At 41.5% G+C, this 144,179-nt stretch overlaps 16 protein-coding genes across 16 annotated transcripts; all 16 read right to left on the bottom strand.

The window, feature by feature from the left end:
* Positions 1–5,925: 5,925 nt before the first annotated feature.
* On the bottom strand, positions 5,926–6,729 carry LOC307028931 (high choriolytic enzyme 1-like; the record flags this gene model as incomplete). Its single annotated transcript, XM_079664341.1, has 1 exon — positions 5,926–6,729. One exon carries the CDS (start codon positions 6,727–6,729, stop codon positions 5,926–5,928), a length of 804 nt encoding a protein of 267 aa, XP_079520467.1.
* Positions 6,730–10,831: 4,102 nt separating this feature from the next.
* On the bottom strand, positions 10,832–11,635 carry LOC307025606 (high choriolytic enzyme 1-like; the record flags this gene model as incomplete). The annotated part of the gene is made up of 1 exon (XM_079660412.1): positions 10,832–11,635. One exon carries the CDS (start codon positions 11,633–11,635, stop codon positions 10,832–10,834), a length of 804 nt encoding a protein of 267 aa, XP_079516538.1.
* Positions 11,636–29,499: 17,864 nt separating this feature from the next.
* On the bottom strand, positions 29,500–30,303 carry LOC307030027 (high choriolytic enzyme 1-like; the record flags this gene model as incomplete). The annotated part of the gene is made up of 1 exon (XM_079666261.1): positions 29,500–30,303. The coding sequence occupies one exon, from the start codon at positions 30,301–30,303 to the stop codon at positions 29,500–29,502; it is 804 nt and encodes a 267-aa protein (XP_079522387.1).
* Positions 30,304–33,066: 2,763 nt separating this feature from the next.
* LOC307030307 (high choriolytic enzyme 1-like) lies at positions 33,067–33,870 on the bottom strand (the record flags this gene model as incomplete). Its single annotated transcript, XM_079666647.1, has 1 exon — positions 33,067–33,870. One exon carries the CDS (start codon positions 33,868–33,870, stop codon positions 33,067–33,069), a length of 804 nt encoding a protein of 267 aa, XP_079522773.1.
* A 2,764-nt stretch (positions 33,871–36,634) lies between these two features.
* LOC307030532 (high choriolytic enzyme 1-like) lies at positions 36,635–37,438 on the bottom strand (the record flags this gene model as incomplete). Its single annotated transcript, XM_079667025.1, has 1 exon — positions 36,635–37,438. The coding sequence occupies one exon, from the start codon at positions 37,436–37,438 to the stop codon at positions 36,635–36,637; it is 804 nt and encodes a 267-aa protein (XP_079523151.1).
* A 2,761-nt stretch (positions 37,439–40,199) lies between these two features.
* Positions 40,200–41,003, bottom strand: LOC307030779 (high choriolytic enzyme 1-like; the record flags this gene model as incomplete). The annotated part of the gene is made up of 1 exon (XM_079667425.1): positions 40,200–41,003. One exon carries the CDS (start codon positions 41,001–41,003, stop codon positions 40,200–40,202), a length of 804 nt encoding a protein of 267 aa, XP_079523551.1.
* A 17,730-nt stretch (positions 41,004–58,733) lies between these two features.
* On the bottom strand, positions 58,734–59,537 carry LOC307029829 (high choriolytic enzyme 1-like; the record flags this gene model as incomplete). The annotated part of the gene is made up of 1 exon (XM_079665916.1): positions 58,734–59,537. The coding sequence occupies one exon, from the start codon at positions 59,535–59,537 to the stop codon at positions 58,734–58,736; it is 804 nt and encodes a 267-aa protein (XP_079522042.1).
* Positions 59,538–62,300: 2,763 nt separating this feature from the next.
* LOC307030531 (high choriolytic enzyme 1-like) lies at positions 62,301–63,104 on the bottom strand (the record flags this gene model as incomplete). The annotated part of the gene is made up of 1 exon (XM_079667024.1): positions 62,301–63,104. The coding sequence occupies one exon, from the start codon at positions 63,102–63,104 to the stop codon at positions 62,301–62,303; it is 804 nt and encodes a 267-aa protein (XP_079523150.1).
* Positions 63,105–65,867: 2,763 nt separating this feature from the next.
* Positions 65,868–66,671, bottom strand: LOC307030352 (high choriolytic enzyme 1-like; the record flags this gene model as incomplete). Its single annotated transcript, XM_079666704.1, has 1 exon — positions 65,868–66,671. One exon carries the CDS (start codon positions 66,669–66,671, stop codon positions 65,868–65,870), a length of 804 nt encoding a protein of 267 aa, XP_079522830.1.
* Positions 66,672–69,435: 2,764 nt separating this feature from the next.
* LOC307030573 (high choriolytic enzyme 1-like) lies at positions 69,436–70,239 on the bottom strand (the record flags this gene model as incomplete). Its single annotated transcript, XM_079667076.1, has 1 exon — positions 69,436–70,239. The coding sequence occupies one exon, from the start codon at positions 70,237–70,239 to the stop codon at positions 69,436–69,438; it is 804 nt and encodes a 267-aa protein (XP_079523202.1).
* A 19,305-nt stretch (positions 70,240–89,544) lies between these two features.
* LOC307030297 (high choriolytic enzyme 1-like) lies at positions 89,545–90,348 on the bottom strand (the record flags this gene model as incomplete). Its single annotated transcript, XM_079666632.1, has 1 exon — positions 89,545–90,348. One exon carries the CDS (start codon positions 90,346–90,348, stop codon positions 89,545–89,547), a length of 804 nt encoding a protein of 267 aa, XP_079522758.1.
* Positions 90,349–93,111: 2,763 nt separating this feature from the next.
* Positions 93,112–93,915, bottom strand: LOC307030296 (high choriolytic enzyme 1-like; the record flags this gene model as incomplete). Its single annotated transcript, XM_079666631.1, has 1 exon — positions 93,112–93,915. One exon carries the CDS (start codon positions 93,913–93,915, stop codon positions 93,112–93,114), a length of 804 nt encoding a protein of 267 aa, XP_079522757.1.
* A 2,763-nt stretch (positions 93,916–96,678) lies between these two features.
* LOC307030572 (high choriolytic enzyme 1-like) lies at positions 96,679–97,482 on the bottom strand (the record flags this gene model as incomplete). The annotated part of the gene is made up of 1 exon (XM_079667075.1): positions 96,679–97,482. One exon carries the CDS (start codon positions 97,480–97,482, stop codon positions 96,679–96,681), a length of 804 nt encoding a protein of 267 aa, XP_079523201.1.
* A 2,764-nt stretch (positions 97,483–100,246) lies between these two features.
* LOC307030778 (high choriolytic enzyme 1-like) lies at positions 100,247–101,050 on the bottom strand (the record flags this gene model as incomplete). Its single annotated transcript, XM_079667424.1, has 1 exon — positions 100,247–101,050. The coding sequence occupies one exon, from the start codon at positions 101,048–101,050 to the stop codon at positions 100,247–100,249; it is 804 nt and encodes a 267-aa protein (XP_079523550.1).
* Positions 101,051–121,961: 20,911 nt separating this feature from the next.
* Positions 121,962–122,765, bottom strand: LOC307029827 (high choriolytic enzyme 1-like; the record flags this gene model as incomplete). Its single annotated transcript, XM_079665914.1, has 1 exon — positions 121,962–122,765. The coding sequence occupies one exon, from the start codon at positions 122,763–122,765 to the stop codon at positions 121,962–121,964; it is 804 nt and encodes a 267-aa protein (XP_079522040.1).
* A 20,137-nt stretch (positions 122,766–142,902) lies between these two features.
* LOC307028150 (high choriolytic enzyme 1-like) lies at positions 142,903–143,706 on the bottom strand (the record flags this gene model as incomplete). The annotated part of the gene is made up of 1 exon (XM_079662956.1): positions 142,903–143,706. The coding sequence occupies one exon, from the start codon at positions 143,704–143,706 to the stop codon at positions 142,903–142,905; it is 804 nt and encodes a 267-aa protein (XP_079519082.1).
* Between the last annotated feature and the right edge of the window lie 473 nt (positions 143,707–144,179).

The raw sequence follows: 144,179 nt of genomic DNA on the forward strand, positions 1-144,179 counted from the left end.
CTCTTTCTCTCCTTCTCTGCCTCCTCCCTGAGTCTGCACTGTCACCACCACATCATTCTACACAGGAGAGCAATACACGTATGAATACACTGAACTGGGTTGAATGCATGATCTTTTCTTTTTTCTGCCATGTTCTACCTGGTTGGCTGGCTACACACACACACACACACACACACACACACACACACACACACACACACACACACACACACACACACACACACACACACACACACACACACACACACACACACACACACACACACACACACACACACACACACACACACACACACACACACACACACAGTGTGCAGGTTAGTTACAGCAGGAGATGGGCTTCAGCCTACCTGCATCAGGACTGCTGTGGGTGGGAGGCAGTTGATCAAACCATTGTGAGCGAAATGCGGGGGGGTCACAATCTTTGGAAACTTAAAAACTCGCTATTAAGTGTCTATAATCAGCACAAGTTCTTTCATTGCGTATTATTAATTCGATTGAAATTACATACTTATGTTTACAGTGATATATTGCGAGGGACATATCATATTTTTCATATGATCAAAAAGTGGGGGTGCAAAAGCACACGTTTGCTCCCCTAAGGTCAATTGTGGGGATGCACCTGCTCCGCTTGCTCCATTGCTCAGGCGCCCATACCATGCAATGAATGAAGGGAGGGGTGCTCATTCTGTCAAACAGAGTAACAAGCACCTGTTTGTTTCTTTTGTGACGTTTTTTTTTAATACAGGCAATTATACTTTTGAGCAGTGGCGTTTTCTCCTGGAGGCCAAGGGAAGCCAGGCTTCCCCTGTTTTTTCGGATTGTTGTTATAATTTTAAGAAAATAAATAAAAACACTTCGTTTAGTTTCGGAAATTCTTTGTTGTGTGTTGCAGCCGGCCCGTCTCTCCCCCATTCTCATTGAGTATTTTACAAAGAGTGATACAGCGCCCCTCTAGATATTATGGTGAAACAGTAGATTGCACTCTCTGTTGCGAGAGGAGGCCAGCCGAAATTTGCTTCCCTTGGTGAAAAAAAATGGAGGGATTGACCAATCAGATGAGGTTCACGTCATGCCCCTGCCAACCTGTGATTGGTCAGGGCCATGCCAAGGGAAGCCAGAGCCGGCTGGCTTCCCTTGCCTCACAATCCAATCAAATCACATCAACTTAGTGGTGCAGTGACGCGTCCCAAAAAGCGGAAGTAAGCTGCGCTCGGTTTCCCTCGACAAAATAGCAATGGGATTTCTCCATAGGATTTTGGAAAATAGCTCGAAAAAAGGTCAGTGGAAAACGAACCTGTTAGGTAAATGCACGTTTTGTTCAGTCGGATAATATCCACATGTCTACCCTACTTTTATAATTTTCGAATCATAAATCTAATATAGAAAAAATAGCGTCACTGCACCACTCTCACTGCCGTTAGAAAGTAGCAAGCAATTATGGAGGGTGGAGATTCGGAGTATTTAATCAAAAATAATTGTACTAAACTTCCGCTGCAGCAGCAACAACAAATACAATCAGATGACAGGCCAATGCCCAAACTGGTGCTGTGTACAGCGAGGAACAAAGGAGCGAACCGGAAGTAAAACGTTAAAGGTCTCCTGATTTAGTTTGTGAATGAATGCTTATTAGAGTTTCGGCTGGAGAGTGCGTGCGGACCTGTCGGTCAGATAACAGGCGTGTGTAAGCTAAGGTGACCAGATTTTCAAAATGAAAACCGGGGACATTTTGAGTTTTGCGGTCAAAATCTCATTAACATATCCACATTTCTTCGCTGTTAAAGAAAAAAGGGGGACAATTCTGGTTCAATGTAATTCGAAAATGTTAACTGTTGTGCTGTAATAAACTGATGTGTAGACATACTGATACAACTGTGTACTAACTAATTACCATAAATGCACTAACTAATTAATGAAATCTTTCCGAAAATCTGATTTCAATACCATGGTAAGTGCGGAGTAAAGTATTAACTCACTTATTGAGTTTTCCATAGTTAATAACAAAACATTTTCAAACTACATAGGTTATAGCCTCAAGTTTATTTGATAATTAACATATGTACAAGATATATAGAGACAACAGACAAGTAACACTAGCAGAATGACACACTATCAAAGACACTTCAACAGAGAGACACAACTGTCAAACACAATATGACAGACAACACTGACAGACACACTGGGACAAACAGATAAAACAAAGCCAGAACTGTCCCATCTGTATCTGTCCTGGTATTCTGGATGGAATAAGATCAAAAGAGAACATGAGAAAAGGAAAATACTGAGATAATACATGTAAAATACTTAACAATATAATAAATAAGATGAGATTTCTAAGTACATAAAAACTTCTACTAACCTAATCTCTGTACTTTTCAGAAGAGTGAATTTTCTTCAAGATTGCTTTGTCTTTGGCCAGCTTCTCCATGAACTCCTGGCAGGGGAAGTTGAAGTTTGTTTTCACAAAAAGCATGGCCTTGATGGTAGGAATAGTGAACCTATTTCTTGCTGCTGTCCATACATCATTCATTTGGGAGAACACTCTTTCAACTGGTGCATTACTCCCAGGTAGGCACATAACCACCGACGCTAACCTTGCCAGGTTATTGAATGGGATTTCGTTGTCTCGGAAGTGGGTAACCACCTTGCTCCATCTGTGATTAAGCGGTGTCTCAGATTCTTTCCACTCTTCAAGTGTTCCTCCCTTCAGGAACTCATGCAGGCCAGTGACCTCATCAAACAATTCATCCTCATTGATCTTGACATTGGGGCATTTTTCTTGCAGTGTGGCCGCTGCCTTCTGAATCTCTTCACGCTGAGGTTGCCTTTTCAGAAGGAGACAATGCAAATCCTTGAGATCATCTGTTTGCTTTCCCCATGCTTGCAAGTAGTTGACAGCTGTAGTGAAGAATGATTGGGATGTTTTGAGAAAGCTCGCTTTTTTCATTGCTCCATTTTCCTCCAGTTCTCTCAGAAGCCCTCGGACCAAAACTGGAATGAAGTTATCAATCAATCAATGTTTATTTATATATATTTATCGTCACTTCTCGCAGTCAACTTTGCCTCCAAGCTTTTCAATATTGCAGCTGACTCCACAGCACAGCGGTCTTGGCCTTCAAGCATTTTGATTGTGTCACTGAATATGGACAGGTTTCCATGGACAAAGGCCAGCCAAAGTTCAGTCAGAGGATCTTGGAATATTTTTTGCAGTACAGCTGGGCACTTTTTTTCAGAGAGGAAAAATGATTTCAAGGGCAAATACATTTTCAGCACTCTCTCTAGAGCTGGGAGCATAGACAACCAGCGAACATTGCAGTGTCTTAAGATGTTATGGTACTCCTGGCCAACAAACTCACAAAAGCCCTTTAGTCTTTCTACTCTGACGGTGAAAATGTGAAAATAACCAAATATCTTTGTAAGAAGGTACTCAACATCAAGGGGAATCATATCCAAAGCTGTTCTGGCCGTGTTATGAATAATGTGTGCAGGGCAACCTAAGCCAATGACCTCCCGCTGCAGAGCATTTTTAACTTTGGTATGGACATTGACCCTCCCCAGTCTATTCAGTCCTCCAAAATTTGTATTTGTGTTCTCAGCAGAGAATGCCACAACTTTGTTTTCCAGGTTGAATTTTTGGATAACACCAAGGACCTCAGCTGCAATTTCCTTTGCTGTTTCTCCTTTGAGTTCAACAAAATCGAGTAGTTTTGTTTCCACTGATGTGCTATCATGTATCTTACAATATCTTACTAATATTGGCAGCAGCTTTACATGTCCATGATTGGATGCATCAATGGACAGAGACACAAATTCCACCTGGTCTAGGTCCTGTGTTACCAAGGTAGTTGCCCATGGTGCTAACACGTTACTCACTATGGCATCGCATTTTGTCCTAGCACATGTACATTTTGATTCATAAAGCTTCCTTGTCAGTTGTGCTGTGCAATCCATAGATCTGAAACTATGATTGTGTCGCAAAGTGTGGTATGCAAAGACAGCTTCCTGCACAGCTAGATCGTATTCTTCCTGGGAAGGGTCTACCTTCTTGAAGAATGTGGTGACAGAGGGCACACCAGCACGGGCAATGAGAGAGGCTTTATGGTTTTTTGTCTGTTAATGTTCTATTACTGCTGTTCTTCCTCCACTGGCAACTGAAAATGTTGAATTACAAATGGTACAGTAAACCATTGTATCATCTTGACCACCTGGGCGTATGAATGAAAATTCTTTCCTCATATTGTCATTTAAGTGACATTTTCGTTTCTTGGAAAGAGCCATTGCACATTTTTTTCTGCTCTTTGTCACTATCCTTGTATACTCTTCGTACTCTGTTAACTTTTTCTTCCCCTCCAAACTTTCTCCCTTTTCTTCTCTTTCTTCCTTTCCTTCTCTTCCTCACTATTGTACAATGTCTTTGCTTCTTTATCTTTATTCCGGTTTTTCCCTTCTCATTCTGTTCTTCCTCTCTGATATTTAAAAAGAGATAGTACATTATTAGATACACTTGGGTTAACAGTCACATTGTTTTTGTCAATTTATAAATTTCATTCTGCTACTCCATTGAACCACTGATTCAACTTACCCCAAGGCCCATGGTTCACTTTTCCCCATAGCCACCATTTTAGAAAAAATAGCCTAGCTTAAAAATTCAGAGTCATCTTTATCTTAATGATTCACATGGTTTAATACGCTGCCAACACATCAACATATACAATAATATATGTTTTTAAACCTGGATACATTTTGTTTGACATGACAGCCGATATAGCTGACATCTCGAAAATGTACTTTGACAAGCAAAAAACGTTTTTTTGTAAAAATGTTTACTTACCAGACCACAATGAGCATCTCTCTGTCACAGCCAAAGAGAAATGGGAGGAGCTTGCATAATTTCTGGTCACGTGATTACAACTATAAAGCGTTGCCTGGTTACAGGGGGTGGTTGGCTCAACTTACCCACTTCTCCCCTACACAGAAGAAGAAGACGAAGAAGACGCAAGAAGAAGAAGAAGAAGAAGAATGCTACAAACACGCACAACACGATTGAGCCGTATACTGTTTACCCAGTGTTTCCTTACATGAAACGTTTTATTTCACCTTGCTATGTGTTTTTAACGTATATTAAAAAACGGGGACATTTCCGGGGACAGTTTCAACCGGGGACAGGCCAATAAAAACGGGGACTGTCCCCGGAAAACGGGGACGTCTGGTCACCCTAGTGTAAGCCCTGCATCTGTATGATACAAATGTGTGTAAAATGATACCGGGCGCTGTAATCACTCATCGGGTTACGTTATTACATTGACCACCCCCCCCCCCCCCCCCCCACCCCAAAAGAAAGGACGTATTATTGGCTTCCCCTAATTTTTTTCCCACGCCACGCTACTGCTTTTGAGTCATCTACATTAACTTACTTTAGGATAATAATAAAACCATATTAATAAAAAGATAATAAAAGTGTTCTCTGGCCCCCCCCCCCCCCCAGTTCTGGGCCCTTGGAATCATCCTAACCTCCCCCCCCCCAGCTACGCCCCTGCAAACTACCAATATAAATACATTGCTTTTAAAATCGTTCTGTGTGACACGAAAAAAAGGTGAAAATCGTTTTGGTAAACACGAATCAATAGATTAAATGTCGTGACTAAAACACAAAATGCCGTGAGACTGGGTTGGCATATGTGTGTATTTTTTTTTTTAAAACACGAATGATGAAAATAATTAGACAGCAATCAGTAATCTCTGCAGCACTTTTATTACAGATCATTTAGGGATATGATGACGGTCAAATAATTTTAACATTTGAACATTTGAAGAACAGTGAAATACTTGATGTTGATTCCATACGTCACAGTGTTTTTTGATTAATTACAAGAAAAACAAAGCAGAAAAAGTACGATTTTTTTGCATTTTTCATCAGCATTGTTATTAGCAACGGTAGAGCTTGTTGATCCTCACGATGTCCCCGCGGGACATGCCCCTCCTCTGGCCGATCTGGACGTTGGGGTTTGGGATGGGGGTGATGGAATCCTTCCCCCGCTGGATGGAGAAGGCTGTTTTTCCATAGTGCATGATGGAGCTGTAGTCGTAGGGGGTGTTCAGGTTGTTGGTGTCGTGCCTTTTGAAGTTGTAGGCCATCTGCGGGTTGATGTTCTGCCAGTTGATCCTGACGTATGAGTCGCGGTCGCTCCTGGTCTGTTCGTGCTTGAAGCCCAGAGCGTGGTTGATCTCGTGCTGGATGGTGCCGTGGTAGACACAGCCCCGCCTGTTGAGAGAGAGCACCTGTCTGCCTCCTGTTCTGCCCAGAGAGGAGTAACATCCGCCCTTGTTCTCAATGCTGATGTAGTCGTACTGGTTCCGACGGGGGACGAAGCGGAGGCAGGTCTTGCTGTGGAAGCCATTCATAGCGTTGGTGATCTTCTGTCTCTCCGAGCTGGTGAATTGACTGCTCGTGGTGAAGGGGATCGTCACTAAGCCTCTGGAGCCTTTCTTCCACAGGCAGCTCTGGGACCAGCACTTCATGGCGTTTCTGGTTTTGGGAGCCAGCAGGTCTCCTTCCAGCAGGACCTCATCTGTGGCGTTGTTGGAGGTCAAAATCCTGGTGGTGATGTCGACAGTGTCCTCTTCGTCTACTTCTTCTTCTTCATCTTCTTCGATTCCTTCCTCCTGGAGAGGAAGTGCCTGAGAGAGGCCGAGCAGGAGCAGCAGCAGCAGGCTGGCAGAGGGAGTCATCTTCAGGGTCGGTCTGGAGGCTGTGGAGCTGCTGTGGAGAGATTCCTTGAAGCATGATGTTTGACTCGGTTCAGTCCAGGGTCTTTATACTCTCCTCTACAGGTGTGTCTGCAGGAGGATTATGGGTTGGTGTCTACACTGCTAGGCCTGAACAAACCTCTGAAGGGAGGACTCCACAGACAAACCTGCTTTTTAAACATGTTTGTTATTTCTGGTCATTAGATGGATAGCCTCAGCTTTATGTTGGATTTATTTAAGGAGACACTTTTCATGTTCCTCAGACAATAAGACCTCACATTAGAACCTCTTTGCCAAACTAACCCTAAGAAGGGTAATGTATGTTTAAAACTTGCAAGTGAGATCTTTTTTCCAAACATTTTTATTGATTGTATTATTTCAAAATCGTTTTTTATACTAATAGACATACACTATTTGGACAGGAACAGATCATTTATGCCAAACAAATACAAACAGCATCTGAATATTTGGAGACTGATCTGTCACTGGGTTGACACTTTGTATACAGTAAGGGTCATTACTAGGGATGTAACGATACCAAAAACTCACGGTACGATAATATCGCGATAACAAGTCCACGGTACGGTATTTATCGCGATATTGAATAATAAAGGGAAGAAAAAAAAAATCATAATTTTTTTTTTCTTCAATAAAACATTTTTTTACTCGGAAAATGTTTCTTTATTACATAATAAATCTGATTTTTACAGCCTTTTTGTAGGATAGCAGTATTTTAAAGTGTCAAAAATAAAGTGACAGTAACAGACTGGAACAAGAAAACCAGTGTTTTTGTACCTACTGGTACTACCAAACAAAGTAAGCATTTTCTTTATGCCACTGCATCTCACAAATAAACAAGGACATTTAATAATCAGACCCTGCAATAAAATAAATCAAGTTTCACTTTAGTTTTTCAAGTAACTCAACTCAAACTCACTAGTCACTCACTCAGCATCATCCGACAGGTTTTTAGGAATATGAGAATGTCCACATTTCCAGGTATTTATAAGCTGGGGTGTTTGGGCATTTACAATATCCCCTGCTCTGGAAACAACTCTCTCGCTTGGTACTGATGTTGCTGGGACACCAGTGGTCGCGTTAACCGAATATTTTATTTAACAATGACGGAAAAATCTGAAAGCAGTCTGTCATTTTGACAGATTAGAACAAACTCGGAACAGCGCCAACGTTTCCCCGCAGCAAGGCTCTGGTGTTATGCCGTGTTATGCATGCCCTCCAAAAGGAAATGATATAGTTCCCAAACCGTAATTTGCCGTACAGATCAATACATGTCTGGGAGGTTTTGCTTCACGCTGTGCGCGTCCCGCGAGTTGCATGCACACACGGCATAACACCGCCCCCCCCCCCCGCGTTGACAGTTCACGAGCATGCTCTATCGTGAACTGTTCAGACCCGACGCGTAATAAGGGATTATGACGGATATTTTACGATCCTGTCTGTCAAAATGACGGACAGCGAAAAAGTCTAACGCCAGGCTTATTGACATGGCGAGATATAAATATATGGTTGATACTTGTCAATGTCTCTAGGTGTGTAAATGTAGCTCTGTAAATACGATGTCCTTTTGTGTTATCTGTTGTTTTATTTTCATGTTGTAACCTACTTGCTGCCATGTTGGACAGGTCTCTCTTGAAAAAGAGATCGATGATCTCAATGGGACCACCTGGTTAAATAAAGGTTTAAAAAAAAAAAAGTGTTTAAAAAAAAAAAAAAATCTTTTTAAAAAAAATTTTTTTTTTTAAATCGCGGTAGATTTTGTCAGTCTCACGACGGTATTGGGAAGTTTATTTACCGCGATACCGCGATATTCGGTATATCGTTACATCCCTAGTCATTACCAAGTGAAATAAAAAAACACACAGACATCTTTAACTACTAAAATCAAGATAATTCCCTTTTTACATTTGTGGCAAAAGTTGATGTCATGTGAGCAAAGGTTAAGAATTATAGTAAAAGGAAGCTCATAAGCTCAACACGTCAGGTCTTGGCTTATGTTTGCCATGTCTGCAATCTTAGTTTAGCATGCAAGTATGCTAACGTTTTTTAAATGAGTAATTCACCTACAGTACAGCTGAGCGAGGCCAATGGGAATGTCATTAGTTTTTGAGCTCTTTGGGAAAATATCAAAGTATAGGACCAATAAAAGTGTTGGCCTGATGAATGAGCTTTAGGAAAAGTCTGATATCAACGCAAGTGATTCAAATGTATTGTTAGGGGTCATGAATATGTGCACCAAATGTCATGGCAATACATTCAACTAGCTGTGAAAATAAACGTGAAACTTAACAATCACAGTTTTAAGCACCTGGTCAACATTGTGAATTGAAACAGAATAACGTGTTTAAGATTTTTGCAGCAAAAACGACTTGGTTAGGTTAAGGAAAGGATTCTGGCTTGGGTTACATATTTTTTTACGTATTAAGTGACTTATAATGAGTCAATGTATTCAGTTATGTCTTCACACATGACACCGACAGCTGTCTCCTGGGTAAAATGTATGTCTTATTTGACCCGTCCATACATCCACCCATTAACCACCCATATACCCCCCCACACACCCCACACCCTCTGTCTGCATGGACTTGTTGCTCCTTTCACGACATTATCTTACCTCATTTCCTCCTTTGCTACGTCATTATTAGACCACTATAGATCCACATCGTATTGTATTTGTATCGGTGGGCAAACATGTGAATAAATAACAAAGGCCTTCTGAACCTACTAGAAGGTAAAGCAGATCCTTTCTAACCCATATCCATGAGGCAGCTGACGTCAGCATTCCTACAGGCAGGCTGCTTGCATAATTAACAACACCAGAAGTCCTATAAAAAAACTTAACTGCTGCTCTGGAAGTCGTTCAAGATACCTTTTAACCATCTGGATGAAAAGTTCAAGATATGTTTGTTGAAGGTAAAAAGATCACTGGGTTCTTTAATTTTGTTGAAATTGTTTTATGCTGAGCTCTGTGGCCCAAATAATATGGTTATACATGGGTTGTAAAAATATAATGGTTATACATGAGAGGCAGGACTGGGGGCTGACTAACAGTCAGTGATGTTCATCCTCAATTCATTTTTGTTCAGTTTTGATCAGAAAAGTTTTTCAGTGCAAGATAAAGCTTGACATTAATTGCAGGATTGTAACTTTCACCTCACGATCCAATACTGATACAAAAATACAGAAATACACAATTCCTGTGTGACTTTACAGTCAACTGAAAATGATAAGATGAATACATGCACCATGTCGGCATTGCATTCATGAGCATGTGTGTGTATCTTTTTTAAAAGACACAAATGATGAAAATAACTAGACAGCAATCAGTAATCTCTGCATTACTTTTATTACAGATCATTTAGGGATAATACAACTGTAATAATACATAAAAACAAGGATAATTGTGTGTTATTGTTGAGTAAATAACAGTGTGTTATTTAGAAAAGAATAACAAATTAGAAGGAAAAAAAGATTTAAAAAAATACAGATTTAAGTATTTTTAGGCTCCAAGCCCCATTTATTTTCCTCACAGATGAGAAATAAAGTCAGACATTATACGATTTCAAATAAAAACAATAATTGTGGCTTGATATTGAGTAAGGAGATGTTTTTATGAACCCCACAGCTTCCGGTCTTCCAAGACCCGACAGGACAAAAATATGTGTTGCAGGCACGAAACAAACTACCAATATAAATACATTGCTTTTAAAATCTTTCTGTGTGACACGAAAAAAAAGGTGAAAATCGTGTTGGTGAACACGAATCAATAGATTAAATGTCGTGACTAAAACACAAAATGCCGTGAGACTGGGTTGACATATGTGTGTATTTTAAAAAAAAGACACAAATGATGAAAATAATGAGACAGCAAACAGTAATCTCTGCAGCACTTTTATTACAGATCATTTAGGGATATGATGACGGTCATATAATCTGACATTTGAACATTTGAAGAACAGTGAAATATTTGATGTTGATTCCATACGTCACAGTGTTTTTTGATTAATTACAGGAAAAACAAAGCAGAAAAAGTACGATTTTTTTGCATTTTTCATCAGCATTGTTATTAGCAACGGTAGAGTTTGTTGATCCTCACGATGTCCCCGCGGGACATGCCCCTCCTCTGGCCGATCTGGACGTTGGGGTTTGGGATGGGGGTGATGGAGTCCTTCCCCCGCTGGATGGAGAAGGCTGTTTTTCCATAGTGCATGATGGAGCTGTAGTCGTAGGGGGTGTTCAGGTTGTTGGTGTCGTGCCTTTTGAAGTTGTAGGCCATCTGCGGGTTGATGTTCTGCCAGTTGATCCTGACGTATGAGTCGCGGTCGCTCCTGGTCTGTTCGTGCTTGAAGCCCAGAGCGTGGTTGATCTCGTGCTGGATGGTGCCGTGGTAGACACAGCCCCGCCTGTTGAGAGAGAGCACCTGTCTGCCTCCTGTTCTGCCCAGAGAGGAGTAACATCCGCCCTTGTTCTCAATGCTGATGTAGTCGTACTGGTTCCGACGGGGGACGAAGCGGAGGCAGGTCTTGCTGTGGAAGCCATTCATAGCGTTGGTGATCTTCTGTCTCTCCGAGCTGGTGAATTGACTGCTCGTGGTGAAGGGGATCGTCACTAAGCCTCTGGAGCCTTTCTTCCACAGGCAGCTCTGGGACCAGCACTTCATGGCGTTTCTGGTTTTGGGAGCCAGCAGGTCTCCTTCCAGCAGGACCTCATCTGTGGCGTTGTTGGAGGTCAAAATCCTGGTGGTGATGTCGACAGTGTCCTCTTCGTCTACTTCTTCTTCTTCATCTTCTTCGATTCCTTCCTCCTGGAGAGGAAGTGCCTGAGAGAGGCCGAGCAGGAGCAGCAGCAGCAGGCTGGCAGAGGGAGTCATCTTCAGGGTCGGTCTGGAGGCTGTGGAGCTGCTGTGGAGAGATTCCTTGAAGCATGATGTTTGACTCGGTTCAGTCCAGGGTCTTTATACTCTCCTCTACAGGTGTGTCTGCAGGAGGATTATGGGTTGGTGTCTACACTGCTAGGCCTGAACAAACCTCTGAAGGGAGGACTCCACAGACAAACCTGCTTTTTAAACATGTTTGTTATTTCTGGTCATTAGATGGATAGCCTCAGCTTTATGTTGGATTTATTTAAGGAGACACTTTTCATGTTCCTCAGACAATAAGACCTCACATTAGAACCTCTTTGCCAAACTAACCCTAAGAAGGGTAATGTATGTTTAAAACTTGCAAGTGAGATCTTTTTTCCAAACATTTTTATTGATTGTATTATTTCAAAATCGTTTTTTATACTAATAGACATACACTATTTGGACAGGAACAGATCATTTATGCCAAACAAATACAAACAGCATCTGAATATTTGGAGACTGATCTGTCACTGGGTTGACACTTTGTATACAGTAAGGGTCATTACCAAGTGAAATAAAAAAACACACAGACATCTTTAACTACTAAAATCAAGATAATTCCCTTTTTACATTTGTGGCAAAAGTTGATGTCATGTGAGCAAAGGTTAAGAATTATAGTAAAAGGAAGCTCATAAGCTCAACACGTCAGGTCTTGGCTTATGTTTGCCATGTCTGCAATCTTAGTTTAGCATGCAAGTATGCTAACGTTTTTTAAATGAGTAATACACCTACAGTACAGCTGAGCGAGGCCAATGGGAATGTCATTAGTTTTTGAGCTCTTTGGGAAAATATCAAAGTATAGGACCAATAAAAGTGTTGGCCTGATGAATGAGCTTTAGGAAAAGTCTGATATCAACGCAAGTGATTCAAATGTATTGTTAGGGGTCATGAATATGTGCACCAAATGTCATGGCAATACATTCAACTAGCTGTGAAAATAAACGTGAAACTTAACAATCACAGTTTTAAGCACCTGGTCAACATTGTGAATTCAAACAGAATAACGTGTTTAAGATTTTTGCAGCAAAAACGACTTGGTTAGGTTAAGGAAAGGATTCTGGCTTGGGTTACATATTTTTTTACGTATTAAGTGACTTATAATGAGTCAATGTATTCAGTTATGTCTTCACACATGACACCGACAGCTGTCTCCTGGGTAAAATGTATGTCTTATTTGACCCGTCCATACATCCACCCATTAACCACCCATATACCCCCCCACACACCCCACACCCTTTGTCTGCATGGACTTGTTGCTCCTTTCACGACATTATCTTACCTCATTTCCTCCTTTGCTACGTCATTATTAGACCACTATAGATCCACATCGTATTGTATTTGTATCGGTGGGCAAACATGTGAATAAATAACAAAGGCCTTCTGAACCTACTAGAAGGTAAAGCAGATCCTTTCTAACCCATATCCATGAGGCAGCTGACGTCAGCATTCCTACAGGCAGGCTGCTTGCATAATTAACAACACCAGAAGTCCTATAAAAAAACTTAACTGCTGCTCTGGAAGTCGTTCAAGATACCTTTTAACCATCTGGATGAAAAGTTCAAGATATGTTTGTTGCAAGTAAAAAGATCACTGGGTTCTTTAATTTTGTTGAAATTGTTTTATGCTGAGCTCTGTGGCCCAAATAATATGGTTATACATGGGTTGTGTAAACTGTGTTCGTTATTCTCCCGTCCAGGAGAGAAGCTTTAAAAGGAGACTAAATGGAGTCTCTGTGAAAGTTCAATTGGGTACTTTAATTAAAAAAGGCGCGGGTTGGTCACAAGCATGATATTGTTCAGTCAGACAAACAGCTGTGATCCGCTCCTCGTTAGGGAAGAGAAGAGCCAGGATCTCTCCTCCGGTGCTCTTATATATCCTCTGCTGGCTCCTCCCCGCCAGCCGGCTCGCCTCGTCTCCAATGTCCGTTGTTGCATTTAAACAGAGGATTGGTTCTTTTCACATTCAATATATGCTTAACACGCCTTTTCGCCTCATATTCTCTTTCATCACTTTTCATTTAACACATTCTAAACGCTGTAATCAATAATCTAAAAAATACTTATCGGCTCGTTTGGTTTCCGGTCATTCCGGATGTTGTCACATGCTACTCTCGTCTGTAAACAATAATGTATTCAAATAAACTGTACCTTCATTTAATATTCAGCATGGTAGTATCTCGACATCTATAGTTGTAGTGTTAAATCAGTAGGCTTTGGTTTGCACCACTCGATATCATTTCGCTACTAAATTCACCTCTTCAGGAAATCGTATATTAGCCACATGCTAAATGCTAACCGTAGATGAAGGATTTTCAGAATAAAAGCTTAACTGCTTGTGCACAATAATTTCTGGTTTTTCAGTATAAAAGAGCATTAAAACTGACGGCATGTTTAAACTACATTTCCCCATTAAAACATTGATTTTAATTTCTAACAGTCCCTCCTTACACACCTAAAAGGTGTGTATAATACTGAAATCAATGAGTTCTTCATCTGAACTTTGCATATTACATATCTCATATTAACAAAAATACAATCAAATGGAATGGTTTTACAGCCGGCTTTACAAAAATACAAAATAAATTCTTGTCTGTGTTCAAACATAAAAGTTTTCCCTTGTTCATAACTTCTAGTGTTTACATTCAATATCATTCTTCAAAATAGCAGCAATGGCTTGGTATCAGAACATTTCTTCGTCCCTCCTTTCACAGAAACCGTTCTCATACCACGCTCAGTGTTAAGGCACTTGTTTTTACAAAGTGAAAAGAAACAAACCATTTTAGAATAGCAATGATTTTTACAACATGAGATCCACCATATTAGAATAGCATAAAATAGTAAAGTCAAATAAAATAGACCATCTGGTTGTAGTGTAAAATAAATTGGAGCTTAAAAATATACTATCTTGGAATAGTATAAAATAAATTGAAAATAAAAATACACTATCTTGGAATAGTATAAAATAAATTGAAATGGATTTGTTCCATGGTTTCATTTTGCTCACTTCTTCTTATGATATCATTTAAAGAATCACATTGGCTGGACATTCATCGAACAATCTCATCTCTGAACATCCATATCATTTAACATCATTCAAACTAACTCATCATTTTCATCAACATCTGTATACGGGGGTGGATCGTCCTGTTCTACTAACATTGGAAACTGTCCCCCCATTTGATATTGACCCCTAGCATATTCCTGGTTGAGGGCCCCATTAATCAGTCGGTTTGCACAAGCGCGGATGCAGGTTGAGAAACAACAACTACACAGTGCCAATGTCACGATCACACCTGAAACAGAGATCAGTCCATTTAGTAAAAAACCCTTGTACTTCCCCAGCCAACCATCCAAGAAATCCTCGAGGGGGTTCTTCTCTATCCCACTGTTGTCTGCTAACTCCATGCTCAAAGTAGTGAGTCCTTTCAGAGCCTTGGTTACCGATCCATCAGGTGAGGTATTGTTTGGGATGAAAGTACAACATAATGTTCCAAACATTTTGCATACTCCCCCTTTTTCTGCCAACAACATATCTAGGGCCACTCTGTTCTGCAAAGACATCTGGCTGGTCTTGTCCAGTTGTTCACTTAGTCCCTTCATCGCATCCTTGGAGTCATTTATGAACCTCTGCTGATTGTAGTAGATATAGTTAATCCAGTCCACGTTCTTATTTATGGTGGGCCAAAGAAAAATGGATTCCAACCCTGCTAAGATCTGGTTTCTAGCTTTAAACTCATCTGGGACTCCCCTGGGCACCCCTATGTTGTCAATGTACACAGTGGAATCAAAACTCCCTCTACAGACTGACCTTTTGGCTCTAGTTGCTTTGGGTTGGACCGCCATGTTTATCAGTTGCTCGGCCGTCATTGGTACTGCATAGAAAGGCATCACTAGCTGTACCAGAGCACAGGTCCCTGTCCAATCCTGTGGTAAAACTGAGAACAGGGTTTTAGTACCACAATACCACCACACATCTGTTCTGGGATACTGCCTGATGGGCATGGCTATACCTGGGAGAAAATCCTGCTGGCTTAAAATCGTTGTAGAATTGCACCACTTCTACCTACTTCTAAACCTTTTAGGTAGTCCCTTGCAGTGCTTGAATTGGGCCGGTACTCACCGGTACGCAGTACCGGCACTTCTGATTTTTACCCATGCGGTACCGGCACTTCTTACTAAAATGCCGGTACTCAGCCGCCGGCAATATACGTATATATTGTAAACGCAACGCAGCGCAAATGTGGGTCTGACTCTGTCTCACAGAGGGTGACTGGCTGTCTACATGACGTGGCCTGCCGACATTGCCACTTTCATACAGATCATACTAATGCCCTCGATTGGTCTCTTTGTGTCATTCAAGCTCGGGAGGGTGTGTGTTGGTGTATGTGTGGCGCGAGCGAGCGAGAAAGCGCGCGCACCGGTTACGTGTATTGTTGTTAGCATCTGGTGCTAGCTAGCTGCGCTAACGGATATAAGGAGCTGTTAAAACAACAAGATGGAGGGAGAGTCCTTTGCTGTGAGACTGAGAGGCTGATAACTACAGCTCTGGTGAGGTAAATTACTCTTTTGAGTCTTTAGATAGTTAACTTAGTTTAAGTTATCTCAGTGGGTCTCAAACGGTTCGGTCACCATTTATGTAAACACATATTTCCATTTGAGGGGGTAGTGATTAGTAAAATATGCATGAATAATACAAACAAAATGTTAACTAGGTGAAAAAAGGTAAGATAAACTTGTTGAGAGCCAAAACTAGTCTTTGCTGTTGCCTCAAAGAGGAGCAGGGGGGAGAGGAGGGAGACAGGAGAGGCCGATTCAGGAGCCCAGACACACTCACAACTATAAATGAACCAAAAACAAATAAATAAACAAGTTTCAATGTTTTTTCATATTGGATATTGTATGTTATTGGTTATGGCCATTTACTTATGATTTTATGATTATTTAAATGTATACATTTTTGTTTCATATGGGTGTGGTCTCTTTATTTCCCCCTCAAAATGCACCAGATTGATGCATTTAAGTCCAACATTTAAAAAAAAATCTTACCGGGGGAGCATGCCCCCGGACCCCCCTATAGGATTTGAGGCCCGGCCCCAGTATTCACAAATAGATTTGCATTTTTTTAAAATAGTAACCCATCTCCATATGTTTATTTTTGCGTAGTAGATTTAAACTAGAGGGCTATCACTTTGTGCAGCAATGCTATTGACAAATAAATCCAGCAAAATGACACACAAAGCTGGTAGTGGCCTCAGGGACGAGGAGTCATTTAACCAGCCAGTAGGAGTCAAGCTTTACTTTCTTTTATATCCATAAAGAAAAAGTAAGTCTGTTTACAGTTGTTTCATTATGGATGTTGAGAGGTATCCATATATCTCTTCATTTTGCTCTCAAAGTGCACCAGATTGATGCATCTAACTTCAATATTTAAAAAAAATGTTCCTGGGGGAGCATGCCCCCGGATCCCCCTAGACTAGAGGGTGTCAGGTCCACTCCCCACTTATAAAAATAGCACTTTCCCACTGCACCCCCTCTAATCTCAGATGCACCCTGAGTCATTTTGTTTAAGTACAGTGAGCCTTTCTAAAATATACAGTAAAGAGACAAACCCACCAGCATTATAGGATATACTATGACTTTGTGCCAAATACTTGTTGCTGATTTAGAGTACTGGCACCTTTTTTATTCCAATTCAAGCACTGGTCCCTTGTGATGCAATCATAAAGTCCCTCGTAAGATGTGAAATCAGGTGGAATGTCATTCATTTTTACCACTGGATATTTTTGTGCAATGTCGACACAATCTGCTGGGGATTTTTTCCCATAGAGTTTGTACATACAGAGCTGTTCTCTTGGGTTATTGTGGGCGTTAAATGGAAATGGCACTGTTCCCAAACTTGGTCGGGCAGCCGCACAAGCCAGACAGTCCGCCATCTTGCTCTGCTTAACAGAATAAACAACCCAGTCTAACCAGGAATTTGTGTCCTCGTATCCTGTTTCTACTGCTATGACTTTCTGTATAGAGGTCGTACTCAGATAGGTGACCAATGGATTGTTCACAGATTTAGCAGGGAGTATTTCTGGTTCTCGTTTAAAAGGGGATTCAGTATATATTGGGGCGAGATCAGGAATTATATCAGCTGGTGGGTCAATTATTTTCACTAAAATTGATCCCATTGGGTCATTTCCTGGAACTTCTATCCCCATCAATAAATGGAATGCAGTGACGTCTCCCTTTTTCTTGAAATGGGGAGTGAGTGCGCTTTTAAAAGCAATTATTATTGGATTATGTTTGTTCATGCCTCCACTATGGCGACCTTTGGAAAAAGATAGCTGAGACCTAAACGTCAACCCAGGGGGATTGTTATTTCCTTCTGTCCTAGCACTCCAATATACCTTCTCTGAACTGGGACACCATGAATTATCATCTGGCCGTCCCCAAGAATGAATGCACCCATAAACGTCATGGCCTGTTTTGTCTCGCAGCTCTCCACATACAACCACATCACACACATCAAGACTGACCGTAACCGCTTCACCTCTGGGGATGAGTATTTCTAACCCTTCCTCCTGTCTCTCCGCTGTTCTTTTGGCTCTGGGGATAAATGGAAGTCTATCAAACACAGTTGAAGGTTCATTAGGGATATTGGCATTTTCTACGAGTGCACGAATGGATTCGGGTTCTTCATGATGCTGTATCCCCTTCCCAACCAGGAAATGCCAATTGTGATGAACAGAGCTAACAATGATATTACGATTCTTATCCCTTTGGTGCCCTTTAATTGTTCTGACTTCTTGAATGGCACTTCATCAATTTTACCCATGGTTATATCAGTTCCAGAGTTTTTTTTAAATAATGAAAGCAAAAATAAATATATAGAAAATAATAAAACAAAAATATTGGACTCTTTTTTGAATGGTAAAATAAATAGGTCTCAGATCTAAAACAAGAATGGTTATTCCGTTTTAGTATTCAATCTACAAAACCTAAAGACAATTCGTCTTTTGAGCTGTTTCTATCTTAATATCTCTTGATTTGTTATTTGTTTTGTTCCAGCTCTGCCAAATCAGTACTAACTTCCGAGAGCTTTCTGGAAGGTGCCGATGCAGGGCGACAATGTGTCAGGTGGTGCCAATTTGCTCCTTTTTTACCTTTTATCCGGAGAGCGTGTGAAGTTCTTTCAACTACTTCCCACGGACCCGTCCACCTGGGTTCAGCCCACTTTCTTTTGTGAACTTTCAACCTCACCCAGTCCCCCGGCCGTACAGGAGTCTCTTCTGGTGTCTCGTCTGGTGTTTCTGCAGTTCTCTGAACCTGTGTAGACAAGACTTGGATAATATTACTCAGAGCCCTGACATATTCATCCACTTCTATTTGTCTGATGTCTAAAACTGGGCCAGTCCCTCCTTCTCTACGAGGCCCAGGCATTGGCCGACCAGTTAACAACTCATGGGGTGAAAGATGTGTTTTAGCACCCTCAGAAGATCTCATTGACATGAGTGCCAGAGGCAAAGCATCTACCCATTTCATGTTTGTGCCAAAAATGACTTTTGCTATTTTCCCCTTTAATGTTCTATTTGCTCTTTCTACTATACCCTGAGATTGTGGGTGGTATGCTGACCCAAACTTATGAATTATACCGAAATATAACTCAACTTCCTCTAAGTGTTTGCTTGTAAAATGTGAACCATTGTCTGATCTTATTATCCTTGGCACTCCATAACGGGGTACGAGTTCTGTTTTGAGCCATTTTATGACTGTCTTTGCGTCTTCTTTTTTGCAGGGAATGGCTTCAATCCGTCTCGTATAACGATCTATCATTACTAACATATTTCTAAACCCTCTGACCACATTGTCTGCTCCCATTTCTGTATAATCAATACAAATGTCTTTGAATGGGGCTTCTGGGACTGGATATCTTCCCATTGGCCACTGATATGGCTTTTTTACATTGAATGCATTGCACGTGTCACAGTCATTAACAAAGTTTTCAACCATGTCCTTCATGTAGGGATGCCACCACTGTTGTTCAATGTCTTTTGTTGTTCTTGCTTTGCCCACATGAGTGGGACCATGTGATTGTTCTATTAGCAGGTGGCATAACTTTGCAGGTGCGACTAAACGGCCGTCGTGGGCATAGCCGTGGGAACATGTTTCAAATGGGGGGTGCTGTGGGGTTGACACCAGGGCTGGTTCTGACCAATTTGCTGCCCTAGGCAAGATTTTAGCTGGCAATGAAAAGCCTCTACAAAAGACCAATACACTACAAAAAGAGAAACATATTGATATGGTGGACAGCTTATATAAAAAGGCTTCAAATGTATTTAGTATTGCATGAACATGTTTTAATTGGGGGGTGGACTTCACATCCTCTAAGGGGGTCCGGGGGTGCCCCCCCGGGAAGATTTTTTTTAACATTTTAAAGTAAAATACTTCAATCTGGTGCACTTTGAGCGCCCAATTACTAGAGACTGATCTAGGGATACAACTCTAAACACCCACGTGAAAAAGATCGGTTTGTATGTGAACATAACCAATAACCTACCATAGCCAATAACAAATAAATGTAGGCTAACTTGTTTTATTTTTGTGGTTCATTCATATCTTATTTTATCAGTTAACATTTATTTATTTATGCATATTTTTAAATCTCTCCAGTTTTAAACATTTTTTTTGGTTTACTTTCCTATAGTATAAATTGGAATGATTTCAAACCTGTTTTTATATATCCTAATAATTATAAAGATGTCCCTTTGAAATATTTGCTTACATAAATTGTGATCAAAACGTTTGAGATCCACTGAGATAACTTAGACTAAAGTGAACTATCTAAACACTCAGAGTCCTTTACCTCACTGAGCCTCTCAGTCTGACAGGACAGAACACTCCCTCCACATTATTGTAGAAACAGCTTCTTATATCCGTTAGCGCAGCAGAAGCTAACAACAATCCCCGCCGGTACCGGTGCACCCCCTCTCTCTCTCTATCTATCTATCTATCTATCTATCTCTCTCTCTCTCTCTCTCTCTCTCTCTCTCTCTCTCTCTCTCTCTCTCTCTCTCTCTCTCTCTCTCTCTCTCTCTCTCTCTCGCACTTTGGCTATGAGCTGGGCGCCTGATAAGCCAACATTCCCCACTTTCATCACTTACAGCGCCCATCGTACAGGGCAAATGGAAAATGTAACCGGGGTGAAAAGGGTGTGATCTTTACTTAATTATGAATGTTGTTACATCAAGGCTGAAAATTCGTTATTTTTGTATTATATTTGCATTTAATCTTGTGGAAGTGCAGATCCCCTGTCCTCCACCAGGGGGTGCTGCAGCACCCTCAGCACCCCTACTTCCCACGGCCCTGGTCGTGGGCTCTCCACAGGCCATCTACTTACTTTGCTCCCTTCTGACTCCATTGATTCTGTTCATACACTCCAGCATATTTCTGCATGTCTTTGATGTGTTCAGTGGTTAACTCCTCTTGACTATTAGCCTTTGTACATATCATTTGCTTGCTGTACCCTCCTGCCTTCTTTGCTTCCTTGTCTGCTGCATCATTTCCTCTGGATATTGCATTGTTCAATATTTGATGTCCTTTGCATTTCATTACTGCCACTTTTGCGGGCAACAGTAAAGATGTCAGCAGGAGTTTTAGAGCTTCGGCATGTTTTACTGGTGTCTTAGCAGATGTTAGGAACCCTCTTCTGATCCACTGTGGTCCGTCTATATGCACTGCTCCATAGGCATATGCTGAATCTGTATAGATGTTGACTCGTTGTCCCTCTGCATGCTCCAAGGCTTTGGTGAGTGCCACTACTTCTGCCAGTTGGGCCGAAGCAGGTTGGGGGATGATTTCTGCTTCTATGGTTTGTACATTTTCTCCCTCATGCCGGATTACTGCATAGGAGGCCACATTCCCGTCATCTCCCTTGTAACAGCAGCCGTCACTGTAGAGAGTGAAGTCTGGTTGGTCCAGAGAATCTGTTTCTAAATCTGATCTTATCTTGAGATCCTTTTGGGAGACGAACTGACAGTCATGGGGTGTGTGCTCTTCCGTGCTCAGTCCTGTAGACATGTTTTTTAAACCACTTTGGTATGTTATGTGTGGTTTCAACAGACTGGTCTGAATCTTGATTTTCCTGATTGGGGAAAATGTGAATGCCTGTGAATTTATGAATGCTACTACTCCATGGGCTGTGTTTACTTTCAATGGGTGGCACATTACCACATGTGCAGTTTTCTCAATGACTTTTGCTAGTGCAGCTAGGTGTCTTGCACATCCTGTCTGGCCCAGTTCTATATTGTCTAGCTTTGAGCTATGGTACATCAGTACCTGTCTCACTCCCCCTTTTTTCTGAAACAGGACTCCATTGACTACTCCACCTGATTCAGAAACATCAAGGCAAAAATCATCGTCATAATCCGGAGTGGAAAGGTGTGCCGCTTGACTCAGGGCTTGCTTCGTCTTCGTGAAAGCTTCTTCGGCCAACAATGTCCACTCGAGAGTGGCTTTTAGATTTCTGTTTCCTGCTTCTGCAATTATGTGTCTCAGTGGTTGTGTCAAATCCACATAGTCAGGTATGTACGTCCTACTGTAACCTGTCAGGCCCAGGAACGCAAGCATTTGTTGCACTGTTTTGGGCTTTGGTTGGGAGAGGATGGAAGTCCGTTGTGCTGGTGTCAGAGTTAGACTGTTTGAGGAAATCATCCTTCCCAGGAATGTAACTGTTCTCCTTGCGATCTGTGTTTTTTCTCTCTTCACCTTATAGCCCACATTGGCCAGTAGGATTAGCAATTGTTGTGTCACAGTCAGACATGTTGCTGCATCTGGCCCGGCTAGCAGCAAATCATCAACATACTGTATCAAAATTACTCCCTCCGGTAGGTGCAATGCACTGAGGTCTTGTTTCAAAGCACTGTTAAATAGTCCTGGGCTATCCTTGTAACCCTGTGGCATCCGATTATAAGTATATCGCTGTCTTTGGTACGTAAAAGCAAATATATCCTGGACTTTTGGATCTAATGGTAAGCAAAAGAATGCATTAGCTAGATCTATCACTGTGAAATATTTGTGACCTGGATTAAGATTTTGTAATGCTACATGTGGATCGGGAACAGGAATATTAGCAGTTTTAGTGACATTGTTGACTTCTCTCAGATCATGGACCATTCTCCATCCCTTGTTTCCAGCTTTTGGTACCGGCAAGATGGGAGTATTCCAATTTGAGCCGGTGTGCCTGATTACTCCAGCCTGCAACAATCCTTGAATGGTGTTTCCTATTCCATCTATTTGTTCTTGCTTCAATTTGTATTGCGGCCGCCAACATGGTTTGTAATTTTCCACCAGTTCCACTAAGACTTCATGATTCACTAATCCAACATCGTAGTCTCCGGTGGTCCAAAGATGTGTAGGCACCTGCATTAGCATTTCTTCTGTGTCCGGATGGTTTGTGTGTTCTCGGCCATGATCTCTGTCCTATTCTTGCTTCTCCAATAGTCCTCGTTCCTGGCTGTTGTTCCCAATCCTCCACATTGTCTGGTCTATTGATCGCCACAGAAAAGGTGATTCTGTCGCCATCCACTCAGTGTTCAATGCAGTCTTTATCATTGCACCCAATGATCTGGACTCAGCTCCTATGGTCATGGCGAGTGTGACATGAGGAACAGCTTCTTCAGATAGATTGTACCATTGTTTTTGTTCTGGTGTGAGTTTTACCGCTGCTGCTACACCCTGCGGTCCTACGTAGATGTCTGCCACAGTCAAATCTTCCATTCTTCCCTCTTTATCTTCAATCCATGCATCTTGATATTCTTCATCTGGTCGCCTAAGATAATTGTACGTACAATGTAGAGGATCTTGCGGGGGCCCATAGGGTCCTAGTGTATTTATCCATGGTTTCCAGGCCATGTATGTTCTTTGGACATGTGGAGTATCGATTTCAGTGGTGATCAGGCGGCTCCAGTACACAGTGGTTGTGTCATTTTCTTCGCCGTTTTCTGGATTTGCTGACATCATCATGATTCTCTGTTGTCCGTCGTATGTCTGGTGGAGTGGTATCTGGCCTGGAAACTGGATTATCAGCCCATCTGGTGTGCATAGAATTCTCGCTCCTGATTTTACGAGCAGGTCTCTCCCCATCAGATTTATGGGACGGTTTGGGGCATAGAGGAAAGGATGTTGCAGGGGCTGCTTCCCAATTTTTGTGACCAATGGTAATGTATATCTCTGTACATAAATTTTTCCCGAGTATCCAACTGTTTTGAGGGTATGATTTGAGAGTGGTGGTGGTTTTCCCTTCAATCTTGTCAAACAGGAAGCTGTGGCTCCTGTGTCCACCATCATTTCCACCTTCTCCCCCTCAATCTCACAGGTGACCATTGGTTCATCTTGGGCTGGAATTACGTCACCTGTGATTGGATCCTCTGGGCCTCCTCATACGTATGGACCACTCCAAGCTGTCAGAGGCATCTGGTTCATGTTTGGCACCCCTCCTCCTCCTGGTTGTCCCTGAAATCCTCTGCCTCCACTAGGCCCTCCCCTCTGTTGATACTGTGAAGGCATGTACATGGGTGCTTGTGGCTGTAGTTGGACAGGGGTATACACAGGCGGTTGCTGTGCTTGGGGATGATACTGTTGTGTCTGGGGCTGTTGAAATTGCGTAGGGTTGTATTGTAAAGATGGTGGTGGGTTTTGTGTTTGTTGATTTGGACAATCTCTAGCCCAATGGCCCGGCTGACTGCATAAGTAGCATCCCTCAAACCGGAAAACTCTTCCTCTGCCTCTTCCTTGGAAACCTCCTCTACCTCTTTGTTGGTTCTGCATCTGATTTTCTGGCACTATCTGAGTTTGAACTGTTTGAGGCGTCTGCACTTCTTTCTCTGTTAGTATGACTTTTGCTGTTACAGCTGGCATCTGCCTTGTCAATTTCTTGTTTGTATTAGCTTCGTTATCTCTCTCAGCTACCTGCATCTTCAATAGTCTTTTCGCCAGTTTCTTTGTGTCTTCATCGTCTTCCACCATTGTTTCCTGGTATTTGATGTCGTGGTGTATGAGATTTAATCTCCATTCATCTGGGAGTTTAGCTTCCAATCCCACGACATCTCACAGGCGTGCCTGCACTGATTTGGGAAGGGCTTTTATGACTGCGTTCTTCCACAACATTATGACAGCTGGCGAAGTGTCATGTCGTTCTCCAGTGCAGTCCTCCCACACTCCTTGACATCTCTTCAGGAAGGCATGCGTGTCTTCCCCAGGCTCTTTTCTCAGGCTGTTGAGGGCATGTAAACTGCGTGTTGTTGGGTAAATGTGACGAATGGCAGCCCAATACCTCCACCGGATTTTGTTGAATAAAATATCATCTGGAGAGTTGGTGCATTTAGCCTTGGAATCCACTGCTCTTGCCTCTAGTCTTCCCTCTATCCTTCCAAGCAATGCCCTCATGTCTCCCAAGCACAGGTGGTCTTGGACTGTGTATTTCTCCAGATCATTCACCCACTTCTGTCCTCCTTGGGTGAGTGGAGGTAGTTTGGCCACTAAAGATTCCATGTCCCTGTGAGTCCATGGTTGGTAGTCAAATCCTCTTCCAGCCGCTATCAATGGCATGGAGGTATGTACTCCAGTCCTGGTTCTTTGAGAGGTCTTGTTTTTTTTAGTTTTGGGGCATGTCCCAGAGTAATGTTGCTCATTTTCGTCACTACTAGTATTCTCAGTAGGAGTTGCAAGACTGCGTTGTTGATGTGATTGTTCATGATATGGGGAGTGTACACTGGTTTCCGACTGTGCACCGTCGTCATCTTCCTGTCCTTTGGAATAGTCAGGAGAGTAGTTTGTTCGGCGTGTTGTTTGTGATTGTCCCCATGTTTTTGTTATTTGTAGTTTTCTTTCTTCCTTTTCTTTGTCCTGTCCATGTTTTTCTACCATCATCTCCCGGAATCTCTCCTCTTCTTGTTGTCTTTGTTTGTCTGTCGCACTCCGGACTTTTCCTGATCATCCATTCCTGTGTTTTTTGGTAGTAGCAGAGAGAAAATCGGCATGTCCGAACCTGCCATTGATGATGCCTCAGCACTGGGAGGTTTCTTGTTGGGCTGGAATGACATAGGTGTTCGTAATGTGTTTTGCTGAAGTTGATGCTGTCTAGTCATGTCCTTCAATTCTTGCATTTCGTGTTTGAAAATCTCCCGCAGCTGGTCAGATTTACTGTGTAGCATTCTTACTTCATAGTCCAATTCTTTAACACTTCTTTCTGTGGGGACATCGTCGAACTTCAATATTCCTCCTGAAACATTAAAAGTTGGGGCTTGTACTGAGGCTTCAGAGAACAGTTCTGATTCCGTTATGTAAGGAGGAGGTTTCTGAGGCAGGTCTGGATAGAGCTTTGGAGTTTGGATTATTGGAACTTCTTCTATTTTTTCCGCTGTGTGTTCCTGTTCTAGCGGATTTGGTTTTTGAACGACGTACATGTTTGCCGTCCCAGTTACAGAACACTTTAAATGGAGCATCAGACTTGTAACATGTACTTTTCTTATCTCCGCTTTGTTCATAGCAATCTTTGCAGGTCCATACCAGGAGGGTTGTCCGGCTTTGATCCATGCTTGTTGCTCTCGCAGGTATTCTCCATTCTCATGGTCAATTACAGATTGTCTATGGGCTTTCGTTGGTTCAGGCTGATTATCTGCTGGAAGCAGTCCTCTCGTTTGCCACTGTTCCAACAGTTTCTCATATTGGGTCCATGTCTTCCGTCTAAGATTTGGAACTACAAAAATTGTACAGTGTACAGTATGGTTTTGACTTTGAAATATGAAAATAGAAATCTGCGGTAAAAATCTAAATCCACTGTGTACAGTGCATACCGAAGTGTATGAAATTATGCAAATGTCTCAACTTGTGTTAGCTTCAATAAAGTGGTGTTTGAATATTCTACAGTCTAGGTTATGTTATTATGTAAAGTTTCTCATCTTATAATTAGAAACCACTTTGCAATTCTATTCTGGCGATAAAGCTTATGTTTATTTATAACACTTCAAATTATACTTCACATGGTATGGTGTTTCTTCTATTTGTGTAATAATTCTGTACTACCACCAGAGTGCGCTATTTTAATTTCCTAGCTTAATCCACTAGGGAATAGCTGTTGTGGTGAGTTGTTTTTTAACAAGGAGACACTTATTTTCCTTAAAAGTATCTTTAAAATAGGAAGAACATTACACTATGGTTAAACAAGACAGCACGTAACCGCCAAAACACATTTGCAAGCAGGAATATTTCAAAAACCGCCAAAACACATTTGCAAGCAGGAATATTTCAAAAACCGCCAAAACACATTTGCCAGCAGCAATACTTCAAATCTTTGAAAATACAACAATCCTTCCCTTTAATATCCAAAAATTGGTTCAGCCTTCTAGTTCCAACTGTGACAAGAAGTATTATTCGTTCTTCACAAGATGGAGGTCAGGAAAATGCCTCATTGGAGTGAAACCAGCTGCATAAGAACAAAGAAAGGAGTGCTTTGAATTTGCATTTCACGAAATGGCGATTGCCCTGTCTTTGTTTTTCCACATGTGGGGTGTAAACAAGATGACACCCGATTATTTCGCACTCTGACCTGTAGACAAAGAGATTTGTCCATGCGGCTCTCAGGTGGGAGTTTAAACAATGGCGAGGTGATCTTTAAACGAACCGTAACAAAGTAAACCACTGGTGTGGTATTATAAACCCTGAAATACAAGCCAAAACAACACTTAGTTTAAAATAACAACATTTCTATCTAGTTTACTATGAAAAAATGGGCTTTATCTTATTGATATCATCACTTAAAGTTAGGAACCCTTACGCACTAGCTATAAACCTGTTCACGTAATATTTGACTTTATAGTCGACTATGGGCTTTATCTTATTGATATCATCACTTAAAGTTAGGAACCCTTACGCACTAGCTATAAACCTGTTCACGTAATATTTGACTTTATAGTCGACTATGGTTAACTGTTGCTATTTGTACACGCCAAACCGGGACCAATATGGAGACCTATCAGCAACTAATAATAGACCGTCGTGTTATTACTGCACTGCTGTTGTAATTCCGATTACCGTAACCCACCTGCAATATCTTTTTTTTAAACAGAACAGTTTTAACCACTGATAAAGGCTTAGACCTTAACCAAGCCTTTTCTTGAAAAGGACTTTCTTTAAAGCACTGACTTCGGTTACTTAACCCTGAGTTGATTCACTATGCCCTGCTGGTTTTCACTTACTCGGCCCTTAACCGATTCGCTATGTCTCCAGATCTTAACAAAAATCGTCAAATGGGCTATATACCCTTACGTCATAGGCTAACTAACTAGGAACGTAACAAAAGACACCTATGTGAAAACAGCAAGGCACCTATCCGAAGTACAATGTCCACACACATTTATATTTAAAATTCAACACCCACACATGGTTAATAGCATGCAGGTTTAATGGAACAAAAGAAAGTGTGAACTCACCCTGCTTGTGACAAAACAACGCCTCGTGGTTTTAGAGTGATTATTTTATCAATTTGGGTTGTTTTAACATTAAAATGCACAGCTATTTTCAGGATCCGCCGGCTGCCGTCAAACACACAAATCTAACTTTGCCTAGTTTAACTAGTGAAGAATCTTTGTCATAACAGGCATCTTCTTACCGATTGATTTGAGCTCTTGTGTGTCGAATGGCTGCAAGCGTCTCCAGGAAACAGCCGGTTGGTTTTCTCTCCTCGGTCAGCGGGATCACGTCGGGGTCACCAGATTGTAAACTGTGTTCGTTATTCTCCCGTCCAGGAGAGAAGCTTTAAAAGGAGACTAAATGGAGTCTCTGTGAAAGTTCAATTGGGTACTTTAATTTAAAAAGGCGCGGGTTGGTCACAAGCATGACATTGTTCAGTCAGACAAACAGCTGTGATCCGCTCCTCGTTAGGGAAGAGAAGAGCCAGGATCTCTCCTCCGATGCTGTTATATATCCTCTGCTGGCTCCTCCCCGCCAGCCGGCTCGCCTCGTCTCCAATGTCCGTTGTTGCATTTAAACAGAGGATTGGTTCTTTTCACATTCAATATATGCTTAACACGCCTTTTCTCCTCATATTCTCTTTCATCACTTTTCATTTAACACATTCTAAACGCTGTAATCAATACTCTAAAAAATACTTATCGGCTCGTTTGGTTTCCGGTCATTCCGGATGTTGTCACATGCTACTCTCGTCTGTTAACAATAATGTATTCAAATAAACTGTACCTTCATTTAATATTCAGCATGGTAGTATCTCGACATCTATAGTTGTAGTGTTAAATCAGTAGGCTTCGGTTTGCACCACTCCATATCATTTCGCTACTAAATTCACCTCTTCAGGAAATCGTATATTAGCCACATGCTAAATGCTAACCGTAGATGAAGGATTTTCAGAATAAAAGCTTAACTGCTTGTGCACAATAATTTCTGGTTTTTCAGTATAAAAGAGCATTAAAACTGACGGCATGTTTAAACTACATTTCCCCATTAAAACATTGATTTTAATTTCTAACAGTTGTAAAAATATAATGGTTATACATGAGATATAACCCGTGAGACTGGGTTGACATATGTGTGTATTTAAAAAAAAAGACACAAATGATGAAAATAATGAGACAGCAATCAGTAATCTCTGCAGCACTTTTATTACAGATAATTTAGGGATATGATGACGGTCATATAATCTGACATTTGAACATTTGAAGAACAGTGAAATATTTGATGTTGATTCCATACGTCACAGTGTTTTTTGATTAATTACAAGAAAAACAAAGCAGAAAAAGTACGATTTTTTTGCATTTTTCATCAGCATTGTTATTAGCAACGGTAGAGCTTGTTGATCCTCACGATGTCCCCGCGGGACATGCCCCTCCTCTGGCCGATCTGGACGTTGGGGTTTGGGATGGGGGTGATGGAGTCCTTCCCCCGCTGGATGGAGAAGGCTGTTTTTCCATAGTGCATGATGGAGCTGTAGTCGTAGGGGGTGTTCAGGTTGTTGGTGTCGTGCCTTTTGAAGTTGTAGGCCATCTGCGGGTTGATGTTCTGCCAGTTGATCCTGACGTATGAGTCGCGGTCGCTCCTGGTCTGTTCGTGCTTGAAGCCCAGAGCGTGGTTGATCTCGTGCTGGATGGTGCCGTGGTAGACACAGCCCCGCCTGTTGAGAGAGAGCACCTGTCTGCCTCCTGTTCTGCCCAGAGAGGAGTAACATCCGCCCTTGTTCTCAATGCTGATGTAGTCGTACTGGTTCCGACGGGGGACGAAGCGGAGGCAGGTCTTGCTGTGGAAGCCATTCATAGCGTTGGTGATCTTCTGTCTCTCCGAGTTGGTGAATTGACTGCTCGTGGTGAAGGGGATCGTCACTAAGCCTCTGGAGCCTTTCTTCCACAGGCAGCTCTGGGACCAGCACTTCATGGCGTTTCTGGTTTTGGGAGCCAGCAGGTCTCCTTCCAGCAGGATCTCATCTGTGGCGTTGTTGGAGGTCAAAATCCTGGTGGTGATATCGACAGTGTCCTCTTCGTCTACTTCTTCTTCTTCATCTTCTTCGATTCCTTCCTCCTGGAGAGGAAGTGCCTGAGAGAGGCCGAGCAGGAGCAGCAGCAGCAGGCTGGCAGATGGAGTCATCTTCAGGGTCGGTCTGGAGGCTGTGGAGCTGCTGTGGAGAGATTTCTTGAAGCATGATGTTTGACTCGGTTCAGTCTAGGGTCTTTATACTCTCCTCTACAGGTGTGTCTGCAGGAGGATTATGGGTTGGTGTCTACACTGCTAGGCCTGAACAAACCTCTGAAGGGAGGACTCCACAGACAAACCTGCTTTTTAAACATGTTTGTTACTTCTGGTCATTAGATGGATAGCCTCAGCTTTATGTTCGATTTATTTAAGGAGACGCTTTTCATGTTCCTCAGACAATAAGACCTCACATTAGAACCTCTTTGCCAAACTAACCCTAAGAAGGGTAATGTACGTTTAAAACTTGCAAGTGAGATCTTTTTTCCAAACATTTTTATTGATTGTATTATTTCAAAATCGTTTTTTATACTAATAGACATACACTATTTGGACAGGAACAGATCATTTATGCCAAACAAATACAAACAGCATCTGAATATTTGGAGACTGATCTGTCACTGGGTTGACACTTTGTATACAGTAAGGGTCATTACCAAGTGAAATAAAAAAACACACAGACATCTTTAACTACTAAAATCAAGATAATTCCCTTTTTACATTTGTGGCAAAAGTTGATGTCATGTGAGCAAAGGTTAAGAATTATAGTAAAAGGAAGCTCATAAGCTCAACACGTCAGGTCTTGGCTTATGTTTGCCATGTCTGCAATCTTAGGTTAGCATGCAAGTATGCTAACGTTTTTTAAATGAGTAATACACCTACAGTACAGCTGAGCGAGGCCAATGGGAATGTCATTAGTTTTTGAGCTCTTTGGGAAAATATCAAAGTATAGGACCAATAAAAGTGTTGGCCTGATGAATGAGCTTTAGGAAAAGTCTGATATCAACGCAAGTGATTCAAATGTATTGTTAGGGGTCATGAATATGTGCACCAAATATCATGGCAATACATTCAACTAGCTGTGAAAATAAACGTGAAACTTAACAATCACAGTTTTAAGCACCTGGTCAACATTGTGAATTCAAACAGAATAACGTGTTTAAGATTTTTGCAGCAAAAACGACTTGGTTAGGTTAAGGAAAGGATTCTGGCTTGGGTTACATATTTTTTTACGTATTAAGTGACTTATAATGAGTCAATGTATTCAGTTATGTCTTCACACATGACACCGACAGCTGTCTCCTGGGTAAAATGTATGTCTTATTTGACCCGTCCATACATCCACCCATTAACCACCCATATACCCCCCCACACACCCCACACCCTTTGTCTGCATGGACTTGTTGCTCCTTTCACGACATTATCTTACCTCATTTCCTCCTTTGCTACGTCATTATTAGACCACTATAGATCCACATCGTATTGTATTTGTATCGGTGGGCAAACATGTGAATAAATAACAAAGGCCTTCTGAACCTACTAGAAGGTAAAGCAGATCCTTTCTAACCCATATCCATGAGGCAGCTGACGTCAGCATTCCTACAGGCAGGCTGCTTGCATAATTAACAACACCAGAAGTCCTATAAAAAAACTTAACTGCTGCTCTGGAAGTCGTTCAAGATACCTTTTAACCATCTGGATGAAAAGTTCAAGATATGTTTGTTGCAAGTAAAAAGATCACTGGGTTCTTTAATTTTGTTGAAATTGTTTTATGCTGAGCTCTGTGGCCCAAATAATATGGTTATACATGGGTTGTAAAAATATAATGGTTATACATGAGAGGCAGGACTGGGGGCTGACTAACAGTCAGTGATGTTCATCCTCAATTCATTTTTGTTCAGTTTTGATCAGAAAAGTTTTTCAGTGCAAGATAAAGCTTGACATTAATTGCAGGATTGTAACTTTCACCTCACGATCCAATACTGATACAAAAATACAGAAATACACAATTCCTGTGTGACTTTACAGTGAACTGAAAATGATAAGATGAATACATGCACCATGTCGGCATTGCATTCATGAGCATGTGTGTGTATCTTTTTTAAAAGACACAAATGATGAAAATAACTAGACAGCAATCAGTAATCTCTGCATTACTTTTATTACAGATCATTTAGGGATAATACAAATGTAATAATACATAAAAACAAGGATAATTGTGTGTTATTGTTGAGTAAATAACAGTGTGTTATTTGGAAAAGAATAACAAATTAGAAGGAAAAAAAGATTTTAAAAAATACAGATTTAAGTATTTTGAGGCTCCAAGCCCAATTTATTTTCCTCACAGACGAGAAATAAAGTCAGACATTATACGATTTCAAATAAAAACAATAATTGTGGCTTGATATTGAGTAAGGAGATGTTTTTATGAACCCTACAGCTTCCGGTCTTCCAAGACCCGACAGGACAAAAATACGTGTTGCAGGCACGAAACAAACTACCAATATAAATACATTGGTTTTAAAATCTTTCTGTGTGACACGAAAAAAAGGTGAAAATCGTGTTGGTGAACACGAATCAATAGATTAAATGTTGTGACTAAAACACAAAATGCCGTGAGACTGGGTTGACATATGTGTGTATTTTTAAAAAAAGACACAAATGATGAAAATAATGAGACGGCAATCAGTAATCTCTGCAGCACTTTTATTACAGATCATTTAGGGATATGATGACGGTCATATAATCTGACATTTGAACATTTGAAGAACAGTGAAATATTTGATGTTGATTCCATACGTCACAGTGTTTTTTGATTAATTACAGGAAAAACAAAGCAGAAAAAGTACGATTTTTTTGCATTTTTCATCAGCATTGTTATTAGCAACGGTAGAGCTTGTTGATCCTCACGATGTCCCCGCGGGACATGCCCCTCCTCTGGCCGATCTGGACGTTGGGGTTTGGGATGGGGGTGATGGAGTCCTTCCCCCGCTGGATGGAAAAGGCTGTTTTTCCATAGTGCATGATGGAGCTGTAGTCGTAGGGGGTGTTCAGGTTGTTGGTGTCGTGCCTTTTGAAGTTGTAGGCCATCTGCGGGTTGATGTTCTGCCAGTTGATCCTGACGTATGAGTCGCGGTCGCTCCTGGTCTGTTCGTGCTGGAAGCCCAGAGCGTGGTTGATCTCGTGCTGGATGGTGCCGTGGTAGACACAGCCCCGCCTGTTGAGAGAGAGCACCTGTCTGCCTCCTGTTCTGCCCAGAGAGGAGTAACATCCGCCCTTGTTCTCAATGCTGATGTAGTCGTACTGGTTCCGACGGGGGACGAAGCGGAGGCAGGTCTTGCTGTGGAAGCCATTCATAGCGTTGGTGATCTTCTGTCTCTCCGAGCTGGTGAATTGACTGCTCGTGGTGAAGGGGATCGTCACTAAGCCTCTGGAGCCTTTCTTCCACAGGCAGCTCTGGGACCAGCACTTCATGGCGTTTCTGGTTTTGGGAGCCAGCAGGTCTCCTTCCAGCAGGATCTCATCTGTGGCGTTGTTGGAGGTCAAAATCCTGGTGGTGATGTCGACAGTGTCCTCTTCGTCTACTTCTTCTTCTTCATCTTCTTCGATTCCTTCCTCCTGGAGAGGAAGTGCCTGAGAGAGGCCGAGCAGGAGCAGCAGCAGCAGGCTGGCAGAGGGAGTCATCTTCAGGGTCGGTCTGGAGGCTGTGAAGCTGCTGTGGAGAGATTCCTTGAAGCATGATGTTTGACTCGGTTCAGTCTAGGGTCTTTATACTCTCCTCTACAGGTGTGTCTGCAGGAGGATTATGGGTTGGTGTCTACACTGCTAGGCCTGAACAAACCTCTGAAGGGAGGACTCCACAGACAAACCTGCTTTTTAAACATGTTTGTTATTTCTGGTCATTAGATGGATAGCCTCAGCTTTATGTTGGATTTATTTAAGGAGACACTTTTCATGTTCCTCAGACAATAAGACCTCACATTAGAACCTCTTTGCCAAACTAACCCTAAGAAGGGTAATGTATGTTTAAAACTTGCAAGTGAGATCTTTTTTCCAAACATTTTTATTGATTGTATTATTTCAAAATCGTTTTTTATACTAATAGACATACACTATTTGGACAGGAACAGATCATTTATGCCAAACAAATACAAACAGCATCTGAATATTTGGAGACTGATCTGTCACTGGGTTGACACTTTGTATACAGTAAGGGTCATGACCAAGTGAAATAAAAAAACACACAGACATCTTTAACTACTAAAATCAAGATAATTCCCTTTTTACATTTGTGGCAAAAGTTGATGTCATGTGAGCAAAGGTTAAGAATTATAGTAAAAGGAAGCTCATAAGCTCAACACGTCAGGTCTTGGCTTATGTTTGCCATGTCTGCAATCTTAGTTTAGCATGCAAGTATGCTAACGTTTTTTAAATGAGTAATACACCTACAGTACAGCTGAGCGAGGCCAATGGGAATGTCATTAGTTTTTGAGCTCTTTGGGAAAATATCAAAGTATAGGACCAATAAAAGTGTTGGCCTGATGAATGAGCTTTAGGAAAAGTCTGATATCAACGCAAGTGATTCAAATGTATTGTTAGGGGTCATGAATATGTGCAACAAATGTCATGGCAATACATTCAACTAGCTGTGAAAATAAACGTGAAACTTAACAATCACAGTTTTAAGCACCTGGTCAACATTGTGAATTCAAACAGAATAACGTGTTTAAGATTTTTGCAGCAAAAACGACTTGGTTAGGTTAAGGAAAGGATTCTGGCTTGGGTTACATATTTTTTTACGTATTAAGTGACTTATAATGAGTCAATGTATTCAGTTATGTCTTCACACATGACACCGACAGCTGTCTCCTGGGTAAAATGTATGTCTTATTTGACCCGTCCATACATCCACCCATTAACCACCCATATACCCCCCCACACACCCCACACCCTTTGTCTGCATGGACTTGTTGCTCCTTTCACGACATTATCTTACCTCATTTCCTCCTTTGCTACGTCATTATTAGACCACTATAGATCCACATCGTATTGTATTTGTATCGGTGGGCAAACATGTGAATAAATAACAAAGGCCTTCTGAACCTACTAGAAGGTAAAGCAGATCCTTTCTAACCCATATCCATGAGGCAGCTGACGTCAGCATTCCTACAGGCAGGCTGCTTGCATAATTAACAACACCAGAAGTCCTATAAAAAAACTTAACTGCTGCTCTGGAAGTCGTTCAAGATACCTTTTAACCATCTGGATGAAAAGTTCAAGATATGTTTGTTGCAAGTAAAAAGATCACTGGGTTCTTTAATTTTGTTGAAATTGTTTTATGCTGAGCTCTGTGGCCCAAATAATATGGTTATACATGGGTTGTAAAAATATAATGGTTATACATGAGAGGCAGGACTGGGGGCTGACTAACAGTCAGTGATGTTCATCCTCAATTCATTTTTGTTCAGTTTTGATCAGAAAAGTTTTTCAGTGCAAGATAAAGCTTGACATTAATTGCAGGATTGTAACTTTCACCTCACGATCCAATACTGATACAAAAATACAGAAATACACAATTCCTGTGTGACTTTACAGTGAACTGAAAATGATAAGATGAATACATGCACCATGTCGGCATTGCATTCATGAGCATGTGTGTGTATCTTTTTTAAAAGACACAAATGATGAAAATAACTAGACAGCAATCAGTAATCTCTGCATTACTTTTATTACAGATCATTTAGGGATAATACAACTGTAATAATACATAAAAACAAGGATAATTGTGTGTTATTGTTGAGTAAATAACAGTGTGTTATTTAGAAAAGAATAACAAATTAGAAGGAAAAAAAGATTTAAAAAAATACAGATTTAAGTATTTTTAGGCTCCAAGCCCCATTTATTTTCCTCACAGATGAGAAATAAAGTCAGACATTATACGATTTCAAATAAAAACAATAATTGTGGCTTGATATTGAGTAAGGAGATGTTTTTATGAACCCCACAGCTTCCGGTCTTCCAAGACCCGACAGGACAAAAATATGTGTTGCAGGCACGAAACAAACTACCAATATAAATACATTGCTTTTAAAATCTTTCTGTGTGACACGAAAAAAAAGGTGAAAATCGTGTTGGTGAACACGAATCAATAGATTAAATGTCGTGACTAAAACACAAAATGCCGTGAGACTGGGTTGACATATGTGTGTATTTTAAAAAAAAGACACAAATGATGAAAATAATGAGACAGCAAACAGTAATCTCTGCAGCACTTTTATTACAGATCATTTAGGGATATGATGACGGTCATATAATCTGACATTTGAACATTTGAAGAACAGTGAAATATTTGATGTTGATTCCATACGTCACAGTGTTTTTTGATTAATTACAGGAAAAACAAAGCAGAAAAAGTACGATTTTTTTGCATTTTTCATCAGCATTGTTATTAGCAACGGTAGAGTTTGTTGATCCTCACGATGTCCCCGCGGGACATGCCCCTCCTCTGGCCGATCTGGACGTTGGGGTTTGGGATGGGGGTGATGGAGTCCTTCCCCCGCTGGATGGAGAAGGCTGTTTTTCCATAGTGCATGATGGAGCTGTAGTCGTAGGGGGTGTTCAGGTTGTTGGTGTCGTGCCTTTTGAAGTTGTAGGCCATCTGCGGGTTGATGTTCTGCCAGTTGATCCTGACGTATGAGTCGCGGTCGCTCCTGGTCTGTTCGTGCTTGAAGCCCAGAGCGTGGTTGATCTCGTGCTGGATGGTGCCGTGGTAGACACAGCCCCGCCTGTTGAGAGAGAGCACCTGTCTGCCTCCTGTTCTGCCCAGAGAGGAGTAACATCCGCCCTTGTTCTCAATGCTGATGTAGTCGTACTGGTTCCGACGGGGGACGAAGCGGAGGCAGGTCTTGCTGTGGAAGCCATTCATAGCGTTGGTGATCTTCTGTCTCTCCGAGCTGGTGAATTGACTGCTCGTGGTGAAGGGGATCGTCACTAAGCCTCTGGAGCCTTTCTTCCACAGGCAGCTCTGGGACCAGCACTTCATGGCGTTTCTGGTTTTGGGAGCCAGCAGGTCTCCTTCCAGCAGGACCTCATCTGTGGCGTTGTTGGAGGTCAAAATCCTGGTGGTGATGTCGACAGTGTCCTCTTCGTCTACTTCTTCTTCTTCATCTTCTTCGATTCCTTCCTCCTGGAGAGGAAGTGCCTGAGAGAGGCCGAGCAGGAGCAGCAGCAGCAGGCTGGCAGAGGGAGTCATCTTCAGGGTCGGTCTGGAGGCTGTGGAGCTGCTGTGGAGAGATTCCTTGAAGCATGATGTTTGACTCGGTTCAGTCCAGGGTCTTTATACTCTCCTCTACAGGTGTGTCTGCAGGAGGATTATGGGTTGGTGTCTACACTGCTAGGCCTGAACAAACCTCTGAAGGGAGGACTCCACAGACAAACCTGCTTTTTAAACATGTTTGTTATTTCTGGTCATTAGATGGATAGCCTCAGCTTTATGTTGGATTTATTTAAGGAGACACTTTTCATGTTCCTCAGACAATAAGACCTCACATTAGAACCTCTTTGCCAAACTAACCCTAAGAAGGGTAATGTATGTTTAAAACTTGCAAGTGAGATCTTTTTTCCAAACATTTTTATTGATTGTATTATTTCAAAATCGTTTTTTATACTAATAGACATACACTATTTGGACAGGAACAGATCATTTATGCCAAACAAATACAAACAGCATCTGAATATTTGGAGACTGATCTGTCACTGGGTTGACACTTTGTATACAGTAAGGGTCATTACCAAGTGAAATAAAAAAACACACAGACATCTTTAACTACTAAAATCAAGATAATTCCCTTTTTACATTTGTGGCAAAAGTTGATGTCATGTGAGCAAAGGTTAAGAATTATAGTAAAAGGAAGCTCATAAGCTCAACACGTCAGGTCTTGGCTTATGTTTGCCATGTCTGCAATCTTAGTTTAGCATGCAAGTATGCTAACGTTTTTTAAATGAGTAATACACCTACAGTACAGCTGAGCGAGGCCAATGGGAATGTCATTAGTTTTTGAGCTCTTTGGGAAAATATCAAAGTATAGGACCAATAAAAGTGTTGGCCTGATGAATGAGCTTTAGGAAAAGTCTGATATCAACGCAAGTGATTCAAATGTATTGTTAGGGGTCATGAATATGTGCACCAAATGTCATGGCAATACATTCAACTAGCTGTGAAAATAAACGTGAAACTTAACAATCACAGTTTTAAGCACCTGGTCAACATTGTGAATTCAAACAGAATAACGTGTTTAAGATTTTTGCAGCAAAAACGACTTGGTTAGGTTAAGGAAAGGATTCTGGCTTGGGTTACATATTTTTTTACGTATTAAGTGACTTATAATGAGTCAATGTATTCAGTTATGTCTTCACACATGACACCGACAGCTGTCTCCTGGGTAAAATGTATGTCTTATTTGACCCGTCCATACATCCACCCATTAACCACCCATATACCCCCCACACACCCCACACCCTTTGTCTGCATGGACTTGTTGCTCCTTTCACGACATTATCTTACCTCATTTCCTCCTTTGCTACGTCATTATTAGACCACTATAGATCCACATCGTATTGTATTTGTATCGGTGGGCAAACATGTGAATAAATAACAAAGGCCTTCTGAACCTACTAGAAGGTAAAGCAGATCCTTTCTAACCCATATCCATGAGGCAGCTGACGTCAGCATTCCTACAGGCAGGCTGCTTGCATAATTAACAACACCAGAAGTCCTATAAAAAAACTTAACTGCTGCTCTGGAAGTCGTTCAAGATACCTTTTAACCATCTGGATGAAAAGTTCAAGATATGTTTGTTGAAGGTAAAAAGATCACTGGGTTCTTTAATTTTGTTGAAATTGTTTTATGCTGAGCTCTGTGGCCCAAATAATATGGTTATACATGGGTTGTAAAAATATAATGGTTATACATGAGAGGCAGGACTGGGGGCTGACTAACAGTCAGTGATGTTCATCCTCAATTCATTTTTGTTCAGTTTTGATCAGAAAAGTTTTTCAGTGCAAGATAAAGCTTGACATTAATTGCAGGATTGTAACTTTCACCTCACGATCCAATACTGATACAAAAATACAGAAATACACAATTCCTGTGTGACTTTACAGTCAACTGAAAATGATAAGATGAATACATGCACCATGTCGGCATTGCATTCATGAGCATGTGTGTGTATCTTTTTTAAAAGACACAAATGATGAAAATAACTAGACAGCAATCAGTAATCTCTGCATTACTTTTATTACAGATCATTTAGGGATAATACAACTGTAATAATACATAAAAACAAGGATAATTGTGTGTTATTGTTGAGTAAATAACAGTGTGTTATTTAGAAAAGAATAACAAATTAGAAGGAAAAAAAGATTTAAAAAAATACAGATTTAAGTATTTTTAGGCTCCAAGCCCCATTTATTTTCCTCACAGATGAGAAATAAAGTCAGACATTATACGATTTCAAATAAAAACAATAATTGTGGCTTGATATTGAGTAAGGAGATGTTTTTATGAACCCCACAGCTTCCGGTCTTCCAAGACCCGACAGGACAAAAATATGTGTTGCAGGCACGAAACAAACTACCAATATAAATACATTGCTTTTAAAATCTTTCTGTGTGACACGAAAAAAAAGGTGAAAATCGTGTTGGTGAACACGAATCAATAGATTAAATGTCGTGACTAAAACACAAAATGCCGTGAGACTGGGTTGACATATGTGTATTTTAAAAAAAAGACACAAATGATGAAAATAATGAGACAGCAAACAGTAATCTCTGCAGCACTTTTATTACAGATCATTTAGGGATATGATGACGGTCATATAATCTGACATTTGAACATTTGAAGAACAGTGAAATATTTGATGTTGATTCCATACGTCACAGTGTTTTTTGATTAATTACAGGAAAAACAAAGCAGAAAAAGTACGATTTTTTTGCATTTTTCATCAGCATTGTTATTAGCAACGGTAGAGTTTGTTGATCCTCACGATGTCCCCGCGGGACATGCCCCTCCTCTGGCCGATCTGGACGTTGGGGTTTGGGATGGGGGTGATGGAGTCCTTCCCCCGCTGGATGGAGAAGGCTGTTTTTCCATAGTGCATGATGGAGCTGTAGTCGTAGGGGGTGTTCAGGTTGTTGGTGTCGTGCCTTTTGAAGTTGTAGGCCATCTGCGGGTTGATGTTCTGCCAGTTGATCCTGACGTATGAGTCGCGGTCGCTCCTGGTCTGTTCGTGCTTGAAGCCCAGAGCGTGGTTGATCTCGTGCTGGATGGTGCCGTGGTAGACACAGCCCCGCCTGTTGAGAGAGAGCACCTGTCTGCCTCCTGTTCTGCCCAGAGAGGAGTAACATCCGCCCTTGTTCTCAATGCTGATGTAGTCGTACTGGTTCCGACGGGGGACGAAGCGGAGGCAGGTCTTGCTGTGGAAGCCATTCATAGCGTTGGTGATCTTCTGTCTCTCCGAGCTGGTGAATTGACTGCTCGTGGTGAAGGGGATCGTCACTAAGCCTCTGGAGCCTTTCTTCCACAGGCAGCTCTGGGACCAGCACTTCATGGCGTTTCTGGTTTTGGGAGCCAGCAGGTCTCCTTCCAGCAGGACCTCATCTGTGGCGTTGTTGGAGGTCAAAATCCTGGTGGTGATGTCGACAGTGTCCTCTTCGTCTACTTCTTCTTCTTCATCTTCTTCGATTCCTTCCTCCTGGAGAGGAAGTGCCTGAGAGAGGCCGAGCAGGAGCAGCAGCAGCAGGCTGGCAGAGGGAGTCATCTTCAGGGTCGGTCTGGAGGCTGTGGAGCTGCTGTGGAGAGATTCCTTGAAGCATGATGTTTGACTCGGTTCAGTCCAGGGTCTTTATACTCTCCTCTACAGGTGTGTCTGCAGGAGGATTATGGGTTGGTGTCTACACTGCTAGGCCTGAACAAACCTCTGAAGGGAGGACTCCACAGACAAACCTGCTTTTTAAACATGTTTGTTATTTCTGGTCATTAGATGGATAGCCTCAGCTTTATGTTGGATTTATTTAAGGAGACACTTTTCATGTTCCTCAGACAATAAGACCTCACATTAGAACCTCTTTGCCAAACTAACCCTAAGAAGGGTAATGTATGTTTAAAACTTGCAAGTGAGATCTTTTTTCCAAACATTTTTATTGATTGTATTATTTCAAAATCGTTTTTTATACTAATAGACATACACTATTTGGACAGGAACAGATCATTTATGCCAAACAAATACAAACAGCATCTGAATATTTGGAGACTGATCTGTCACTGGGTTGACACTTTGTATACAGTAAGGGTCATTACCAAGTGAAATAAAAAAACACACAGACATCTTTAACTACTAAAATCAAGATAATTCCCTTTTTACATTTGTGGCAAAAGTTGATGTCATGTGAGCAAAGGTTAAGAATTATAGTAAAAGGAAGCTCATAAGCTCAACACGTCAGGTCTTGGCTTATGTTTGCCATGTCTGCAATCTTAGTTTAGCATGCAAGTATGCTAACGTTTTTTAAATGAGTAATACACCTACAGTACAGCTGAGCGAGGCCAATGGGAATGTCATTAGTTTTTGAGCTCTTTGGGAAAATATCAAAGTATAGGACCAATAAAAGTGTTGGCCTGATGAATGAGCTTTAGGAAAAGTCTGATATCAACGCAAGTGATTCAAATGTATTGTTAGGGGTCATGAATATGTGCACCAAATGTCATGGCAATACATTCAACTAGCTGTGAAAATAAACGTGAAACTTAACAATCACAGTTTTAAGCACCTGGTCAACATTGTGAATTCAAACAGAATAACGTGTTTAAGATTTTTGCAGCAAAAACGACTTGGTTAGGTTAAGGAAAGGATTCTGGCTTGGGTTACATATTTTTTTACGTATTAAGTGACTTATAATGAGTCAATGTATTCAGTTATGTCTTCACACATGACACCGACAGCTGTCTCCTGGGTAAAATGTATGTCTTATTTGACCCGTCCATACATCCACCCATTAACCACCCATATACCCCCCCACACACCCCACACCCTTTGTCTGCATGGACTTGTTGCTCCTTTCACGACATTATCTTACCTCATTTCCTCCTTTGCTACGTCATTATTAGACCACTATAGATCCACATCGTATTGTATTTGTATCGGTGGGCAAACATGTGAATAAATAACAAAGGCCTTCTGAACCTACTAGAAGGTAAAGCAGATCCTTTCTAACCCATATCCATGAGGTAGCTGACGTCAGCATTCCTACAGGCAGGCTGCTTGCATAATTAACAACACCAGAAGTCCTATAAAAAAACTTAACTGCTGCTCTGGAAGTCGTTCAAGATACCTTTTAACCATCTGGATGAAAAGTTCAAGATATGTTTGTTGCAAGTAAAACGATCACTGGGTTCTTTAATTTTGTTGAAATTGTTTTATGCTGAGCTCTGTGGCCCAAATAATATGGTTATACATGGGTTGTGTAAACTGTGTTCGTTATTCTCCCGTCCAGGAGAGAAGCTTTAAAAGGAGACTAAATGGAGTCTCTGTGAAAGTTCAATTGGGTACTTTAATTAAAAAAGGCGCGGGTTGGTCACAAGCATGATATTGTTCAGTCAGACAAACAGCTGTGATCCGCTCCTCGTTAGGGAAGAGAAGAGCCAGGATCTCTCCTCCGGTGCTCTTATATATCCTCTGCTGGCTCCTCCCCGCCAGCCGGCTCGCCTCGTCTCCAATGTCCGTTGTTGCATTTAAACAGAGGATTGGTTCTTTTCACATTCAATATATGCTTAACACGCCTTTTCGCCTCATATTCTCTTTCATCACTTTTCATTTAACACATTCTAAACGCTGTAATCAATAATCTAAAAAATACTTATCGGCTCGTTTGGTTTCCGGTCATTCCGGATGTTGTCACATGCTACTCTCGTCTGTAAACAATAATGTATTCAAATAAACTGTACCTTCATTTAATATTCAGCATGGTAGTATCTCGACATCTATAGTTGTAGTGTTAAATCAGTAGGCTTTGGTTTGCACCACTCGATATAATTTCGCTACTAAATTCACCTCTTCAGGAAATCGTATATTAGCCACATGCTAAATGCTAACCGTAGATGAAGGATTTTCAGAATAAAAGCTTAACTGCTTGTGCACAATAATTTCTGGTTTTTCAGTATAAAAGAGCATTAAAACTGACGGCATGTTTAAACTACATTTCCCCATTAAAACATTGATTTTAATTTCTAACAGTCCCTCCTTACACACCTAAAAGGTGTGTATAATACTGAAATCAATGAGTTCTTCATCTGAACTTTGCATATTACATATCTCATATTAACAAAAATACAATCAAATGGAATGGTTTTACAGCCGGCTTTACAAAAATACAAAATAAATTCTTGTCTGTGTTCAAACATAAAAGTTTTCCCTTGTTCATAACTTCTAGTGTTTACATTCAATATCATTCTTCAAAATAGCAGCAATGGCTTGGTATCAGAACATTTCTTCGTCCCTCCTTTCACAGAAACCGTTCTCATACCACGCTCAGTGTTAAGGCACTTGTTTTTACAAAGTGAAAAGAAACAAACCATTTTAGAATAGCAATGATTTTTACAACATGAGATCCACCATATTAGAATAGCATAAAATAGTAAAGTCAAATAAAATAGACCATCTGGTTGTAGTGTAAAATAAATTGGAGCTTAAAAATATACTATCTTGGAATAGTATAAAATAAATTGAAAATAAAAATACACTATCTTGGAATAGTATAAAATAAATTGAAATGGATTTGTTCCATGGTTTCATTTTGCTCACTTCTTCTTATGATATCATTTAAAGAATCACATTGGCTGGACATTCATCGAACAATCTCATCTCTGAACATCCATATCATTTAACATCATTCAAACTAACTCATCATTTTCATCAACATCTGTATACGGGGGTGGATCGTCCTGTTCTACTAACATTGGAAACTGTCCCCCCATTTGATATTGACCCCTAGCATATTCCTGGTTGAGGGCCCCATTAATCAGTCGGTTTGCACAAGCGCGGATGCAGGTTGAGAAACAACAACTACACAGTGCCAATGTCACGATCACACCTGAAACAGAGATCAGTCCATTTAGTAAAAAACCCTTGTACTTCCCCAGCCAACCATCCAAGAAATCCTCGAGGGGGTTCTTCTCTATCCCACTGTTGTCTGCTAACTCCATGCTCAAAGTAGTGAGTCCTTTCAGAGCCTTGGTTACCGATCCATCAGGTGAGGTATTGTTTGGGATGAAAGTACAACATAATGTTCCAAACATTTTGCATACTCCCCCTTTTTCTGCCAACAACATATCTAGGGCCACTCTGTTCTGCAAAGACATCTGGCTGGTCTTGTCCAGTTGTTCACTTAGTCCCTTCATCGCATCCTTGGAGTCATTTATGAACCTCTGCTGATTGTAGTAGATATAGTTAATCCAGTCCACGTTCTTATTTATGGTGGGCCAAAGAAAAATGGATTCCAACCCTGCTAAGATCTGGTTTCTAGCTTTAAACTCATCTGGGACTCCCCTGGGCACCCCTATGTTGTCAATGTACACAGTGGAATCAAAACTCCCTCTACAGACTGACCTTTTGGCTCTAGTTGCTTTGGGTTGGACCGCCATGTTTATCAGTTGCTCGGCCGTCATTGGTACTGCATAGAAAGGCATCACTAGCTGTACCAGAGCACAGGTCCCTGTCCAATCCCGTGGTAAAACTGAGAACAGGGTTTTAGTACCACAATACCACCACACATCTGTTCTGGGATACTGCCTGATGGGCATGGCTATACCTGGGAGAAAATCCTGCTGGCTTAAAATCGTTGTAGAATTGCACCACTTCTACCTACTTCTAAACCTTTTAGGTAGTCCCTTGCAGTGCTTGAATTGGGCCGGTACTCACCGGTACGCAGTACCGGCACTTCTGATTTTTACCCATGCGGTACCGGCACTTCTTACTAAAATGCCGGTACTCAGCCGCCGGCAATATACGTATATATTGTAAACGCAACGCAGCGCAAATGTGGGTCTGACTCTGTCTCACAGAGGGTGACTGGCTGTCTACATGACGTGGCCTGCCGACATTGCCACTTTCATACAGATCATACTAATGCCCTCGATTGGTCTCTTTGTGTCATTCAAGCTCGGGAGGGTGTGTGTTGGTGTATGTGTGGCGCGAGCGAGCGAGAAAGCGCGCGCACCGGTTACGTGTATTGTTGTTAGCATCTGGTGCTAGCTAGCTGCGCTAACGGATATAAGGAGCTGTTAAAACAACAAGATGGAGGGAGAGTCCTTTGCTGTCAGACTGAGAGGCTGATATCTACAGCTCTGGTGAGGTAAATTACTCTTTTGAGTCTTTAGATAGTTAACTTAGTTTAAGTTATCTCAGTGGGTCTCAAACGGTTCGGTCACCATTTATGTAAACACATATTTCCATTTGAGGGGGTAGTGATTAGTAAAATATGCATGAATAATACAAACAAAATGTTAACTAGTTGAAAAAAGGTAAGATAAACTTGTTGAGAGCCAAAACTAGTCTTTGCTGTTGCCTCAAAGAGGAGCAGGGGGGAGAGGAGGGAGACAGGAGAGGCCGATTCAGGAGCCCAGACACACTCACAACTATAAATGAACCAAAAACAAATAAATAAACAAGTTTCAATGTTTTTTCATATTGGATATTGTATGTTATTGGTTATGGCCATTTACTTATGATTTTATGATTATTTAAATGTATACATTTTTGTTTCATATGGGTGTGGTCTCTTTATTTCCCCCTCAAAATGCACCAGATTGATGCATTTAAGTCCAACATTTAAAAAAAAATCTTACCGGGGGAGCATGCCCCCGGACCCCCCTATAGGATTTGAGGCCCGGCCCCAGTATTCACAAATAGATTTGCATTTTTTTAAAATAGTAACCCATCTCCATATGTTTATTTTTGCGTAGTAGATTTAAACTAGAGGGCTATCACTTTGTGCAGCAACGCTATTGACAAATAAATCCAGCAAAATGACACACAAAACTGGTAGTGGCCTCAGGGACGAGGAGTCATTTAACCAGCCAGTAGGAGTCAAGCTTTACTTTCTTTTATATCCATAAAGAAAAAGTAAGTCTGTTTACAGTTGTTTCATTATGGATGTTGAGAGGTATCCATATATCTCTTCATTTTGCTCTCAAAGTGCACCAGATTGATGCATCTAACTTCAATATTTAAAAAAAATGTTCCTGGGGGAGCATGCCCCCGGATCCCCCTATACTAGAGGGTGTCAGGTCCACTCCCCACTTATAAAAATAGCACTTTCCCACTGCACCCCCTCTAATCTCAGATGCACCCTGAGTCATTTTGTTTAAGTACAGTGAGCCTTTCTAAAATATACAGTAAAGAGACAAACCCACCAGCATTATAGGATATACTATGACTTTGTGCCAAATACTTGTTGCTGATTTAGAGTACTGGCACCTTTTTTATTCCAATTCAAGCACTGGTCCCTTGTGATGCAATCATAAAGTCCCTCGTAAGATGTGAAATCAGGTGGAATGTCATTCATTTTTACCACTGGATATTTTTGTGCAATGTCGACACAATCTGCTGGGGATTTTTTCCCATAGAGTTTGTACATACAGAGCTGTTCTCTTGGGTTATTGTGGGCGTTAAATGGAAATGGCACTGTTCCCAAACTTGGTCGGGCAGCCGCACAAGCCAGACAGTCCGCCATCTTGCTCTGCTTAACAGAATAAACAACCCAGTCTAACCAGGAATTTGTGTCCTCGTATCCTGTTTCTACTGCTATGACTTTCTGTATAGAGGTCGTACTCAGATAGGTGACCAATGGATTGTTCACAGATTTAGCAGGGAGTATTTCTGGTTCTCGTTTAAAAGGGGATTCAGTATATATTGGGGCGAGATCAGGAATTATATCAGCTGGTGGGTCAATTATTTTCACTAAAATTGATCCCATTGGGTCATTTCCTGGAACTTCTATCCCCATCAATAAATGGAATGCAGTGACGTCTCCCTTTTTCTTGAAATGGGGAGTGAGTGCGCTTTTAAAAGCAATTATTATTGGATTATGTTTGTTCATGCCTCCACTATGGCGACCTTTGGAAAAAGATAGCTGAGACCTAAACGTCAACCCAGGGGGATTGTTATTTCCTTCTGCCCTAGCACTCCAATATACCTTCTCTGAACTGGGACACCATGAATTATCATCTGGCCGTCCCCAAGCATGAATGCACCCATAAACGTCATGGCCTGTTTTGTCTCGCAGCTCTCCACATACAACCACATCACACACATCAAGACTGACCGTAACCGCTTCACCTCTGGGGATGAGTATTTCTAACCCTTCCTCCTGTCTCTCCGCTGTTCTTTTGGCTCTGGGGATAAATGGAAGTCTATCAAACACAGTTGAAGGTTCATTAGGGATATTGGCATTTTCTACGAGTGCACGAATGGATTCGGGTTCTTCATGATGCTGTATCCCCTTCCCAACCAGGAAATGCCAATTGTGATGAACAGAGCTAACAATGATATTACGATTCTTATCCCTTTGGTGCCCTTTAATTGTTCTGACTTCTTGAATGGCACTTCATCAATTTTACCCATGGTTATATCAGTTCCAGAGTTTTTTTTAAATAATGAAAGCAAAAATAAATATATAGAAAATAATAAAACAAAAATATTGGACTCTTTTTTGAATGGTAAAATAAATAGGTCTCAGATCTAAAACAAGAATGGTTATTCCGTTTTAGTATTCAATCTACAAAACCTAAAGACAATTCGTCTTTTGAGCTGTTTCTATCTTAATATCTCTTGATTTGTTATTTGTTTTGTTCCAGCTCTGCCAAATCAGTACTAACTTCCGAGAGCTTTCTGGAAGGTGCCGATGCAGGGCGACAATGTGTCAGGTGGTGCCAATTTGCTCCTTTTTTACCTTTTATCCGGAGAGCGTGTGAAGTTCTTTCAACTACTTCCCACGGACCCGTCCACCTGGGTTCAGCCCACTTTCTTTTGTGAACTTTCAACCTCACCCAGTCCCCCGGCCGTACAGGAGTCTCTTCTGGTGTCTCGTCTGGTGTTTCTGCAGTTCTCTGAACCTGTGTAGACAAGACTTGGATAATATTACTCAGAGCCCTGACATATTCATCCACTTCTATTTGTCTGATGTCTAAAACTGGGCCAGTCCCTCCTTCTCTACGAGGCCCAGGCATTGGCCGACCAGTTAACAACTCATGGGGTGAAAGATGTGTTTTAGCACCCTCAGAAGATCTCATTGACATGAGTGCCAGAGGCAAAGCATCTACCCATTTCATGTTTGTGCCAAAAATGACTTTTGCTATTTTCCCCTTTAATGTTCTATTTGCTCTTTCTACTATACCCTGAGATTGTGGGTGGTATGCTGACCCAAACTTATGAATTATACCGAAATATAACTCAACTTCCTCTAAGTGTTTGCTTGTAAAATGTGAACCATTGTCTGATCTTATTATCCTTGGCACTCCATAACGGGGTACGAGTTCTGTTTTGAGCCATTTTATGACTGTCTTTGCGTCTTCTTTTTTGCAGGGAATGGCTTCAATCCATCTCGTATAACGATCTATCATTACTAACATATATCTAAACCCTCTGACCACATTGTCTGCTCCCATGTCTGTATAATCAATACAAATGTCTTTGAATGGGGCTTCTGGGACTGGATATCTTCCCATTGGCCACTTATATGGCTTTTTTACATTGAATGCATTGCACGTGTCACAGTCATTAACAAAGTTTTCAACCATGTCCTTCATGTAGGGATGCCACCACTGTTGTTCAATGTCTTTTGTTGTTCTTGCTTTGCCTACATGAGTGGGACCATGTGATTGTTCTATTAGCAGGTGGCATAACTTTGCAGGTGCGACTAAACGGCCGTCGTGGGCATAGCCGTGGGAACATGTTTCAAATGGGGGGTGCTGTGGGGATGACACCAGGGCTGGTTCTGACCAATTTGCTGCCCTAGGCAAGATTTTAGCTGGCAATGAAAAGCCTCTACAAAAGACCAATACACTACAAAAAGAGAAACGTATTGATATGGTGGACAGCTTATATAAAAAGGCTTCAAATGTATTTAGTATTGCATGAACATGTTTTAATTGGGGGGTGGACTTCACATCCTCTAAGGGGGTCCGGGGGTGCCCCCCCGGGAAGATTTTTTTTAACATTTTAAAGTAAAATACTTCAATCTGGTGCACTTTGAGCGCCCAATTACTAGAGACTGATCTAGGGATACAACTCTAAACACCCACGTGAAAAAGATCGGTTTGTATGTGAACATAACCAATAACCTACCATAGCCAATAACAAATAAATGTAGGCTAACTTGTTTTATTTTTGTGGTTCATTCATATCTTATTTTATCAGTTAACATTTATTTATTTATGCATATTTTTAAATCTCTCCAGTTTTAAACATTTTTTTTGGTTTACTTTCCTATAGTATAAATTGGAATGATTTCAAACCTGTTTTTATATATCCTAATAATTATAAAGATGTCCCTTTGAAATATTTGCTTACATAAATTGTGATCAAAACGTTTGAGATCCACTGAGATAACTTAGACTAAAGTGAACTATCTAAACACTCAGAGTCCTTTACCTCACTGAGCCTCTCAGTCTGACAGGACAGAACACTCCCTCCACATTATTGTAGAAACAGCTTCTTATATCCGTTAGCGCAGCAGAAGCTAACAACAATCCCCGCCGGTACCGGTGCACCCCCTCTCTCTCTCTATCTATCTATCTCTCTCTCTCTCTCTCTCTCTCTCTCTCTCTCTCTCTCTCTCTCTCTCTCTCTCTCGCACTTTGGCTATGAGCTGGGCGCCTGATAAGCCAACATTCCCCACTTTCATCACTTACAGCGCCCATCGTACAGGGCAAATGGAAAATGTAACCGGGGTGAAAAGGGTGTGATCTTTACTTAATTATGAATGTTGTTACATCAAGGCTGAAAATTCGTTATTTTTGTATTATATTTGCATTTAATCTTGTGGAAGTGCAGATCCCCTGTCCTCCACCAGGGGGTGCTGCAGCACCCTCAGCACCCCTACTTCCCACGGCCCTGGTCGTGGGCTCTCCACAGGCCATCTACTTCCTTTGCTCCCTTCTGACTCCATTGATTCTGTTCATACACTCCAGCATATTTCTGCATGTCTTTGATGTGTTCAGTGGTTAACTCCTCTTGACTATTAGCCTTTGTACATATCATTTGCTTGCTGTACCCTCCTGCCTTCTTTGCTTCCTTGTCTGCTGCATCATTTCCTCTGGATATTGCATTGTTCAATATTTGATGTCCTTTGCATTTCATTACTGCCACTTTCGCGGGCAACAGTAAAGATGTCAGCAGGAGTTTTAGAGCTTCGGCATGTTTTACTGGTGTCTTAGCAGATGTTAGGAACCCTCTTCTGATCCACTGTGGTCCGTCTATATGCACTGCTCCATAGGCATATGCTGAATCTGTATAGATGTTGACTCGTTGTCCCTCTGCATGCTCCAAGGCTTTGGTGAGTGCCACTACTTCTGCCAGTTGGGCCGAAGCAGGTTGGGGGATGATTTCTGCTTCTATGGTTTGTACATTTTCTCCCTCCTGCCGGATTACTGCATAGGAGGCCACATTCCCGTCATCTCCCTTGTAACAGCAGCCGTCACTGTAGAGAGTGAAGTCTGGTTGGTCCAGAGAATCTGTTTCTAAATCTGATCTTATCTTGAGATCCTTTTGGGAGACGAACTGACAGTCATGGGGTGTGTGCTCTTCCGTGCTCAGTCCTGTAGACATGTTTTTTAAACCACTTTGGTATGTTATGTGTGGTTTCAACAGACTGGTCTGAATCTTGATTTTCCTGATTGGGGAAAATGTGAATGCCTGTGAATTTATGAATGCTACTACTCCATGGGCTGTGTTTACTTTCAATGGGTGGCACATTACCACATGTGCAGTTTTCTCAATGACTTTTGCTAGTGCAGCTAGGTGTCTTGCACATCCTGTCTGGCCCAGTTCTATATTGTCTAGCTTTGAGCTATGGTACATCAGTACCTGTCTCACTCCCCCTTTTTTCTGAAACAGGACTCCATTGACTACTCCACCTGATTCAGAAACATCAAGGCAAAAATCATCGTCATAATCCGGAGTGGAAAGGTGTGCCGCTTGACTCAGGGCTTGCTTCGTCTTCGTGAAAGCTTCTTCGGCCAACAATGTCCACTCGAGAGTGGCTTTTAGATTTCTGTTTCCTGCTTCTGCAATTATGTGTCTCAGTGGTTGTGTCAAATCCACATAGTCAGGTATGTACGTCCTACTGTAACCTGTCAGGCCCAGGAACGCAAGCATTTGTTGCACTGTTTTGGGCTTTGGTTGGGAGAGGATGGAAGTCCGTTGTGCTGGTGTCAGAGTTAGACTGTTTGAGGAAATCATCCTTCCCAGGAATGTAACTGTTCTCCTTGCGATCTGTGTTTTTTCTCTCTTCACCTTATAGCCCACATTGGCCAGTAGGATTAGCAATTGTTGTGTCACAGTCAGACATGTTGCTGCATCTGGCCCGGCTAGCAGCAAATCATCAACATACTGTATCAAAATTACTCCCTCCGGTAGGTGCAATGCACTGAGGTCTTGTTTCAAAGCACTGTTAAATAGTCCTGGGCTATCCTTGTAACCCTGTGGCATCCGATTATAAGTATATCGCTGTCTTTGGTACGTAAAAGCAAATATATCCTGGACTTTTGGATCTAATGGTAAGCAAAAGAATGCATTAGCTAGATCTATCACTGTGAAATATTTGTGACCTGGATTAAGATTTTGTAATGCTACATGTGGATCGGGAACAGGAATATTAGCAGTTTTAGTGACATTGTTGACTTCTCTCAGATCATGGACCATTCTCCATCCCTTGTTTCCAGCTTTTGGTACCGGCAAGATGGGAGTATTCCAATTTGAGCCGGTGTGCCTGATTACTCCAGCCTGCAACAATCCTTGAATGGTGTTTCCTATTCCATCTATTTGTTCTTGCTTCAATTTGTATTGCGGCCGCCAACATGGTTTGTAATTTTCCACCAGTTCCACTAAGACTTCATGATTCACTAATCCAACATCGTAGTCTCCGGTGGTCCAAAGATGTGTAGGCACCTGCATTAGCATTTCTTCTGTGTCCGGATGGTTTGTGTGTTCTCGGCCATGATCTCTGTCCTATTCTTGCTTCTCCAATAGTCCTCGTTCCTGGCTGTTGTTCCCAATCCTCCACATTGTCTGGTCTATTGATCGCCACAGAAAAGGTGATTCTGTCGCCATCCACTCAGTGTTCAATGCAGTCTTTATCATTGCACCCAATGATCTGGACTCAGCTCCTATGGTCATGGCGAGTGTGACATGAGGAACAGCTTCTTCAGATAGATTGTACCATTGTTTTTGTTCTGGTGTGAGTTTTACCGCTGCTGCTACACCCTGCGGTCCTACGTAGATGTCTGCCACAGTCAAATCTTCCATTCTTCCCTCTTTATCTTCAATCCATGCATCTTGATATTCTTCATCTGGTCGCCTAAGATAATTGTACGTACAATGTAGAGGATCTTGCGGGGGCCCATAGGGTCCTAGTGTATTTATCCATGGTTTCCAGGCCATGTATGTTCTTTGGACATGTGGAGTATCGATTTCAGTGGTGATCAGGCGGCTCCAGTACACAGTGGTTGTGTCATTTTCTTCGCCGTTTTCTGGATTTGCTGACATCATCATGATTCTCTGTTGTCCGTCGTATGTCTGGTGGAGTGGTATCTGGCCTGGAAACTGGATTATCAGCCCATCTGGTGTGCATAGAATTCTCGCTCCTGATTTTACGAGCAGGTCTCTCCCCATCAGATTTATGGGACGGTTTGGGGCATAGAGGAAAGGATGTTGCAGGAGCTGCTTCCCAATTTTTGTGACCAATGGTAATGTATATCTCTGTACATAAATTTTTCCCGAGTATCCAACTGTTTTGAGGGTATGATTTGAGAGTGGTGGTGGTTTTCCCTTCAATCTTGTCAAACAGGAAGCTGTGGCTCCTGTGTCCACCATCATTTCCACCTTCTCCCCCTCAATCTCACAGGTGACCATTGGTTCATCTTGGGCTGGAATTACGTCACCTGTGATTGGATCCTCTGGGCCTCCTCATACGTATGGACCACTCCAAGCTGTCAGAGGCATCTGGTTCATGTTTGGCACCCCTCCTCCTCCTGGTTGTCCCTGAAATCCTCTGCCTCCACTAGGCCCTCCCCTCTGTTGATACTGTGAAGGCATGTACATGGGTGCTTGTGGCTGTAGTTGGACAGGGGTATACACAGGCGGTTGCTGTGCTTGGGGATGATACTGTTGTGTCTGGGGCTGTTGAAATTGCGTAGGGTTGTATTGTAAAGATGGTGGTGGGTTTTGTGTTTGTTGATTTGGACAATCTCTAGCCCAATGGCCCGGCTGACTGCATAAGTAGCATCCCTCAAACCGGAAAACTCTTCCTCTGCCTCTTCCTTGGAAACCTCCTCTACCTCTTTGTTGGTTCTGCATCTGATTTTCTGGCACTATCTGAGTTTGAACTGTTTGAGGCGTCTGCACTTCTTTCTCTGTTAGTATGACTTTTGCTGTTACAGCTGGCATCTGCCTTGTCAATTTCTTGTTTGTATTAGCTTCGTTATCTCTCTCAGCTACCTGCATCTTCAATAGTCTTTTCGCCAGTTTCTTTGTGTCTTCATCGTCTTCCACCATTGTTTCCTGGTATTTGATGTCGTGGTGTATGAGATTTAATCTCCATTCATCTGGGAGTTTAGCTTCCAATCCCACGACATCTCACAGGCGTGCCTGCACTGATTTGGGAAGGGCTTTTATGACTGCGTTCTTCCACAACATTATGACAGCTGGCGAAGTGTCATGTCGTTCTCCAGTGCAGTCCTCCCACACTCCTTGACATCTCTTCAGGAAGGCATGCATGTCTTCCCCAGGCTCTTTTCTCAGGCTGTTGAGGGCATGTAAACTGCGTGTTGTTGGGTAAATGTGACGAATGGCAGCCCAATACCTCGACCGGATTTTGTTGAATAAAATATCATCTGGAGAGTTGGTGCATTTAGCCTTGGAATCCACTGCTCTTGCCTCTAGTCTTCCCTCTATCCTTCCAAGCAATGCCCTCATGTCTCCCAAGCACAGGTGGTCTTGGACTGTGTATTTCTCCAGATCATTCACCCACTTCTGTCCTCCTTGGGTGAGTGGAGGTAGTTTGGCCACTAAAGATTCCATGTCCCTGTGAGTCCATGGTTGGTAGTCAAATCCTCTTCCAGCCGCTATCAATGGCATGGAGGTATGTACTCCAGTCCTGGTTCTTTGAGAGGTCTTGTTTTTTTTAGTTTTGGGGCATGTCCCAGAGTAATGTTGCTCATTTTCGTCACTACTAGTATTCTCAGTAGGAGTTGCAAGACTGCGTTGTTGATGTGATTGTTCATGATATGGGGAGTGTACACTGGTTTCCGACTGTGCACCGTCGTCATCTTCCTGTCCTTTGGAATAGTCAGGAGAGTAGTTTGTTCGGCGTGTTGTTTGTGATTGTCCCCATGTTTTTGTTATTTGTAGTTTTCTTTCTTCCTTTTCTTTGTCCTGTCCATGTTTTTCTACCATCATCTCCCGGAATCTCTCCTCTTCTTGTTGTCTTTGTTTGTCTGTCGCACTCCGGACTTTTCCTGATCATCCATTCCTGTGTTTTTTGGTAGTAGCAGAGAGAAAATCGGCATGTCCGAACCTGCCATTGATGATGCCTCAGCACTGGGAGGTTTCTTGTTGGGCTGGAATGACATAGGTGTTCGTAATGTGTTTTGCTGAAGTTGATGCTGTCTAGTCATGTCCTTCAATTCTTGCATTTCGTGTTTGAAAATCTCCCGCAGCTGGTCAGATTTACTGTGTAGCATTCTTACTTCATAGTCCAATTCTTTAACACTTCTTTCTGTGGGGACATCGTCGAACTTCAATATTCCTCCTGAAACATTAAAAGTTGGGGCTTGTACTGAGGCTTCAGAGAACAGTTCTGATTCCGTTATGTAAGGAGGAGGTTTCTGAGGCAGGTCTGGATAGAGCTTTGGAGTTTGGATTATTGGAACTTCTTCTATTTTTTCCGCTGTGTGTTCCTGTTCTAGCGGATTTGGTTTTTGAACGACGTACATGTTTGCCGTCCCAGTTACAGAACACTTTAAATGGAGCATCAGACTTGTAACATGTACTTTTCTTATCTCCGCTTTGTTCATAGCAATCTTTGCAGGTCCATACCAGGAGGGTTGTCCGGCTTTGATCCATGCTTGTTGCTCTCGCAGGTATTCTCCATTCTCATGGTCAATTACAGATTGTCTATGGGCTTTCGTTGGTTCAGGCTGATTATCTGCTGGAAGCAGTCCTCTCGTTTGCCACTGTTCCAACAGTTTCTCATATTGGGTCCATGTCTTCCGTCTAAGATTTGGAACTACAAAAATTGTACAGTGTACAGTATGGTTTTGACTTTGAAATATGAAAATAGAAATCTGCGGTAAAAATCTAAATCCACTGTGTACAGTGCATACCGAAGTGTATGAAATTATGCAAATGTCTCAACTTGTGTTAGCTTCAATAAAGTGGTGTTTGAATATTCTACAGTCTAGGTTATGTTATTATGTAAAGTTTCTCATCTTATAATTAGAAACCACTTTGCAATTCTATTCTGGCGATAAAGCTTATGTTTATTTATAACACTTCAAATTATACTTCACATGGTATGGTGTTTCTTCTATTTGTGTAATAATTCTGTACTACCACCAGAGTGCGCTATTTTAATTTCCTAGCTTAATCCACTAGGGAATAGCTGTTGTGGTGAGTTGTTTTTTAACAAGGAGACACTTATTTTCCTTAAAAGTATCTTTAAAATAGGAAGAACATTACACTATGGTTAAACAACACAGCACGTAACCGCCAAAACACATTTGCAACCAGGAATATTTCAAAAACCGCCAAAACACATTTGCAAGCAGGAATATTTCAAAAACCGCCAAAACACATTTGCCAGCAGCAATACTTCAAATCTTTGAAAATACAACAATCCTTCCCTTTAATATCCAAAAATTGGTTCAGCCTTCTAGTTCCAACTGTGACAAGAAGTATTATTCGTTCTTCACAAGATGGAGGTCAGGAAAATGCCTCATTGGAGTGAAACCAGCTGCATAAGAACAAAGAAAGGAGTGCTTTGAATTTGCATTTCACGAAATGGCGATTGCCCTGTCTTTGTTTTTCCACATGTGGGGTGTAAACAAGATGACACCCGATTATTTCGCACTCTGACCTGTAGACAAAGAGATTTGTCCATGCGGCTCTCAGGTGGGAGTTTAAACAATGGCGAGGTGATCTTTAAACGAACCGTAACAAAGTAAACCACTGGTGTGGTATTATAAACCCTGAAATACAAGCCAAAACAACACTTAGTTTAAAATAACAACATTTCTATCTAGTTTACTATGAAAAAATGGGCTTTATCTTATTGATATCATCACTTAAAGTTAGGAACCCTTACGCACTAGCTATAAACCTGTTCACGTAATATTTGACTTTATAGTCGACTATGGTTAACTGTTGCTATTTGTACACGCCAAACCGGGACCAATATGGAGACCTATCAGCAACTAATAATAGACCGTCGTGTTATTACTGCACTGCTGTTGTAATTCCGATTACCGTAACCCACCTGCAATATCTTTTTTTTAAACAGAACAGTTTTAACCACTGATAAAGGCTTAGACCTTAACCAAGCCTTTTCTTGAAAAGGACTTTCTTTAAAGCACTGACTTCGGTTACTTAAGCCTGAGTTGATTCACTATGCCCTGCTGGTTTTCACTTACTCGGCCCTTAACCGATTCGCTATGTCTCCAGATCTTAACAAAAATCGTCAAATGGGCTATATACCCTTACGTCATAGGCTAACTAACTAGGAACGTAACAAAAGACACCTATGTGAAAACAGCAAGGCACCTATCCGAAGTACAATCTCCACACACATTTATATTTAAAATTCAACACCCACACATGGTTAATAGCATGCAGGGTTAATGGAACAAAAGAAAGTGTGAACTCACCCTGCTTGTGACAAAACAACGCCTCGTGGTTTTAGAGTGATTATTTTATCAATTTGGGTTGTTTTAACATTAAAATGCACAGCTATTTTCAGGATCCGCCGGCTGCCGTCAAACACACAAATCTAACTTTGCCTAGTTTAACTAGTGAAGAATCTTTGTCATAACAGGCATCTTCTTACCGATTGATTTGAGCTCTTGTGTGTCGAATGGCTGCAAGCGTCTCCAGGAAACAGCCGGTTGGTTTTCTCTCCTCGGTCAGCGGGATCACGTCGGGGTCACCAGATTGTAAACTGTGTTCGTTATTCTCCCGTCCAGGAGAGAAGCTTTAAAAGGAGACTAAATGGAGTCTCTGTGAAAGTTCAATTGGGTACTTTAATTTAAAAAGGCGCGGGTTGGTCACAAGCATGACATTGTTCAGTCAGACAAACAGCTGTGATCCGCTCCTCGTTAGGGAAGAGAAGAGCCAGGATCTCTCCTCCGATGCTGTTATATATCCTCTGCTGGCTCCTCCCCGCCAGCCGGCTCGCCTCGTCTCCAATGTCCGTTGTTGCATTTAAACAGAGGATTGGTTCTTTTCACATTCAATATATGCTTAACACGCCTTTTCTCCTCATATTCTCTTTCATCACTTTTCATTTAACACATTCTAAACGCTGTAATCAATACTGTAAAAAATACTTATCGGCTCGTTTGGATTCCGGTCATTACGGATGTTGTCACATGCTAATCTCGTCTGTTAACAATAATGTATTCAAATAAACTGTACCTTCATTTAATATTCAGCATGGTAGTATCTCGACATCTATAGTTGTAGTGTTAAATCAGTAGGCTTCGGTTTGCACCACTCCATATCATTTCGCTACTAAATTCACCTCTTCAGGAAATCGTATATTAGCCACATGCTAAATGCTAACCGTAGATGAAGGATTTTCAGAATAAAAGCTTAACTGCTTGTGCACAAGAATTTCTGGTTTTTCAGTATAAAAGAGCATTAAAACTGACGGCATGTTTAAACTACATTTCCCCATTAAAACATTGATTTTAATTTCTAACAGTTGTAAAAATATAATGGTTATACATGAGATATAACCCGTGAGACTGGGTTGACATATGTGTGTATTTAAAAAAAAAGACACAAATGATGAAAATAATGAGACAGCAATCAGTAATCTCTGCAGCACTTTTATTACAGATAATTTAGGGATATGATGACGGTCATATAATCTGACATTTGAACATTTGAAGAACAGTGAAATATTTGATGTTGATTCCATACGTCACAGTGTTTTTTGATTAATTACAAGAAAAACAAAGCAGAAAAAGTACGATTTTTTTGCATTTTTCATCAGCATTGTTATTAGCAACGGTAGAGCTTGTTGATCCTCACGATGTCCCCGCGGGACATGCCCCTCCTCTGGCCGATCTGGACGTTGGGGTTTGGGATGGGGGTGATGGAGTCCTTCCCCCGCTGGATGGAGAAGGCTGTTTTTCCATAGTGCATGATGGAGCTGTAGTCGTAGGGGGTGTTCAGGTTGTTGGTGTCGTGCCTTTTGAAGTTGTAGGCCATCTGCGGGTTGATGTTCTGCCAGTTGATCCTGACGTATGAGTCGCGGTCGCTCCTGGTCTGTTCGTGCTTGAAGCCCAGAGCGTGGTTGATCTCGTGCTGGATGGTGCCGTGGTAGACACAGCCCCGCCTGTTGAGAGAGAGCACCTGTCTGCCTCCTGTTCTGCCCAGAGAGGAGTAACATCCGCCCTTGTTCTCAATGCTGATGTAGTCGTACTGGTTCCGACGGGGGACGAAGCGGAGGCAGGTCTTGCTGTGGAAGCCATTCATAGCGTTGGTGATCTTCTGTCTCTCCGAGTTGGTGAATTGACTGCTCGTGGTGAAGGGGATCGTCACTAAGCCTCTGGAGCCTTTCTTCCACAGGCAGCTCTGGGACCAGCACTTCATGGCGTTTCTGGTTTTGGGAGCCAGCAGGTCTCCTTCCAGCAGGATCTCATCTGTGGCGTTGTTGGAGGTCAAAATCCTGGTGGTGATGTCGACAGTGTCCTCTTCATCTACTTCTTCTTCTTCATCTTCTTCGATTCCTTCCTCCTGGAGAGGAAGTGCCTGAGAGAGGCCGAGCAGGAGCAGCAGCAGCAGGCTGGCAGATGGAGTCATCTTCAGGGTCGGTCTGGAGGCTGTGGAGCTGCTGTGGAGAGATTTCTTGAAGCATGATGTTTGACCCGGTTCAGTCTAGGGTCTTTATACTCTCCTCTACAGGTGTGTCTGCAGGAGGATTATGGGTTGGTGTCTACACTGCTAGGCCTGAACAAACCTCTGAAGGGAGGACTCCACAGACAAACCTGCTTTTTAAACATGTTTGTTACTTCTGGTCATTAGATGGATAGCCTCAGCTTTATGTTGGATTTATTTAAAGAGACACTTTTCATGTTCCTCAGACAATAAGACCTCACATTAGAACCTCTTTGCCAAACTAACCCTAAGAAGGGTAATGTACGTTTAAAACTTGCAAGTGAGATCTTTTTTCCAAACATTTTTATTGATTGTATTATTTCAAAATCGTTTTTTATACTAATAGACATACACTATTTGGACAGGAACAGATCATTTATGCCAAACAAATACAAACAGCATCTGAATATTTGGAGACTGATCTGTCACTGGGTTGACACTTTGTATACAGTAAGGGTCATTACCAAGTGAAATAAAAAAACACACAGACATCTTTAACTACTAAAATCAAGATAATTCCCTTTTTACATTTGTGGCAAAAGTTGATGTCATGTGAGCAAAGGTTAAGAATTATAGTAAAAGGAAGCTCATAAGCTCAACACGTCAGGTCTTGGCTTATGTTTGCCATGTCTGCAATCTTAGGTTAGCATGCAAGTATGCTAACGTTTTTTAAATGAGTAATACACCTACAGTACAGCTGAGCGAGGCCAATGGGAATGTCATTAGTTTTTGAGCTCTTTGGGAAAATATCAAAGTATAGGACCAATAAAAGTGTTGGCCTGATGAATGAGCTTTAGGAAAAGTCTGATATCAACGCAAGTGATTCAAATGTATTGTTAGGGGTCATGAATATGTGCAACAAATATCATGGCAATACATTCAACTAGCTGTGAAAATAAACGTGAAACTTAACAATCACAGTTTTAAGCACCTGGTCAACATTGTGAATTCAAACAGAATAACGTGTTTAAGATTTTTGCAGCAAAAACGACTTGGTTAGGTTAAGGAAAGGATTCTGGCTTGGGTTACATATTTTTTTACGTATTAAGTGACTTATAATGAGTCAATGTATTCAGTTATGTCTTCACACATGACACCGACAGCTGTCTCCTGGGTAAAATGTATGTCTTATTTGACCCGTCCATACATCCACCCATTAACCACCCATATACCCCCCCACACACCCCACACCCTTTGTCTGCATGGACTTGTTGCTCCTTTCACGACATTATCTTACCTCATTTCCTCCTTTGCTACGTCATTATTAGACCACTATAGATCCACATCGTATTGTATTTGTATCGGTGGGCAAACATGTGAATAAATAACAAAGGCCTTCTGAACCTACTAGAAGGTAAAGCAGATCCTTTCTAACCCATATCCATGAGGCAGCTGACGTCAGCATTCCTACAGGCAGGCTGCTTGCATAATTAACAACACCAGAAGTCCTATAAAAAAACTTAACTGCTGCTCTGGAAGTCGTTCAAGATACCTTTTAACCATCTGGATGAAAAGTTCAAGATATGTTTGTTGCAAGTAAAAAGATCACTGGGTTCTTTAATTTTGTTGAAATTGTTTTATGCTGAGCTCTGTGGCCCAAATAATATGGTTATACATGGGTTGTAAAAATATAATGGTTATACATGAGAGGCAGGACTGGGGGCTGACTAACAGTCAGTGATGTTCATCCTCAATTCATTTTTGTTCAGTTTTGATCAGAAAAGTTTTTCAGTGCAAGATAAAGCTTGACATTAATTGCAGGATTGTAACTTTCACCTCACGATCCAATACTGATACAAAAATACAGAAATACACAATTCCTGTGTGACTTTACAGTGAACTGAAAATGATAAGATGAATACATGCACCATGTCGGCATTGCATTCATGAGCATGTGTGTGTATCTTTTTTAAAAGACACAAATGATGAAAATAACTAGACAGCAATCAGTAATCTCTGCATTACTTTTATTACAGATCATTTAGGGATAATACAAATGTAATAATACATAAAAACAAGGATAATTGTGTGTTATTGTTGAGTAAATAACAGTGTGTTATTTGGAAAAGAATAACAAATTAGAAGGAAAAAAAGATTTTAAAAAATACAGATTTAAGTATTTTGAGGCTCCAAGCCCAATTTATTTTCCTCACAGACGAGAAATAAAGTCAGACATTATACGATTTCAAATAAAAACAATAATTGTGGCTTGATATTGAGTAAGGAGATGTTTTTATGAACCCTACAGCTTCCGGTCTTCCAAGACCCGACAGGACAAAAATACGTGTTGCAGGCACGAAACAAACTACCAATATAAATACATTGCTTTTAAAATCTTTCTGTGTGACACGAAAAAAAGGTGAAAATCGTGTTGGTGAACACGAATCAATAGATTAAATGTTGTGACTAAAACACAAAATGCCGTGAGACTGGGTTGACATATGTGTGTATTTTAAAAAAAAGACACAAATGATGAAAATAATGAGACGGCAATCAGTAATCTCTGCAGCACTTTTATTACAGATCATTTAGGGATATGATGACGGTCATATAATCTGACATTTGAACATTTGAAGAACAGTGAAATATTTGATGTTGATTTCATACGTCACAGTGTTTTTTGATTAATTACAGGAAAAACAAAGCAGAAAAAGTACGATTTTTTTGCATTTTTCATCAGCATTGTTATTAGCAACGGTAGAGCTTGTTGATCCTCACGATGTCCCCGCGGGACATGCCCCTCCTCTGGCCGATCTGGACGTTGGGGTTTGGGATGGGGGTGATGGAGTCCTTCCCCCGCTGGATGGAAAAGGCTGTTTTTCCATAGTGCATGATGGAGCTGTAGTCGTAGGGGGTGTTCAGGTTGTTGGTGTCGTGCCTTTTGAAGTTGTAGGCCATCTGCGGGTTGATGTTCTGCCAGTTGATCCTGACGTATGAGTCGCGGTCGCTCCTGGTCTGTTCGTGCTGGAAGCCCAGAGCGTGGTTGATCTCGTGCTGGATGGTGCCGTGGTAGACACAGCCCCGCCTGTTGAGAGAGAGCACCTGTCTGCCTCCTGTTCTGCCCAGAGAGGAGTAACATCCGCCCTTGTTCTCAATGCTGATGTAGTCGTACTGGTTCCGACGGGGGACGAAGCGGAGGCAGGTCTTGCTGTGGAAGCCATTCATAGCGTTGGTGATCTTCTGTCTCTCCGAGCTGGTGAATTGACTGCTCGTGGTGAAGGGGATCGTCACTAAGCCTCTGGAGCCTTTCTTCCACAGGCAGCTCTGGGACCAGCACTTCATGGCGTTTCTGGTTTTGGGAGCCAGCAGGTCTCCTTCCAGCAGGATCTCATCTGTGGCGTTGTTGGAGGTCAAAATCCTGGTGGTGATGTCGACAGTGTCCTCTTCGTCTACTTCTTCTTCTTCATCTTCTTCGATTCCTTCCTCCTGGAGAGGAAGTGCCTGAGAGAGGCCGAGCAGGAGCAGCAGCAGCAGGCTGGCAGAGGGAGTCATCTTCAGGGTCGGTCTGGAGGCTGTGAAGCTGCTGTGGAGAGATTCCTTGAAGCATGATGTTTGACTCGGTTCAGTCTAGGGTCTTTATACTCTCCTCTACAGGTGTGTCTGCAGGAGGATTATGGGTTGGTGTCTACACTGCTAGGCCTGAACAAACCTCTGAAGGGAGGACTCCACAGACAAACCTGCTTTTTAAACATGTTTGTTATTTCTGGTCATTAGATGGATAGCCTCAGCTTTATGTTGGATTTATTTAAGGAGACACTTTTCATGTTCCTCAGACAATAAGACCTCACATTAGAACCTCTTTGCCAAACTAACCCTAAGAAGGGTAATGTACGTTTAAAACTTGCAAGTGAGATCTTTTTTCCAAACATTTTTATTGATTGTATTATTTCAAAATCGTTTTTTATACTAATAGACATACACTATTTGGACAGGAACAGATCATTTATGCCAAACAAATACAAACAGCATCTGAATATTTGGAGACTGATCTGTCACTGGGTTGACACTTTGTATACAGTAAGGGTCATGACCAAGTGAAATAAAAAAACACACAGACATCTTTAACTACTAAAATCAAGATAATTCCCTTTTTACATTTGTGGCAAAAGTTGATGTCATGTGAGCAAAGGTTAAGAATTATAGTAAAAGGAAGCTCATAAGCTCAACACGTCAGGTCTTGGCTTATGTTTGCCATGTCTGCAATCTTAGTTTAGCATGCAAGTATGCTAACGTTTTTTAAATGAGTAATACACCTACAGTACAGCTGAGCGAGGCCAATGGGAATGTCATTAGTTTTTGAGCTCTTTGGGAAAATATCAAAGTATAGGACCAATAAAAGTGTTGGCCTGATGAATGAGCTTTAGGAAAAGTCTGATATCAACGCAAGTGATTCAAATGTATTGTTAGGGGTCATGAATATGTGCACCAAATGTCATGGCAATACATTCAACTAGCTGTGAAAATAAACGTGAAACTTAACAATCACAGTTTTAAGCACCTGGTCAACATTGTGAATTCAAACAGAATAACGTGTTTAAGATTTTTGCAGCAAAAACGACTTGGTTAGGTTAAGGAAAGGATTCTGGCTTGGGTTACATATTTTTTTACGTATTAAGTGACTTATAATGAGTCAATGTATTCAGTTATGTCTTCACACATGACACCGACAGCTGTCTCCTGGGTAAAATGTATGTCTTATTTGACCCGTCCATACATCCACCCATTAACCACCCATATACCCCCCCACACACCCCACACCCTTTGTCTGCATGGACTTGTTGCTCCTTTCACGACATTATCTTACCTCATTTCCTCCTTTGCTACGTCATTATTAGACCACTATAGATCCACATCGTATTGTATTTGTATCGGTGGGCAAACATGTGAATAAATAACAAAGGCCTTCTGAACCTACTAGAAGGTAAAGCAGATCCTTTCTAACCCATATCCATGAGGCAGCTGACGTCAGCATTCCTACAGGCAGGCTGCTTGCATAATTAACAACACCAGAAGTCCTATAAAAAAACTTAACTGCTGCTCTGGAAGTCGTTCAAGATACCTTTTAACCATCTGGATGAAAAGTTCAAGATATGTTTGTTGAAGGTAAAAAGATCACTGGGTTCTTTAATTTTGTTGAAATTGTTTTATGCTGAGCTCTGTGGCCCAAATAATATGGTTATACATGGGTTGTAAAAATATAATGGTTATACATGAGAGGCAGGACTGGGGGCTGACTAACAGTCAGTGATGTTCATCCTCAATTCATTTTTGTTCAGTTTTGATCAGAAAAGTTTTTCAGTGCAAGATAAAGCTTGACATTAATTGCAGGATTGTAACTTTCACCTCACGATCCAATACTGATACAAAAATACAGAAATACACAATTCCTGTGTGACTTTACAGTCAACTGAAAATGATAAGATGAATACATGCACCATGTCGGCATTGCATTCATGAGCATATGTGTGTATCTTTTTTAAAAGACACAAATGATGAAAATAACTAGACAGCAATCAGTAATCTCTGCATTACTTTTATTACAGATCATTTAGGGATAATACAACTGTAATAATACATAAAAACAAGGATAATTGTGTGTTATTGTTGAGTAAATAACAGTGTGTTATTTAGAAAAGAATAACAAATTAGAAGGAAAAAAAGATTTAAAAAAATACAGATTTAAGTATTTTTAGGCTCCAAGCCCCATTTATTTTCCTCACAGATGAGAAATAAAGTCAGACATTATACGATTTCAAATAAAAACAATAATTGTGGCTTGATATTGAGTAAGGAGATGTTTTTATGAACCCCACAGCTTCCGGTCTTCCAAGACCCGACAGGACAAAAATATGTGTTGCAGGCACGAAACAAACTACCAATATAAATACATTGGTTTTAAAATCTTTCTGTGTGACACGAAAAAAAGGTGAAAATCGTGTTGGTGAACACGAATCAATAGATTAAATGTTGTGACTAAAACACAAAATGCCGTGAGACTGGGTTGACATATGTGTGTATTTTAAAAAAAAGACACAAATGATGAAAATAATGAGACGGCAATCAGTAATCTCTGCAGCACTTTTATTACAGATCATTTAGGGATATGATGACGGTCATATAATCTGACATTTGAACATTTGAAGAACAGTGAAATATTTGATGTTGATTTCATACGTCACAGTGTTTTTTGATTAATTACAGGAAAAACAAAGCAGAAAAAGTACGATTTTTTTGCATTTTTCATCAGCATTGTTATTAGCAACGGTAGAGCTTGTTGATCCTCACGATGTCCCCGCGGGACATGCCCCTCCTCTGGCCGATCTGGACGTTGGGGTTTGGGATGGGGGTGATGGAGTCCTTCCCCCGCTGGATGGAAAAGGCTGTTTTTCCATAGTGCATGATGGAGCTGTAGTCGTAGGGGGTGTTCAGGTTGTTGGTGTCGTGCCTTTTGAAGTTGTAGGCCATCTGCGGGTTGATGTTCTGCCAGTTGATCCTGACGTATGAGTCGCGGTCGCTCCTGGTCTGTTCGTGCTGGAAGCCCAGAGCGTGGTTGATCTCGTGCTGGATGGTGCCGTGGTAGACACAGCCCCGCCTGTTGAGAGAGAGCACCTGTCTGCCTCCTGTTCTGCCCAGAGAGGAGTAACATCCGCCCTTGTTCTCAATGCTGATGTAGTCGTACTGGTTCCGACGGGGGACGAAGCGGAGGCAGGTCTTGCTGTGGAAGCCATTCATAGCGTTGGTGATCTTCTGTCTCTCCGAGCTGGTGAATTGACTGCTCGTGGTGAAGGGGATCGTCACTAAGCCTCTGGAGCCTTTCTTCCACAGGCAGCTCTGGGACCAGCACTTCATGGCGTTTCTGGTTTTGGGAGCCAGCAGGTCTCCTTCCAGCAGGATCTCATCTGTGGCGTTGTTGGAGGTCAAAATCCTGGTGGTGATGTCGACAGTGTCCTCTTCGTCTACTTCTTCTTCTTCATCTTCTTCGATTCCTTCCTCCTGGAGAGGAAGTGCCTGAGAGAGGCCGAGCAGGAGCAGCAGCAGCAGGCTGGCAGAGGGAGTCATCTTCAGGGTCGGTCTGGAGGCTGTGAAGCTGCTGTGGAGAGATTCCTTGAAGCATGATGTTTGACTCGGTTCAGTCTAGGGTCTTTATACTCTCCTCTACAGGTGTGTCTGCAGGAGGATTATGGGTTGGTGTCTACACTGCTAGGCCTGAACAAACCTCTGAAGGGAGGACTCCACAGACAAACCTGCTTTTTAAACATGTTTGTTACTTCTGGTCATTAGATGGATAGCCTCAGCTTTATGTTGGATTTATTTAAGGAGACACTTTTCATGTTCCTCAGACAATAAGACCTCACATTAGAACCTCTTTGCCAAACTAACCCTAAGAAGGGTAATGTACGTTTAAAACTTGCAAGTGAGATCTTTTTTCCAAACATTTTTATTGATTGTATTATTTCAAAATCGTTTTTTATACTAATAGACATACACTATTTGGACAGGAACAGATCATTTATGCCAAACAAATACAAACAGCATCTGAATATTTGGAGACTGATCTGTCACTGGGTTGACACTTTGTATACAGTAAGGGTCATGACCAAGTGAAATAAAAAAACACACAGACATCTTTAACTACTAAAATCAAGATAATTCCCTTTTTACATTTGTGGCAAAAGTTGATGTCATGTGAGCAAAGGTTAAGAATTATAGTAAAAGGAAGCTCATAAGCTCAACACGTCAGGTCTTGGCTTATGTTTGCCATGTCTGCAATCTTAGTTTAGCATGCAAGTATGCTAACGTTTTTTAAATGAGTAATACACCTACAGTACAGCTGAGCGAGGCCAATGGGAATGTCATTAGTTTTTGAGCTCTTTGGGAAAATATCAAAGTATAGGACCAATAAAAGTGTTGGCCTGATGAATGAGCTTTAGGAAAAGTCTGATATCAACGCAAGTGATTCAAATGTATTGTTAGGGGTCATGAATATGTGCACCAAATGTCATGGCAATACATTCAACTAGCTGTGAAAATAAACGTGAAACTTAACAATCACAGTTTTAAGCACCTGGTCAACATTGTGAATTCAAACAGAATAACGTGTTTAAGATTTTTGCAGCAAAAACGACTTGGTTAGGTTAAGGAAAGGATTCTGGCTTGGGTTACATATTTTTTTACGTATTAAGTGACTTATAATGAGTCAATGTATTCAGTTATGTCTTCACACATGACACCGACAGCTGTCTCCTGGGTAAAATGTATGTCTTATTTGACCCGTCCATACATCCACCCATTAACCACCCATATACCCCCCCACACACCCCACACCCTTTGTCTGCATGGACTTGTTGCTCCTTTCACGACATTATCTTACCTCATTTCCTCCTTTGCTACGTCATTATTAGACCACTATAGATCCACATCGTATTGTATTTGTATCGGTGGGCAAACATGTGAATAAATAACAAAGGCCTTCTGAACCTACTAGAAGGTAAAGCAGATCCTTTCTAACCCATATCCATGAGGCAGCTGACGTCAGCATTCCTACAGGCAGGCTGCTTGCATAATTAACAACACCAGAAGTCCTATAAAAAAACTTAACTGCTGCTCTGGAAGTCGTTCAAGATACCTTTTAACCATCTGGATGAAAAGTTCAAGATATGTTTGTTGAAGGTAAAAAGATCACTGGGTTCTTTAATTTTGTTGAAATTGTTTTATGCTGAGCTCTGTGGCCCAAATAATATGGTTATACATGGGTTGTAAAAATATAATGGTTATACATGAGAGGCAGGACTGGGGGCTGACTAACAGTCAGTGATGTTCATCCTCAATTCATTTTTGTTCAGTTTTGATCAGAAAAGTTTTTCAGTGCAAGATAAAGCTTGACATTAATTGCAGGATTGTAACTTTCACCTCACGATCCAATACTGATACAAAAATACAGAAATACACAATTCCTGTGTGACTTTACAGTCAACTGAAAATGATAAGATGAATACATGCACCATGTCGGCATTGCATTCATGAGCATGTGTGTGTATCTTTTTTAAAAGACACAAATGATGAAAATAACTAGACAGCAATCAGTAATCTCTGCATTACTTTTATTACAGATCATTTAGGGATAATACAACTGTAATAATACATAAAAACAAGGATAATTGTGTGTTATTGTTGAGTAAATAACAGTGTGTTATTTAGAAAAGAATAACAAATTAGAAGGAAAAAAAGATTTTAAAAAATACAGATTTAAGTATTTTTAGGCTCCAAGCCCCATTTATTTTCCTCACAGATGAGAAATAAAGTCAGACATTATACGATTTCAAATAAAAACAATAATTGTGGCTTGATATTGAGTAAGGAGATGTTTTTATGAACCCCACAGCTTCCGGTCTTCCAAGACCCGACAGGACAAAAATATGTGTTGCAGGCACGAAACAAACTACCAATATAAATACATTGCTTTTAAAATCTTTCTGTGTGACACGAAAAAAAAGGTGAAAATCGTGTTGGTGAACACGAATCAATAGATTAAATGTCGTCACTAAAACACAAAATGCCGTGAGACTGGGTTGACATATGTGTGTATTTTAAAAAAAAGACACAAATGATGAAAATAATGAGACAGCAAACAGTAATCTCTGCAGCACTTTTATTACAGATCATTTAGGGATATGATGACGGTCATATAATCTGACATTTGAACATTTGAAGAACAGTGAAATATTTGATGTTGATTCCATACGTCACAGTGTTTTTTGATTAATTACAGGAAAAACAAAGCAGAAAAAGTACGATTTTTTTGCATTTTTCATCAGCATTGTTATTAGCAACGGTAGAGTTTGTTGATCCTCACGATGTCCCCGCGGGACATGCCCCTCCTCTGGCCGATCTGGACGTTGGGGTTTGGGATGGGGGTGATGGAGTCCTTCCCCCGCTGGATGGAGAAGGCTGTTTTTCCATAGTGCATGATGGAGCTGTAGTCGTAGGGGGTGTTCAGGTTGTTGGTGTCGTGCCTTTTGAAGTTGTAGGCCATCTGCGGGTTGATGTTCTGCCAGTTGATCCTGACGTATGAGTCGCGGTCGCTCCTGGTCTGTTCGTGCTTGAAGCCCAGAGCGTGGTTGATCTCGTGCTGGATGGTGCCGTGGTAGACACAGCCCCGCCTGTTGAGAGAGAGCACCTGTCTGCCTCCTGTTCTGCCCAGAGAGGAGTAACATCCGCCCTTGTTCTCAATGCTGATGTAGTCGTACTGGTTCCGACGGGGGACGAAGCGGAGGCAGGTCTTGCTGTGGAAGCCATTCATAGCGTTGGTGATCTTCTGTCTCTCCGAGCTGGTGAATTGACTGCTCGTGGTGAAGGGGATCGTCACTAAGCCTCTGGAGCCTTTCTTCCACAGGCAGCTCTGGGACCAGCACTTCATGGCGTTTCTGGTTTTGGGAGCCAGCAGGTCTCCTTCCAGCAGGACCTCATCTGTGGCGTTGTTGGAGGTCAAAATCCTGGTGGTGATGTCGACAGTGTCCTCTTCGTCTACTTCTTCTTCTTCATCTTCTTCGATTCCTTCCTCCTGGAGAGGAAGTGCCTGAGAGAGGCCGAGCAGGAGCAGCAGCAGCAGGCTGGCAGAGGGAGTCATCTTCAGGGTCGGTCTGGAGGCTGTGGAGCTGCTGTGGAGAGATTCCTTGAAGCATGATGTTTGACTCGGTTCAGTCCAGGGTCTTTATACTCTCCTCTACAGGTGTGTCTGCAGGAGGATTATGGGTTGGTGTCTACACTGCTAGGCCTGAACAAACCTCTGAAGGGAGGACTCCACAGACAAACCTGCTTTTTAAACATGTTTGTTATTTCTGGTCATTAGATGGATAGCCTCAGCTTTATGTTGGATTTATTTAAGGAGACACTTTTCATGTTCCTCAGACAATAAGACCTCACATTAGAACCTCTTTGCCAAACTAACCCTAAGAAGGGTAATGTATGTTTAAAACTTGCAAGTGAGATCTTTTTTCCAAACATTTTTATTGATTGTATTATTTCAAAATCGTTTTTTATACTAATAGACATACACTATTTGGACAGGAACAGATCATTTATGCCAAACAAATACAAACAGCATCTGAATATTTGGAGACTGATCTGTCACTGGGTTGACACTTTGTATACAGTAAGGGTCATTACCAAGTGAAATAAAAAAACACACAGACATCTTTAACTACTAAAATCAAGATAATTCCCTTTTTACATTTGTGGCAAAAGTTGATGTCATGTGAGCAAAGGTTAAGAATTATAGTAAAAGGAAGCTCATAAGCTCAACACGTCAGGTCTTGGCTTATGTTTGCCATGTCTGCAATCTTAGTTTAGCATGCAAGTATGCTAACGTTTTTTAAATGAGTAATACACCTACAGTACAGCTGAGCGAGGCCAATGGGAATGTCATTAGTTTTTGAGCTCTTTGGGAAAATATCAAAGTATAGGACCAATAAAAGTGTTGGCCTGATGAATGAGCTTTAGGAAAAGTCTGATATCAACGCAAGTGATTCAAATGTATTGTTAGGGGTCATGAATATGTGCACCAAATGTCATGGCAATACATTCAACTAGCTGTGAAAATAAACGTGAAACTTAACAATCACAGTTTTAAGCACCTGGTCAACATTGTGAATTCAAACAGAATAACGTGTTTAAGATTTTTGCAGCAAAAACGACTTGGTTAGGTTAAGGAAAGGATTCTGGCTTGGGTTACATATTTTTTTACGTATTAAGTGACTTATAATGAGTCAATGTATTCAGTTATGTCTTCACACATGACACCGACAGCTGTCTCCTGGGTAAAATGTATGTCTTATTTGACCCGTCCATACATCCACCCATTAACCACCCATATACCCCCCCACACACCCCACACCCTTTGTCTGCATGGACTTGTTGCTCCTTTCACGACATTATCTTACCTCATTTCCTCCTTTGCTACGTCATTATTAGACCACTATAGATCCACATCGTATTGTATTTGTATCGGTGGGCAAACATGTGAATAAATAACAAAGGCCTTCTGAACCTACTAGAAGGTAAAGCAGATCCTTTCTAACCCATATCCATGAGGCAGCTGACGTCAGCATTCCTACAGGCAGGCTGCTTGCATAATTAACAACACCAGAAGTCCTATAAAAAAACTTAACTGCTGCTCTGGAAGTCGTTCAAGATACCTTTTAACCATCTGGATGAAAAGTTCAAGATATGTTTGTTGCAAGTAAAAAGATCACTGGGTTCTTTAATTTTGTTGAAATTGTTTTATGCTGAGCTCTGTGGCCCAAATAATATGGTTATACATGGGTTGTGTAAACTGTGTTCGTTATTCTCCCGTCCAGGAGAGAAGCTTTAAAAGGAGACTAAATGGAGTCTCTGTGAAAGTTCAATTGGGTACTTTAATTAAAAAAGGCGCGGGTTGGTCACAAGCATGATATTGTTCAGTCAGACAAACAGCTGTGATCCGCTCCTCGTTAGGGAAGAGAAGAGCCAGGATCTCTCCTCCGGTGCTCTTATATATCCTCTGCTGGCTCCTCCCCGCCAGCCGGCTCGCCTCGTCTCCAATGTCCGTTGTTGCATTTAAACAGAGGATTGGTTCTTTTCACATTCAATATATGCTTAACACGCCTTTTCGCCTCATATTCTCTTTCATCACTTTTCATTTAACACATTCTAAACGCTGTAATCAATAATCTAAAAAATACTTATCGGCTCGTTTGGTTTCCGGTCATTCCGGATGTTGTCACATGCTACTCTCGTCTGTAAACAATAATGTATTCAAATAAACTGTACCTTCATTTAATATTCAGCATGGTAGTATCTCGACATCTATAGTTGTAGTGTTAAATCAGTAGGCTTTGGTTTGCACCACTCGATATCATTTCGCTACTAAATTCACCTCTTCAGGAAATCGTATATTAGCCACATGCTAAATGCTAACCGTAGATGAAGGATTTTCAGAATAAAAGCTTAACTGCTTGTGCACAACAATTTCTGGTTTTTCAGTATAAAAGAGCATTAAAACTGACGGCATGTTTAAACTACATTTCCCCATTAAAACATTGATTTTAATTTCTAACAGTCCCTCCTTACACACCTAAAAGGTGTGTATAATACTGAAATCAATGAGTTCTTCATCTGAACTTTGCATATTACATATCTCATATTAACAAAAATACAATCAAATGGAATGGTTTTACAGCCGGCTTTACAAAAATACAAAATAAATTCTTGTCTGTGTTCAAACATAAAAGTTTTCCCTTGTTCATAACTTCTAGTGTTTACATTCAATATCATTCTTCAAAATAGCAGCAATGGCTTGGTATCAGAACATTTCTTCGTCCCTCCTTTCACAGAAACCGTTCTCATACCACGCTCAGTGTTAAGGCACTTGTTTTTACAAAGTGAAAAGAAACAAACCATTTTAGAATAGCAATGATTTTTACAACATGAGATCCACCATATTAGAATAGCATAAAATAGTAAAGTCAAATAAAATAGACCATCTGGTTGTAGTGTAAAATAAATTGGAGCTTAAAAATATACTATCTTGGAATAGTATAAAATAAATTGAAAATAAAAATACACTATCTTGGAATAGTATAAAATAAATTGAAATGGATTTGTTCCATGGTTTCATTTTGCTCACTTCTTCTTATGATATCATTTAAAGAATCACATTGGCTGGACATTCATCGAACAATCTCATCTCTGAACATCCATATCATTTAACATCATTCAAACTAACTCATCATTTTCATCAACATCTGTATACGGGGGTGGATCGTCCTGTTCTACTAACATTGGAAACTGTCCCCCCATTTGATATTGACCCCTAGCATATTCCTGGTTGAGGGCCCCATTAATCAGTCGGTTTGCACAAGCGCGGATGCAGGTTGAGAAACAACAACTACACAGTGCCAATGTCACGATCACACCTGAAACAGAGATCAGTCCATTTAGTAAAAAACCCTTGTACTTCCCCAGCCAACCATCCAAGAAATCCTCGAGGGGGTTCTTCTCTATCCCACTGTTGTCTGCTAACTCCATGCTCAAAGTAGTGAGTCCTTTCAGAGCCTTGGTTACCGATCCATCAGGTGAGGTATTGTTTGGGATGAAAGTACAACATAATGTTCCAAACATTTTGCATACTCCCCCTTTTTCTGCCAACAACATATCTAGGGCCACTCTGTTCTGCAAAGACATCTGGCTGGTCTTGTCCAGTTGTTCACTTAGTCCCTTCATCGCATCCTTGGAGTCATTTATGAACCTCTGCTGATTGTAGTAGATATAGTTAATCCAGTCCACGTTCTTATTTATGGTGGGCCAAAGAAAAATGGATTCCAACCCTGCTAAGATCTGGTTTCTAGCTTTAAACTCATCTGGGACTCCCCTGGGCACCCCTATGTTGTCAATGTACACAGTGGAATCAAAACTCCCTCTACAGACTGACCTTTTGGCTCTAGTTGCTTTGGGTTGGACCGCCATGTTTATCAGTTGCTCGGCCGTCATTGGTACTGCATAGAAAGGCATCACTAGCTGTACCAGAGCACAGGTCCCTGTCCAATCCCGTGGTAAAACTGAGAACAGGGTTTTAGTACCACAATACCACCACACATCTGTTCTGGGATACTGCCTGATGGGCATGGCTATACCTGGGAGAAAATCCTGCTGGCTTAAAATCGTTGTAGAATTGCACCACTTCTACCTACTTCTAAACCTTTTAGGTAGTCCCTTGCAGTGCTTGAATTGGGCCGGTACTCACCGGTACGCAGTACCGGCACTTCTGATTTTTACCCATGCGGTACCGGCACTTCTTACTAAAATGCCGGTACTCAGCCGCCGGCAATATACGTATATATTGTAAACGCAACGCAGCGCAAATGTGGGTCTGACTCTGTCTCACAGAGGGTGACTGGCTGTCTACATGACGTGGCCTGCCGACATTGCCACTTTCATACAGATCATACTAATGCCCTCGATTGGTCTCTTTGTGTCATTCAAGCTCGGGAGGGTGTGTGTTGGTGTATGTGTGGCGCGAGCGAGCGAGAAAGCGCGCGCACCGGTTACGTGTATTGTTGTTAGCATCTGGTGCTAGCTAGCTGCGCTAACGGATATAAGGAGCTGTTAAAACAACAAGATGGAGGGAGAGTCCTTTGCTGTCAGACTGAGAGGCTGATAACTACAGCTCTGGTGAGGTAAATTACTCTTTTGAGTCTTTAGATAGTTAACTTAGTTTAAGTTATCTCAGTGGGTCTCAAACGGTTCGGTCACCATTTATGTAAACACATATTTCCATTTGAGGGGGTAGTGATTAGTAAAATATGCATGAATAATACAAACAAAATGTTAACTAGGTGAAAAAAGGTAAGATAAACTTGTTGAGAGCCAAAACTAGTCTTTGCTGTTGCCTCAAAGAGGAGCAGGGGGGAGAGGAGGGAGACAGGAGAGGCCGATTCAGGAGCCCAGACACACTCACAACTATAAATGAACCAAAAACAAATAAATAAACAAGTTTCAATGTTTTTTCATATTGGATATTGTATGTTATTGGTTATGGCCATTTACTTATGATTTTATGATTATTTAAATGTATACATTTTTGTTTCATATGGGTGTGGTCTCTTTATTTCCCCCTCAAAATGCACCAGATTGATGCATTTAAGTCCAACATTTAAAAAAAAATCTTACCGGGGGAGCATGCCCCCGGACCCCCCTATAGGATTTGAGGCCCGGCCCCAGTATTCACAAATAGATTTGCATTTTTTTAAAATAGTAACCCATCTCCATATGTTTATTTTTGCGTAGTAGATTTAAACTAGAGGGCTATCACTTTGTGCAGCAACGCTATTGACAAATAAATCCAGCAAAATGACACACAAAACTGGTAGTGGCCTCAGGGACGAGGAGTCATTTAACCAGCCAGTAGGAGTCAAGCTTTACTTTCTTTTATATCCATAAAGAAAAAGTAAGTCTGTTTACAGTTGTTTCATTATGGATGTTGAGAGGTATCCATATATCTCTTCATTTTGCTCTCAAAGTGCACCAGATTGATGCATCTAACTTCAATATTTAAAAAAAATGTTCCTGGGGGAGCATGCCCCCGGATCCCCCTAGACTAGAGGGTGTCAGGTCCACTCCCCACTTATAAAAATAGCACTTTCCCACTGCACCCCCTCTAATCTCAGATGCACCCTGAGTCATTTTGTTTAAGTACAGTGAGCCTTTCTAAAATATACAGTAAAGAGACAAACCCACCAGCATTATAGGATATACTATGACTTTGTGCCAAATACTTGTTGCTGATTTAGAGTACTGGCACCTTTTTTATTCCAATTCAAGCACTGGTCCCTTGTGATGCAATCATAAAGTCCCTCGTAAGATGTGAAATCAGGTGGAATGTCATTCATTTTTACCACTGGATATTTTTGTGCAATGTCGACACAATCTGCTGGGGATTTTTTCCCATAGAGTTTGTACATACAGAGCTGTTCTCTTGGGTTATTGTGGGCGTTAAATGGAAATGGCACTGTTCCCAAACTTGGTCGGGCAGCCGCACAAGCCAGACAGTCCGCCATCTTGCTCTGCTTAACAGAATAAACAACCCAGTCTAACCAGGAATTTGTGTCCTCGTATCCTGTTTCTACTGCTATGACTTTCTGTATAGAGGTCGTACTCAGATAGGTGACCAATGGATTGTTCACAGATTTAGCAGGGAGTATTTCTGGTTCTCGTTTAAAAGGGGATTCAGTATATATTGGGGCGAGATCAGGAATTATATCAGCTGGTGGGTCAATTATTTTCACTAAAATTGATCCCATTGGGTCATTTCCTGGAACTTCTATCCCCATCAATAAATGGAATGCAGTGACGTCTCCCTTTTTCTTGAAATGGGGAGTGAGTGCGCTTTTAAAAGCAATTATTATTGGATTATGTTTGTTCATGCCTCCACTATGGCGACCTTTGGAAAAAGATAGCTGAGACCTAAACGTCAACCCAGGGGGATTGTTATTTCCTTCTGCCCTAGCACTCCAATATACCTTCTCTGAACTGGGACACCATGAATTATCATCTGGCCGTCCCCAAGCATGAATGCACCCATAAACGTCATGGCCTGTTTTGTCTCGCAGCTCTCCACATACAACCACATCACACACATCAAGACTGACCGTAACCGCTTCACCTCTGGGGATGAGTATTTCTAACCCTTCCTCCTGTCTCTCCGCTGTTCTTTTGGCTCTGGGGATAAATGGAAGTCTATCAAACACAGTTGAAGGTTCATTAGGGATATTGGCATTTTCTACGAGTGCACGAATGGATTCGGGTTCTTCATGATGCTGTATCCCCTTCCCAACCAGGAAATGCCAATTGTGATGAACAGAGCTAACAATGATATTACGATTCTTATCCCTTTGGTGCCCTTTAATTGTTCTGACTTCTTGAATGGCACTTCATCAATTTTACCCATGGTTATATCAGTTCCAGAGTTTTTTTTAAATAATGAAAGCAAAAATAAATATATAGAAAATAATAAAACAAAAATATTGGACTCTTTTTTGAATGGTAAAATAAATAGGTCTCAGATCTAAAACAAGAATGGTTATTCCGTTTTAGTATTCAATCTACAAAACCTAAAGACAATTCGTCTTTTGAGCTGTTTCTATCTTAATATCTCTTGATTTGTTATTTGTTTTGTTCCAGCTCTGCCAAATCAGTACTAACTTCCGAGAGCTTTCTGGAAGGTGCCGATGCAGGGCGACAATGTGTCAGGTGGTGCCAATTTGCTCCTTTTTTACCTTTTATCCGGAGAGCGTGTGAAGTTCTTTCAACTACTTCCCACGGACCCGTCCACCTGGGTTCAGCCCACTTTCTTTTGTGAACTTTCAACCTCACCCAGTCCCCCGGCCGTACAGGAGTCTCTTCTGGTGTCTCGTCTGGTGTTTCTGCAGTTCTCTGAACCTGTGTAGACAAGACTTGGATAATATTACTCAGAGCCCTGACATATTCATCCACTTCTATTTGTCTGATGTCTAAAACTGGGCCAGTCCCTCCTTCTCTACGAGGCCCAGGCATTGGCCGACCAGTTAACAACTCATGGGGTGAAAGATGTGTTTTAGCACCCTCAGAAGATCTCATTGACATGAGTGCCAGAGGCAAAGCATCTACCCATTTCATGTTTGTGCCAAAAATGACTTTTGCTATTTTCCCCTTTAATGTTCTATTTGCTCTTTCTACTATACCCTGAGATTGTGGGTGGTATGCTGACCCAAACTTATGAATTATACCGAAATATAACTCAACTTCCTCTAAGTGTTTGCTTGTAAAATGTGAACCATTGTCTGATCTTATTATCCTTGGCACTCCATAACGGGGTACGAGTTCTGTTTTGAGCCATTTTATGACTGTCTTTGCGTCTTCTTTTTTGCAGGGAATGGCTTCAATCCATCTCGTATAACGATCTATCATTACTAACATATATCTAAACCCTCTGACCACATTGTCTGCTCCCATGTCTGTATAATCAATACAAATGTCTTTGAATGGGGCTTCTGGGACTGGATATCTTCCCATTGGCCACTTATATGGCTTTTTTAAATTGAATGCATTGCACGTGTCACAGTCATTAACAAAGTTTTCAACCATGTCCTTCATGTAGGGATGCCACCACTGTTGTTCAATGTCTTTTGTTGTTCTTGCTTTGCCTACATGAGTGGGACCATGTGATTGTTCTATTAGCAGGTGGCATAACTTTGCAGGTGCGACTAAACGGCCGTCGTGGGCATAGCCGTGGGAACATGTTTCAAATGGGGGGTGCTGTGGGGATGACACCAGGGCTGGTTCTGACCAATTTGCTGCCCTAGGCAAGATTTTAGCTGGCAATGAAAAGCCTCTACAAAAGACCAATACACTACAAAAAGAGAAACATATTGATATGGTGGACAGCTTATATAAAAAGGCTTCAAATGTATTTAGTATTGCATGAACATGTTTTAATTGGGGGGTGGACTTCACATCCTCTAAGGGGGTCCGGGGGTGCCCCCCCGGGAAGATTTTTTTTAACATTTTAAAGTAAAATACTTCAATCTGGTGCACTTTGAGCGCCCAATTACTAGAGACTGATCTAGGGATACAACTCTAAACACCCACGTGAAAAAGATTGGTTTGTATGTGAACATAACCAATAACCTACCATAGCCAATAACAAATAAATGTAGGCTAACTTGTTTTATTTTTGTGGTTCATTCATATCTTATTTTATCAGTTAACATTTATTTATTTATGCATATTTTTAAATCTCTCCAGTTTTAAACATTTTTTTTGGTTTACTTTCCTATAGTATAAATTGGAATGATTTCAAACCTGTTTTTATATATCCTAATAATTATAAAGATGTCCCTTTGAAATATTTGCTTACATAAATTGTGATCAAAACGTTTGAGATCCACTGAGATAACTTAGACTAAAGTGAACTATCTAAACACTCAGAGTCCTTTACCTCACTGAGCCTCTCAGTCTGACAGGACAGAACACTCCCTCCATATTATTGTAGAAACAGCTTCTTATATCCGTTAGCGCAGCAGAAGCTAACAACAATCCCCGCCGGTACCGGTGCACCCCCTCTCTCTCTCTCTCTCGCTCTCTCTCTCTCTCTCTCTCTCTCGCACTTTGGCTATGAGCTGGGCGCCTGATAAGCCAACATTCCCCACTTTCATCACTTACAGCGCCCATCGTACAGGGCAAATGGAAAATGTAACCGGGGTGAAAAGGGTGTGATCTTTACTTAATTATGAATGTTGTTACATCAAGGCTGAAAATTCGTTATTTTTGTATTATATTTGCATTTAATCTTGTGGAAGTGCAGATCCCCTGTCCTCCACCAGGGGGTGCTGCAGCACCCTCAGCACCCCTACTTCCCACGGCCTTGGTCGTGGGCTCTCCACAGGCCATCTACTTCCTTTGCTCCCTTCTGACTCCATTGATTCTGTTCATACACTCCAGCATATTTCTGCATGTCTTTGATGTGTTCAGTGGTTAACTCCTCTTGACTATTAGCCTTTGTACATATCATTTGCTTGCTGTACCCTCCTGCCTTCTTTGCTTCCTTGTCTGCTGCATCATTTCCTCTGGATATTGCATTGTTCAATATTTGATGTCCTTTGCATTTCATTACTGCCACTTTTGCGGGCAACAGTAAAGATGTCAGCAGGAGTTTTAGAGCTTCGGCATGTTTTACTGGTGTCTTAGCAGATGTTAGGAACCCTCTTCTGATCCACTGTGGTCCGTCTATATGCACTGCTCCATAGGCATATGCTGAATCTGTATAGATGTTGACTCGTTGTCCCTCTGCATGCTCCAAGGCTTTGGTGAGTGCCACTACTTCTGCCAGTTGGGCCGAAGCAGGTTGGGGGATGATTTCTGCTTCTATGGTTTGTACATTTTCTCCCTCCTGCCGGATTACTGCATAGGAGGCCACATTCCCGTCATCTCCCTTGTAACAGCAGCCGTCACTGTAGAGAGTGAAGTCTGGTTGGTCCAGAGAATCTGTTTCTAAATCTGATCTTATCTTGAGATCCTTTTGGGAGACGAACTGACAGTCATGGGGTGTGTGCTCTTCCGTGCTCAGTCCTGTAGACATGTTTTTTAAACCACTTTGGTATGTTATGTGTGGTTTCAACAGACTGGTCTGAATCTTGATTTTCCTGATTGGGGAAAATGTGAATGCCTGTGAATTTATGAATGCTACTACTCCATGGGCTGTGTTTACTTTCAATGGGTGGCACATTACCACATGTGCAGTTTTCTCAATGACTTTTGCTAGTGCAGCTAGGTGTCTTGCACATCCTGTCTGGCCCAGTTCTATATTGTCTAGCTTTGAGCTATGGTACATCAGTACCTGTCTCACTCCCCCTTTTTTCTGAAACAGGACTCCATTGACTACTCCACCTGATTCAGAAACATCAAGGCAAAAATCATCGTCATAATCCGGAGTGGAAAGGTGTGCCGCTTGACTCAGGGCTTGCTTCGTCTTCGTGAAAGCTTCTTCGGCCAACAATGTCCACTCGAGAGTGGCTTTTAGATTTCTGTTTCCTGCTTCTGCAATTATGTGTCTCAGTGGTTGTGTCAAATCCACATAGTCAGGTATGTACGTCCTACTGTAACCTGTCAGGCCCAGGAACGCAAGCATTTGTTGCACTGTTTTGGGCTTTGGTTGGGAGAGGATGGAAGTCCGTTGTGCTGGTGTCAGAGTTAGACTGTTTGAGGAAATCATCCTTCCCAGGAATGTAACTGTTCTCCTTGCGATCTGTGTTTTTTCTCTCTTCACCTTATAGCCCACATTGGCCAGTAGGATTAGCAATTGTTGTGTCACAGTCAGACATGTTGCTGCATCTGGCCCGGCTAGCAGCAAATCATCAACATACTGTATCAAAATTACTCCCTCCGGTAGGTGCAATGCACTGAGGTCTTGTTTCAAAGCACTGTTAAATAGTCCTGGGCTATCCTTGTAACCCTGTGGCATCCGATTATAAGTATATCGCTGTCTTTGGTACGTAAAAGCAAATATATCCTGGACTTTTGGATCTAATGGTAAGCAAAAGAATGCATTAGCTAGATCTATCACTGTGAAATATTTGTGACCTGGATTAAGATTTTGTAATGCTACATGTGGATCGGGAACAGGAATATTAGCAGTTTTAGTGACATTGTTGACTTCTCTCAGATCATGGACCATTCTCCATCCCTTGTTTCCAGCTTTTGGTACCGGCAAGATGGGAGTATTCCAATTTGAGCCGGTGTGCCTGATTACTCCAGCCTGCAACAATCCTTGAATGGTGTTTCCTATTCCATCTATTTGTTCTTGCTTCAATTTGTATTGCGGCCGCCAACATGGTTTGTAATTTTCCACCAGTTCCACTAAGACTTCATGATTCACTAATCCAACATCGTAGTCTCCGGTGGTCCAAAGATGTGTAGGCACCTGCATTAGCATTTCTTCTGTGTCCGGATGGTTTGTGTGTTCTCGGCCATGATCTCTGTCCTATTCTTGCTTCTCCAATAGTCCTCGTTCCTGGCTGTTGTTCCCAATCCTCCACATTGTCTGGTCTATTGATCGCCACAGAAAAGGTGATTCTGTCGCCATCCACTCAGTGTTCAATGCAGTCTTTATCATTGCACCCAATGATCTGGACTCAGCTCCTATGGTCATGGCGAGTGTGACATGAGGAACAGCTTCTTCAGATAGATTGTACCATTGTTTTTGTTCTGGTGTGAGTTTTACCGCTGCTGCTACACCCTGCGGTCCTACGTAGATGTCTGCCACAGTCAAATCTTCCATTCTTCCCTCTTTATCTTCAATCCATGCATCTTGATATTCTTCATCTGGTCGCCTAAGATAATTGTACGTACAATGTAGAGGATCTTGCGGGGGCCCATAGGGTCCTAGTGTATTTATCCATGGTTTCCAGGCCATGTATGTTCTTTGGACATGTGGAGTATCGATTTCAGTGGTGATCAGGCGGCTCCAGTACACAGTGGTTGTGTCATTTTCTTCGCCGTTTTCTGGATTTGCTGACATCATCATGATTCTCTGTTGTCCGTCGTATGTCTGGTGGAGTGGTATCTGGCCTGGAAACTGGATTATCAGCCCATCTGGTGTGCATAGAATTCTCGCTCCTGATTTTACGAGCAGGTCTCTCCCCATCAGATTTATGGGACGGTTTGGGGCATAGAGGAAAGGATGTTGCAGGAGCTGCTTCCCAATTTTTGTGACCAATGGTAATGTATATCTCTGTACATAAATTTTTCCCGAGTATCCAACTGTTTTGAGGGTATGATTTGAGAGTGGTGGTGGTTTTCCCTTCAATCTTGTCAAACAGGAAGCTGTGGCTCCTGTGTCCACCATCATTTCCACCTTCTCCCCCTCAATCTCACAGGTGACCATTGGTTCATCTTGGGCTGGAATTACGTCACCTGTGATTGGATCCTCTGGGCCTCCTCATACGTATGGACCACTCCAAGCTGTCAGAGGCATCTGGTTCATGTTTGGCACCCCTCCTCCTCCTGGTTGTCCCTGAAATCCTCTGCCTCCACTAGGCCCTCCCCTCTGTTGATACTGTGAAGGCATGTACATGGGTGCTTGTGGCTGTAGTTGGACAGGGGTATACACAGGCGGTTGCTGTGCTTGGGGATGATACTGTTGTGTCTGGGGCTGTTGAAATTGCGTAGGGTTGTATTGTAAAGATGGTGGTGGGTTTTGTGTTTGTTGATTTGGACAATCTCTAGCCCAATGGCCCGGCTGACTGCATAAGTAGCATCCCTCAAACCGGAAAACTCTTCCTCTGCCTCTTCCTTGGAAACCTCCTCTACCTCTTTGTTGGTTCTGCATCTGATTTTCTGGCACTATCTGAGTTTGAACTGTTTGAGGCGTCTGCACTTCTTTCTCTGTTAGTATGACTTTTGCTGTTACAGCTGGCATCTGCCTTGTCAATTTCTTGTTTGTATTAGCTTCGTTATCTCTCTCAGCTACCTGCATCTTCAATAGTCTTTTCGCCAGTTTCTTTGTGTCTTCATCGTCTTCCACCATTGTTTCCTGGTATTTGATGTCGTGGTGTATGAGATTTAATCTCCATTCTTCTGGGAGTTTAGCTTCCAATCCCACGACATCTCACAGGCGTGCCTGCACTGATTTGGGAAGGGCTTTTATGACTGCGTTCTTCCACAACATTATGACAGCTGGCGAAGTGTCATGTCGTTCTCCAGTGCAGTCCTCCCACACTCCTTCACATCTCTTCAGGAAGGCATGCATGTCTTCCCCAGGCTCTTTTCTCAGGCTGTTGAGGGCATGTAAACTGCGTGTTGTTGGGTAAATGTGACGAATGGCAGCCCAATACCTCGACCGGATTTTGTTGAATGAAATATCATCTGGAGAGTTGGTGCATTTAGCCTTGGAATCCACTGCTCTTGCCTCTAGTCTTCCCTCTATCCTTCCAAGCAATGCCCTCATGTCTCCCAAGCACAGGTGGTCTTGGACTGTGTATTTCTCCAGATCATTCACCCACTTCTGTCCTCCTTGGGTGAGTGGAGGTAGTTTGGCCACTAAAGATTCCATGTCCCTGTGAGTCCATGGTTGGTAGTCAAATCCTCTTCCAGCCGCTATCAATGGCATGGAGGTACAGGACTGTCTCAGAAAATTAGAATATTGTGATAAAGTTCTTTATTTTCTGTAATGCAATTAAAAAAACAAAAATGTCATACATTCTGGATTCATTACAAATCAACTGAAATATTGCAAGCCTTTTATTATTTTAATATTGCTGATTATGGCATACAGCTTAAGAAAACTCAAATATCCTATCTCTAAATATTAGAATATCATGAAAAAGTATACTAGTAGGGTGTTCAACGAATCACTTGAATCGTCTAATTAACTCGAAACACCTTTAAGGGTTTCCTGAGCCTTGAAAAACACTCAGCTTGGTTCAGTAAACTAAATCACAAGTATGGGGAAGACTGCTGATCTGACTGCTGTCCAGAGGACCGTCATTGACACCCTCCATCAGGAGGGTAAGACACAAAAATAAATTTCTCAAAGAGCAAGCTGTTCACAGAGTGCAGTTTCAAAGCACATCCACAAAAAGTCTGTTGGAAGGGGGAAATGTGGCAGGAAACGCTGCACAACCAAGAGAGATGACCGCAGCCTTAACAGCATTGTGAAGAAGAGTCGCTTCCAGAATTTGGGGGAGCTTCAAAGACACTGGACTGAAGCTGGAGTCCAGGTATCAAAAGTCACTGTTCACAGACGTGTCCGGGAAATGGGCTACAATAGCCGTATTCCCATGGTCAAGCCACTTCTGAACTCAAGACAACGGAAGAGGCGTCTGACTTGGGCTAAGGAAAAGAAGCACTGGACAGTTGCACAGTGGTCCAAAGTCCTCTTTTCAGACGAAAGCAAGTTTTGTATTTCATTTGGAAGTCAAGGCGCCAGAGTCTGGAGAAAGGCTGGAGAGGAGCAAAATCCAAGTTGCTTGAAATCCAGTGTGAAGTTCCCACAGTCAGCGATGGTTTGGGGAGCCATGTCAGCTGCTGGTGTTGGTCCACTGTGTTTCATCAAGCCCAGAGTAAATGCAGCTGTGTACCAAGAGATTTTAGAGCACTACATGCTTCCGTCTGCTGAAAAGCTCTATGGAGATGAGGAATTCATTTTCCAGCATGATCTGGCACCTGCCCACAGTGCCAAAACCACCAGTAACTGGTGTACTGACCATGGCATTACTGTCCTCGATTGGCCTGCAAATTCCCCTGACCTGAACCCCATAGAGAATATGTGGGGTATTGTGAAGAAGAAGCTGAAAGACACCAGACCCAACAATGCTAATGAGCTAAAGGCCGCTATTGAAGCATCCTGGGCATCCATAACACCTCAGCAATGCCACAGGCTGATTGCCTCCATGCCACGCCGCATTGATGCAGTAATCCGTGCAAAAGGATTCCCAACCAAGTACTGAGTGCATTAATGGACATTTTCAAATGTTTGATTGTGTTTTGCTGTTATAAATCTTTTTTTTTTACTTGGTCTGAGGAACTATTCTAATTTTTTGAGATAGGATTTTTGAGTTTTCTTAAGCTGTATGCCATAATCAGCAATATTAAAATAATAAAAGGCTTGCAATATTTCAGTTGATTTGTAATGAATCCAGAATGTATGACATTTTTGTTTTTTTAATTGCATTACAGAAAATAAAGAACTTTATCACAATATTCTAATTTTCTGAGACAGTCCTGTATGTACTCCAGTCCTGGTTCTTTGAGAGGTCTTGTTTTTTTTAGTTTTGGGGCATGTCCCAGAGTAATGTTGCTCATTTTCGTCACTACTAGTATTCTCAGTAGGAGTTGCAAGACTGCGTTGTTGATGTGATTGTTCATGATATGGGGAGTGTACACTGGTTTCCGACTGTGCACCGTCGTCATCTTCCTGTCCTTTGGAATAGTCAGGAGAGTAGTTTGTTCGGCGTGTTGTTTGTGATTGTCTCCATGTTTTTGTTATTTGTAGTTTTCTTTCTTCCTTTTCTTTGTCCTGTCCATGTTTTTCTACCATCATCTCCCGGAATCTCTCCTCTTCTTGTTGTCTTTGTTTGTCTGTCGCACTCCGGACTTTTCCTGATCATCCATTCCTGTGTTTTTTGGTAGTAGCAGAGAGAAAATCGGCATGTCCGAACCTGCCATTGATGATGCCTCAGCACTGGGAGGTTTCTTGTTGGGCTGGAATGACATAGGTGTTCGTAATGTGTTTTGCTGAAGTTGATGCTGTCTAGTCATGTCCTTCAATTCTTGCATTTCGTGTTTGAAAATCTCCCGCAGCTGGTCAGATTTACTGTGTAGCATTCTTACTTCATAGTCCAATTCTTTAACACTTCTTTCTGTGGGGACATCGTCGAACTTCAATATTCCTCCTGAAACATTAAAAGTTGGGGCTTGTACTGAGGCTTCAGAGAACAGTTCTGATTCCGTTATGTAAGGAGGAGGTTTCTGAGGCAGGTCTGGATAGAGCTTTGGAGTTTGGATTATTGGAACTTCTTCTATTTTTTCCGCTGTGTGTTCCTGTTCTAGCGGATTTGGTTTTTGAACGACGTACATGTTTGCCGTCCCAGTTACAGAACACTTTAAATGGAGCATCAGACTTGTAACATGTACTTTTCTTATCTCCGCTTTGTTCATAGCAATCTTTGCAGGTCCATACCAGGAGGGTTGTCCGGCTTTGATCCATGCTTGTTGCTCTCGCAGGTATTCTCCATTCTCATGGTCAATTACAGATTGTCTATGGGCTTTCGTTGGTTCAGGCTGATTATCGGCTGGAAGCAGTCCTCTCGTTTGCCACTGTTCCAACAGTTTCTCATATTGGGTCCATGTCTTCCGTCTAAGATTTGGAACTACAAAAATTGTACAGTGTACAGTATGGTTTTGACTTTGAAATATGAAAATAGAAATCTGCGGTAAAAATCTAAATCCACTGTGTATAGTGCATACCGAAGTGTATGAAATTATGCAAATGTCTCAACTTGTGTTAGCTTCAATAAAGTGGTGTTTGAATATTCTACAGTCTAGGTTATGTTATTATGTAAAGTTTCTCATCTTATAATTAGAAACCACTTTGCAATTCTATTCTGGCGATAAAGCTTATGTTTATTTATAACACTTCAAATTATACTTCACATGGTATGGTGTTTCTTCTATTTGTGTAATAATTCTGTACTACCACCAGAGTGCGCTATTTTAATTTCCTAGCTTAATCCACTAGGGAATAGCTGTTGTGGTGAGTTGTTTTTTAACAAGGAGACACTTATTTTCCTTAAAAGTATCTTAAAAATAGGAAGAACATTACACTATGGTTAAACAAGACAGCACGTAACCGCCAAAACACATTTGCAAGCAGGAATATTTCAAAAACCGCCAAAACACATTTGCAAGCAGGAATATTTCAAAAACCGCCAAAACATATTTGCCAGCAGCAATACTTCAAATCTTTGAAAATACAACAATCCTTCCCTTTAATATCCAAAAATTGGTTCAGCCTTCTAGTTCCAACTGTGACAAGAAGTATTATTCGTTCTTCACAAGATGGAGGTCAGGAAAATGCCTCATTGGAGTGAAACCAGCTGCATAAGAACAAAGAAAGGAGTGCTTTGAATTTGCATTTCACGAAATGGCGATTGCCCTGTCTTTGTTTTTCCACATGTGGGGTGTAAACAAGATGACACCCGATTATTTCGCACTCTGACCTGTAGACAAAGAGATTTGTCCATGCGGCTCTCAGGTGGGAGTTTAAACAATGGCGAGGTGATCTTTAAACGAACCGTAACAAAGTAAACCACTGGTGTGGTATTATAAACCCTGAAATACAAGCCAAAACAACACTTAGTTTAAAATAACAACATTTCTATCTAGTTTACTATGAAAAAATGGGCTTTATCTTATTGATATCATCACTTAAAGTTAGGAACCCTTACGCACTAGCTATAAACCTGTTCACGTAATATTTGACTTTATAGTCGACTATGGTTAACTGTTGCTATTTGTACACGCCAAACCGGGACCAATATGGAGACCTATCAGCAACTAATAATAGACCGTCGTGTTATTACTGCACTGCTGTTGTAATTCCGATTACCGTAACCCACCTGCAATATCTTTTTTTTAAACAGAACAGTTTTAACCACTGATAAAGGCTTAGACCTTAACCAAGCCTTTTCTTGAAAAGGACTTTCTTTAAAGCACTGACTTCGGTTACTTAACCCTGAGTTGATTCACTATGCCCTGCTGGTTTTCACTTACTCGGCCCTTAACCGATTCGCTATGTCTCCAGATCTTAACAAAAATCGTCAAATGGGCTATATACCCTTACGTCATAGGCTAACTAACTAGGAACGTAACAAAAGACACCTATGTGAAAACAGCAAGGCACCTATCCGAAGTACAATGTCCACACACATTTATATTTAAAATTCAACACCCACACATGGTTAATAGCATGCAGGGTTAATGGAACAAAAGAAAGTGTGAACTCACCCTGCTTGTGACAAAACAACGCCTCGTGGTTTTAGAGTGATTATTTTATCAATTTGGGTTGTTTTAACATTAAAATGCACAGCTATTTTCAGGATCCGCCAGCTGCCGTCAAACACACAAATCTAACTTTGCCTAGTTTAACTAGTGAAGAATCTTTGTCATAACAGGCATCTTCTTACCGATTGATTTGAGCTCTTGTGTGTCGAATGGCTGCAAGCGTCTCCAGGAAACAGCCGGTTGGTTTTCTCTCCTCGGTCAGCGGGATCACGTCGGGGTCACCAGATTGTAAACTGTGTTCGTTATTCTCCCGTCCAGGAGAGAAGCTTTAAAAGGAGACTAAATGGAGTCTCTGTGAAAGTTCAATTGGGTACTTTAATTTAAAAAGGCGCGGGTTGGTCACAAGCATGACATTGTTCAGTCAGACAAACAGCTGTGATCCGCTCCTCGTTAGGGAAGAGAAGAGCCAGGATCTCTCCTCCGATGCTGTTATATATCCTCTGCTGGCTCCTCCCCGCCAGCCGGCTCGCCTCGTCTCCAATGTCCGTTGTTGCATTTAAACAGAGGATTGGTTCTTTTCACATTCAATATATGCTTAACACGCCTTTTCTCCTCATATTCTCTTTCATCACTTTTCATTTAACACATTCTAAACGCTGTAATCAATACTCTAAAAAATACTTATCGGCTCGTTTGGTTTCCGGTCATTCCGGATGTTGTCACATGCTACTCTCGTCTGTTAACAATAATGTATTCAAATAAACTGTACCTTCATTTAATATTCAGCATGGTAGTATCTCGACATCTATAGTTGTAGTGTTAAATCAGTAGGCTTCGGTTTGCACCACTCCATATCATTTCGCTACTAAATTCACCTCTTCAGGAAATCGTATATTAGCCACATGCTAAATGCTAACCGTAGATGAAGGATTTTCAGAATAAAAGCTTAACTGCTTGTGCACAAGAATTTCTGGTTTTTCAGTATAAAAGAGCATTAAAACTGACGGCATGTTTAAACTACATTTCCCCATTAAAACATTGATTTTAATTTCTAACAGTTGTAAAAATATAATGGTTATACATGAGATATAACCCGTGAGACTGGGTTGACATATGTGTGTATTTAAAAAAAAAGACACAAATGATGAAAATAATGAGACAGCAATCAGTAATCTCTGCAGCACTTTTATTACAGATAATTTAGGGATATGATGACGGTCATATAATCTGACATTTGTACATTTGAAGAACAGTGAAATATTTGATGTTGATTCCATACGTCACAGTGTTTTTTGATTAATTACAAGAAAAACAAAGCAGAAAAAGTACGATTTTTTTGCATTTTTCATCAGCATTGTTATTAGCAACGGTAGAGCTTGTTGATCCTCACGATGTCCCCGCGGGACATGCCCCTCCTCTGGCCGATCTGGACGTTGGGGTTTGGGATGGGGGTGATGGAGTCCTTCCCCCGCTGGATGGAGAAGGCTGTTTTTCCATAGTGCATGATGGAGCTGTAGTCGTAGGGGGTGTTCAGGTTGTTGGTGTCGTGCCTTTTGAAGTTGTAGGCCATCTGCGGGTTGATGTTCTGCCAGTTGATCCTGACGTATGAGTCGCGGTCGCTCCTGGTCTGTTCGTGCTTGAAGCCCAGAGCGTGGTTGATCTCGTGCTGGATGGTGCCGTGGTAGACACAGCCCCGCCTGTTGAGAGAGAGCACCTGTCTGCCTCCTGTTCTGCCCAGAGAGGAGTAACATCCGCCCTTGTTCTCAATGCTGATGTAGTCGTACTGGTTCCGACGGGGGACGAAGCGGAGGCAGGTCTTGCTGTGGAAGCCATTCATAGCGTTGGTGATCTTCTGTCTCTCCGAGTTGGTGAATTGACTGCTCGTGGTGAAGGGGATCGTCACTAAGCCTCTGGAGCCTTTCTTCCACAGGCAGCTCTGGGACCAGCACTTCATGGCGTTTCTGGTTTTGGGAGCCAGCAGGTCTCCTTCCAGCAGGATCTCATCTGTGGCGTTGTTGGAGGTCAAAATCCTGGTGGTGATGTCGACAGTGTCCTCTTCATCTACTTCTTCTTCTTCATCTTCTTCGATTCCTTCCTCCTGGAGAGGAAGTGCCTGAGAGAGGCCGAGCAGGAGCAGCAGCAGCAGGCTGGCAGATGGAGTCATCTTCAGGGTCGGTCTGGAGGCTGTGGAGCTGCTGTGGAGAGATTTCTTGAAGCATGATGTTTGACTCGGTTCAGTCTAGGGTCTTTATACTCTCCTCTACAGGTGTGTCTGCAGGAGGATTATGGGTTGGTGTCTACACTGCTAGGCCTGAACAAACCTCTGAAGGGAGGACTCCACAGACAAACCTGCTTTTTAAACATGTTTGTTACTTCTGGTCATTAGATGGATAGCCTCAGCTTTATGTTGGATTTATTTAAAGAGACACTTTTCATGTTCCTCAGACAATAAGACCTCACATTAGAACCTCTTTGCCAAACTAACCCTAAGAAGGGTAATGTACGTTTAAAACTTGCAAGTGAGATCTTTTTTCCAAACATTTTTATTGATTGTATTATTTCAAAATCGTTTTTTATACTAATAGACATACACTATTTGGACAGGAACAGATCATTTATGCCAAACAAATACAAACAGCATCTGAATATTTGGAGACTGATCTGTCACTGGGTTGACACTTTGTATACAGTAAGGGTCATTACCAAGTGAAATAAAAAAACACACAGACATCTTTAACTACTAAAATCAAGATAATTCCCTTTTTACATTTGTGGCAAAAGTTGATGTCATGTGAGCAAAGGTTAAGAATTATAGTAAAAGGAAGCTCATAAGCTCAACACGTCAGGTCTTGGCTTATGTTTGCCATGTCTGCAATCTTAGGTTAGCATGCAAGTATGCTAACGTTTTTTAAATGAGTAATACACCTACAGTACAGCTGAGCGAGGCCAATGGGAATGTCATTAGTTTTTGAGCTCTTTGGGAAAATATCAAAGTATAGGACCAATAAAAGTGTTGGCCTGATGAATGAGCTTTAGGAAAAGTCTGATATCAACGCAAGTGATTCAAATGTATTGTTAGGGGTCATGAATATGTGCACCAAATATCATGGCAATACATTCAACTAGCTGTGAAAATAAACGTGAAACTTAACAATCACAGTTTTAAGCACCTGGTCAACATTGTGAATTCAAACAGAATAACGTGTTTAAGATTTTTGCAGCAAAAACGACTTGGTTAGGTTAAGGAAAGGATTCTGGCTTGGGTTACATATTTTTTTACGTATTAAGTGACTTATAATGAGTCAATGTATTCAGTTATGTCTTCACACATGACACCGACAGCTGTCTCCTGGGTAAAATGTATGTCTTATTTGACCCGTCCATACATCCACCCATTAACCACCCATATACCCCCCCACACACCCCACACCCTTTGTCTGCATGGACTTGTTGCTCCTTTCACGACATTATCTTACCTCATTTCCTCCTTTGCTACGTCATTATTAGACCACTATAGATCCACATCGTATTGTATTTGTATCGGTGGGCAAACATGTGAATAAATAACAAAGGCCTTCTGAACCTACTAGAAGGTAAAGCAGATCCTTTCTAACCCATATCCATGAGGCAGCTGACGTCAGCATTCCTACAGGCAGGCTGCTTGCATAATTAACAACACCAGAAGTCCTATAAAAAAACTTAACTGCTGCTCTGGAAGTCGTTCAAGATACCTTTTAACCATCTGGATGAAAAGTTCAAGATATGTTTGTTGCAAGTAAAAAGATCACTGGGTTCTTTAATTTTGTTGAAATTGTTTTATGCTGAGCTCTGTGGCCCAAATAATATGGTTATACATGGGTTGTAAAAATATAATGGTTATACATGAGAGGCAGGACTGGGGGCTGACTAACAGTCAGTGATGTTCATCCTCAATTCATTTTTGTTCAGTTTTGATCAGAAAAGTTTTTCAGTGCAAGATAAAGCTTGACATTAATTGCAGGATTGTAACTTTCACCTCACGATCCAATACTGATACAAAAATACAGAAATACACAATTCCTGTGTGACTTTACAGTGAACTGAAAATGATAAGATGAATACATGCACCATGTCGGCATTGCATTCATGAGCATGTGTGTGTATCTTTTTTAAAAGACACAAATGATGAAAATAACTAGACAGCAATCAGTAATCTCTGCATTACTTTTATTACAGATCATTTAGGGATAATACAAATGTAATAATACATAAAAACAAGGATAATTGTGTGTTATTGTTGAGTAAATAACAGTGTGTTATTTGGAAAAGAATAACAAATTAGAAGGAAAAAAAGATTTTAAAAAATACAGATTTAAGTATTTTGAGGCTCCAAGCCCAATTTATTTTCCTCACAGACGAGAAATAAAGTCAGACATTATACGATTTCAAATAAAAACAATAATTGTGGCTTGATATTGAGTAAGGAGATGTTTTTATGAACCCTACAGCTTCCGGTCTTCCAAGACCCGACAGGACAAAAATACGTGTTGCAGGCACGAAACAAACTACCAATATAAATACATTGCTTTTAAAATCTTTCTGTGTGACACGAAAAAAAGGTGAAAATCGTGTTGGTGAACACGAATCAATAGATTAAATGTTGTGACTAAAACACAAAATGCCGTGAGACTGGGTTGACATATGTGTGTATTTTAAAAAAAAGACACAAATGATGAAAATAATGAGACGGCAATCAGTAATCTCTGCAGCACTTTTATTACAGATCATTTAGGGATATGATGACGGTCATATAATCTGACATTTGAACATTTGAAGAACAGTGAAATATTTGATGTTGATTCCATACGTCACAGTGTTTTTTGATTAATTACAGGAAAAACAAAGCAGAAAAAGTACGATTTTTTTGCATTTTTCATCAGCATTGTTATTAGCAACGGTAGAGCTTGTTGATCCTCACGATGTCCCCGCGGGACATGCCCCTCCTCTGGCCGATCTGGACGTTGGGGTTTGGGATGGGGGTGATGGAGTCCTTCCCCCGCTGGATGGAAAAGGCTGTTTTTCCATAGTGCATGATGGAGCTGTAGTCGTAGGGGGTGTTCAGGTTGTTGGTGTCGTGCCTTTTGAAGTTGTAGGCCATCTGCGGGTTGATGTTCTGCCAGTTGATCCTGACGTATGAGTCGCGGTCGCTCCTGGTCTGTTCGTGCTGGAAGCCCAGAGCGTGGTTGATCTCGTGCTGGATGGTGCCGTGGTAGACACAGCCCCGCCTGTTGAGAGAGAGCACCTGTCTGCCTCCTGTTCTGCCCAGAGAGGAGTAACATCCGCCCTTGTTCTCAATGCTGATGTAGTCGTACTGGTTCCGACGGGGGACGAAGCGGAGGCAGGTCTTGCTGTGGAAGCCATTCATAGCGTTGGTGATCTTCTGTCTCTCCGAGCTGGTGAATTGACTGCTCGTGGTGAAGGGGATCGTCACTAAGCCTCTGGAGCCTTTCTTCCACAGGCAGCTCTGGGACCAGCACTTCATGGCGTTTCTGGTTTTGGGAGCCAGCAGGTCTCCTTCCAGCAGGATCTCATCTGTGGCGTTGTTGGAGGTCAAAATCCTGGTGGTGATGTCGACAGTGTCCTCTTCGTCTACTTCTTCTTCTTCATCTTCTTCGATTCCTTCCTCCTGGAGAGGAAGTGCCTGAGAGAGGCCGAGCAGGAGCAGCAGCAGCAGGCTGGCAGAGGGAGTCATCTTCAGGGTCGGTCTGGAGGCTGTGAAGCTGCTGTGGAGAGATTCCTTGAAGCATGATGTTTGACTCGGTTCAGTCTAGGGTCTTTATACTCTCCTCTACAGGTGTGTCTGCAGGAGGATTATGGGTTGGTGTCTACACTGCTAGGCCTGAACAAACCTCTGAAGGGAGGACTCCACAGACAAACCTGCTTTTTAAACATGTTTGTTACTTCTGGTCATTAGATGGATAGCCTCAGCTTTATGTTGGATTTATTTAAGGAGACACTTTTCATGTTCCTCAGACAATAAGACCTCACATTAGAACCTCTTTGCCAAACTAACCCTAAGAAGGGTAATGTACGTTTAAAACTTGCAAGTGAGATCTTTTTTCCAAACATTTTTATTGATTGTATTATTTCAAAATCGTTTTTTATACTAATAGACATACACTATTTGGACAGGAACAGATCATTTATGCCAAACAAATACAAACAGCATCTGAATATTTGGAGACTGATCTGTCACTGGGTTGACACTTTGTATACAGTAAGGGTCATGACCAAGTGAAATAAAAAAACACACAGACATCTTTAACTACTAAAATCAAGATAATTCCCTTTTTACATTTGTGGCAAAAGTTGATGTCATGTGAGCAAAGGTTAAGAATTATAGTAAAAGGAAGCTCATAAGCTCAACACGTCAGGTCTTGGCTTATGTTTGCCATGTCTGCAATCTTAGTTTAGCATGCAAGTATGCTAACGTTTTTTAAATGAGTAATACACCTACAGTACAGCTGAGCGAGGCCAATGGGAATGTCATTAGTTTTTGAGCTCTTTGGGAAAATATCAAAGTATAGGACCAATAAAAGTGTTGGCCTGATGAATGAGCTTTAGGAAAAGTCTGATATCAACGCAAGTGATTCAAATGTATTGTTAGGGGTCATGAATATGTGCACCAAATGTCATGGCAATACATTCAACTAGCTGTGAAAATAAACGTGAAACTTAACAATCACAGTTTTAAGCACCTGGTCAACATTGTGAATTCAAACAGAATAACGTGTTTAAGATTTTTGCAGCAAAAACGACTTGGTTAGGTTAAGGAAAGGATTCTGGCTTGGGTTACATATTTTTTTACGTATTAAGTGACTTATAATGAGTCAATGTATTCAGTTATGTCTTCACACATGACACCGACAGCTGTCTCCTGGGTAAAATGTATGTCTTATTTGACCCGTCCATACATCCACCCATTAACCACCCATATACCCCCCCACACACCCCACACCCTTTGTCTGCATGGACTTGTTGCTCCTTTCACGACATTATCTTACCTCATTTCCTCCTTTGCTACGTCATTATTAGACCACTATAGATCCACATCGTATTGTATTTGTATCGGTGGGCAAACATGTGAATAAATAACAAAGGCCTTCTGAACCTACTAGAAGGTAAAGCAGATCCTTTCTAACCCATATCCATGAGGCAGCTGACGTCAGCATTCCTACAGGCAGGCTGCTTGCATAATTAACAACACCAGAAGTCCTATAAAAAAACTTAACTGCTGCTCTGGAAGTCGTTCAAGATACCTTTTAACCATCTGGATGAAAAGTTCAAGATATGTTTGTTGCAAGTAAAAAGATCACTGGGTTCTTTAATTTTGTTGAAATTGTTTTATGCTGAGCTCTGTGGCCCAAATAATATGGTTATACATGGGTTGTAAAAATATAATGGTTATACATGAGAGGCAGGACTGGGGGCTGACTAACAGTCAGTGATGTTCATCCTCAATTCATTTTTGTTCAGTTTTGATCAGAAAAGTTTTTCAGTGCAAGATAAAGCTTGACATTAATTGCAGGATTGTAACTTTCACCTCACGATCCAATACTGATACAAAAATACAGAAATACACAATTCCTGTGTGACTTTACAGTGAACTGAAAATGATAAGATGAATACATGCACCATGTCGGCATTGCATTCATGAGCATGTGTGTGTATCTTTTTTAAAAGACACAAATGATGAAAATAACTAGACAGCAATCATTAATCTCTGCATTACTTTTATTACAGATCATTTAGGGATAATACAAATGTAATAATACATAAAAACAAGGATAATTGTGTGTTATTGTTGAGTAAATAACAGTGTGTTATTTGGAAAAGAATAACAAATTAGAAGGAAAAAAAGATTAAAAAAAATACAGATTTAAGTATTTTGAGGCTCCAAGCCCAATTTATTTTCCTCACAGACGAGAAATAAAGTCAGACATTATACGATTTCAAATAAAAACAATAATCGTGGCTTGATATTGAGTAAGGAGATGTTTTTATGAACCCTACAGCTTCCGGTCTTCCAAGACCCGACAGGACAAAAATACGTGTTGCAGGCACGAAACAAACTACCAATATAAATACATTGCTTTTAAAATCTTTCTGTGTGACACGAAAAAAAGGTGAAAATCGTGTTGGTGAACACGAATCAATAGATTAAATGTTGTGACTAAAACACAAAATGCTGTGAGACTGGGTTGACATATGTGTGTATTTTAAAAAAAAGACACAAATGATGAAAATAATGAGACGGCAATCAGTAATCTCTGCAGCACTTTTATTACAGATCATTTAGGGATATGATGACGGTCATATAATCTGACATTTGAACATTTGAAGAACAGTGAAATATTTGATGTTGATTCCATACGTCACAGTGTTTTTTGATTAATTACAGGAAAAACAAAGCAGAAAAAGTACGATTTTTTTGCATTTTTCATCAGCATTGTTATTAGCAACGGTAGAGCTTGTTGATCCTCACGATGTCCCCGCGGGACATGCCCCTCCTCTGGCCGATCTGGACGTTGGGGTTTGGGATGGGGGTGATGGAGTCCTTCCCCCGCTGGATGGAAAAGGCTGTTTTTCCATAGTGCATGATGGAGCTGTAGTCGTAGGGGGTGTTCAGGTTGTTGGTGTCGTGCCTTTTGAAGTTGTAGGCCATCTGCGGGTTGATGTTCTGCCAGTTGATCCTGACGTATGAGTCGCGGTCGCTCCTGGTCTGTTCGTGCTGGAAGCCCAGAGCGTGGTTGATCTCGTGCTGGATGGTGCCGTGGTAGACACAGCCCCGCCTGTTGAGAGAGAGCACCTGTCTGCCTCCTGTTCTGCCCAGAGAGGAGTAACATCCGCCCTTGTTCTCAATGCTGATGTAGTCGTACTGGTTCCGACGGGGGACGAAGCGGAGGCAGGTCTTGCTGTGGAAGCCATTCATAGCGTTGGTGATCTTCTGTCTCTCCGAGCTGGTGAATTGACTGCTCGTGGTGAAGGGGATCGTCACTAAGCCTCTGGAGCCTTTCTTCCACAGGCAGCTCTGGGACCAGCACTTCATGGCGTTTCTGGTTTTGGGAGCCAGCAGGTCTCCTTCCAGCAGGATCTCATCTGTGGCGTTGTTGGAGGTCAAAATCCTGGTGGTGATGTCGACAGTGTCCTCTTCGTCTACTTCTTCTTCTTCATCTTCTTCGATTCCTTCCTCCTGGAGAGGAAGTGCCTGAGAGAGGCCGAGCAGGAGCAGCAGCAGCAGGCTGGCAGAGGGAGTCATCTTCAGGGTCGGTCTGGAGGCTGTGGAGCTGCTGTGGAGAGATTCCTTGAAGCATGATGTTTGACTCAGTTCAGTCCAGGGTCTTTATACTCTCCTCTACAGGTGTGTCTGCAGGAGGATTATGGGTTGGTGTCTACACTGCTAGGCCTGAACAAACCTCTGAAGGGAGGACTCCACAGACAAACCTGCTTTTTAAACATGTTTGTTATTTCTGGTCATTAGATGGATAGCCTCAGCTTTATGTTGGATTTATTTAAGGAGACACTTTTCATGTTCCTCAGACAATAAGACCTCACATTAGAACCTCTTTGCCAAACTAACCCTAAGAAGGGTAATGTACGTTTAAAACTTGCAAGTTTGATCTTTTTTTCCAAACATTTTTATTGATTGTATTATTTCAAAATCGTTTTTTATACTAATAGACATACACTATTTGGACAGGAACAGATCATTTATGCCAAACAAATACAAACAGCATCTGAATATTTGGAGACTGATCTGTCACTGGGTTGACACTTTGTATACAGTAAGGGTCATGACCAAGTGAAATAAAAAAACACACAGACATCTTTAACTACTAAAATCAAGATAATTCCCTTTTTACATTTGTGGCAAAAGTTGATGTCATGTGAGCAAAGGTTAAGAATTATAGTAAAAGGAAGCTCATAAGCTCAACACGTCAGGTCTTGGCTTATGTTTGCCATGTCTGCAATCTTAGTTTAGCATGCAAGTATGCTAACGTTTTTTAAATGAGTAATACACCTACAGTACAGCTGAGCGAGGCCAATGGGAATGTCATTAGTTTTTGAGCTCTTTGGGAAAATATCAAAGTATAGGACCAATAAAAGTGTTGGCCTGATGAATGAGCTTTAGGAAAAGTCTGATATCAACGCAAGTGATTGAAATGTATTGTTAGGGGTCATGAATATGTGCACCAAATGTCATGGCAATACATTCAACTAGCTGTGAAAATAAACGTGAAACTTAACAATCACAGTTTTAAGCACCTGGTCAACATTGTGAATTCAAACAGAATAACGTGTTTAAGATTTTTGCAGCAAAAACGACTTGGTTAGGTTAAGGAAAGGATTCTGGCTTGGGTTACATATTTTTTTACGTATTAAGTGACTTATAATGAGTCAATGTATTCAGTTATGTCTTCACACATGACACCGACAGCTGTCTCCTGGGTAAAATGTATGTCTTATTTGACCCGTCCATACATCCACCCATTAACCACCCATATACCCCCCCACACACCCCACACCCTTTGTCTGCATGGACTTGTTGCTCCTTTCACGACATTATCTTACCTCATTTCCTCCTTTGCTACGTCATTATTAGACCACTATAGATCCACATCGTATTGTATTTGTATCGGTGGGCAAACATGTGAATAAATAACAAAGGCCTTCTGAACCTACTAGAAGGTAAAGCAGATCCTTTCTAACCCATATCCATGAGGCAGCTGACGTCAGCATTCCTACAGGCAGGCTGCTTGCATAATTAACAACACCAGAAGTCCTATAAAAAAACTTAACTGCTGCTCTGGAAGTCGTTCAAGATACCTTTTAACCATCTGGATGAAAAGTTCAAGATATGTTTGTTGTAAGTAAAAAGATCACTGGGTTCTTTAATTTTGTTGAAATTGTTTTATGCTGAGCTCTGTGGCCCAAATAATATGGTTATACATGGGTTGTAAAAATATAATGGTTATACATGAGAGGCAGGACTGGGGGCTGACTAACAGTCAGTGATGTTCATCCTCAATTCATTTTTGTTCAGTTTTGATCAGAAAAGTTTTTCAGTGCAAGATAAAGCTTGACATTAATTGCAGGATTGTAACTTTCACCTCACGATCCAATACTGATACAAAAATACAGAAATACACAATTCCTGTGTGACTTTACAGTGAACTGAAAATGATAAGATGAATACATGCACCATGTCGGCATTGCATTCATGAGCATGTGTGTGTATCTTTTTTAAAAGACACAAATGATGAAAATAACTAGACAGCAATCAGTAATCTCTGCATTACTTTTATTACAGATCATTTAGGGATAATACAAATGTAATAATACATAAAAACAAGGATAATTGTGTGTTATTGTTGAGTAAATAACAGTGTGTTATTTGGAAAAGAATAACAAATTAGAAGGAAAAAAAGATTTAAAAAAATACAGATTTAAGTATTTTGAGGCTCCAAGCCCAATTTATTTTCCTCACAGACGAGAAATAAAGTCAGACATTATACGATTTCAAATAAAAACAATAATCGTGGCTTGATATTGAGTAAGGAGATGTTTTTATGAACCCTACAGCTTCCGGTCTTCCAAGACCCGACAGGACAAAAATACGTGTTGCAGGCACGAAACAAACTACCAATATAAATACATTGCTTTTAAAATCTTTCTGTGTGACACGAAAAAAAGGTGAAAATCGTGTTGGTGAACACGAATCAATAGATTAAATGTTGTGACTAAAACACAAAATGCTGTGAGACTGGGTTGACATATGTGTGTATTTTAAAAAAAAGACACAAATGATGAAAATAATGAGACGGCAATCAGTAATCTCTGCAGCACTTTTATTACAGATCATTTAGGGATATGATGACGGTCATATAATCTGACATTTGAACATTTGAAGAACAGTGAAATATTTGATGTTGATTCCATACGTCACAGTGTTTTTTGATTAATTACAGGAAAAACAAAGCAGAAAAAGTACGATTTTTTTGCATTTTTCATCAGCATTGTTATTAGCAACGGTAGAGCTTGTTGATCCTCACGATGTCCCCGCGGGACATGCCCCTCCTCTGGCCGATCTGGACGTTGGGGTTTGGGATGGGGGTGATGGAGTCCTTCCCCCGCTGGATGGAAAAGGCTGTTTTTCCATAGTGCATGATGGAGCTGTAGTCGTAGGGGGTGTTCAGGTTGTTGGTGTCGTGCCTTTTGAAGTTGTAGGCCATCTGCGGGTTGATGTTCTGCCAGTTGATCCTGACGTATGAGTCGCGGTCGCTCCTGGTCTGTTCGTGCTGGAAGCCCAGAGCGTGGTTGATCTCGTGCTGGATGGTGCCGTGGTAGACACAGCCCCGCCTGTTGAGAGAGAGCACCTGTCTGCCTCCTGTTCTGCCCAGAGAGGAGTAACATCCGCCCTTGTTCTCAATGCTGATGTAGTCGTACTGGTTCCGACGGGGGACGAAGCGGAGGCAGGTCTTGCTGTGGAAGCCATTCATAGCGTTGGTGATCTTCTGTCTCTCCGAGCTGGTGAATTGACTGCTCGTGGTGAAGGGGATCGTCACTAAGCCTCTGGAGCCTTTCTTCCACAGGCAGCTCTGGGACCAGCACTTCATGGCGTTTCTGGTTTTGGGAGCCAGCAGGTCTCCTTCCAGCAGGATCTCATCTGTGGCGTTGTTGGAGGTCAAAATCCTGGTGGTGATGTCGACAGTGTCCTCTTCGTCTACTTCTTCTTCTTCATCTTCTTCGATTCCTTCCTCCTGGAGAGGAAGTGCCTGAGAGAGGCCGAGCAGGAGCAGCAGCAGCAGGCTGGCAGAGGGAGTCATCTTCAGGGTCGGTCTGGAGGCTGTGGAGCTGCTGTGGAGAGATTCCTTGAAGCATGATGTTTGACTCAGTTCAGTCCAGGGTCTTTATACTCTCCTCTACAGGTGTGTCTGCAGGAGGATTATGGGTTGGTGTCTACACTGCTAGGCCTGAACAAACCTCTGAAGGGAGGACTCCACAGACAAACCTGCTTTTTAAACATGTTTGTTATTTCTGGTCATTAGATGGATAGCCTCAGCTTTATGTTGGATTTATTTAAGGAGACACTTTTCATGTTCCTCAGACAATAAGACCTCACATTAGAACCTCTTTGCCAAACTAACCCTAAGAAGGGTAATGTACGTTTAAAACTTGCAAGTTTGATCTTTTTTTCCAAACATTTTTATTGATTGTATTATTTCAAAATCGTTTTTTATACTAATAGACATACACTATTTGGACAGGAACAGATCATTTATGCCAAACAAATACAAACAGCATCTGAATATTTGGAGACTGATCTGTCACTGGGTTGACACTTTGTATACAGTAAGGGTCATGACCAAGTGAAATAAAAAAACACACAGACATCTTTAACTACTAAAATCAAGATAATTCCCTTTTTACATTTGTGGCAAAAGTTGATGTCATGTGAGCAAAGGTTAAGAATTATAGTAAAAGGAAGCTCATAAGCTCAACACGTCAGGTCTTGGCTTATGTTTGCCATGTCTGCAATCTTAGTTTAGCATGCAAGTATGCTAACGTTTTTTAAATGAGTAATACACCTACAGTACAGCTGAGCGAGGCCAATGGGAATGTCATTAGTTTTTGAGCTCTTTGGGAAAATATCAAAGTATAGGACCAATAAAAGTGTTGGCCTGATGAATGAGCTTTAGGAAAAGTCTGATATCAACGCAAGTGATTCAAATGTATTGTTAGGGGTCATGAATATGTGCACCAAATGTCATGGCAATACATTCAACTAGCTGTGAAAATAAACGTGAAACTTAACAATCACAGTTTTAAGCACCTGGTCAACATTGTGAATTCAAACAGAATAACGTGTTTAAGATTTTTGCAGCAAAAACGACTTGGTTAGGTTAAGGAAAGGATTCTGGCTTGGGTTACATATTTTTTTACGTATTAAGTGACTTATAATGAGTCAATGTATTCAGTTATGTCTTCACACATGACACCGACAGCTGTCTCCTGGGTAAAATGTATGTCTTATTTGACCCGTCCATACATCCACCCATTAACCACCCATATACCCCCCCACACACCCCACACCCTTTGTCTGCATGGACTTGTTGCTCCTTTCACGACATTATCTTACCTCATTTCCTCCTTTGCTACGTCATTATTAGACCACTATAGATCCACATCGTATTGTATTTGTATCGGTGGGCAAACATGTGAATAAATAACAAAGGCCTTCTGAACCTACTAGAAGGTAAAGCAGATCCTTTCTAACCCATATCCATGAGGCAGCTGACGTCAGCATTCCTACAGGCAGGCTGCTTGCATAATTAACAACACCAGAAGTCCTATAAAAAAACTTAACTGCTGCTCTGGAAGTCGTTCAAGATACCTTTTAACCATCTGGATGAAAAGTTCAAGATATGTTTGTTGCAAGTAAAAAGATCACTGGGTTCTTTAATTTTGTTGAAATTGTTTTATGCTGAGCTCTGTGGCCCAAATAATATGGTTATACATGGGTTGTGTAAACTGTGTTCGTTATTCTCCCGTCCAGGAGAGAAGCTTTAAAAGGAGACTAAATGGAGTCTCTGTGAAAGTTCAATTGGGTACTTTAATTAAAAAAGGCGCGGGTTGGTCACAAGCATGATATTGTTCAGTCAGACAAACAGCTGTGATCCGCTCCTCGTTAGGGAAGAGAAGAGCCAGGATCTCTCCTCCGGTGCTCTTATATATCCTCTGCTGGCTCCTCCCCGCCAGCCGGCTCGCCTCGTCTCCAATGTCCGTTGTTGCATTTAAACAGAGGATTGGTTCTTTTCACATTCAATATATGCTTAACACGCCTTTTCGCCTCATATTCTCTTTCATCACTTTTCATTTAACACATTCTAAACGCTGTAATCAATACTCTAAAAAATATTTATCGGCTCGTTTGGTTTCCGGTCATTCCGGATGTTGTCACATGCTACTCTCGTCTGTAAACAATAATGTATTCAAATAAACTGTACCTTCATTTAATATTCAGCATGGTAGTATCTCGACATCTATAGTTGTAGTGTTAAATCAGTAGGCTTCGGTTTGCACCACTCCATATAATTTCGCTACTAAATTCACCTCTTCAGGAAATCGTATATTAGCCACATGCTAAATGCTAACCGTAGATGAAGGATTTTCAGAATAAAAGCTTAACTGCTTGTGCACAAGAATTTCTGGTTTTTCAGTATAAAAGAGCATTAAAACTGACGGCATGTTTAAACTACATTTCCCCATTAAAACATTGATTTTAATTTCTAACAGTCCCTCCTTACACACCTAAAAGGTGTGTATAATACTGAAATCAATGAGTTCTTCATCTGAACTTTGCATATTACATATCTCATATTAACAAAAATACAATCAAATGGAATGGTTTTACAGCCGGCTTTACAAAAATACAAAATAAATTCTTGTCTGTGTTCAAACATAAAAGTTTTCCCTTGTTCATAACTTCTAGTGTTTACATTCAATATCATTCTTCAAAATAGCAGCAATGGCTTGGTATCAGAACATTTCTTCGTCCCTCCTTTCACAGAAACCGTTCTCATACCACTCTCAGTGTTAAGGCACTTGTTTTTACAAAGTGAAAAGAAACAAACCATTTTAGAATAGCAATGATTTTTACAACATGAGATCCACCATATTAGAATAGCATAAAATAGTAAAGTCAAATAAAATAGACCATCTGGTTGTAGTGTAAAATAAATTGGAGCTTAAAAATATACTATCTTGGAATAGTATAAAATAAATTGAAAATAAAAATACACTATCTTGGAATAGTATAAAATAAATTGAAATGGATTTGTTCCATGGTTTCATTTTGCTCACTTCTTCTTATGATATCATTTAAAGAATCACATTGGCTGGACATTCATCGAACAATCTCATCTCTGAACATCCATATCATTTAACATCATTCAAACTAACTCATCATTTTCATCAACATCTGTATACGGGGGTGGATCGTCCTGTTCTACTAACATTGGAAACTGTCCCCCCATTTGATATTGACCCCTAGCATATTCCTGGTTGAGGGCCCCATTAATCAGTCGGTTTGCACAAGCGCGGATGCAGGTTGAGAAACAACAACTACACAGTGCCAATGTCACGATCACACCTGAGACAGAGATCAGTCCATTTAGTAAAAAACCCTTGTACTTCCCCAGCCAACCATCCAAGAAATCCTCGAGGGGGTTCTTCTCTATCCCACTGTTGTCTGCTAACTCCATGCTCAAAGTAGTGAGTCCTTTCAGAGCCTTGGTTACCGATCCATCAGGTGAGGTATTGTTTGGGATGAAAGTACAACATAATGTTCCAAACATTTTGCATACTCCCCCTTTTTCTGCCAACAACATATCTAGGGCCACTCTGTTCTGCAAAGACATCTGGCTGGTCTTGTCCAGTTGTTCACTTAGTCCCTTCATCGCATCCTTGGAGTCATTTATGAACCTCTGCTGATTGTAGTATATATAGTTAATCCAGTCCACGTTCTTATTTATGGTGGGCCAAAGAAAAATGGATTCCAACCCTGCTAAGATCTGGTTTCTAGCTTTAAACTAATCTGGGACTCCCCTGGGCACCCATATGTTGTCAATGTACACAGTGGAATCAAAACTCCCTCTACCGACTGACCTTTTGGCTCTAGTTGCTTTGGGTTGGACCGCCATGTTTATCAGTTGCTCGGCCGTCATTGGTACTGCATAGAAAGGCATCACTAGCTGTACCAGAGCACAGGTCCCTGTCCAATCCCGTGGTAAAACTGAGAACAGGGTTTTAGTACCACAATACCACCACACATCTGTTCTGGGATACTGCCTGATGGGCATGGCTATACCTGGGAGAAAATCCTGCTGGCTTAAAATCGTTGTAGAATTGCACCACTTAAGAGTACCTACTTCTAAACCTTTTAGGTAGTGCCTTGCAGTGCTTGAATTGGGCCGGTACTCACCGGTACGCAGTACCGGCACTTCTGATTTTTACCCATGCGGTACCGGCACTTCTTACTAAAATGCCGGTACTCAGCCGCCGGCAATATACATATATATTGTAAACGCAACGCAGCGCAAATGTGGGTCTGACTCTGCCTCACAGAGGGTGACTGGCTGTCTACATGACGTGGCCTGCCGACATTGCCACTTTCATACAGATCATACTAATGCCCTCGATTGGTCTCTTTGTGTCATTCAAGCTCGGGAGGGTGTGTGTTGGTGTATGTGTGGCGCGAGCGAGCGAGAAAGCGCGCGCACCGGTTACGTGTATTGTTGTTAGCATCTGGTGCTAGCTAGCTGCGCTAACGGATATAAGGAGCTGTTAAAACAACAAGGTGGAGGGAGAGTCCTTTGCTGTCAGACTGAGAGGCTGATAACTACAGCTCTGGTGAGGTAAATTACTCTCTTGAGTCTTTAGATAGTTAACTTAGTTTAAGTTATCACAGTGGGTCTCAAACGGTTCGGTCACCATTTATGTAAACACATATTTCCATTTGAGGGGGTAGTGATTAGTAAAATATGCATGAATAATACAAACAAAATGTTAACTAGGTGAAAAAAGGTAAGATAAACTTGTTGAGAGCCAAAACTAGTCTTTGCTGTTGCCTCAAAGAGGAGCAGGGGGGAGAGGAGGGAGACAGGAGAGGCCGATTCAGGAGCCCAGACACACTCACAACTATAAATGAACCAAAAACAAATAAATAAACAAGTTTCAATGTTTTTTCATATTGGATATTGTATGTTATTGGTTATGGCCATGTACTTATGATTTTATGATTATTTAAATGTATACATTTTTGTTTCATATGGGTGTGGTCTCTTTATTTCCCCCTCAAAATGCACCAGATTGATGCATTTAAGTCCAACATTTAAAAAAAAATCTTACCGGGGGAGCATGCCCCCGGACCCCCCTATAGGATTTGAGGCCCGGCCCCAGTGTTCCCAAATAGATTTGCATTTTTTTTAAATAGTAACCCATCTCCATATGTTTATTTTTGCGTAGTAGATTTAAACTAGAGGGCTATCACTTTGTGCAGCAACGCTATTGACAAATAAATCCAGCAAAATGACACAAAAAACTGGTAGTGGCCTCAGGGACGAGGAGTCATTTAACCAGCCAGTAGGAGTCAAGCTTTACTTTCTTTTATATCCATAAAGAAAAAGTAAGTCTGTTTACAGTTGTTTCATTATGGATGTTGAGAGGTATCCATATATCTCTTCATTTTGCTCTCAAAGTGCACCAGATTGATGCATCTAACTTCAATATTTAAAAAAAATGTTCCTGGGGGAGCATGCCCCCGGATCCCCCTAGACTAGAGGGTGTCAGGTCCACTCCCCACTTATAAAAATAGCACTTTCCCACTGCACCCCCTCTAATCTCAGATGCACCCTGAGTCATTTTGTTTAAGTACAGTGAGCCTTTCTAAAATATACAGTAAAGAGACAAACCCACCAGCATTATAGGATATACTATGACTTTGTGCCAAATACTTGTTGCTGATTTAGAGTACTGGCACCTTTTTTATTCCAATTCAAGCACTGGTCCCTTGTGATGCAATCATAAAGTCCCTCGTAAGATGTGAAATCAGGTGGAATGTCATTCATTTTTACCACTGGATATTTTTGTGCAATGTCGACACAATCTGCTGGGGATTTTTTCCCATAGAGTTTGTACATACAGAGCTGTTCTCTTGGGTTATTGTGGGCGTTAAATGGAAATGGCACTGTTCCCAAACTTGGTCGGGCAGCCGCACAAGCCAGACAGTCCGCCATCTTGCTCTGCTTAACAGAATAAACAACCCAGTCTAACCAGGAATTTGTGTCCTCGTATCCTGTTTCTACTGCAATGACTTTCTGTATAGAGGTCGTACTCAGATAGGTGACCAATGGATTGTTCACAGATTTAGCAGGGAGTATTTCTGGTTCTCGTTTAAAAGGGGATTCAGTATATATTGGGGCGAGATCAGGAATTATATCAGCTGGTGGGTCAATTATTTTCACTAAAATTGATCCCATTGGGTCATTTCCTGGAACTTCTATCCCCATCAATAAATGGAATGCAGTGACGTCTCCCTTTTTCTTGAAATGGGGAGTGAGTGCGCTTTTAAAAGCAATTATTATTGGATTATGTTTGTTCATGCCTCCACTATGGCGACCTTTGGAAAAAGATAGCTGAGACCTAAACGTCAACCCAGGGGGATTGTTATTTCCTTCTGCCCTAGCACTCCAATATACCTTCTCTGAACTGGGACACCATGAATTATCATCTGGCCGTCCCCAAGCATGAATGCACCCATAAACGTCATGGCCTGTTTTGTCTCGCAGCTCTCCACATACAACCACATCACACACATCAAGACTGACCGTAACCGCTTCACCGCTGGGGATGAGTATTTCTAACCCTTCCTCCTGTCTCTCTGCTCTTCTTTTGGCTCTGGGGATAAATGGAAGTCTATCAAACACAGTTGAAGGTTCATTAGGGATATTGGCATTTTCTACGAGTGCACGAATGGATTCGGGTTCTTCATGATGCTGTATCCCCTTCCCAACCAGGAAATGCCAATTGTGATGAACAGAGCTAACAATGATATTACGATTCTTATCCCTTTGGTGCCCCTTAATTGTTCTGACTTCTTGAATGGCACTTCATCAATTTTACCCATGGTTATATCAGTTCCAGAGTTTTTTTTAAATAATGAAAGCAAAAATAAATATATAGAAAATAATAAAACAAAAATATTGGACTCTTTTTTGAATGGTAAAATAAATAGGTCTCAGATCTAAAACAAGAATGGTTATTCCGTTTTAGTATTCAATCTACAAAACCTAAAGACAATTCGTGGGGTGAAAGATGTGTTTTAGCACCCTCAGAAGATCTCATTGAAATGAGTGCCAGAGGCAAAGCATCTACCCATTTCATGTTTGTGCCAAAAATGACTTTTGCTATTTTCCCCTTTAATGTTCTATTTGCTCTTTCTACTATACCCTGAGATTGTGGGTGGTTTGCTGACCCAAACTTATGAATTATACCGAAATATAACTCAACTTCCTCTAAGTGTTTGCTTGTAAAATGTGAACCATTGTCTGATCTTATTATCCTTGGCACTCCATAACGGGGTACGAGTTCTGTTTTGAGCCATTTTATGACTGTCTTTGCGTCTTCTTTTTTGCAGGGAATGGCTTCAATCCATCTCGTATAACGATCTATCATTACTAACATATATCTAAACCCTCTGACCACATTGTCTGCTCCCATGTCTGTATAATCAATACAAATGTCTTTGAATAGGGCTTCTGGGACTGGATATCTTCCCATTGGGCACTTATATGGCTTTTTTACATTGAATGCATTGCACGTGTCACAGTCATTAACAAAGTTTTCAACCATGTCCTTCATGTAGGGATGCCACCACTGTTGTTCAATGTCTTTTGTTGTTCTTGCTTTGCCTACATGAGTGGGACCATGTGATTGTTCTATTAGCAGGTGGCATAACTTTGCAGGTGCGACTAAACGGCCGTCGTGGGCATAGCCGTGGGAACATGTTTCAAATGGGGGGTGCTGTGGGGATGACACCAGGGCTGGTTCTGACCAATTTGCTGCCCTAGGCAAGATTTTAGCTGGCAATGAAAAGCCTCTACAAAAGACCAATACACTACAAAAAGAGAAACGTATTGATATGGTGGACAGCTTATATAAAAAGGCTTCAAATGTATTTAGTATTGCATGAACATGTTTTAATTGGGGGGTGGACTTCACATCCTCTAAGGGGGTCCGGGGGTGCCCCCCCGGGAAGATTTTTTTTAACATTTTAAAGTAAAATACTTCAATCTGGTGCACTTTGAGCGCCCAATTACTAGAGACTGATCTAGGGATACAACTCTAAACACCCACGTGAAAAAGATCGGTTTGTATGTGAACATAACCAATAACCTACCATAGCCAATAACAAATAAATGTAGGCTAACTTGTTTTATTTTTGTGGTTCATTCATATCTTATTTTATCAGTTAACATTTATTTATTTATGCATATTTTTAAATCTCTCCAGTTTTAAACATTTTTTTTGGTTTACTTTCCTATAGTATAAATTGGAATGATTTCAAACCTGTTTTTATATATCCTAATAATTATAAAGATGTCCCTTTGAAATATTTGCTTACATAAATTGTGATCAAAACGTTTGAGATCCACTGAGATAACTTAGACTAAAGTGAACTATCTAAACACTCAGAGTCCTTTACCTCACTGAGCCTCTCAGTCTGACAGGACAGAACACTCCCTCCACATTATTGTAGAAACAGCTTCTTATATCCGTTAGCGCAGCAGAAGCTAACAACAATCCCCGCCGGTACCGGTGCACCCCCTCTCTCTATCTATCTATCTATCTATCTATCTATCTCTCTCTCTCTCTCTCTCTCTCTCTCTCTCTCTCTCTCTCTCTCTCTCTCTCTCTCTCTCTCTCTCTCTCTCTCTCTCTCGCACTTTGGCTATGAGCTGGGCGCCTGATAAGCCAACATTCCCCACTTTCATCACTTACAGCGCCCATTGTACAGGGCAAATGGAAAATGTAACCGGGGTGAAAAGGGTGTTATCTTTACTTAATTATGAATGTTGTTACATCAAGGCTGAAAATTCGTTATTTTTGTATTATATTTGCATTTAATCTTGTGGAAGTGCAGATCCCCTGTCCTCCACCAGGGGGTGCTGCAGCACCCTCAGCACCCCTACTTCCCACGGCCCTGGTCGTGGGCTCTCCACAGGCCATCTACTTCCTTTGCTCCCTTCTGACTCCATTGATTCTGTTCATACACTCCAGCATATTTCTGCATGTCTTTGATGTGTTCAGTGGTTAACTCCTCTTGACTATTAGCCTTTGTACATATAATTTGCTTGCTGTACCCTCCTGCCTTCTTTGCTGCCTTGTCTGCTGCATCATTTCCTCTGGATATTGCATTGTTCAATATTTGATGTCCTTTGCATTTCATTACTGCCACTTTTGCGGGCAACAGTAAAGATGTCAGCAGGAGTTTTAGAGCTTCGGCATGTTTTACTGGTGTCTTAGCAGATGTTAGGAACCCTCTTCTGATCCACTGTGGTCCGTCTATATGCACTGCTCCATAGGCATATGCTGAATCTGTATAGATGTTGACTCGTTGTCCCTCTGCATGCTCCAAGGCTTTGGTGAGTGCCACTACTTCTGCCAGTTGGGCCGAAGCAGGTTGGGGGATGATTTCTGCTTCTATGGTTTGTACATTTTCTCCCTCCTGCCGGATTACTGCATAGGAGGCCACATTCCCGTCATCTCCCTTGTAACAGCAGCCGTCACTGTAGAGAGTGAAGTCTGGTTGGTCCAGAGAATCTGTTTCTAAATCTGATCTTATCTTGAGATCCTTTTGGGAGACGAACTGACAGTCATGGGGTGTGTGCTCTTCCGTGCTCAGTCCTGTAGACATGTTTTTTAAACCACTTTGGTATGTTATGTGTGGTTTCAACAGACTGGTCTGAATCTTGATTTTCCTGATTGGGGAAAATGTGAATGCCTGTGAATTTATGAATGCTACTACTCCATGGGCTGTGTTTACTTTCAATGGGTGGCACATTACCACATGTGCAGTTTTCTCAATGACTTTTGCTAGTGCAGCTAGGTGTCTTGCACATCCTGTCTGGCCCAGTTCTATATTGTCTAGCTTTGAGCTATGGTACATCAGTACCTGTCTCACTTCCCCTTTTTTCTGAAACAGGACTCCATTGACTACTCCACCTGATTCAGAAACATCAAGGCAAAAATCATCGTCATAATCCGGAGTGGAAAGGTGTGCCGCTTGACTCAGGGCTTGCTTCGTCTTCGTGAAAGCTTCTTCGGCCAACAATGTCCACTCGAGAGTGGCTTTTAGATTTCTGTTTCCTGCTTCTGCAATTATGTGTCTCAGTGGTTGTGTCAAATCCACATAGTCAGGTATGTACGTCCTACTGTAACCTGTCAGGCCCAGGAACGCAAGCATTTGTTGCACTGTTTTGGGCTTTGGTTGGGAGAGGATGGAAGTCCGTTGTGCTGGTGTCAGAGTTAGACTGTTTGAGGAAATCATCCTTCCCAGGAATGTAACTGTTCTCCTTGCGATCTGTGTTTTTTCTCTCTTCACCTTATAGCCCACATTGGCCAGTAGGATTAGCAATTGTTGTGTCACAGTCAGACATGTTGCTGCATCTGGCCCGGCTAGCAGCAAATCATCAACATACTGTATCAAAATGACTCCCTCCGGTAGGTGCAATGCACTGAGGTCTTGTTTCAAAGCACTGTTAAATAGTCCTGGGCTATCCTTGTAACCCTGTGGCATCCGATTATAAGTATATCGCTGTCTTTGGTACGTAAAAGCAAATATATCCTGGACTTTTGGATCTAATGGTAAGCAAAAGAATGCATTAGCTAGATCTATCACTGTGAAATATTTGTGACCTGGATTAAGATTTTGTAATGCTACATGTGGATCGGGAACAGGAATATTAGCAGTTTTAGTGACATTGTTGACTTCTCTCAGATCATGGACCATTCTCCATCCCTTGTTTCCAGCTTTTGGTACCGGCAAGATGGGAGTATTCCAATTTGAGCCGGTGTGCCTGATTACTCCAGCCTGCAACAATCCTTGAATGGTGTTTCCTATTCCATCTATTTGTTCTTGCTTCAATTTGTATTGCGGCCGCCAACATGGTTTGTAATTTTCCACCAGTTCCACTAAGACTTCATGATTCACTAATCCAACATCGTAGTCTCCGGTGGTCCAAAGATGTGTAGGCACCTGCATTAGCATTTCTTCTGTGTCCGTATGGTTTGTGTGTTCTCGGCCATGATCTCTGTCCAATTCTTGCTTCTCCAATAGTCCTCGTTCCTGGCTGTTGTTCCCAATCCTCCACATTGTCTGGTCTATTGATCGCCACAGAAAAGGTGATTCTGTCGCCATCCACTCAGTGTTCAATGCAGTCTTTATCATTGCACCCAATGATCTGGACTCAGCTCCTATGGTCATGGCGAGTGTGACATGAGGAACAGCTTCTTCAGATAGATTGTACCATTGTTTTTGTTCTGGTGTGAGTTTTACCGCTGCTGCTACACCCTGCGGTCCTACGTAGATGTCTGCCACAGTCAAATCTTCCATTCTTCCCTCTTTATCTTCCATCCATGCATCTTGATATTCTTCATCTGGTCGCCTAAGATAATTGTACGTACAATGTAGAGGATCTTGCGGGGGCCCATGGGGTCCTAGTGTATTTATCCATGGTTTCCAGGCCATGTATGTTCTTTGGACATGTGGAGTATCGATTTCAGTGGTGATCAGGCGGCTCCAGTACACAGTGGTTGTGTCATTTTCTTCGCCGTTTTCTGGATTTGCTGCCATCATCATGATTCTCTGTTGTCCGTCGTATGTCTGGTGGAGTGGTATCTGGCCTGGAAACTGGATTATCAGCCCATCTGGTGTGCATAGAATTCTCGCTCCTGATTTTACGAGCAGGTCTCTCCCCATCAGATTTATGGGACAGTTTGGGGCATAGAGCAGTGATTCTTAACCATAGGGCCGCGGCCCACACTTGGGCCGCCAGCGCCCCCCAGAGGGCCACAAAAAACTTTCAGTTTTGCACCTGTGGGCCGCAAGGGCCGCGAGACTGCGTGCAGCTTTCGACCACGTGGTGGCGTTTTTTTTTTTGTCAATGTATCTTTATTACCACTCAGTTGTTAACAAGCGCCAATACACATAGATGAAGCGGCAAAAATTGAGAAGTTTTTAAAAAGAAAAAATGAAGACGAATGTCCTGCCAACCCCCCCACCCAAAAGACAAAGTTTTTACGGAAATACAATCTCGACTTCATTAAATACGGTTTCGTAAATGGAGGAACAGAGGCAGTGCCAAAAGCCCAGTGTGTGGAGTGTGGGCTAATGCTGTCCAACGAAGCCCTCAAGCCCTCAAAACTACAGCGGCATCTAGAGACCAAGCACCCGAATCTCGTGGGAAAGCCGGTGGAATATTTTAAGAGGAAGGAAAGTGGGCTGCAGATGCAGAAAAGGTCTGTCGTGTCACTGACAAGCAACTCTAAATGTGCATTGAAAGCGAGCTACCTCGTAGCCAGACGTGTGGCACAGAGTAAGAAAGCATTCACCATAGCGGAGGAGTTGGTTCTGCCTGCCGCTGTTGATATGTGCCGTGAGATGGTCGGAGAGGCCGCTGCAAAAAAGCTGCTGACCATCCCACTCTCAAACGACACTGTGAGTCACCGTATCGCGGACATGGCATCAGACATACAGCATCAACTTATAGAAAGAATAAAAAGCAGCCCTTTTTTTTCTTTGCAATTAGACGAGTCCACGGATGTCACGAATGCTGCACTGCTGCTTGTTTTTGTTCGCTATCGCTGGGACAGTAGTTTGCACGAAGACATACTGTTTTGTGGAGAGCTACCAACACGAACTACGGCTCAGGAATGTTTCCGCTGCATGGATAACTACTTCACTGAGAACGGCCTGGACTGGCAGAACTGTGTCGGGGTGTGCAGTGACGGTGCAGCATCAATGACTGGCAGGCATCATGGTGTCATTAGACAGATCCTTGATCGTGCACCAGAAGCTAAATGGACACACTGTTTTCTCCACCGTGAAAGCCTTGCAGCAAAAAAGATGTCACCAGACCTCCACCAGGTGATGGATGTAAGTGTGAAAACCATAAACTTTATTAAAAACAATGCTGTGAACTCCAGATGTTTTGCTAAGCTTTGTGAGGACATAGAAGCAGATCATGTCCAACTGCTATATCACAGTGAAGTGAGATGGCTTTCCAGAGGACTGGTCCTCAATCGTTTGTTTGAACTGAGGAATGAGGTCTTCTCTTTTCTCAGTGAGAAAAAATCTAATCTTGTAGATTACTATGCTGACACAATGTTCACAGCAAAACTTGCCTCTGTGACATTTTTTCACTACTGAACCAACTGAACACCTCACTTCAAGGAAGAAACAGCAACATATTTTGTGTTGCAGACAAAGTTGAAGCTTTCAAGAGGAAACTTGCTTTGTGGACCAAGAGGGCCCAGGAAAATAGGATGGACATGTTTCCACTTTTGTCTGACATTTTGGAAAACTCCCCTCAGGTGAAGATCAGCGACTCAGTCTCCCAGCACCTCTCACAACTGGCAGAGAAATTTGGTGACTACTTTCCTGAGGATCCCAGAGAGGGAAACATGTGGATTTTGGACCCATTTTCATGTTGCTTTGCCCTCACACCTGGAATCCCAGCTTCTGGACGTTTCCACTGGCTCACTTTAAAGCTGCAGTGGGGCAAACTGGACCTGGGCTCATTCTGGGTTGCTGTCTCAAAGGAGTACCCATGTCTTGCACTGAGGGCTGTGAAACTCCTTCTCCCATTCACAACTACGTACCTGTGTGAATCAGGATTCTCCATTGTGGCCACAACTAAGACCAAAGCCCGAAACAGACTCAGAGCAACACTGGAATCTACTCTGAGAGTGAGCCTTTCTCCCATTCCACCCAGACTGGATCTGATTATGTCTCAGAAGCAGGCCCAAGTGTCTCATTAAGAGGTCAAGATAAAAAGGGAGTTGTATTATTGTTGTTATTGTTGTTCATTGTTGTTATTATTTGTGTCATTGTTCATTTGTCACAGATATAAAGATTATTCTGGTTCTGCCATGCAAAAATGGAGACTGCTGAAGCAATTTTCAAATAGCTTTGCAGATTATAAGGCTATAGTTTCATTTGCACTTTATTTCAATTTCATTTAGTTTATTTATTTAATTTAAAAATAGATTTATATTATTTGAATGCATTTATTTTATCACCCCCTTTTATTGATTGATTGATTATTTATATATATATATATATATATATTTTTTATTAATTTAAAGTAAAATCCTAATATTGGTCTTTTTTATTATTATTTAAAAGCCTGACTTGATCCTTGACATTTTTTCTTGTCACAGCTTTATTTGGTCCAGGAATTATCAGCCTGTTCGGTGTCTTGATACAGTATGTGTAGGTTTACATACACATGTTTAATAAAAGTATTTGTGATGATCCCATTTTATCATGTCATTTTATTTGATAAGGTTTTTGCTTGTTAAACAGTTAGTGGATTTGGTTTATTATTGAATACAAATCAAACCGAGAATGAGGTCAATTAAACCTATACAGTGTTAATATTTAATGGGCCCCGGGCCACTTTGTACTATAAAAATTGGGCCTCAAGGTCAAAAAGGTTAAGAACCCCTGGCATAGAGGAAAGGATGTTGCAGGAGCTGCTTCCCAATTTTTGTGACCAATGGTAATGTATATCTCTGTACATCAATTTTTCCCGAGTATCCAACTGTTTTGAGGGTATGATTTGAGAGTGGTGGTGGTTTTCCCTTCAATCTTGTCAAACAGGAAGCTGTGGCTCCTGTGTCCACCATCATTTCCACCTTCTCCCCCTCAATCTCACAGGTGACCATTGGTTCATCTTGGGCTGGAATTACGTCACCTGTGATTGGATCCTCTGGGCCTCCTCATACGTATGGACCACTCCAAGCTGTCAGAGGAATCTGGTTCATGTTTGGCACCCCTCCTCCTCCTGGTTGTCCCTGAAATCCTCTGCCTCCACTAGGCCCTCCCCTCTGTTGATACTGTGAAGGCATGTACATGGGTGCTTGTGGCTGTAGTTGGACAGGGGTATACACAGGCGGTTGCTGTGCTTGGGGATGATACTGTTGTGTCTGGGGCTGTTGAAATTGCGTAGGGTTGTATTGTAAAGATGGTGGTGGGTTTTGTGTTTGTTGATTTGGACAATCTCTAGCCCAATGGCCCGGCTGACTGCATAAGTAGCATCCCTCAAACCGGAAAACTCTTCCTCTGCCTCTTCCTTGGAAACCTCCTCTACCTCTTTGTTGGTTCTGCATCTGATTTTCTGGCACTATCTGAGTTTGAACTGTTTGAGGCGTCTGCACTTCTTTCTCTGTTAGTATGACTTTTGCTGTTACAGCTGGCATCTGCCTTGTCAATTTCTTGTTTGTATTAGCTTCGTTATCTCTCTCAGCTACCTGCATCTTCAATAGTCTTTTCGCCAGTTTCTTTGTGTCTTCATCGTCTTCCACCATTGTTTCCTGGTATTTGATGTCGTGGTGTATGAGATTTAATCTCCATTCTTCTGGGAGTTTAGCTTCCAATCCCACGACATCTCACAGGCGTGCCTGCACTGATTTGGGAAGGGCTTTTATGACTGCGTTCTTCCACAACATTATGACAGCTGGCGAAGTGTCATGTCGTTCTCCAGTGCAGTCCTCCCACACTCCTTGACATCTCTTCAGGAAGGCATGCATGTCTTCCCCAGGCTCTTTTCTCAGGCTGTTGAGGGCATGTAAACTGCGTGTTGTTGGGTAAATGTGACGAATGGCAGCCCAATACCTCGACCGGATTTTGTTGAATGAAATATCATCTGGAGAGTTGGTGCATTTAGCCTTGGAATCCACTGCTCTTGCCTCTAGTCTTCCCTCTATCCTTCCAAGCAATGCCCTCATGTCTCCCAAGCACAGGTGGTCTTGGACTGTGTATTTCTCCAGTTCATTCACCCACTTCTGTCCTCCTTGGGTGAGTGGAGGTAGTTTGGCCACTAAAGATTCCATGTCCCTGTGAGTCCATGGTTGGTAGTCAAATCCTCTTCCAGCCGCTATCAATGGCATGGAGGTATGTACTCCAGTCCTGGTTCTTTGAGAGGTCTTGTTTTTTTTAGTTTTGGGGCATGTCCCAGAGTAATGTTGCTCATTTTCGTCACTACTAGTATTCTCAGTAGGAGTTGCAAGACTGCGTTGTTGATGTGATTGTTCATGATATGGGGAGTGTACACTGGTTTCCGACTGTGCACCGTCGTCATCTTCCTGTCCTTTGGAATAGTCAGGAGAGTAGTTTGTTCGGCGTGTTGTTTTTGATTGTCCCCATGTTTTTGTTATTTGTAGTTTTCTTTCTTCCTTTTCTTTGTCCTGTCCATGTTTTTCTACCATCATCTCCCGGAATCTCTCCTCTTCTTGTTGTCTTTGTTTGTCTGTCGCACTCCGGACTTTTCCTGATCATCCATTCCTGTGTTTTTTGGTAGTAGCAGAGAGAAAATCGGCATGTCCGAACCTGCCATTGATGATACCTCAGCACTGGGAGGTTTCTTGTTGGGCTGGAATGACATAGGTGTTCGTAATGTGTTTTGCTGAAGTTGATGCTGTCTAGTCATGGCCTTCAATTCTTGCATTTCGTGTTTGAAAATCTCCCGCAGCTGGTCAGATTTACTGTGTAGCATTCTTACTTCATAGTCCAATTCGTTAACACTTCTTTCTGTGGGGACATCGTCGAACTTCAATATTCCTCCTGAAACATTAAAAGTTGGGGCTTGTACTGAGGCTTCAGAGAACAGTTCTGATTCCGTTATGTAAGGAGGAGGTTTCTGAGGCAGGTCTGGATAGAGCTTTGGAGTTTGGATTATTGGAACTTCTTCTATTTTTTCCGCTGTGTGTTCCTGTTCTAGCGGATTTGGTTTTTGAACGACGTACATGTTTGCCGTCCCAGTTACAGAACACTTTAAATGGAGCATCAGACTTGTAACATGTACTTTTCTTATCTCCGCTTTGTTCATAGCAATCTTTGCAGGTCCATACCAGGAGGGTTGTCCGGCTTTGATCCATGCTTGTTGCTCTCGCAGGTATTCTCCATTCTCATGGTCAATTACAGATTGTCTATGGGCTTTCGTTGGTTCAGGCTGATTATCTGCTGGAAGCAGTCCTCTCGTTTGCCACTGTTCCAACAGTTTCTCATATTGGGTCCATGTCTTCCGTCTAAGATTTGGAACTACAAAAATTGTACAGTGTACAGTATGGTTTTGACTTTGAAATATGAAAATAGAAATCTGCGGTAAAAATCTAAATCCACTGTGTACAGTGCATACCGAAGTGTATGAAATTATGCAAATGTCTCAACTTGTGTTAGCTTCAATAAAGTGGTGTTTGAATATTCTACAGTCTAGGTTATGTTATTATGTAAAGTTTCTCATCTTATAATTAGAAACCACTTTGCAATTCTATTCTGGCGATAAAGCTTATGTTTATTTATAACACTTCAAATTATACTTCACATGGTATGGTGTTTCTTCTATTTGTGTAATAATTCTGTACTACCACCAGAGTGCGCTATTTTAATTTCCTAGCTTAATCCACTAGGGAATAGCTGTTGTGGTGAGTTGTTTTTTAACAAGGAGACACTTATTTTCCTTAAAAGTATCTTTAAAATAGGAAGAACATTACACTATGGTTAAACAACACAGCACGTAACCGCCAAAACACATTTGCAACCAGGAATATTTCAAAAACCGCCAAAACACATTTGCAAGCAGGAATATTTCAAAAACCGCCAAAACACATTTGCCAGCAGCAATACTTCAAATCTTTGAAAATACAACAATCCTTCCCTTTAATATCCACAAATTGGTTCAGCCTTCTAGTTCCAACTGTGACAAGAAGTATTATTCGTTCTTCACAAGATGGAGGTCAGGAAAATGCCTCATTGGAGTGAAACCAGCTGCATAAGAACAAAGAAAGGAGTGCTTTGAATTTGCATTTCACGAAATGGCGATTGCCCTGTCTTTGTTTTTCCACATGTGGGGTGTAAACAAGATGACACCCGATTATTTCGCACTCTGACCTGTAGACAAAGAGATTTGTCCATGCGGCTCTCAGGTGGGAGTTTAAACAATGGCGAGGTGATCTTTAAACGAACCGTAACAAAGTAAACCACTGGTGTGGTATTATAAACCCTGAAATACAAGCCAAAACAACACTTAGTTTAAAATAACAACATTTCTATCTAGTTTACTATGAAAAAATGGGCTTTATCTTATTGATATCATCACTTAAAGTTAGGAACCCTTACGCACTAGCTATAAACCTGTTCACGTAATATTTGACTTTATAGTCGACTATGGGCTTTATCTTATTGATATCATCACTTAAAGTTAGGAACCCTTACGCACTAGCTATAAACCTGTTCACGTAATATTTGACTTTATAGTCGACTATGGTTAACTGTTGCTATTTGTACACGCCAAACCGGGACCAATATGGAGACCTATCAGCAACTAATAATAGACCGTCGTGTTATTACTGCACTGCTGTTGTAATTCCGATTACCGTAACCCACCTGCAATATCTTTTTTTTAAACAGAACAGTTTTAACCACTGATAAAGGCTTAGACCTTAACCAAGCCTTTTCTTGAAAAGGACTTTCTTTAAAGCACTGACTTCGGTTACTTAACCCTGAGTTGATTCACTATGCCCTGCTGGTTTTCACTTACTCGGCCCTTAACCGATTCGCTATGTCTCCAGATCTTAACAAAAATCGTCAAATGGGCTATATACCCTTACGTCATAGGCTAACTAACTAGGAACGTAACAAAAGACACCTATGTGAAAACAGCAAGGCACCTATCCGAAGTACAATGTCCACACACATTTATATTTAAAATTCAACACCCACACATGGTTAATAGCATGCAGGGTTAATGGAACAAAAGAAAGTGTGAACTCACCCTGCTTGTGACAAAACAACGCCTCGTGGTTTTAGAGTGATTATTTTATCAATTTGGGTTGTTTTAACATTAAAATGCACAGCTATTTTCAGGATCCGCCGGCTGCCGTCAAACACACAAATCTAACTTTGCCTAGTTTAACTAGTGAAGAATCTTTGTCATAACAGGCATCTTCTTACCGATTGATTTGAGCTCTTGTGTGTCGAATGGCTGCAAGCGTCTCCAGGAAACAGCCGGTTGGTTTTCTCTCCTCGGTCAGCGGGATCACGTCGGGGTCACCAGATTGTAAACTGTGTTCGTTATTCTCCCGTCCAGGAGAGAAGCTTTAAAAGGAGACTAAATGGAGTCTCTGTGAAAGTTCAATTGGGTACTTTAATTAAAAAAGGCGCGGGTTGGTCACAAGCATGATATTGTTCAGTCAGACAAACAGCTGTGATCCGCTCCTCGTTAGGGAAGAGAAGAGCCAGGATCTCTCCTCCGGTGCTGTAATATATCCTCTGCTGGCTCCTCCCCGCCAGCCGGCTCGCCTCGTCTCCAATGTCCGTTGTTGCATTTAAACAGAGGATTGGTTCTTTTCACATTCAATATATGCTTAACACGCCTTTTCTCCTCATATTCTCTTTCATCACTTTTCATTTAACACATTCTAAACGCTGTAATCAATACTCTAAAAAATACTTATCGGCTCGTTTGGTTTCCGGTCATTCCGGATGTTGTCACATGCTACTCTCGTCTGTTAACAATAATGTATTCAAATAAACTGTACCTTCATTTAATATTCAGCATGGTAGTATCTCGACATCTATAGTTGTAGTGTTAAATCAGTAGGCTTCGGTTTGCACCACTCCATATAATTTCGCTACTAAATTCACCTCTTCAGGAAATCGTATATTAGCCACATGCTAAATGCTAACCGTAGATGAAGGATTTTCAGAATAAAAGCTTAACTGCTTGTGCACAAGAATTTCTGGTTTTTCAGTATAAAAGAGCATTAAAACTGACGGCATGTTTAAACTACATTTCCCCATTAAAACATTGATTTTAATTTCTAACAGTTGTAAAAATATAATGGTTATACATGAGAGGCAGGACTGGGGGCTGACTAACAGTCAGTGATGTTCATCCTCAATTCATTTTTGTTCAGTTTTGATCAGAAAAGTTTTTCAGTGCAAGATAAAGCTTGACATTAATTGCAGGATTGTAACTTTCACCTCACGATCCAATACTGATACAAAAATACAGAAATACACAATTCCTGTGTGACTTTACAGTCAACTGAAAATGATAAGATGAATACATGCACCATGTCGGCATTGCATTCATGAGCATGTGTGTGTATCTTTTTTAAAAGACACAAATGATGAAAATAACTAGACAGCAATCATTAATCTCTGCATTACTTTTATTACAGATCATTTAGGGATAATACAAATGTAATAATACATAAAAACAAGGATAATTGTGTGTTATTGTTGAGTAAATAACAGTGTGTTATTTTGAAAAGAATAACAAATTAGAAGGAAAAAAGATTTTAAAAAATACAGATTTAAGTATTTTGAGGCTCCAAGCCCCATTTATTTTCCTCACAGACAAGAAATAAAGTCAGACATTATACGATTTCAAATAAAAACAATAATTGTGGCTTGATATTGAGTAAGGAGATGTTTTTATGAACCCCACAGCTTCCGGTCTTCCAAGACCCGACAGGACAAAAATACGTGTTGCAGGCACGAAACAAACTACCAATATAAATACATTGCTTTTAAAATCTTTCTGTGTGACACGAAAAAAAGGTGAAAATCGTGTTGGTGAACACGAATCAATAGATCAAATGTCGTGACTAAAACACAAAATGCCGTGAGACTGGGTTGACATATGTGTGTATTTTTTTTAAAAGACACAAATGATGAAAATAATGAGACAGCAATCAGTAATCTCTGCAGCACTTTTATTACAGATCATTTAGGGATATGATGACGGTCATATAATCTGACATTTGAACATTTGAAGAACAGTGAAATATTTGATGTTGATTCCATAAGTCACAGTGTTTTTTGATTAATTACAGGAAAAACAAAGCAGAAAAAGTACGATTTTTTTGCATTTATCATCAGCATTGTTATTAGCAACGGTAGAGCTTGTTGATCCTCACGATGTCCCCACGGGACATGCCCCTCCTCTGGCCGATCTGGACGTTGGGGTTTGGGATGGGGGTGATGGAGTCCTTCCCCCGCTGGATGGAGAAGGCTGTTTTTCCATAGTGCATGATGGAGCTGTAGTCGTAGGGGGTGTTCAGGTTGTTGGTGTCGTGCCTTTTGAAGTTGTAGGCCATCTGCGGGTTGATGTTCTGCCAGTTGATCCTGACGTATGAGTCGCGGTCGCTCCTGGTCTGTTCGTGCTTGAAGCCCAGAGCGTGGTTGATCTCGTGCTGGATGGTGCCGTGGTAGACACAGCCCCGCCTGTTGAGAGAGAGCACCTGTCTGCCTCCTGTTCTGCCCAGAGAGGAGTAACATCCGCCCTTGTTCTCAATGCTGATGTAGTCGTACTGGTTCCGACGGGGGACGAAGCGGAGGCAGGTCTTGCTGTGGAAGCCATTCATAGCGTTGGTGATCTTCTGTCTCTCCGAGCTGGTGAATTGACTGCTCGTGGTGAAGGGGATCGTCACTAAGCCTCTGGAGCCTTTCTTCCACAGGCAGCTCTGGGACCAGCACTTCATGGCGTTTCTGGTTTTGGGAGCCAGCAGGTCTCCTTCCAGCAGGATCTCATCTGTGGCGTTGTTGGAGGTCAAAATCCTGGTGGTGATGTCGACAGTGTCCTCTTCGTCTACTTCTTCTTCTTCATCTTCTTCGATTCCTTCCTCCTGGAGAGGAAGTGCCTGAGAGAGGCCGAGCAGGAGCAGCAGCAGCAGGCTGGCAGAGGGAGTCATCTTCAGGGTCGGTCTGGAGGCTGTGAAGCTGCTGTGGAGAGATTCCTTGAAGCATGATGTTTGACTCAGTTCAGTCCAGGGTCTTTATACTCTCCTCTACAGGTGTGTCTGCAGGAGGATTATGGGTTGGTGTCTACACTGCTAGGCCTGAACAAACCTCTGAAGGGAAGACTCCACAGACAAACCTGCTTTTTAAACATGTTTGTTATTTCTGGTCATTAGATGGATAGCCTCAGCTTTATGTTGGATTTATTTAAGGAGACACTTTTCATGTTCCTCAGACAATAAGACCTCACATTAGAACCTCTTTGCCAAACTAACCCTAAGAAGGGTAATGTACGTTTAAAACTTGCAAGTGAGATCTTTTTTCCAAACATTTTTATTGATTGTATTATTTCAAAATCGTTTTTTATACTAATAGACATACACTATTTGGACAGGAACAGATCATTTATGCCAAACAAATACAAACAGCATCTGAATATTTGGAGACTGATCTGTCACTGGGTTGACACTTTGTATACAGTAAGGGTCATTACCAAGTGAAATAAAAAAACACACAGACATCTTTAACTACTAAAATCAAGATAATTCCCTTTTTACATTTGTGGCAAAAGTTGATGTCATGTGAGCAAAGGTTAAGAATTATAGTAAAAGGAAGCTCATAAGCTCAACACGTCAGGTCTTGGCTTATGTTTGCCATGTCTGCAATCTTAGTTTAGCATGCAAGTATGCTAACGTTTTTTAAATGAGTAATACACCTACAGTACAGCTGAGCGAGGCCAATGGGAATGTCATTAGTTTTTGAGCTCTTTGGGAAAATATCAAAGTATAGGACCAATAAAAGTGTTGGCCTGATGAATGAGCTTTAGGAAAAGTCTGATATCAACGCAAGTGATTCAAATGTATTGTTAGGGGTCATGAATATGTGCACCAAATGTCATGGCAATACATTCAACTAGCTGTGAAAATAAACGTGAAACTTAACAATCACAGTTTTAAGCACCTGGTCAACATTGTGAATTCAAACAGAATAAAGTGTTTAAGATTTTTGCAGCAAAAACGACTTGGTTAGGTTAAGGAAAGGATTCTGGCTTGGGTTACATATTTTTTTACGTATTAAGTGACTTATAATGAGTCAATGTATTCAGTTATGTCTTCACACATGACACCGACAGCTGTCTCCTGGGTAAAATGTATGTCTTATTTGACCCGTCCATACATCCACCCATTAACCACCCATATACCCCCCCACACACCCCACACCCTTTGTCTGCATGGACTTGTTGCTCCTTTCACGACATTATCTTACCTCATTTCCTCCTTTGCTACGTCATTATTAGACCACTATAGATCCACATCGTATTGTATTTGTATCGGTGGGCAAACATGTGAATAAATAACAAAGGCCTTCTGAACCTACTAGAAGGTAAAGCAGATCCTTTCTAACCCATATCCATGAGGCAGCTGACGTCAGCATTCCTACAGGCAGGCTGCTTGCATAATTAACAACACCAGAAGTCCTATAAAAAAACGTAACTGCTGCTCTGGAAGTCGTTCAAGATACCTTTTAACCATCTGGATGAAAAGTTCAAGATATGTTTGTTGCAAGTAAAAAGATCACTGGGTTCTTTAATTTTGTTGAAATTGTTTTATGCTGAGCTCTGTGGCCCAAATAATATGGTTATACATGGGTTGTGTAAACTGTGTTCGTTATTCTCCCGTCCAGGAGAGAAACTTTAAAAGGAGACTAAATGGAGTCTCTGTGAAAGTTCAATTGGGCACTTTAATTAAAAAAGGCGCGGGTTGGTCACAAGCATGATATTGTTCAGTCAGACAAACAGCTGTGATCCGCTCCTCGTTAGGGAAGAGAAGAGCCAGGATCTCTCCTCCGGTGCTCTTATATATCCTCTGCTGGCTCCTCCCCGCCAGCCGGCTCGCCTCGTCTCCAATGTCCGTTGTTGCATTTAAACAGAGGATTGGTTCTTTTCACATTCAATATATGCTTAACACGCCTTTTCGCCTCATATTCTCTTTCATCACTTTTCATTTAACACATTCTAAACGCTGTAATCAATACTCTAAAAAATACTTATCGGCTCGTTTGGTTTCCGGTCATTCCGGATGTTGTCACATGCTACTCTCGTCTGTAAACAATAATGTATTCAAATAAACTGTACCTTCATTTAATATTCAGCATGGTAGTATCTCGACATCTATAGTTGTAGTGTTAAATCAGTAGGCTTCGGTTTGCACCACTCGATATCATTTCGCTACTAAATTCACCTCTTCAGGAAATCGTATATTAGCCACATGCTAAATGCTAACCGTAGATGAAGGATTTTCAGAATAAAAGCTTAACTGCTTGTGCACAACAATTTCTGGTTTTTCAGTATAAAAGAGCATTAAAACTGACGGCATGTTTAAACTACATTTCCCCATTAAAACATTGATTTTAATTTCTAACAGTCCCTCCTTACACACCTAAAAGGTGTGTATAATACTGAAATCAATGAGTTCTTCATCTGAACTTTGCATATTACATATCTCATATTAACAAAAATACAATCAAATGGAATGGTTTTACAGCCGGCTTTACAAAAATACAAAATAAATTCTTGTCTGTGTTCAAACATAAAAGTTTTCCCTTGTTCATAACTTCTAGTGTTTACATTCAATATCATTCTTCAAAATAGCAGCAATGGCTTGGTATCAGAACATTTCTTCGTCCCTCCTTTCACAGAAACCGTTCTCATACCACGCTCAGTGTTAAGGCACTTGTTTTTACAAAGTGAAAAGAAACAAACCATTTTAGAATAGCAATGATTTTTACAACATGAGATCCACCATATTAGAATAGCATAAAATAGTAAAGTCAAATAAAATAGACCATCTGGTTGTAGTGTAAAATAAATTGGAGCTTAAAAATATACTATCTTGGAATAGTATAAAATAAATTGAAAATAAAAATACACTATCTTGGAATAGTATAAAATAAATTGAAATGGATTTGTTCCATGGTTTCATTTTGCTCACTTCTTCTTATGATATCATTTAAAGAATCACATTGGCTGGACATTCATCGAACAATCTCATCTCTGAACATCCATATCATTTAACATCATTCAAACTAACTCATCATTTTCATCAACATCTGTATACGGGGGTGGATCGTCCTGTTCTACTAACATTGGAAACTGTCCCCCCATTTGATATTGACCCCTAGCATATTCCTGGTTGAGGGCCCCATTAATCAGTCGGTTTGCACAAGCGCGGATGCAGGTTGAGAAACAACAACTACACAGTGCCAATGTCACGATCACACCTGAAACAGAGATCAGTCCATTTAGTAAAAAACCCTTGTACTTCCCCAGCCAACCATCCAAGAAATCCTCGAGGGGGTTCTTCTCTATCCCACTGTTGTCTGCTAACTCCATGCTCAAAGTAGTGAGTCCTTTCAGAGCCTTGGTTACCGATCCATCAGGTGAGGTATTGTTTGGGATGAAAGTACAACATAATGTTCCAAACATTTTGCATACTCCCCCTTTTTCTGCCAACAACATATCTAGGGCCACTCTGTTCTGCAAAGACATCTGGCTGGTCTTGTCCAGTTGTTCACTTAGTCCCTTCATCGCATCCTTGGAGTCATTTATGAACCTCTGCTGATTGTAGTAGATATAGTTAATCCAGTCCACGTTCTTATTTATGGTGGGCCAAAGAAAAATGGATTCCAACCCTGCTAAGATCTGGTTTCTAGCTTTAAACTCATCTGGGACTCCCCTGGGCACCCCTATGTTGTCAATGTACACAGTGGAATCAAAACTCCCTCTACAGACTGACCTTTTGGCTCTAGTTGCTTTGGGTTGGACCGCCATGTTTATCAGTTGCTCGGCCGTCATTGGTACTGCATAGAAAGGCATCACTAGCTGTACCAGAGCACAGGTCCCTGTCCAATCCCGTGGTAAAACTGAGAACAGGGTTTTAGTACCACAATACCACCACACATCTGTTCTGGGATACTGCCTGATGGGCATGGCTATACCTGGGAGAAAATCCTGCTGGCTTAAAATCGTTGTAGAATTGCACCACTTAAGAGTACCTACTTCTAAACCTTTTAGGTAGTCCCTTGCAGTGCTTGAATTGGGCCGGTACTCACCGGTACGCAGTACCGGCACTTCTGATTTTTACCCATGCGGTACCGGCACTTCTTACTAAAATGCCGGTACTCAGCCGCCGGCAATATACGTATATATTGTAAACGCAACGCAGCGCAAATGTGGGTCTGACTCTGTCTCACAGAGGGTGACTGGCTGTCTACATGACGTGGCCTGCCGACATTGCCACTTTCATACAGATCATACTAATGCCCTCGATTGGTCTCTTTGTGTCATTCAAGCTCGGGAGGGTGTGTGTTGGTGTATGTGTGGCGCGAGCGAGCGAGAAAGCGCGCGCACCGGTTACGTGTATTGTTGTTAGCATCTGGTGCTAGCTAGCTGCGCTAACGGATATAAGGAGCTGTTAAAACAACAAGGTGGAGGGAGAGTCCTTTGCTGTCAGACTGAGAGGCTGATAACTACAGCTCTGGTGAGGTAAATTACTCTTTTGAGTCTTTAGATAGTTAACTTAGTTTAAGTTATCTCAGTGGGTCTCAAACGGTTCGGTCACCATTTATGTAAACACATATTTCCATTTGAGGGGGTAGTGATTAGTAAAATATGCATGAATAATACAAACAAAATGTTAACTAGGTGAAAAAAGGTAAGATAAACTTGTTGAGAGCCAAAACTAGTCTTTGCTGTTGCCTCAAAGAGGAGCAGGGGGGAGAGGAGGGAGACAGGAGAGGCCGATTCAGGAGCCCAGACACACTCACAACTATAAATGAACCAAAAACAAATAAATAAACAAGTTTCAATGTTTTTTCATATTGGATATTGTATGTTATTGGTTATGGCCATTTACTTATGATTTTATGATTATTTAAATGTATACATTTTTGTTTCATATGGGTGTGGTCTCTTTATTTCCCCCTCAAAATGCACCAGATTGATGCATTTAAGTCCAACATTTAAAAAAAAATCTTACCGGGGGAGCATGCCCCCGGACCCCCCTATAGGATTTGAGGCCCGGCCCCAGTATTCACAAATAGATTTGCATTTTTTTAAAATAGTAACCCATCTCCATATGTTTATTTTTGCGTAGTAGATTTAAACTAGAGGGCTATCACTTTGTGCAGCAACGCTATTGACAAATAAATCCAGCAAAATGACACACAAAACTGGTAGTGGCCTCAGGGACGAGGAGTCATTTAACCAGCCAGTAGGAGTCAAGCTTTACTTTCTTTTATATCCATAAAGAAAAAGTAAGTCTGTTTACAGTTGTTTCATTATGGATGTTGAGAGGTATCCATATATCTCTTCATTTTGCTCTCAAAGTGCACCAGATTGATGCATCTAACTTCAATATTTAAAAAAAATGTTCCTGGGGGAGCATGCCCCCGGATCCCCCTAGACTAGAGGGTGTCAGGTCCACTCCCCACTTATAAAAATAGCACTTTCCCACTGCACCCCCTCTAATCTCAGATGCACCCTGAGTCATTTTGTTTAAGTACAGTGAGCCTTTCTAAAATATACAGTAAAGAGACAAACCCACCAGCATTATAGGATATACTATGACTTTGTGCCAAATACTTGTTGCTGATTTAGAGTACTGGCACCTTTTTTATTCCAATTCAAGCACTGGTCCCTTGTGATGCAATCATAAAGTCCCTCGTAAGATGTGAAATCAGGTGGAATGTCATTCATTTTTACCACTGGATATTTTTGTGCAATGTCGACACAATCTGCTGGGGATTTTTTCCCATAGAGTTTGTACATACAGAGCTGTTCTCTTGGGTTATTGTGGGCGTTAAATGGAAATGGCACTGTTCCCAAACTTGGTCGGGCAGCCGCACAAGCCAGACAGTCCGCCATCTTGCTCTGCTTAACAGAATAAACAACCCAGTCTAACCAGGAATTTGTGTCCTCGTATCCTGTTTCTACTGCTATGACTTTCTGTATAGAGGTCGTACTCAGATAGGTGACCAATGGATTGTTCACAGATTTAGCAGGGAGTATTTCTGGTTCTCGTTTAAAAGGGGATTCAGTATATATTGGGGCGAGATCAGGCATTATATCAGCTGGTGGGTCAATTATTTTCACTAAAATTGATCCCATTGGGTCATTTCCTGGAACTTCTATCCCCATCAATAAATGGAATGCAGTGACGTCTCCCTTTTTCTTGAAATGGGGAGTGAGTGCGCTTTTAAAAGCAATTATTATTGGATTATGTTTGTTCATGCCTCCACTATGGCGACCTTTGGAAAAAGATAGCTGAGACCTAAACGTCAACCCAGGGGGATTGTTATTTCCTTCTGCCCTAGCACTCCAATATACCTTCTCTGAACTGGGACACCATGAATTATCATCTGGCCGTCCCCAAGCATGAATGCACCCATAAACGTCATGGCCTGTTTTGTCTCGCAGCTCTCCACATACAACCACATCACACACATCAAGACTGACCGTAACCGCTTCACCTCTGGGGATGAGTATTTCTAACCCTTCCTCCTGTCTCTCCGCTGTTCTTTTGGCTCTGGGGATAAATGGAAGTCTATCAAACACAGTTGAAGGTTCATTAGGGATATTGGCATTTTCTACGAGTGCACGAATGGATTCGGGTTCTTCATGATGCTGTATCCCCTTCCCAACCAGGAAATGCCAATTGTGATGAACAGAGCTAACAATGATATTACGATTCTTATCCCTTTGGTGCCCTTTAATTGTTCTGACTTCTTGAATGGCACTTCATCAATTTTACCCATGGTTATATCAGTTCCAGAGTTTTTTTTAAATAATGAAAGCAAAAATAAATATATAGAAAATAATAAAACAAAAATATTGGACTCTTTTTTGAATGGTAAAATAAATAGGTCTCAGATCTAAAACAAGAATGGTTATTCCGTTTTAGTATTCAATCTACAAAACCTAAAGACAATTCGTCTTTTGAGCTGTTTCTATCTTAATATCTCTTGATTTGTTATTTGTTTTGTTCCAGCTCTGCCAAATCAGTACTAACTTCCGAGAGCTTTCTGGAAGGTGCCGATGCAGGGCGACAATGTGTCAGGTGGTGCCAATTTGCTCCTTTTTTACCTTTTATCCGGAGAGCGTGTGAAGTTCTTTCAACTACTTCCCACGGACCCGTCCACCTGGGTTCAGCCCACTTTCTTTTGTGAACTTTCAACCTCACCCAGTCCCCCGGCCGTACAGGAGTCTCTTCTGGTGTCTCGTCTGGTGTTTCTGCAGTTCTCTGAACCTGTGTAGACAAGACTTGGATAATATTACTCAGAGCCCTGACATATTCATCCACTTCTATTTGTCTGATGTCTAAAACTGGGCCAGTCCCTCCTTCTCTAGGAGGCCCAGGCATTGGCCGACCAGTTAACAACTCATGGGGTGAAAGATGTGTTTTAGCACCCTCAAAAGATCTCATTGACATGAGTGCCAGAGGCAAAGCATCTACCCATTTCATGTTTGTGCCAAAAATGACTTTTGCTATTTTCCCCTTTAATGTTCTATTTGCTCTTTCTACTATACCCTGAGATTGTGGGTGGTATGCTGACCCAAACTTATGAATTATACCGAAATATAACTCAACTTCCTCTAAGTGTTTGCTTGTAAAATGTGAACCATTGTCTGATCTTATTATCCTTGGCACTCCATAACGGGGTACGAGTTCTGTTTTGAGCCATTTTATGACTGTCTTTGCGTCTTCTTTTTTGCAGGGAATGGCTTCAATCCATCTCGTATAACGATCTATCATTACTAACATATATCTAAACCCTCTGACCACATTGTCTGCTCCCATGTCTGTATAATCAATACAAATGTCTTTGAATGGGGCTTCTGGGACTGGATATCTTCCCATTGGGCACTTATATGGCTTTTTTACATTGAATGCATTGCACGTGTCACAGTCATTAACAAAGTTTTCAACCATGTCCTTCATGTAGGGATGCCACCACTGTTGTTCAATGTCTTTTGTTGTTCTTGCTTTGCCTACATGAGTGGGACCATGTGATTGTTCTATTAGCAGGTGGCATAACTTTGCAGGTGCGACTAAACGGCCGTCGTGGGCATAGCCGTGGGAACATGTTTCAAATGGGGGGTGCTGTGGGGATGACACCAGGGCTGGTTCTGACCAATTTGCTGCCCTAGGCAAGATTTTAGCTGGCAATGAAAAGCCTCTACAAAAGACCAATACACTACAAAAAGAGAAACGTATTGATATGGTGGACAGCTTATATAAAAAGGCTTCAAATGTATTTAGTATTGCATGAACATGTTTTAATTGGGGGGTGGACTTCACATCCTCTAAGGGGGTCCGGGGGTGCCCCCCCGGGAAGATTTTTTTTAACATTTTAAAGTAAAATACTTCAATCTGGTGCACTTTGAGCGCCCAATTACTAGAGACTGATCTAGGGATACAACTCTAAACACCCACGTGAAAAAGATCGGTTTGTATGTGAACATAACCAATAACCTACCATAGCCAATCACAAATAAATGTAGGCTAACTTGTTTTATTTTTGTGGTTCATTCATATCTTATTTTATCAGTTAACATTTATTTATTTATGCATATTTTTAAATCTCTCCAGTTTTAAACATTTTTTTTGGTTTACTTTCCTATAGTATAAATTGGAATGATTTCAAACCTGTTTTTATATATCCTAATAATTATAAAGATGTCCCTTTGAAATATTTGCTTACATAAATTGTGATCAAAACGTTTGAGATCCACTGAGATAACTTAGACTAAAGTGAACTATCTAAACACTCAGAGTCCTTTACCTCACTGAGCCTCTCAGTCTGACAGGACAGAACACTCCCTCCACATTATTGTAGAAACAGCTTCTTATATCCGTTAGCGCAGCAGAAGCTAACAAAAATCCCCGCCGGTACCGGTGCACCCCCTCTCTCTATCTATCTATCTATCTATCTCTCTCTCTCTCTCTCTCTCTCTCTCTCTCTCTCTCTCTCTCTCTCTCTCTCTCTCTCTCTCTCTCGCACTTTGGCTATGAGCTGGGCGCCTGATAAGCCAACATTCCCCACTTTCATCACTTACAGCGCCCATCGTACAGGGCAAATGGAAAATGTAACCGGGGTGAAAAGGGTGTTATCTTTACTTAATTATGAATGTTGTTACATCAAGGCTGAAAATTCGTTATTTTTGTATTATATTTGCATTTAATCTTGTGGAAGTGCAGATCCCCTGTCCTCCACCAGGGGGTGCTGCAGCACCCTCAGCACCCCTACTTCCCACGGCCCTGGTCGTGGGCTCTCAACAGGCCATCTACTTCCTTTGCTCCCTTCTGACTCCATTGATTCTGTTCATACACTCCAGCATATTTCTGCATGTCTTTGATGTGTTCAGTGGTTAACTCCTCTTGACTATTAACCTTTGTACATATCATTTGCTTGCTGTACCCTCCTGCCTTCTTTGCTGCCTTGTCTGCTGCATCATTTCCTCTGGATATTGCATTGTTCAATATTTGATGTCCTTTGCATTTCATTACTGCCACTTTTGCGGGCAACAGTAAAGATGTCAGCAGGAGTTTTAGAGCTTCGGCATGTTTTACTGGTGTCTTAGCAGATGTTAGGAACCCTCTTCTGATCCACTGTGGTCCGTCTATGCACTGCTCCATAGGCATATGCTGAATCTGTATAGATGTTGACTCGTTGTCCCTCTGCATGCTCCAAGGCTTTGGTGAGTGCCACTACTTCTGCCAGTTGGGCCGAAGCAGGTTGGGGGATGATTTCTGCTTCTATGGTTTGTACATTTTCTCCCTCCTGCCGGACTACTGCATAGGAGGCCACATTCCCGTCATCTCCGTTGTAACAGCAGCCGTCACTGTAGAGAGTGAAGTCTGGTTGGTCCAGAGAATCTGTTTCTAAATCTGATCTTATCTTGAGATCCTTTTGGGAGACGAACTGACAGTCATGGGGTGTGTGCTCTTCCGTGCTCAGTCCTGTAGACATGTTTTTTAAACCACTTTGGTATGTTATGTGTGGTTTCAACAGACTGGTCTGAATCTTGATTTTCCTGATTGGGGAAAATGTGAATGCCTGTGAATTTATGAATGCTACTACTCCATGGGCTGTGTTTACTTTCAATGGGTGGCACATTACCACATGTGCAGTTTTCTCAATGACTTTTGCTAGTGCAGCTAGGTGTCTTGCACATCCTGTCTGGCCCAGTTCTATATTGTCTAGCTTTGAGCTATGGTACATCAGTACCTGTCTCACTCCCCCTTTTTTCTGAAACAGGACTCCATTGACTACTCCACCTGATTCAGAAACATCAAGGCAAAAATCGTCGTCATAATCCGGAGTGGAAAGGTGTGCCGCTTGACTCAGGGCTTGCTTCGTCTTCGTGAAAGCTTCTTCGGCCAACAATGTCCACTCGAGAGTGGCTTTTAGATTTCTGTTTCCTGCTTCTGCAATTATGTGTCTCAGTGGTTGTGTCAAATCCACATAGTCAGGTATGTACGTCCTACTGTAACCTGTCAGGCCCAGGAACGCAAGCATTTGTTGCACTGTTTTGGGCTTTGGTTGGGAGAGGATGGAAGTCCGTTGTGCTGGTGTCAGAGTTAGACTGTTTGAGGAAATCATCCTTCCCAGGAATGTAACTGTTCTCCTTGCGATCTGTGTTTTTTCTCTCTTCACCTTATAGCCCACATTGGCCAGTAGGATTAGCAATTGTTGTGTCACAGTCAGACATGTTGCTGCATCTGGCCCGGCTAGCAGCAAATCATCAACATACTGTATCAAAATTACTCCCTCCGGTAGGTGCAATGCACTGAGGTCTTGTTTCAAAGCACTGTTAAATAGTCCTGGGCTATCCTTGTAACCCTGTGGCATCCGATTATAAGTATATCGCTGTCTTTGGTACGTAAAAGCAAATATATCCTGGACTTTTGGATCTAATGGTAAGCAAAAGAATGCATTAGCTAGATCTATCACTGTGAAATATTTGTGACCTGGATTAAGATTTTGTAATGCTACATGTGGATCGGGAACAGGAATATTAGCAGTTTTAGTGACATTGTTGACTTCTCTCAGATCATGGACCATTCTCCATCCCTTGTTTCCAGCTTTTGGTACCGGCAAGATGGGAGTATTCCAATTTGAGCCGGTGTGCCTGATTACTCCAGCCTGCAACAATCCTTGAATGGTGTTTCCTATTCCATCTATTTGTTCTTGCTTCAATTTGTATTGCGGCCGCCAACATGGTTTGTAATTTTCCACCAGTTCCACTAAGACTTCATGATTCACTAATCCAACATCGTAGTCTCCGGTGGTCCAAAGATGTGTAGGCACCTGCATTAGCATTTCTTCTGTGTCCGGATGGTTTGTGTGTTCTCGGCCATGATCTCTGTCCAATTCTTGCTTCTCCAATAGTCCTCGTTCCTGGCTGTTGTTCCCAATCCTCCACATTGTCTGGTCTATTGATCGCCACAGAAAAGGTGATTCTGTCGCCATCCACTCAGTGTTCAATGCAGTCTTTATCATTGCACCCAATGATCTCGACTCAGCTCCTATGGTCATGGCGAGTGTGACATGAGGAACAGCTTCTTCAGATAGATTGTACCATTGTTTTTGTTCTGGTGTGAGTTTTACCGCTGCTGCTGCTACACCCTGCGGTCCTACGTAGATGTCTGCCACAGTCAAATCTTCCATTCTTCCCTCTTTATCTTCCATCCATGCATCTTGATATTCTTCATCTGGTCGCCTAAGATAATTGTACGTACAATGTAGAGGATCTTGCGGGGCCCCATAGGGTCCTAGTGTATTTATCCATGGTTTCCAGGCCATGTATGTTCTTTGGACATGTGGAGTATCGATTTCAGTGGTGATCAGGCGGCTCCAGTACACAGTGGTTGTGTCATTTTCTTCGCCGTTTTCTGGATTTGCTGCCATCATCATGATTCTCTGTTGTCCGTCGTATGTCTGGTGGAGTGGTATCTGGCCTGGAAACTGGATTATCAGCCCATCTGGTGTGCATAGAATTCTCGCTCCTGATTTTACTAGCAGGTCTCTCCCCATCAGATTTATGAGACAGTTTGGGGCATAGAGGAAAGGATGTTGCAGGAGCTGCTTCCCAATTTTTGTGACCAATGGTAATGTATATCTCTGTACATAAATTTTTCCCGAGTATCCAACTGTTTTGAGGGTATGATTTGAGAGTGGTGGTGGTTTTCCCTTCAATCTTGTCAAACAGGAAGCTGTGGCTCCTGTGTCCACCATCATTTCCACCTTCTCCCCCTCAATCTCACAGGTGACCATTGGTTCATCTTGGGCTGGAATTACGTCACCTGTGATTGGATCCTCTGGGCCTCCTCATACGTATGGACCACTCCAAGCTGTCAGAGGCATCTGGTTCATGTTTGGCACCCCTCCTCCTCCTGGTTGTCCCTGAAATCCTCTGCCTCCACTAGGCCCTCCCCTCTGTTGATACTGTGAAGGCATGTACATGGGTGCTTGTGGCTGTAGTTGGACAGGGGTATACACAGGCGGTTGCTGTGCTTGGGGATGATACTGTTGTGTCTGGGGCTGTTGAAATTGCGTAGGGTTGTATTGTAAAGATGGTGGTGGGTTTTGTGTTTGTTGATTTGGACAATCTCTAGCCCAATGGCCCGGCTGACTGCATAAGTAGCATCCCTCAAACCGGAAAACTCTTCCTCTGCCTCTTCCTTGGAAACCTCCTCTACCTCTTTGTTGGTTCTGCATCTGATTTTCTGGCACTATCTGAGTTTGAACTGTTTGAGGCGTCTGCACTTCTTTCTCTGTTAGTATGACTTTTGCTGTTACAGCTGGCATCTGCCTTGTCAATTTCTTGTTTGTATTAGCTTCGTTATCTCTCTCAGCTACCTGCATCTTCAATAGTCTTTTCGCCAGTTTCTTTGTGTCTTCATCGTCTTCCACCATTGTTTCCTGGTATTTGATGTCGTGGTGTATGAGATTTAATCTCCATTCTTCTGGGAGTTTAGCTTCCAATCCCACGACATCTCACAGGCGTGCCTGCACTGATTTGGGAAGGGCTTTTATGACTGCGTTCTTCCACAACATTATGACAGCTGGCGAAGTGTCATGTCGTTCTCCAGTGCAGTCCTCCCACACTCCTTCACATCTCTTCAGGAAGGCATGCATGTCTTCCCCAGGCTCTTTTCTCAGGCTGTTGAGGGCATGTAAACTGCGTGTTGTTGGGTAAATGTGACGAATGGCAGCCCAATACCTCGACCGGATTTTGTTGAATGAAATATCATCTGGAGAGTTGGTGCATTTAGCCTTGGAATCCACTGCTCTTGCCTCTAGTCTTCCCTCTATCCTTCCAAGCAATGCCCTCATGTCTCCCAAGCACAGGTGGTCTTGGACTGTGTATTTCTCCAGATCATTCACCCACTTCTGTCCTCCTTGGGTGAGTGGAGGTAGTTTGGCCACTAAAGATTCCATGTCCCTGTGAGTCCATGGTTGGTAGTCAAATCCTCTTCCAGCCGCTATCAATGGCATGGAGGTATGTACTCCAGTCCTGGTTCTTTGAGAGGTCTTGTTTTTTTTTGTTTTGGGGCATGTCCCAGAGTAATGTTGCTCATTTTCGTCACTACTAGTACTCTCAGTAGGAGTTGCAAGACTGCGTTGTTGATGTGATTGTTCATGATATGGGGAGTGTACACTGGTTTCCGACTGTGCACCGTCGTCATCTTCCTGTCCTTTGGAATAGTCAGGAGAGTAGTTTGTTCGGCGTGTTGTTTGTGATTGTCCCCATGTTTTTGTTATTTGTAGTTTTCTTTCTTCCTTTTCTTTGTCCTGTCCATGTTTTTCTACCATCATCTCCCGGAATCTCTCCTCTTCTTGTTGTCTTTGTTTGTCTGTCGCACTCCGGACTTTTCCTGATCATCCATTCCTGTGTTTTTTGGTAGTAGCAGAGAGAAAATCGGCATGTCCGAACCTGCCATTGATGATGCCTCAGCACTGGGAGGTTTCTTGTTGGGCTGGAATGACATAGGTGTTCGTAATGTGTTTTGCTGAAGTTGATGCTGTCTAGTCATGTCCTTCAATTCTTGCATTTCGTGTTTGAAAATCTCCCGCAGCTGGTCAGATTTACTGTGTAGCATTCTTACTTCATAGTCCAATTCTTTAACACTTCTTTCTGTGGGGACATCGTCGAACTTCAATATTCCTCCTGAAACATTAAAAGTTGGGGCTTGCACTGAGGCTTCAGAGAACAGTTCTGATTCCGTTATGTAAGGAGGAGGTTTCTGAGGCAGGTCTGGATAGAGCTTTGGAGTTTGGATTATTGGAACTTCTTCTATTTTTTCCGCTGTGTGTTCCTGTTCTAGCGGATTTGGTTTTTGAACGACGTATATGTTTGCCGTCCCAGTTACAGAACACTTTAAATGGAGCATCAGACTTGTAACATGTACTTTTCTTATCTCCGCTTTGTTCATAGCAATCTTTGCAGGTCCATACCAGGAGGGTTGTCCGGCTTTGATCCATGCTTGTTGCTCTCGCAGGTATTCTCCATTCTCATGGTCAATTACAGATTGTCTATGGGCTTTCGTTGGTTCAGGCTGATTATCTGCTGGAAGCAGTCCTCTCGTTTGCCACTGTTCCAACAGTTTCTCATATTGGGTCCATGTCTTCCGTCTAAGATTTGGAACTGTTGTAGCATCTGATCTGATTTTTACCCTTTCCTTAATATCTGCAGTTGTGCATGGTTCTGCGTCTGGTCTCAACTTAGTGTCTTTAAGTGGCATGTTCTCTTCCTATTCGAATGAAATTATGAAGTTATCAAAGATTGAAGCACTAATCCTCCGACTAGCACCTTTGTTCCTGATAAATAATATCCTATGTCATCCGATCTTAACTTTAAATCAGGTTTTTTTTTTTTTTTTTTGGTTAATATTATTAAAGTAAATTAAAATATAAAATTTGTGCAAATTTTAAATTGTTAAAAATAAAAATTGTACAGTGTACAGTATGGTTTTGACTTTGAAATATGAAAATAGAAATCTGCGGTAAAAATCTAAATCCACTGTGTACAGTGCATACCGAAGTGTATGAAATTATGCAAATGTCTCAACTTGTGTTAGCTTCAATAAAGTGGTGTTTGAATATTCTACAGTCTAGGTTATGTTATTATGTAAAGTTTCTCATCTTATAATTAGAAACCACTTTGCAATTCTATTCTGGCGATCAAGCTTATGTTTATTTATAACACTTAAAATTATACTTCACATGGTATGGTGTTTCTTCTATTTGTGTAATAATTCTGTACTACCACCAGAGTGCGCTATTTTAATTTCCTAGCTTAATCCACTAGGGCAGGGGTCGGCAACCTGCGGCCCTCGGGCCGCATGCGGCCCTTTGAGCCCTCTGCCCTGGCTCCCTTGAGCTTAGACAAAAATAAGAAGGAAATAAAATAAAAGTATTTGTAGGACTATTTATATTTTGTTGCATGGTTGAAAATGTTTCGTATCTTGTATTTTGAGGTGATACTGTGACACATAAATAAAAAACAAAACGGTTTTAATTAGATCAACTAACATATGCGTCACATCCTGCTACGGTCCCGCGCGAGCGCCTTTTCTTGGAGGCGAATAACCTGACCCCCGGCTCGATGAGCGAACTATGGATAAATCAAAGAAAAGTATCGGAGGAACACAGGATTTAATTCTGTGTGGACAGAGTTATATGCTTTCACAGCAAACGATGCTGGTTTACCGGTATGTTTGATATGTAGAGAGAAGTTGTCAACGGTGCTGCAGCCTTTACGTATCAAGGAACAAAAAGGGAGAGGAAGACAGCTGACGATCTTCAGTCATAATTATATGGGGTATGTTATTTATTTCAGAAAATACATTTTTGTTATATACCACGGAATGCTCTTAATTTCCCGATAGCAATGAATATATTAAATGCTTTGACAATAAATACATACACAAATTAATCTCGAAGCCGTAGCGTTGTAAAAAGCACGACCAATCATTTTAGACGACCCGGCTAAAATAACTGGATGGCCTACCTGCCTGTCAGCCTTCCATCTGTGCACAAACTTATCTCGTGGTCTCATTGGTCATGCGCGTTTGTGTGTGTTGGAGGAGGGGCTCTGTAAGGAAGTCTGAAGGAATAGGCATATTTTTTCCGGTTGTGTATTTTCAAATTCTAGCACACTCGAGCTGGTTTCCCCATTCTTACCTACTCTACCTTTAACTCTTTTTAGGGTGCAGCTATATGTTTTATTTATTTCAAAGTGGGCCCATTTTAATTTTATATTTTTTTCCTTCAAATGTGCAGAGGACTCCCCAAGTGCTGTGTTTAATTTATTTTAAAGTAGGCCTGTGTATTATTTGTAATTCTCCTTATAGGAGTTCTTTGTTTCTTATTAGAGGTTAACAGTTTTATATAATGTAATAAATAGCCTAATAAATGCAAAAAAAATGTAGATTTTTTCTGATATAACAATAAGTACAACTTTATAAGCTATCAAACTATGAAATATGTTTTGCGGCTCCAGACAAAAAAATTTGGGGGAAAAAGGAGCAAAATGGCTCTTTTGGTCAAAAAGGTTGCAGACCCCTGCACTAGGGAATAGCTGTTGTGGTGAGTTGTTTTTTAACAAGGAGAAACTTATTTTCCTTAAAAGTATCTTTAAAATAGGAAGAACATTACACTATGGTTAAACAACACAGCACGTAACCGCCAAAACACATTTGCAACCAGGAATATTTCAAAAACCGCCAAAACACATTTGCAAGCAGGAATATTTCGAAAACCGCCAAAACACATTTGCCAGCAGCAATACTTCAAATCTTTGAAAATACAACAATCCTTCCCTTTAATATCCAAAAATTGATTCAGCCTTCTAGTTCCAACTGTGACAAGAAGTATTATTCGTTCTTCACAAGATGGACGTCAGGAAAATGCCTCATTGGAGTGAAACCAGCTGCATAAGAACAAAGAAAGGAGTGCTTTGAATTTGCATTTCACGAAATGGCGATTGCCCTGTCTTTGTTTTTCCACATGTGGGGTGTAAACAAGATGGCACCCGATTATTTCGCACTCTGACCTGTAGACAAAGAGATTTGTCCATTCGCCTCTCAGGTGGGAGTTTAAACAATGGCGAGGTGATCTTTAAACGAACCGTAACAAAGTAAACCACTGGTGTGGAATTATAAACCCTGAAATACAAGCCAAAACAACACTTAGTTTAAAATAACAACATTTCTATCTAGTTTACTATGAAAAAATGGGCTTTATCTTATTGATATCATCACTTAAAGTTAGGAACCCTTACGCACTAGCTATAAACCTGTTCACGTAATATTTGACTTTATAGTCGACTATGGGCTTTATCTTATTGATATCATCACTTAAAGTTAGGAACCCTTACGCACTAGCTATAAACCTGTTCACGTAATATTTGACTTTATAGTCGACTATGGTTAACTGTTGCTATTTGGACACGCCAAACCGGGACCAATATGGAGACCTATCAGCAACTAATAATAGACCGTCGTCTTATTACTGCACTGCTGTTGTAATTCCGATTACCGTAACCCACCTGCAATATCTTTTTTTAAAACAGAACAGTTTTAACCACTGATAAAGGCTTAGACCTTAACCAAGCCTTTTCTTGAAAAGGACTTTCTTTAAAGCACTGACTTCGGTTACTTAACCCTGAGTTGATTCACTATGCCCTGCTGGTTTTCACTTACTCGGCCCTTAACCGATTCGCTATGTCTCCAGATCTTAACAAAAATCGTCAAATGGGCTATATACCCTTACGTCATAGGCTAACTAACTAGGAACGTAACACAAGACACCTATGTGAAAACAGCAAGGCACCTATCCGAAGTACAATGTCCACACACATTTATATTTAAAATTCAACACCGACACATGGTTAATAGCATGCAGGGTTAATGGAACAAAAGAAAGTGTGAACTCACCCTGCTTGTGACAAAACAACGCCTCGTGGTTTTAGAGTGATTATTTTATCAATTTGGGTTGTTTTAACATTAAAATGCACAGCTATTTTCAGGATCCGCCGGCTGCCGTCAAACACACAAATCTAACTTTGCCTAGTTTAACTAGTGAAGAATCTTTGTCATAACAGGCATATTCTTACCGATTGATTTGAGCTCTTGTGTGTCGAATGGCTGCAAGCGTCTCCAGGAAACAGCCGGTTGGTTTTCTCTCCTCGGTCAGCGGGATCACGTCGGGGTCACCAGATTGTAAACTGTGTTCGTTATTCTCCCGTCCAGGAGAGAAGCTTTAAAAGGAGACTAAATGGAGTCTCTGTGAAAGTTCAATTGGGTACTTTAATTAAAAAAGGCGCAGGTTGGTCACAAGCATGATATTGTTCAGTCAGACAAACAGCTGTGATCCACTCCTCGTTAGGGAAGAGAAGAGCCAGGATCTCTCCTCCGGTGCTCTTATATATCCTCTGCTGGCTCCTCCCCGCCAGCCGGCTCGCCTCGTCTCCAATGTCCGTTGTTGCATTTAAACAGAGGATTGGTTCTTTTCACATTCAATATATGCTTAACACGCCTTTTCGCCTCATATTCTCTTTCATCCCTTTTCATTTAACACATTCTAAACGCTGTAATCAATACTCTAAAAAATACTTATCGGCTCGTTTGGTTTCCGGTCATTCCGGATGTTGTCACATGCTACTCTCGTCTGTAAACAATAATGTATTCAAATAAACTGTACCTTCATTTAATATTCAGCATGGTAGTATCTCGACATCTATAGCTATAGCATATCATTTCGTTACTAAATTCACCTCTTCAGGAAATCGTATATTAGCCACATGCTAAATGCTAACCGTAGATGAAGGATTTTCAGAATAAAAGCTTAACTGCTTGTGCACAAGAATTTCTGTTTTTTCAGTATAAAAGAGCATTAAAACTGACGGCATGTTTAAACTACATTTCCCCATTAAAACATTGATTTTAATTTCTAACAGTTGTAAAAATATAATGGTTATACATGAGAGGCAGGACTGGGGGCTGACTAACAGTCAGTGATGTTCATCCTCAATTCATTTTTGTTCAGTTTTGATCAGAAAAGTTTTTCAGTGCAAGATAAAGCTTGACATTAATTGCAGGATTGTAACTTTCACCTCACGATCCAATACTGATACAAAAATACAGAAATACACAATTCCTGTGTGACTTTACAGTGAACTGAAAATGATAAGATGAATACATGCACCATGTCGGCATTGCATTCATGAGCATGTGTGTGTATCTTTTTTAAAAGACACAAATGATGAAAATAACTAGACAGCAATCATTAATCTCTGCATTACTTTTATTACAGATCATTTAGGGATAATACAAATGTAATAATACATAAAAACAAGGATAATTGTGTGTTATTGTTGAGTAAATAACAGTGTGTTATTTTGAAAAGAATAACAAATTAGAAGGAAAAAAGATTTTAAAAAATACAGATTTAACTATTTTGAGGCTCCAAGCCCCATTTATTTTCCTCACAGACAAGAAATAAAGTCAGACATTATACGATTTCAAATAAAAACAATAATTGTGGCTTGATATTGAGTAAGGAGATGTTTTTATGAACCCCACAGCTTCCGGTCTTCCAAGACCCGACAGGACAAAAATACGTGTTGCAGGCACGAAACAAACTACCAATATAAATACATTGCTTTTAAAATCTTTCTGTGTGACACGAAAAAAAGGTGAAAATCGTGTTGGTGAACACGAATCAATAGATTAAATGTCGTGACTAAAACACAAAATGCCGTGAGACTGGGTTGACATATGTGTGTATTTTTTTAAAAAGACACAAATGATGAAAATAATGAGACAGCAATCAGTAATCTCTGCAGCACTTTTATTACAGATAATTTAGGGATATGATGACGGTCATATAATCTGACATTTGAACATTTGAAGAACAGTGAAATATTTGATGTTGATTCCATAAGTCACAGTGTTTTTTGATTAATTACAGGAAAAACAAAGCAGAACAAGTACGATTTTTTTGCATTTATCATCAGCATTGTTATTAGCAACGGTAGAGCTTGTTGATCCTCACGATGTCCCCACGGGACATGCCCCTCCTCTGGCCGATCTGGACGTTGGGGTTTGGGATGGGGGTGATGGAGTCCTTCCCCCGCTGGATGGAGAAGGCTGTTTTTCCATAGTGCATGATGGAGCTGTAGTCGTAGGGGGTGTTCAGGTTGTTGGTGTCGTGCCTTTTGAAGTTGTAGGCCATCTGCGGGTTGATGTTCTGCCAGTTGATCCTGACGTATGAGTCGCGGTCGCTCCTGGTCTGTTCGTGCTTGAAGCCCAGAGCGTGGTTGATCTCGTGCTGGATGGTGCCGTGGTAGACACAGCCCCGCCTGTTGAGAGAGAGCACCTGTCTGCCTCCTGTTCTGCCCAGAGAGGAGTAACATCCGCCCTTGTTCTCAATGCTGATGTAGTCGTACTGGTTCCGACGGGGGACGAAGCGGAGGCAGGTCTTGCTGTGGAAGCCATTCATAGCGTTGGTGATCTTCTGTCTCTCCGAGCTGGTGAATTGACTGCTCGTGGTGAAGGGGATCGTCACTAAGCCTCTGGAGCCTTTCTTCCACAGGCAGCTCTGGGACCAGCACTTCATGGCGTTTCTGGTTTTGGGAGCCAGCAGGTCTCCTTCCAGCAGGATCTCATCTGTGGCGTTGTTGGAGGTCAAAATCCTGGTGGTGATGTCGACAGTGTCCTCTTCGTCTACTTCTTCTTCTTCATCTTCTTCGATTCCTTCCTCCTGGAGAGGAAGTGCCTGAGAGAGGCCGAGCAGGAGCAGCAGCAGCAGGCTGGCAGAGGGAGTCATCTTCAGGGTCGGTCTGGAGGCTGTGGAGCTGCTGTGGAGAGATTCCTTGAAGCATGATGTTTGACTAGGTTCAGTCCTGGGTCTTTATACTCTCCTCTACAGGTGTGTCTGCAGGAGTATTATGGGTTGGTGTCTACACTGCTAGGCCTGAACAAACCTCTGAAGGGAGGACTCCACAGACAAACCTGCTTTTTAAACATGTTTGTTATTTCTGGTCATTAGATGGATAGCCTCAGCTTTATGTTGGATTTATTTAAGGAGACACTTTTCATGTTCCTCAGACAATAAGACCTCACATTAGAACCTCTTTGCCAAACTAACCCTAAGAAGGGTAATGTACGTTTAAAACTTGCAAGTGAGATCTTTTTTCCAAACATTTTTATTGATTGTATTATTTCAAAATCGTTTTTTATACTAATAGACATACACTATTTGGACAGGAACAGATCATTTATGCCAAACAAATACAAACA

This window comes from Notothenia rossii (assembly GCF_949606895.1).
Source record: "Notothenia rossii genome assembly, chromosome: 2".
Taxonomy (NCBI): Eukaryota; Metazoa; Chordata; class Actinopteri; order Perciformes; family Nototheniidae; genus Notothenia; species Notothenia rossii.